The sequence below is a fragment of the Takifugu flavidus genome, chromosome 16 (genome assembly GCF_003711565.1).
Source record: "Takifugu flavidus isolate HTHZ2018 chromosome 16, ASM371156v2, whole genome shotgun sequence".
Taxonomy (NCBI): Eukaryota; Metazoa; Chordata; class Actinopteri; order Tetraodontiformes; family Tetraodontidae; genus Takifugu; species Takifugu flavidus.
The window spans coordinates 10,653,810-10,795,453 of record NC_079535.1 but is presented as its reverse complement, the minus strand read 5'-3'; the positions used below and the strand labels follow the sequence as shown (position 1 = coordinate 10,795,453).

General features: G+C 45.7%; 6 protein-coding genes and 1 long non-coding RNA gene across 13 annotated transcripts; 3 read left to right on the top strand and 4 right to left on the bottom strand.

Moving 5' to 3' along the window:
- Window positions 1–31,458: 31,458 nt before the first annotated feature.
- LOC130540355 (uncharacterized) lies at window positions 31,459–43,905 on the bottom strand. Its single transcript, XR_008954420.1, has 2 exons — window positions 43,757–43,905; window positions 31,459–32,313 (listed from the first exon to the last, which is right to left on the bottom strand). It is a non-coding gene; the product is annotated as an uncharacterized LOC130540355 (long non-coding RNA).
- A 1,414-nt stretch (window positions 43,906–45,319) lies between these two features.
- foxa2 (forkhead box A2) lies at window positions 45,320–47,830 on the bottom strand. Its single transcript, XM_057011575.1, has 2 exons — window positions 47,432–47,830; window positions 45,320–46,870 (listed from the first exon to the last, which is right to left on the bottom strand). Exons 1-2 carry the CDS (start codon window positions 47,498–47,500, stop codon window positions 45,695–45,697), a joined length of 1,245 nt encoding a protein of 414 aa, XP_056867555.1. The 5' UTR covers window positions 47,501–47,830; the 3' UTR covers window positions 45,320–45,694.
- Window positions 47,831–56,791: 8,961 nt separating this feature from the next.
- prkd3 (protein kinase D3) lies at window positions 56,792–82,596 on the bottom strand. 5 transcript variants are annotated; one of them, XM_057059131.1, is made up of 19 exons: window positions 82,461–82,596; window positions 81,016–81,628; window positions 69,495–69,633; window positions 66,868–66,999; window positions 66,570–66,727; window positions 65,869–66,061; window positions 65,695–65,772; window positions 65,434–65,620; window positions 64,844–64,967; window positions 64,600–64,677; window positions 61,696–61,972; window positions 61,121–61,173; window positions 60,752–60,824; window positions 60,561–60,667; window positions 60,320–60,481; window positions 59,496–59,594; window positions 59,154–59,421; window positions 58,657–58,742; window positions 56,792–58,227 (listed from the first exon to the last, which is right to left on the bottom strand). In XM_057059131.1, the coding sequence occupies exons 2-19, from the start codon at window positions 81,298–81,300 to the stop codon at window positions 58,054–58,056; spliced, it is 2,673 nt and encodes an 890-aa protein (XP_056915111.1). In that variant the 5' UTR covers window positions 81,301–81,628; window positions 82,461–82,596; the 3' UTR covers window positions 56,792–58,053. The 5 variants fall into 5 exon arrangements, with proteins under 5 accessions (XP_056915111.1, XP_056915113.1, XP_056915112.1 ...); XM_057059133.1 differs by having other exon boundaries at window positions 61,121–61,170; window positions 82,268–82,585; XM_057059132.1 differs by having other exon boundaries at window positions 65,869–66,058; window positions 82,268–82,585.
- Window positions 82,597–83,106: 510 nt separating this feature from the next.
- On the bottom strand, window positions 83,107–88,028 carry mocs3 (molybdenum cofactor synthesis 3). The gene is made up of 14 exons (XM_057059301.1): window positions 87,992–88,028; window positions 87,784–87,878; window positions 87,429–87,561; window positions 87,253–87,345; window positions 86,892–87,012; window positions 85,769–85,843; window positions 85,501–85,618; window positions 85,321–85,429; window positions 85,181–85,243; window positions 84,741–84,904; window positions 84,505–84,552; window positions 83,895–83,991; window positions 83,700–83,807; window positions 83,107–83,355 (listed from the first exon to the last, which is right to left on the bottom strand). Exons 2-14 carry the CDS (start codon window positions 87,874–87,876, stop codon window positions 83,198–83,200), a joined length of 1,380 nt encoding a protein of 459 aa, XP_056915281.1. The 5' UTR covers window positions 87,877–87,878; window positions 87,992–88,028; the 3' UTR covers window positions 83,107–83,197.
- Window positions 88,029–88,227: 199 nt separating this feature from the next.
- qpct (glutaminyl-peptide cyclotransferase) lies at window positions 88,228–91,777 on the top strand. The gene is made up of 7 exons (XM_057059302.1): window positions 88,228–88,440; window positions 89,455–89,601; window positions 89,683–89,961; window positions 90,340–90,507; window positions 90,595–90,694; window positions 90,775–90,891; window positions 90,969–91,777. Exons 1-7 carry the CDS (start codon window positions 88,309–88,311, stop codon window positions 91,148–91,150), a joined length of 1,125 nt encoding a protein of 374 aa, XP_056915282.1. The 5' UTR covers window positions 88,228–88,308; the 3' UTR covers window positions 91,151–91,777.
- Window positions 91,778–93,259: 1,482 nt separating this feature from the next.
- Window positions 93,260–123,076, top strand: LOC130540345 (connector enhancer of kinase suppressor of ras 3-like). The gene is made up of 25 exons (XM_057059417.1): window positions 93,260–93,508; window positions 102,832–102,995; window positions 105,937–106,139; window positions 106,764–106,851; window positions 109,846–109,887; window positions 110,556–110,675; window positions 110,830–110,889; window positions 111,390–111,458; window positions 111,546–111,692; window positions 112,391–112,515; window positions 112,730–112,914; window positions 112,998–113,084; window positions 113,165–113,415; window positions 115,376–115,413; window positions 116,616–116,649; window positions 119,069–119,122; window positions 119,472–119,511; window positions 119,858–120,027; window positions 120,499–120,572; window positions 120,651–120,722; window positions 120,944–121,008; window positions 121,084–121,190; window positions 121,264–121,603; window positions 122,090–122,280; window positions 122,382–123,076. The coding sequence occupies exons 1-25, from the start codon at window positions 93,457–93,459 to the stop codon at window positions 122,604–122,606; spliced, it is 3,003 nt and encodes a 1,000-aa protein (XP_056915397.1). The 5' UTR covers window positions 93,260–93,456; the 3' UTR covers window positions 122,607–123,076.
- Window positions 123,077–123,622: 546 nt separating this feature from the next.
- On the top strand, window positions 123,623–138,908 carry scaf8 (SR-related CTD-associated factor 8). Of its 3 annotated transcripts, none has more exons than XM_057059416.1 (21): window positions 123,623–123,783; window positions 124,548–124,631; window positions 126,756–126,832; window positions 131,704–131,748; window positions 131,862–132,023; window positions 132,103–132,259; window positions 132,350–132,477; window positions 132,598–132,774; window positions 132,847–132,926; window positions 133,028–133,148; window positions 133,234–133,365; window positions 133,453–133,562; window positions 133,647–133,840; window positions 133,935–134,035; window positions 134,290–134,403; window positions 134,516–134,672; window positions 134,859–134,989; window positions 135,067–135,205; window positions 135,286–135,333; window positions 135,429–135,650; window positions 135,739–138,908. In XM_057059416.1, the coding sequence occupies exons 6-21, from the start codon at window positions 132,220–132,222 to the stop codon at window positions 137,580–137,582; spliced, it is 3,738 nt and encodes a 1,245-aa protein (XP_056915396.1). In that variant the 5' UTR covers window positions 123,623–123,783; window positions 124,548–124,631; window positions 126,756–126,832; window positions 131,704–131,748; window positions 131,862–132,023; window positions 132,103–132,219; the 3' UTR covers window positions 137,583–138,908. The 3 variants fall into 3 exon arrangements, with proteins under 3 accessions (XP_056915396.1, XP_056915395.1, XP_056915394.1); XM_057059415.1 differs by having other exon boundaries at window positions 126,753–126,832; XM_057059414.1 differs by lacking the exon at window positions 126,756–126,832.
- The last annotated feature ends 2,736 nt before the right edge of the window (window positions 138,909–141,644 follow it).

The window sequence follows — 141,644 nt, the reverse complement described above, 5'->3', positions numbered from 1 at the left end:
CGGTACGAACGATCTCCGAGGGGGAAAAGCGCGTTCTGCTGTTGTGAGTAAATGTATATTGCAAGGCCTTCACCTTCAGATATCTAATAAATGTAATTTTATCCGAACTTCCAAAGCACCTGCGGTGAGGTGGGGGGGTCACTGTAAGGTTGTTTATGTTCGATTGTGACTCCTCCGGATTTAAAGGCAAGCGTTTCATTATAAACCTCGCCTCATTGAGTGGGAGAGAAAAACAGCATGTTGATATGTGGCCCTCTCATGACCAGCTAAAGTCGCTCCAGCGCACACGTTCCTGGCTCACAGGAAATCTGTTAATAAGCAAAAGTATTAACAGGAGCCCCTGAACCTGACCCTCAAGAGCACTCAGATGTTAATACCTGGCTTTAGCACTGCGCTAGTCCCGATCCATGAAGTGTTCAGAAAGCAGGCCGGGCCCCCGTGTTGGTCGTGTAAAGGCCATTTAAGGTAACGGAACTCTTCTTTAGCGCTGGTCCTGCTGATTGCTGGTGCCAGCGTCCACAGCTGCTTCTCAACCCAGATCTCCACCTTTAAAAGAAACAATTTCATAGACACAGTGACATCATTTACACAAATAGATGGGTTGGACATCCAAGACGGTCCTGCTGTATATTTGATTTGGCCCTGGCAGCCCCGGCCGACCAGCACATCACACGTCCCGGGCTGCAACTATTTAATGTACAATCTCCAAAACTCACAAATCCAGCGTGACCAAATGTTCCAGGGATGTACCAGGATACTAAACAGGTCATATATCTCGCTCTGCTTTCCAAACAGGAATAGATTTCACTGAATTGTTTGATAAATTTGGTCTAGGTTTTCCAGCCGTCCATATTGGAGCTCCTACTGTTTTTCTGGCTGTTGGTGGCCTAAGCCCTAATCACCCTGCACTCCCTCAGAGGCCATAAATTATTCCGATGAGACGGTGCCTTGTGTTCCTTCTGCTGGGGAGCGGGGTGAATTCACAGCACCGTGTTTTGACAACCCGTACTTTAAATCATTGTTTTATGACAGATGGGAAAACTTGTGCGCTTTCAGCGAGCTGATTTATGTTCATTTGGGTCTGGAGGACACTATAATTTGCAAGTAATGTGAAAACAGATGGATAGAGAGATACCGGAGGGTAACATTGACCTATACATTCTCTGCAAGGCTTACAAATGGCATCCATATGCTGTGAAAACTCTTCCAATTACATCTCCATTAACACGTATTTGTGTCCCTGTTACGTGTCGGACTCATACGTGCCTGCTCTGTAGCAGAACTTCTCTTACAACTCAAATTAGCATTTATCTCCAGGAAGTGCAGCGTTTTTCCCCCCTAGCAGTGATGATCTATGGTATAAATGCCACTTTCAATGACATGTTTACCGTGCAAGTACACAATGCAATTATTTGACCTTGGTTTACAGTGCAGCTTCCCATCTCCGGTGAGGCATGAAAAATGGGAAGCAGAATAATTCAAGCCAGACTGGGCCGAATTTCCTCTCTGGTCAGATGTCAATTCAGAGAAATTACAAAGTTGGTCTGCTTCATTTCCACCGCCTCAGGTTAGGTAACATGGTCATACATAAATGGGGAAACAAAGCTGGTTTTCTGTTCGTACCCACGCATCAGATTCACATTGGACACACTCAGGGAGGCAAATTTGGGTACCATCACCAGCCCCACAGGGTTTAAGGAGCACGTACAGGGAAAAACAACTGCCTAAACGTTGCATTTATCAGGATTTTGTGGCTTTAATGCTGAGGCAGATCATGATCGATGGACAGAAAAAGCAAGGTAACCTGTGAGAAACCCAGAAATTCAGAATTCATCATCCAGAGTCCGAGAGTCCCGGATGACTCGTGTTTTATGGCTTTTCCAATGAGGCAGGACAGTATGTGAGTGAGCAGTATCTGGTGCAGCCATTGTATTCCAGCGAGGGAGGACCACCCACACGAAGTTAAATACTGTTCCGTGGCCACGTCCCACTCCCCTGCTCACAGAGTAAACTGTGGCTGAACAGCAGGGCAATGCTATCTCAGCTTGCACCCAGATCACAGGGACTCGCTTGAGGCGGGGAGAGCAGCCCCCCTGCTGTGAATCCCTGACTCCGTGCTGCCTTCGCTGTCCTGGCTGTGAAGGCGTCAAACGGGAATTTGTCTTTGGATTGAGCTGAACGCTCGCAGCCATGTTTTAACGTTGATCGGGCTGCTTACACTGCTGGAGCTTCCTATGGCTTTGTCACAGGAGGACGCCTTCAACTTCCTGTTCTTTGACACTGGACGTCAAGCAGAGAGCATTATGGGGGAGAGGCCACTGAAAATGAATGCTAACATCATGTAGTGTAATTATACCACTATTACTATGTGAAATACTGAGGGCAAACAACCAAATCCTTTGGGGTCCCCCCTAATCACCTCCCCGCTCTTTGTTTATTTGGGCTGTTTAGACATCAAGCTATTCAAAGGGGAATTACATCCCAGCAGAAAACAGCCAGTCAGTCAGCCTCCAACAGGATGTCTTCAGCGATACATGCATTCTTTTTAAATTTCGGGTAAACAGATCGGCAGCCAAGGTTGGAGCTTATTTCATTCAAAAACGATTAGCCAGTTGGTCGTCTCTGACAGGAGCGGAATCATTCTGATGAAAGGAAAATGATCTTTGATTCATGTAAAAGGCAACGGGGACAGACGCCTACTGCCATGACAATCAGCGTCAGTCACAAGTGGGCCGATTCCTCCACACGGTCAACCGCCACGCGTTTCGCTCTCCTGGCGGCTCGCTGCAGCTCGGCGGAAGGAGCGTAGGGAAAACCAGCGCTGCCGGTTCGACTTTCATTTTCCTGTTTCTTTTTGGTCTTTGTGGGGCCTTTGAGGTTTCATCACAGTTCTACAGTGAGGTTCTGGTTTGGAGGCAAAGCGCCACTGTGCCAAAAATAAGACTGTGTGTGTGTGTGTGTGTGTGTGTGTGTGTGTGTGTGTGTGTGTGTGTGTGTGTGTGTGCCTGCTGATGGATCTTTCCTGGCAAAAACACTGATCTTGTTGCTTTAATGCTAAAAAACATCATTTTAATGTGACACTCTGGCCTTATGGGTAAGGTATGATTTTAGATTTCCTTAGGGTTCGGGTAAGGATCTAGTTTTGGTTTTGGCTTTGGCAGCACAGAAGGAACTGAAGTCAGCACAGTTTCTGCATTAAAGGCCTCCACATCAGTGCCTAAAACTACCAATTGTTTTCTAGTGACACCAACTTCCTGAACAAGACGAGTCAAACTGGACTCAACTTTCACGACGCTGTTTCATCGACCTCTGGTTCTTCTTCCACCGTCAGCTGGTCCCCCCCCCCCCCCCCTCCCGCCCCACCAACAGAGCCTTGACCCTGGCCAGCTCTGTTTTTAAATGAAGGTGAAGACCTTCCTCCTGCGGGACCAGTAGCCTGACCCCCGACCAGCGGTCAGGCCACGTGGACATCTTTATAGGGGGCTTCGTGCGTGGGGGGGGCAACATGTGGCTGCAGGTGTGTGTGTGAAGAATATATCACAATGGAGAAGCTTATACATCACCTTTAAATGTGTCTGAGACCCTCCGCTGGTCTCTGTTTACTCCGCATTATTCCGCCATATGGAACCGGTTTAAATCAGTAGTTAAATGTGCGGCAGCACCGCACAAGATTGGCAGATCCCACCCACAAATCATGTCGTCGAAAGATTTGTTGCACGCCGCCAACAACACCCTGCCAACCTGCAGAAGCGAATCACGATAATGGTGCACCGAGGGTCGTTTTCAGGGGGGACCGGCGCCAGGGCCGAACACCATATTCAAGCTGTTCGGCGTTTTCCTGGCGCCGCCATCCCAAACGCATAAATTAGGATGTTGATTGTTCTCGTTTGCTCAGAGCATCTAAATGACCTACAGTAATGCGCGGTGGATGCGTTTCATATTCGTTGCCTCTGCGGCTCCTTCTGCTTGACAGACATCTGCTCCCCCGACACCGGCTGAACCGCTCACTCAGTGAGCCCCGGGAAAGCCGCAAACCCACTTCTGTGTTTCGCCTCATGCTAAATTTCATGGCTGACTTTCTGAATACAGGGCCCGGCTACGCAGGCTGCGACTGCCTGACTGGCCGGCGGACAAGCGCGGCCCTGTTCCGCGCTGTTTTTCCTGGCCGCCCTCGCGCGCACGTGACATCATCCACGAGTTCTCTTTCAACAGGAAAGTGCCATTTATGCTGCGCTCGCCCTCCCTCGCAGCGCATCAGATAGTGATCGCATCATGTAAAGCCATTTGTTTGGAGATCTGGTGTTGGTGGCCACCCGCGCTCCAGCGAGGCCTTGGCCTCAGGTCTGCTGATGACTTTTCCAAACCTCCCTTGCAGGCTGGCAGACAGAGTGGAGCAACACAGTCAGCTGCAGCCCCACAGAACCGGGCCTCTGGCAGGACCCGGGCTCCATGATTCCAGCATTCATGTTTGCTCTTCAGCACCTTGGTTCCTTTAAGGCTCCACCATGTGACGTGTAGGTCAAAGGGAAAGGAAATGGCAATCCCAGCTGAGGGCGAGGATATAACCTATTAACTTTCTCAACTGTGGGAGGGAAAATGCATCACTCAGTAAGTCCTCGCTCCTAACTGGTGGCTGGTTTCCTGTCCCAGAGGACATTAGCGGCCCCAGTAAGGTGAGGGACCGTGCGTGTTTCAGCCACGCGCACAGATTCGATCACACCAAACGCCATGTAGAGAGTGCGTAATGGTCGCAAGCTATGCATGTTTCGTTTGTCTTTTTGTTAGAGGAGGGAAAAATGTACCGGTAGTCCACATTTTCCGGTCTGACGGCAGGTTTCCTGCAGCAGCCTTGGAAGCGATTGCCTTCCAAATAAAAGCAGGACGGTGCTGATTTATGACTATTTAGACAAGTGGCTAACAGAGAGATGTCGGGTTATGGAAACAGCGCTTTCATATGAAATACACAGAACGCACCAGGTGGACGTCAGTGACCATTTAAATCTGTCGGCAAGTCACCCCCCCACCACCACACACACACACACACCACACACACACACACACACACACAGACAACACCTGCTCAGATTGGCTAATTTGATTTCTGATGGATTTGTCAGTTATTGACGATGGCAGGACCGAGCTGGACGCTGATGTTTTGTAGAATTCACTTTGATGGAAATTGAAGCTTTCCAATTTACCCAGTTAGATTTGGAGAATTATAGTGCATATAAGTGTGTTTTAATTTAATAGTTGTAGTGCATATAAGTGTGTTTTAATTTAATAGTTGTAATGCATATAAGTGTGTTTTAATTTAATAATTATAGTGCATATAAGTGTGCTCTAATATATTTAGGTTAATTTGTTGTCTTTATTGATACAGCGTCTTTTAGGATCACAATTATCCTCGTGGAAATTTAGAGATGGACCCCCCAGAATAGCAGCAGAAGGTAAGAAAAAGCTGCCTTTAACAGGAAGAAACCTTGAGCGGGACCATGGGGGACCCTCCCTCTGAAGGCCGTCTGGGTAAAGGTGGAGAAGAAGAGAGGAGGAAGGGCAGGCACACAGATCACTCAGGCAAATCCAGTAATTAGTAATATCAGGTTGGCAATTCTTAGAGATAGATACGGGAACAGTGTGTGTGTGTGTGTGTGTGTGTGTGTGTGGGGGGGGTGGGTAGCACAAAAACTACAGGATAAAAAGGTTTTCAGTGACAGTTTCAGAAGCCAAGTGTCAGCGGCTGTTCTGGCATGTGATGTGGCGACAGCAACACAGAGCACCGCCCCCCCCCCCCCCAAATCATTCAACAACAATGAGGGAGTTCTCATATCCTGGAGATGGGAAGAGCCGAAGGGTCACACTGACGCGCAGCCATGAATTTTTCACCACTATATTTCCTTTGGGTAAATAATCCATCGGAGTGTTGCCCAGATGGTAGCTTATAAATCTTGGATCAAAAAATAAATACTTTCCAAAAACAAAATATGGCTTGTGTGTGTGTGTGTGTGGGGGGGGGGGGGGTTGCCAGGAGAGGAAGGATTTAGCTCAATCGTAATTTCGTTCGCAAAACACAACTGTGCGGCCGTTTGTTTTACCGTGTGTATTCAGTGGATTGTGGGTTTGTTTTGGAGTGAGAACATCCGGAATCTTGTGAAATAGGTAAATTATGCATTAGGAAATGTGCCTTTGTGGATCATTTTCTAAAGGAATAAACTGTTTTTCTATAGTTGCCTGAAGACTTCCTGTTACACTCTTATAGAAAAATACCAACCATCAAACACATCATTAACTCAGTGGGAGACTAACTCTGGACGTAAGAACATTAATACTAAAGTGTAACAGGAAGTGGAGATGGCCAAGGTCTTCCAACAGTTGCTGAATCAGACAGAGGTGCTGCACCAGTTCAGATACAGACCTAATGAGGACACCGTTGTCCATTCCTGTATGCAGCTCAGTCCCACCTGGAGCACCTGCGGAACTACCAGCCTCTGGATCAGAAACTCCCCACCCCATTGTGCCACAGTATTACTAACTTATCAGGTTCAATAGCTGTTAATAAGACTTGATAACAGACTTTCACTTTGAGGACGTTATAATTTTTTATAACATTAGGGGGTGAATGTCCATTTGTCCGTAACACGATTCCTCCAGGACGGACGAGGCAAATGGCCTCATGAAGCTGAACTTTTAATAACAACCCCCCAGAAGCAGAGCTCTATAAAGTCCTGCAGCACATTTGAACCTCATGAGGTCTTTTACACATGGATTCCCACCTTTGATGCTGCATCTGCGCCATGTCCTGTTACCATGGCATCGTGCCAGCATCCCAGTGGGTCCTTTTCAGAAGCTTTTTAATGAGTTCCAATGGCAGGACGGGAGAACATCCCAGCTGTAGACGGAGACGGAGTGGAAGTTCTGCTGAGTTCTCCCTCGGAATGACTGATGACTGTTCCTTTTACAGCATGAATTGAATTTCGCCTCTCAGACGAATCCGTCCTTTATTAGCCAGCTCCGTTGTTATTCTGAAAATAACTTTCCTCCAAAATCCTCATTTCCTTTTCCTTTCCATTTCATGAGCAAACACAAGGATTTCTTTCCTGATGACCATTTTTCCATTTTAGAAAGTCTGCAACATCCTTTGTTTGCTTGAAAAGGATAATCACCTCAGCCATGAAATGTTGATGAGCAGAATGAAGGCGGCCATATTTACCGTATGGAGCGGCTCTTCGGAGAGCCAATCCCAGCAAGGAGCCGCGCGGGGTGACGAGCACCTGCCTTCCGTCTGAGCCATCACTCTTTTATTGCACTCGCCTTTATTTACTCCCTCTTAAATTATTTTTGGCTCTTAGTTGACAAAGATAAATGGGGGGATTAATATATATTGGACTAATCTGGGGACTTGCAGTGGGGGTAGCATGCAGCCTGGATAGTATTTCCCTCAGGTAACCAAATGCAGGCCCACTGGATTAAGAGCCATTTAAGGTAAGGCTTAGCCATGATCCAAGGCTATTAGCAGAACATGACTGCTGCACAAAAATGAGGAAGGGGGCAAGATGATGAGATTTTAATTACCTCATGTTGATTATAAAGCAAGGATGCCTCTGAAATTATTGCATAAGCAGGTTAACTTACAATACTCAACAACAGATAGGAAATTATAAATGCAGTTATGGGTTTTATAGGATTTCTTAGTGACAAGCTAAACCCCTGTAGCTGGAAACTGAAGAGAAGTGCTTATGAGTAAAGCAGCAATACCAAAATAAAACAGCAGAGGGAGACAACGTGTTTCATTTGATGTAACAGCGAGACTCAAATCATCATGACCAAAGAAAGGGGAAGTATATTGTATCCAAGTACCCACAATTCGGCTTTTTATTATGAGGATATAAAAGTGTGTGCTTGTGATGTTTTTCCCACATTATTTATGGTATGGTAGCAATTAATCCCTTCAAACTATGTTACATTTTCAGATGAAAGTTACAATTTAAGAAATTTATTTCTAAGACTTGATTTGTACCAATATAAAGCCAGCAGATTTTAGTTTAGAACAATAAAAAAAACAATGTTAGGTCCTTTTATTTGGCATATTGAGTAAGTATGAGAGACAGGAATAGACTATAAGAAAGTATAAGAACGTGTTTGCAAAGAATTCTTATTTTAAAGACCAAATAGATAATATAAGATTTATACATCCTTTATCTGTGTCTGTGACAGTGAGTTACGAACACTGACACGCCTGACACGAAACTCAAATACTGAACTGAGGCCAGTTAAATGAAACAACCCGGACCATGGGAACAGAGAACATCTGCAATACATCAAAAATACCACACGGTGGAGCCACATAACAATTCAAGCTGAGAACGGTTCGACAATTTCAGGAGGAAGTTCTGAAAAATACAAGAACTGACACACCCATTTGACCCTCCTCCACCCCCAACACACACACACACACACACCAACCAAACCTGATCAACACGATGTGAGCATTCTAACTGATAGGAACTCTATCGCACGTCGAGATCATGACAGCTTCTCCATTTTCCTGCTGACCTTTTCTGCTAATCACAGCCACTGTAAAAAGAAGTGCTATAAAACACTGGCCAGCTGGTGATGAACAGCCCTCTCATCTAGCAGGTGGTGCTCTGTATGTAAAGTCCCCTCTGTACAGCCAGCCAGTTATGGCTTTATTGCCCTCCACATCCCCTTCATATCGTGTCTGTTTCCCAGCCGCGGTCAGGTAAGACCACCTGTCGGAACAATGATAAGACAATAACAGTATTGTAGGCAATTGTGACAGTACTGGATACGCCTGTGCCTGTGTGTGCGTGTGTGTGTGTTTAAGCGAATTGTGAAGACTCTACTGACAGAAACACAGTTCGGTTTTAATTTAAACACGATTATTGTCATGGTACGTTACAAGTAGATTCCTATAACTTATAACATAATCTATAATGGTCCTGGACATAAACACTGGCTACATTATTATGACCATTTGAAAGGGTTCATCTATGTGCTGCAGTTAAATGTCACCACTGGGGGGCAGTGTTGTTCACTGCAGGAAAATTTCTTATTTGTATATTTCCTCATTTCATTTCACTGTGTCTGACTCCTTTATTTATACTTTCAATGTGGTTTTTAATGTGTGAAGCACCATATATTCCAAATCATCTTGCATTAGATGTTTCAATATTTGTACTTGATTAAAAAAAAGTTTTAGGACAAAAAAATGTCATTGGCATTGTTTCGATGAGTTCATACTCTTTAGCTGCCACAAAGCTGAGCTACTTTCATCACGATTGTGCTTAAACATTTGAGAAGGTTATCCTGTCTTATTTCAGTATATATCCAACCTTAGCTGTCATTACAGTGCTATTACACTCATATTAGAGGACTCTAAAATGGAAATATACACACGCCTGTGTATATACAACCCTGCATCTGGTGTAGGGCCAATAAAGCGAATAAGCACGTTTATAGAGAGGGAGGAGACCAGAGCATCCAGAAAAACCCAGATACTTCCTGCTATGACTTGCACTTTTGAATTGTAATGTAAAGCGTACATTTTCTTATCAATCATTTTATTGATTTATATATATATATATATATATATATATATATATATATATATATATGCAATTATGCAACCTCTCAGAGATGAGATCCAAAGCAACATTGGTTCAGACTGTCTTGGTTGCTTTATCGACTGTCCCCACAGCGCTGAGCTGATTATTTTTGCTCAGATTTACCGACGTTCCACCGAGATCAACAGATAAGCGGCCGGCTTTTTGAGTGCTCTCCTTTTGGATGTGAGGCGCAGTAAGTCTGAGGATTTCTGTGCAAACAGGCGCTTTATGAGGGAGAGGTGATCGGCATCAGGCACTACAAGCCAGTCAACTCATCAAACAAACAAAGTAAAAGTACACTCATTCAGTGCAGTCAGATGTGTGTTATTACAGCACTTGTTGACTTTGGGACACTATTAGAGCCTGCTTTCAATGTTATATTGATACTGTGTTTAATTCCTCTGTTTATTTTTTTATTTGAGTGTGTTATTAATCTATTTTCCATTTGTCATGACACTTGAGCTTAAAACTCCAGCCCCATACTCTTATTCACACTTTAGAAACATTTTTGTTTATTCGGCACGTAAGGAGGTGCCGTCGCTTTGGCTTTAGCGCCTTTCAGCACTTTGCTAGCTGGCTCAGCTCACTACCTGAACCTCACCTGATGGCTCTGCGTGACTCCCAGTTGCACACAAATGAGTCTTCAAACCCAGCAGCAGCTTTCTTTATAATCTCTCTTTCTCCCTCTCTCTTATTCACTCACTCACTCATTTTTCTTTATTGTTTTTTGCATGCGAAAGCTGATGGCTGATTATTTCAGTACCACCTCCAGATCTCTCAGCGGCCCTTATCTGAAGATTAAACACCTTGCCTGTAGATGGCTGAAGGGAATGCAGGTGCACATTAAGTGCAGCAGTGAGAAATGCAGCATGTTTGCTAAATCCGAACAACGGGAGAAATATCAACCGAAAACACGGCGACTATACCCCAAAGAAGTTTGCCTCGTATGCGGGCTTATCACAAATGAACCAGCTCAACGCTGAACTTAAACAGAATTCAGACTTAAATGGCCTTAGCTCTTAATGTGTGTTTTAACGCCTGTGAACACTTTGCAGCATTAGCTTTAAAATATAACACTGTGCTAAAGCGGCGAGCGCCTCGGCATCCGCATCCCTGCTGTCTCCCGGCTGCCAATCACGTCTTCACAGGGATGCCACCCTCAAACAAAAGCAACAGCATTTCCCTCATGTTCATAAAGGCATGTTTCTAAGGTGTATTTAAAGCACTTATCCAAATAAGCAGTCAAATCAGCAACAACATCTGCTTAATGTTGATGCCATCAGACATTTCCAGTACCGATACAAGAAAAGATGTGACCGCAGATGTAAATCCGCCTTTTCTTCTTATTTCCGGGATTTAAAATGTAGTGAGGAAGAAGAAGAGGAATAGGAAAATATCATTCATCTATTTCCATATGACATACGAATGATAATAGCCGGCAAGTGTGTACAGATGCTCCAACAACCAACGGCGGTTAAGATGCGTCTCTCTCGGTCATGTCCATTAAAAACAGGCCGTGCTGCATTGAATCTCTGCGGTCTGCTGTTTTCAAGGAGAGAGCGAGAGAGAGAAAGAGAGGGGGGGGATAAAAAGATCACGCAACTGCCAGTCTGGAGCCTTCAGGTCAGGCGTGATCAGCTTTGCTAACATCGACCTTATTCACGTTCTTTGCCGCTTGATGGTCGGGCTGATTAATGCAGCTCAATTCCCTCTTTTACAAAACGCCCGGTTTGTTCGGTGCGGTGTTTCCCTTCAGCTCCACACGCTGGGAAGCAAATCTCACTGGCATCTGTGCTGAATAAGCCCTGAATGCATTGATGGACATCTCAGGCAACACTCGGTGAAAACACTGAGATGGCCTTTTCTTCTGCTGTTTTGTTTAGGGTCTCTCCACAGTGCCAAAGTGGGCCTGGTTTGCAGCCATGTGTGACTGGGGCACTTACTGGCTCACACTAATGACCCTAATTGGGAAAGTGGGCTCCATTTCAGGGTCAGTGACAGACTGACTGGCATGTGAGGAATGTGACCAGATGGCACCTGCCTATTGTCATTTAGCTGCTAACTGCCGTGGATACTGTTTTTCCTGCTTCCTGCTTTTCTACTAAAACCTGTTTAGTAAAAGGAAGAAAAGACGTATTTAAAACCATCAAGCAGCTTGTTGTCTGACATTTCTAGTCAGTTGTGTGCAGCCTAATCTGTTGCCAAACGCACGGTGCCGAATAATTTCACAAAATCTGACCCCGAATAGAACATGTTCTCTGTTGTGGGAACTTGCTTTGACTTGAGGTGGCTCATTCTCTGTCACAACCCCCCCCCCCCACACACACACACACACACCACCGTCCTTTGGCATTACACCAACAATTAATCAAACGTTTGATGCAGCTTACCTCACATTGTGCTCCACACCCTCTGAAGCTGCATGAATGGGCTCCTTGTAGCAACTTCTTAATGCAGCTCTCAGTCAGGAATCCTCAGGTATTTCTTTTGTTGCCCGTGCAGGACGAATGTGTTTGCGGAGGCTATTTGAGCTGCGATGGCCTGCTTGAAAAACGGACAAGCAGCTTGGTTTGATGATGTCAAATGGGTTTGTTTTTTTTTACACCATCGGAGGGTTTTTGTGCATGCCTGTGGCAGCCATTCAGCTCTGCCAGTCTGCATCACAGGTGACAATTCATGATAGTATTTACTAACTGAAACTCAGAGGAAGTCCCACACAGACATGAGCCAGCTACGTGCATTAAGGCGTGTGTGTGTTCTGCATTCTACTAGCAAAGTGTTTGGGAGGTGAGGACATTTTGGCTGGTCCACAGAACATCAAAGAACCGTTAAGACATGGGTTTAAGGTTGGGGTTGGAACTGGAATTGGGTTTAGGTTAGGGTAAGATTTGGGGACAGGTTACAGCAAAGGTCTGGGTAATGCATTATGTCTCACAAAGACAGAAGTACAAGAATGTGTGTGTGCGTGTGTGTGTGTGTGCACGCGTGTCTCTGTGTGAACAGTGCTGGCCTGGAGGTGAACCCTTGGATACACTGTGTCCAAGAAGAAGGAAGAAAAGGGAAAGGCAGAGAGAGATGGAGAGTACCGGGTGTGGTCCGCTAACTGACTCGGCCAGAGTGACAAATCTAATGCCAAATGACAGGGCACACTCCAAATCCACTCCCTGCACCACACAGGTGGTCTTTGTCTCAAACACACACAAACACACAGAAAAATGTTTGTATTCCTATGTTTGTGAGGCCACTCCAGCCCCTAACCCTAGCCATCACCATCTTAATTCCTAATCCTAACCCTCAACATAAATCTAATTTTACCTTTAAATCCAAGTCCTAACACTCAAACAGCTCTTTGAAATTGCATTTGTTGGGACCCGATAAAATGTCCTCACTTTGCTAGTGAATATGTGAATTCTGGTCCTCACTATGTAGCATCAACAAGAACACATACACACACACACACAACAGTGTAATCTCACTGGGTGATTGCTCCCTGAATTAAACAGGTTAATCTCTGCAGGAAAAACACCAGTATTTGAGTTTGACAAACATTCCTGATCACACATGGTGAATCAATATTCAGCAGCAACAAAAATTGCACATTATTTGCTCATTCTCTCATTTTATTTCATTATTATTAAGATGTTATGGACCTGTTCCAGTGCCCTGTATCTGACCTGGCAGTTGCAACACAACATGCCACATCCGTGCGCAGCTACACTTGATTAATGGGCGCTGAGGTGAACGCTGAGTGTCTGTCCCAGGTCAGACGTTTTGTCTTGATCCTTGAAGGGAGTGGTTAGGTTGTCCCTGGTAAATTGATGGTGTCTCCAGGAAGGCGGGAGGTAAAACATGTGACACACAGAGATGAGCATTTATGTCTTTTCTAACCGACTCGCTCTCTCTCTCTCTCCATTTCTTCCTCTTACGCACACACACACGCACACACACAGGAACAAAGAAAGACCAGTTGTCGGTCACATTTCTAGTTTACCTTGATAACTTTGGCATAGCGTCAAATTTTAATCCATAATAGGTGTGTTTGCAAAGCAAAGAATCCCAAAGAATGATCTATTTGCTCATTTCTTAGGTCGTGTTTAAATAAATGCATTACATAAACTCCTCCTGTATTTGTTTGTATACAGCGGGAGATGACGTCCTGTGCAAATTTACTCTGACGCTTCGGTCACCACAGGCGCTGAGGAAGCATAAAGTGCCATTTAGCGACCCAGGTGAGTCTGAACTTAAAAAGACAAGTATGGTATTGTGGGCAGGTTGTAAAGTCAACTTTGGAGGCAACCCTGAAAGCCTGAGGCCACCTTTGCTGCAGCATGGAACCCGGAACACAACACATCCTGAAAATTTGAAGTGATGCTTTCGTGTGAGCCGGGATTTCCGCGTGCTCCGGGAGCCCTTTGTTTTGCAGCCTCATGCTGATAACGTTTCTGAAAACGTTGTAAATGCTCCGTCATGCTCAGCGCGTTAAACATCTGAACAGCCTTGCCGCCCACCCTCCTGTCTGCCTCGCTGTCTGTCCGCCACCTCGGGAGACAGGGATTAGAGGCCTTGGAGGACCGACTGTATGGAAGGCGTATGAATAACTCGAGAGAGGTTGACAGACGGGACAGCTCACGTCTCATCACCAGTAAAGCCTCGGGGCTCCCATAGGGGACCGCTGCGACACACAGACAGCGACATAAAGGGCCGCCGCAGACGAAGGCCTGGTCAAGGCCTAAGCTATAGAAGCTCTGACATCTGGCTTTCCTCGATGTTTCAACGCCAAACCTGCTAACCCAGTCTGGCAGCTATATGCACTTCATTATGGAGCCTTAATGCACCCTTGAATCCCAGTCAAAATTTAGCCCCGATATCTGGTTATATTGCCAATATAAATTTGTCCCGTATCAAGTATTTATCATAAAATATACACTAAGTTACACCAGCATACATTATATGCTGTTGCCGCATCAATTATACGCCCTTTAATTACAAAATATGCACTGTGTGTTGTGTTTTCATCAACAAACTGTAATGGTAAAATTGTGGTGAAACAATAAAGGCAGGCTCAATCATTTTGAGGGGAAGATACACAGCAGGTGGTGCGGAAAGCTCTGACAGAACCCCTGATTTGTGCAGAATTGTGTTGCTTAAAGGATATGGCCACCAGATGCCCATTTGGATGAAAATCTAGGTTTCAGTCTAATCTGTCAATTTTGGAAGCCAAAAACGTGTCAGCTCCGTGTGCAACGCAAGAAACTTTGGGGCAAACACTGCTCCGAGACACTTTTACTGCACTATATCAAGCTTCGTCGGGGTTTTTTGTTTGCAATTTTGTCATTACAATTATATTTTATTAATCTTATTTACAAATATCAAGCCATACATTTTTTTCCCTGGGAAAAGTTGTCTTTGTGCTATGCGAACAGGACCTGAGCAGTCCTATTAACATAGCCATAGATGGCAGTGTTTTGCCTTATTTTTCACCAGCCTGCTCACTCGCTGCCTCTGTATTGTTCTCTGCTAAATTTCATTCTTCTTTGTGAACCTAACTCAGCATGTGGAAAGGTGAGCTTGAAAAAATACTTGCATTCAGAACTCTTGTTCCAATTGGTTTAGCCTATAAGATATGATGCACTTTTTAAACTTTTATCACTTTTTATTTTTAGGTATTTCATCTTTATTCCTTATTTATTTACTTCTGTTACATCAACATATTCAGTTTGATTACCATTTTATTAGAAACATATTTATCTTTTATTTTATTTTTATTTTTTTGCTTTTTTAACAGTTTTAATTGGATATTTAACTGGAGTTTTTGACATTTGAATGTGATGCTTTTTCCTTGATGACATCACTGTTTGTTTTTTTAAAGCATTAGTGGTTGGTGTCACATGATTACTAATTTGTGGTGCAATTAAAAAGGCATCTACAGCCATTGTGCTTAAACCTTGATCCCCTTTTCCTTCATTTATTTGCCATCTTATAGAAGATTTGTTGACATCTTCTCTTCAATAGATTGTGTTTAGACAACGGTAAATTTCCTTGCTCTTTTACTCCAATTGGGCCAAGGTCGGTTTTATATTCGACTGAAATCATAAAATGACACTTGAGATAAACAGAATGTTTACCCTACCCATGTGAGCTGAGGCTGATATGTAAATGCAGCCTTATTCTTTCATCAAATTTGCATTTACCCTCTTAACCAAACACTACAGGGTTCCAATCCAAACAGCACTAATGATGGCTGGCCCTTTATGACCGATTGCTGTATCAGCAAAAAAAAGGAAGAGCAATTTAGCCTGGAATGAAAGGAGTAAAGCATAGTGACTATCTGTGAGAGGCTGACAATAATTGGATCAACTTTGCAGGGAAATGGATGTGTTTTGATGCTCTAGTGGCTGACTGGCAATCGGCTGGCTTTTCGCCTATTTATCATTCCCCTTTTATCTGCCGCTGCCAGACCTTTCTGCAGCCTCCATTCCAGCGCCGACTAATCAAACAACTTTTTAATAAGACTTAAACGGCATCTCCACAGCCAGAGAACAGAGCAGGGCTTCACAGCACAACGGAGAGAATCCTGGGATGAATATCAATTAACTCCCCAACACCCTGAGAAGTTTGACACAGTGTCAGAAAGACCGTGTTGATCTGTCAGCCAAGCTGGGACTCACAAGGCCATAGGACATCTCGCCGGAGCTTTGGTGTAACACACATTTCCAGCTAGGTTCGGTGAAATCCTTGAAAACCTGCAATGTATCCGCACTCAGAGGCAGCCACTTGTGGTCCTACCGCACAGTTGCACAACTCTTCCGCTGGCTAATCTCATTTGAACCCATGCAGAAACATGGCTGCTTGGCAACATTGGAGTGAAAGGGTTCAAGGTGCTGTCAAAAGCGAGCACGTTTCACCTCCTTGTCGCCAGAAAAAAATTGATGCCTTCAGCCTACCGCCGGCTCACCAGCTGCTGCTCGTCCGTACCGCTATAGAGAAGTTAACAAGCTCCAAACAAAACAAGTGACAAAATGCAACAAAGGGCGGAGAGTGAACGAGACCTAACGGGGTTGTCTTTAAGGAGGCTCTCCCTGTTGGTCCCCTACCACCAAAGCAGGGCAAGGCAGAAAAAGGGGACCTTGATATGGCTCCTTGCTAGGTAACTGAGGGTCTTATGTTTGGAATGTGTCTCTCTATGCCTATGTGGTATCCCACCCTGCAAGCCCTCCGGCCATAGGTCACACAATTTGTCTTTGTTCACAATGCCTCAATTATGTATTTCCTTTTTGATAAAGACAAAAAAAAGCGGTGGTGCCCTTGGAGCAGAACAACAAGCTCACATTTTGAGTGTGTCTGTCAAATTGCTATCTAATTGTTGCAGGGCTGCAGGGGGAGCTGATATCTGCTTTTCTCCCGTCGCCGGCTGCCGGCCATGCCGTTCACAAAGCCCGGGGATGCCACACACATTCTGTTTGTTCTACATGAGCAAACAGATTGTAAACTGGCTGATAATTTTTGTACTGACAATGTCATTTACGGCTGTCAGCCTTTTGTCTGCTCTGTTTGCTTTATTCAAATATGAACCGAGTGGACCTCCCCTCCGCCGCTCACTTCTGCATTAAAATCACATCAATTCACTTCCATTTTGTCTTATCTGAAATTCATTGGAGGCAATCACTTGGTTGAATGCCCTGCTGTTGCCATGGAGACCAAAGGTCCCGCGTGGACTTCAGAAGGATTAGGAACTTGTAAGATTTAAGTCTTGAAGTACACAGTTGCTTTGTTGTGACTCCCTTTGATTTGATGAAGAGGAATTTGCCTTTTTTAACTTTGGACTGAGGTGAAATAAATCTGTATATGTATTAGCGTCCTCTGGCAGGGTTGATAAATATTCATCGTGTGCCCCTTGCACTGATTTATCTCCACATTTATACAGACACTATAGTAATTTCCCTGACCCTGATCTGCATTCATGTGGCACCGGTGATCCCTCCGTCGCGCCTCTCGGAAAATGACATTTTACTCCCTTGCCGCTCACATTCATCTGTCAAGCAGCCATCTTTGTGCTGAAACTATGACAGTCCGAGTGGCATGCAGCGCCCAGTGCCCCGGCGGTTCCAACTCAAGCAGGGGCGCTCTCTGGGCACTTGCCTCCCAGGGCGTCCCACGCTGTTTCGCAAGCATCCCCCCCTCCAATGTGCGTCTTTGTTAGCCAAGGTCAGGGCACAAAGTGCTGAGTTATTCCCATCAAACTGTCTGGCTGGAAGCGGCTGCAGATGTTACTGTTTTTGTCTTGGGTTTTGTCTCCCCGATCTCTCCTTTTTTCTCTCCCCTGGATCTTGTCAGCGCTGGCTGCCAGGGAGCTTGGTGTGTGCGTTTTTAAGAAGCTGAAAAAACGTGGCCTGTGAAAGAGAAGTTGAGGCCTTGGCTTCTGCAACTTGTGAATTGCTGTTTTTTTAAACTGCCTTTGACTCAACAGCCAAAAGTACAAAGTAAACAGACGGAAGCAAATGGATTCATTTTTAGTAGCGCCAGGCTGTTTGCTCACAACAGAGACGCTTCTTTTTGTCCTTTTTACAATCAATTCTAACATCTATTAGCTTAGCCAGTATTGTTCTGTGTGACAGGCGGTTTTCAGAAGTTAATGCATTCCAAATATTTTCTCCACTTTCTTTCAAAGGATAAGAAAAAAAGAAATCCTTTGAATAGTTTTTACATTGTTACTTTCAGGACAGTTCAGATCTGAACACTCAATGCCTTTGAATTATACAGTATGTTCTAGATGAATGGAGTAATTTGCACCACACACCATTGGACTGTGTTGATACTGATGCACACAATGTCCAAGCCATTTTCATGACAGTTTTGATTCATCTACATTTATTGTTGTCAATTGCTTTCATAGTATGATAATTTGATACGTTTGAGCTAGTAAAATATTCATGATGCTGTCACTGCGCTGTATAAAAAAGTTGAACCCCATAAAAATCTTCATTTAAATAGATAATGTTTTGATTGTTTTGATAAAAGCAGCACAAAGTTGACCAACCTGTACAGGTGATCCAGCAGAAATGATGCAATCTTGTAAAAAATAGAGAACTAAATGCAAGTGCAACAAGCAAAAACCTCACAGGAAAGTACTTTTTACATTTTGTTCTGTGTAAACTTGTGCCATAATCATGTTCTCATACAGCATCTCTCTTTTTAGCCACAAGTCGATGCATTTTTCAGTGCCACTTCAACATTCTGTGAAATTTGAGAGGTAAACAAAAGTTCCCTCAGCTGGCGTGCTGTCACCTGGCGCATCTAAACAATCAATGCACATTTGCAACTTGGTATTTACCTGCTGTTGACATCAATGGCAGCCCTTTAAATTAAGGTCATTTTGTCCGATATTGCATGACATTAGACTTGGCATTTTGGAAAGATAACTAGACACGGAATATAAAGTAAAGGCTTCAATTTTGACAGCTATTTTGGGTCAAACTTAAATAAACAAAAATGATGTCTATGCATCACTTGCATTATGATCAGATTGAATCTCATTTCTCCTACAGATTAAGGTCTGGGCAACCACAAAAAAACAACTTAATTGCTTGCCTCTAACTATCAGCTGTTTCCTGTATTCAAAGGAAGATGGCAAGTTTACATCACATATGTCATCATTACCACCACTTTTTAAAGACTTGAATGTGGCTGATCTCACAAAGATTCACCTCTGGAACTCTTTTGAGAGTCTTGCCGCTGCCTGTCGAGGCACTATTTCATCTATGGAGGGGGGATTATTGTCAAATACCAGCCCCGGTTTGAACAAAAGAAGCTGATGATGGCAAATTAGGCTCCGGCTTTTTCTGTTGGGAAAAAGAAGAGCAACCTCTAAAGTCTATCTTGGTGGTCTCCGTTTATTCATAATGATATATTCATCTGCAGTTTACATGATCACACAATGGAGAGATCAAAGTGAGAGTAATGGACAGTTAAATCTGTATTTTATTCAGTGGATCTGAGCACCACCTGCAAGCCTTTGACGGAGTTAGAAGCTTTGAAGTAGACATGATAAAACAGCATGCGTTACACTCTGGTCAAGGACACGTCTCAATGGTTCGTTGACAGTCTTTATTTTGCCAAGAGAGAATGGGAAATCAATGGAACTGACCTGTCCAATCCAATGTACCTATCAGCTGACTGAGGTCACTGGCAGAAAAGATCTGCCTCAGCAGAGTAAACAGAAAACTTTGGAAGGTCCTCTGGGACATTTTCAACTAAACAGTGATATGGCGCATCAATATTGCATCTCAAATAAGGCCTAGGGACGCCAGCTTTCAAAGTTTGATATTACGGCGAACTGCGCACAAGTAGATCAAAGATAAAGATCTGACAATGTGTCGAGTCTGATCAGCTTTATCTTCTGTCTGGCAGCTCTGCGTGGTGGCTGCTGCGACGAGCTGCTGCACAGTTGGCTGTGCTATTGATCTGGCTGAGGCTAAAGACACTTCATGTACCCTGAATGACCACAGCACAAAGCGGTGACATTGATAGGGCCACACCGAGGTGGGTCTTTTTGTTCCTGCCTGTGTGTGGGAGTTGAACTCAGGATGGGGGTGGGGCAGTGCCTTGAGCTGACCCACACAGGACAACACATAAACTTCAAGCAACTTCGAAAGCAGCTTAGGGGTTAAAGAAAAATGTTGGGCTGTCTTCTAATCTCACTGACACTTTTTCTTTTTTGACGATTTAAAGTCGTCCGATTTGTATTTGGTGACTAATCTGCCAATCTACTTTGTTGTCTAGACATGCCACTACCGACCTATCAAACCTCGAGTATTTTGCCATTACTTAAAAATTATTAGATATGATTTATCATCACAAAACCAGATCTAAGTTTGGTCCCACTGGGTTCATGTCTCACAGCAGCAGTCATATTTGCACATTGTGTTACTACTGCAGGTCTAAACCTCTCTTTGTACACAGTCTGAAAGGGAAAGTCGGTTTACAAAGCAGTGGCTGTCGACAAGGCTGCTTTTTGCTATCACACACAAGGGGCATACATGTAGCCACATGAGACTCCTGCCTGCACATCTGCCCTTTATTTTTGTAGCTAAGGAGTATCTAAACAGTGCTGAATCCAAAAACGGCTTTGTTGTTTTAGGCCCAGGTGGAAGGGATGTTGCTCACCACGCAAGGAATTCTGAGCGCATGCTGATTTCCTCCTTCCCCGCATTCCACCCCTAACATATCAGCGCCTTTTGGTGGGTACTTGCCTTTATTATTTTTCTTCTCTAAAAGGAGTGCATTTTGATAGGATTAGCCTTTCCAAGGGGCCTTGTTGTAGTAGTCTTAGTTTATCCAAAAGTGGGAGCTGTGTTGTTGCTGTTTTGAAAGAGCCGCGGCCACCCAGACTTCTGGAGTTGCAGAGGATGAGTGTGCAGGCAAGGCGTGACTGATGCACCTCCCCGAGGAGAACAACAACTTCCGAAAAGGCAAGTGGGTAAGTGAGATGGTGCTTTGTTAATAGCTTGTGCCTAATTGGCCATTCCATTGGGTTGCAAAATCAACAAAAGTACAGAATGAGTCTCTACAAGTCAAAACTCTCCCAAAGCTGTGATGACTATCCCTGACTGATGTTCTTTTTCTTACTATGGCCAAAGGTGGAGCTTTTAACAAGTTTCGATACATCATGTTCATGTGACAAGATTGACATTTGGATGCCATCAAACTACCTACCTAAAGGACTATGACAGATTATGTAATCTTAGATGATCTACATCTTAAACCAAAAGCATGAAATCAATTTAAGTCTGTCTCATTTAACTTGCTGCTAGCACAGCTTTAACTCAGGATTATAACACAGCTTTACATTCAGCCTTTTGTTCTTTCAATGCCATCCTCCACTGTTTACAACGCTCTGGCATTTCACTTCAGTGGCACATCGGGTGTCTCTAATTAGATCATAATGCTGATCTGTTGTCCTGATTAGCATTGAATAGACTTTGATCAGCGTGTATTATCAGATTACTGTGATAACCCACCTTTGGATTAAGACACGGTCCATGCTCATTGTGCTCTCATGCTGGGAAGAAAGAAGGGGGTGTGAGCTGCTTGAGGATTAAGTCCGATGCTGTGCCTTTGTATGCGAGAAATACCACTTTATCAGGGAGGCTGTGTCGAGCCGCGAGGTCCGGCAATGAGAAGCGGTGGGTGTGGGGAGGGGGTCAGGCTGCTCTTTCAGGAGCAGTCTTCTGTACCTTGAGGCCCCCGCCTCTTTTGTGGAGACCCAGTGACCAGAGAGGCACACACACCCCGATCAGGCCTGTTTACAGAGAGAAATAATCACTAATTTCGGAATAATCATGGCTCCCGCTGACCAAGACTAATTGAAAGGTAGCATGCCACTGAGGTGCTGGACCAGCTTTGCATCGCCTTTTCCCTGTCAATGGTGTTTGGCCAGGCAGCTCAGGGTGATTGATCCCCATAGCCACAAAAGTCCATGGAGCTCTGAACACAAAGACACGGGGCAGGGAGACATAGAAACATAATTAGTCAAGAATATGCCTCATACCCCCTGCTGTGATGATCCAGAGATTTTGGAACTGAGCAATGTCGGGCAGCCCTTCGGTGGCGAATCGGCTGCATTATTAAGCTCGGCAATGGTCTGAAAAATAAGTGACCTGGCCTGCCCTTCCCACAAATTTAAATTTCATTGAGGTTGCCTATTCAAAAGACAAAATGCATCCACATTGTGTCATTATTAATGTTCCCAATGTTATTACACATGTAGAAAAGAATAAACCGTGCCTCAGCAATAAAAGGGTCATCCCTTTTGACATTTTGCACGGCATGAGCCATTTGGATTTGAGTGTGCCCAGATTCCAATAAGGATTATTCACTCCCTCATTCTTATGATAGACAAAGTTTCAATTCAGTTCCTCGCAGGTCAGCTGTCTGTGAAGTCATGGAAAATTTTTCTATCCATCTTTTCACACTGGCAACCCTTCCCTCTTTCTGACAGAGCTTAATGCAACAAAAGAGGCTGGTGCATGTGCTTCATGTTTTGTAAGAATATCAGTCTCTAAAGTGGATGGAAAACGTTGATCCTGACTTGTATCCAGCTTTGCTTCAGTGATTTTAAATTCTACATTTGCCAGGTTTTGAACAATCTTCAACAATAACCTTGAATTTGAAAGTGAATTCAAAAGAAAATTATGCAAACAGTGAGGCATCAATTCAAATGAACCAAGGAAGAATACAACAACAAAGGCTAACATTTAAATATGGCATTCATTTAGTGGCACTTTAAACTATTTTCTCAAGCACATTTGCCACAACACATGCACACACATAAGAATATACAGACGTAGGAAAACTGACAGGCTGATATCAAGGTTCCCATCTGCTGTCAGATCAATATTTTGTGCAAGCCTTGTAGGCCTGTCTGTTTACCCTAGGCATCTGTGCCTAGCATACCAACCCAGCACAATGTTTGAGCATGTGACTGTGTAATAATGGCAGATAGGAGAACTAATAGCCACTGCAATATCTGTAGCTTGACCCAGTGCGCCTCTCCCTAATTGATCTATAGATTAACATCAGACACATCAGTCAGGGGTTAACCTTTTGTGTTAGCTGCACTGTCTTTGCTGTGGATTATCAAGCAATTGGAAGGCTGACAGCAACATGCCTTCCACGGTTTTTCCTTTAAATATTTCAAAGGAGAGGTAACAGGAAAGCAGCAATACAAAGCTTGATTTTGAACATTAATATTACACATTGTCGGGTTCTGATAACGTGGAATTTCTTTCATTCCCCAATGCAAGGAGTGAAAATGCGTCGTCCCTCCAAATCTTCTTCCTCAGTGGCGTATCCTGGAAAGCGTCTACGTGTTTAGACACACCGAGGTCACAGCAGACCGGCCTCTCTGTGCTTCACAGTTCCTTTGCCCTATATGTACACTTGGTCTGGCTATGTAAACTTTGACATGTGGGTGTCAATCTCTCCCATATTTACCGTGGGATTTATCAGACGATGATTAGTTTTCTGAGCAAATTTGGATGTAAAAAGAAAAACACCACTAACAGTTTGTAAGCCAACACTGCGTGTGCCACTGTTGGGCACTGCATATTTACAAGGGTCCTGCTTGTTTTGTTAAGGCTTTCTCTGTAGGTACATGTCAACTGAGGGCTTTTGGAAGAAGCAGGGGTTTATCAACAAGCAGAAAAGGGTGCGTTTGCACACACAGGTTCTTGTTTGCTAGCTGTGTCATTCCTCCACTTTACTGTAAATACTTACAGCACGGTAGATGTCAACAGTGGGATTATGGAAGAAAACACCCCAATATCATTATTGAGTTTGTGCTGAATAAATAAAAGATGGAAGTTCATGTAAAGTAATAAGGTGCACCTGCAATGAATCCTGGTGGAAGACGTTGAAGAGATTGAACTTGATTGGATTATGTTTGTGCCCAAGTGTCAATGACATACTAGGACCCTAAGTGTTTGCTTCAAACAAATGCTTGCCACTAAAAGCTCAAGCCAGAGTAAATTTGATTGTGTTGAATGGCCAGAGGAAGAGGTGGGGAAGGGGGGGTACCCAGCCATTCCTGTAAACACTGGAGAAAGACGAAAGAGAAACATTTGCTGCAACACGGATAAAGCAAAGACGATAATAGCATGCAAATGTTAGCAGATATAGCAAAGCCGTTTGCTTGTACAGACCTTGAAGTGTCCTTGAAGAATAATGGTGCGAACCTGGGTTGGTGTACTCTGGTTTTCCCACCGCGAGATTGCAGTGATGTTGGGAAATTAATGTTCTTTTTTTTTCAAACGCACAATAATGTGAATTACAATGACTTAAAGTGCAGCAGGCTTTATATCCGTCGTCAGCTCCCCTAATCCCCGTTCAATTTCATAACCACTGACACAGAGCTCATCAAAGTTATTAATGTTGAAGTTCCTCACTTCCATGTTACCATCCAGCCTGGACCAATCCCATAACATGCTGCCTGCTGTCATGGTAACCGTGGGTACGCCAGGTCTCTGTTTAATAAACGTGGCTGGACCAGAGTGAGGGTCCCGTATTGACCACTCAAGAAGAGATTAAACGCTGGTGACATTTCCGAGGTGGAATTTGCAATTTCCACAAATATGAGGGCGTCCTCGAGCCCGGCATGACAGCACATAAAATCAATACAAATAACCTGAATCCCTAATACCTTGATCCCTGTTAGTGGAAGGATGCATTACAACTAAGACACTGGGAAGTGGGAGACACGGCCCTCCCATGACACCCCCCCACATACACACACACACACCTCTACCACCGGACTCTGCTGATTCCTATCGACTGTCTCCCGGCCAAACACAGACGCAATAACAATTAGGTGGTATACTGGCCCAATTCTCTCCCACTCACCCATGCCCAAACACACCCATATATTTAAAAAAAAACACACTCCCATAGGAAGAAATAAAGAGCTTAATCTGTGGGGTTGAAACATGCATGAAAACATGGAAAGATTTCCAACAACCACTAAATACAACACAAAGGCAGCATAAACATTCCTATTGATAATCAGACGGTGGAAAAGATATCTTTGGGAACACATTTGCCACACCCGTTGTGAGTCATCACACCAAGCAGGATTAGTGAGCTTACCCCAGATTTAGCCAAAGGGAGACACTGAAAGGAAAACAGCTCTCCTTTATATCCTCACCTCTGTCTGTTGCAAGAGTCAGAACTGGGGGAGGACTTTTCACGGTTGCTTTACAGTGTACAGTACCTAACGTTCACAGTCTATACCTGACACTGGAACTCAGGGAGGTTGCATTCACTAAGCCATCCCATGAAGGGCAGGTGAAGAGAGGCAGGTGGCTTTTTCTTTTTTTTTTTTTAACTGCTCAGAGTATTTGGCTTGCCTTCAAAGCGGGCGGCCATAAATGTCACACCACTTTGAGTCTACTTGGAGCGCTCATAAACAAAAGCAGCACAACTGCACACACAAAGACACAGACGATGGGAATTTGGCTCTTATCTGGAGCGCGAAGCTCTAGAGTCAAAGAGATGAAATTAGAAGTGTGGTGGGTGTATTGTCAGCGATCAGGATCATATCCAGCTCTATGTTATTTAAGATGTTATTTGGTGAAGTCAGCCGCTTTGGATCATTTCCTGCCGATTGTAACGCGGCTTGATTACCTTTCAATGCAGGTGATAACAGTGCACCTGCTGTCTCCACTTCCTGTGTCTGACCACAGGCGAGCTCCTCCCAGTCGACTGTTGTCAGCCTGCAGATGGCGGTGGGACAATCAGCCCTGCAGCAGTGCCTGACGCTCGCAACTATTAAAGTGAGCTCTTGTCATATTGTTTAACAGACGTCGGTGCTTATTCACATAAAAATACACACTCTGGTGTCATGAATTGGTGTTTACAGTACTACTCAGTAAAACTGTAAAACTTTACAGACTAAAAAAATGAAATGGACTTTTTATTTACATTATGGAAAACGTGACATCCAGACATTTTCTAGCTGGTATATCTGCACCTATCATGTGGTTATTTATGTTAATGCACTCAGGTGGAGTCAGAGTGTAATAAAGATAAATTGTGGGATATCAAACAGGACTGTGCTTGCTGGTGCATGAGTGCGCAACATGCCGCGGTAGCATTTTGCAGTCAGTGTTGTAAATCATTTTTTAAGTGACACTAATGACAATTTATTACAACAAAAGACTTGAGTCAAAGCAAAAGTGAATATGTTTACACTGTCAGATTTACAACACATTTTTCCCTGCTGTGTTTTGGGGTAAATAACAAGCACATCCCTCGTGCATGTCTTTCCCTTGATCTCACCACATTTTTACCTGAGCTGTTTCTTTTTCCAACTCTGGAGGTGAAGGATTACTGATGGATGTGGGAATCTGGGGTCTGGCTGAAGCGCCCTTCCTGAATTACTGCACTTGTGCTGAAGAAGAGCCGTTGGTATCTTAATCTACATATTGCAAGAGTGCAACTGTCACCGGAAAATGGACGAGGAGGGGGTCACAGGGCATCCCAGGGGACCAATGTTGCTCATCAACAGGTAAAACTGAAGGTAGAGGCATGCCTGGACACAGCGGCTCCTGACTCGTTCTCCGGTTTTTAGACACAACCCGTAGCTTTTACTCCTCCCCTCCACTGGAGGAGAGTGTTTGCTGGAGAGGGGTTTTAAAAGCTGCCCCAGTTAAAGCTGCCATCATTACACTAAGGGGTTGAACTGTGGCAGCGTAATGTGTGTACCGAGTTACTCTGTCTGTTTGAAGGGCCCTCAGGAGAAGTGTGTCTGCTGTTGACACTCCCTATTTAATATTGTTTGAATTTTTCATCAAGATCCAAGCCCTGTTACAAGAGCCCTTTGTTTTCAGACTTGTTTGTACATTCCTTGTGTGTGTGTGTGTGTGTGTGTGTGTGTGTGTGTGTGTTTACAGAGACATTAAAGACATTTATTTGGCACGAAATGTAACAAACTCACTCTGCCTTTAACCCCTATTACACATTCTTTTGTCTATTTATTTAATTTTTTTCTGTGCATTCTGCAAACTGGAAATTTGGGAAAGTCTAGCAGGGAATTTCAGACCCTTTACTGGACATCCAGCTGCAGACCAGCTCTCTTCCAGCACCCTTTGTGCAAGGGACCCTGACACAGCCTTGAATGCAGGTCAGTGCAGGTTACTGACAAAGCTCGTGAGGGGGGGGAGGGGGGTTGTTTTGTGTGCCTGAAAGAAGTGCACGCGATTAAAAATAGTCCGCCCTGCTGTCAATGCATCACCATTAAAAACAGCTGGGCTGGGCTCCTGTCTGCATTCAGCCATGTACAAGTTGATTCTTTCTTTGTGCCGCTATCGTGTCACAACTCCCCCTTTACTGCCACCCTTTGTTGCCGTCTTTGTGAGGGAACCATCACGGAGGCAAAGTCAGCCTCATAAAAAGAGTTCATTTTGGATTCACTGGGCCCCAATGAACAGTGGGAACTTTCTTTTTGGTGCCTTCATCCATAAATTGGTGCTCGCTCACTGGGTCCTGTCAGCCCAGCTAAAGGTTCTTTACTGAGCATTTCCTCATTCGTACCATTGGACACGTTTTGTCAAATCACCCATGGAGGTAATCAGCTTGACTGGCTGATTTCAAGGCTGCCAACATACCAATAACACCTCGCTCTGCACATTTAATTAATGTAAATCAAAGAAGGCAAAAAAACCTAAATCCATCCATTTTTATTTGTCCTGACAGCTAAAGTTTTAGATTAATCAGGCTCAGCTTTACTTCAGTTCTTCTTCACCGGTGTTTTCACTCGGTTGTCAGTTATGACACATTAGAGCTTTCAGTGGCTTTAGTGTGAGTCCTCTGAGTCCACAGGTAAAAGAAAACACTCTGGATCCCACCCATGGTGCAGCTGTCAGTGCTGTGATTGAAGCGCCTCTACCTGGAAAAAGAGGCACTCCAGGGGTTAATGGAGGAGGAAGGGGAGCCATCTCCGTGGCGGCAGGCTCCTGTCGCGCTTTCTCCTGTCATTTTCCACCACCTCCTCTTGTTCTCCAGCCCCTCTCTTTTCCTCTTTCTCCCCTGGGCCCTCTGTCGACTCCAACCAGGGCCATTTCTGATGCCAAGGGGCCGCACACAACACGCACCACCGCCACGACACACGGTCATGACGACACGGAGCCGAAGAGACGCTTGAACAGGAGACACAACTGGAAGGAGCCCATAAGGGACCTTTTAAACATTTCTTATCAGCATTGTCGTGATCGGCCAATCTCTTTGTCTGACTGATCCCAGAAAGAAGTTCACAGATGTGAGCAATCCTTCCAGATCCACCCAAAGCAATAATGGCCTGAGATTCTGCATGCTTTACCTTACGTTTATAAGGTTTCATTTTAATGTCCTTAAATACCCCGATTTTAAATAATATAATGAATATAAATATAATGAGGCACAGAGGCAAAATTATGGGGTTACAGTGTAGAATTTAACAGCGATGTTATTTAAACATACAAAAACAACAGTTCCAAATGATTTTGATCCAATAAATTTTGAACAATAATCTCACTTTATACTCTATTGGAGTATTTTTGACTTGACTTGTAATTTTAATACAAGTCAGGGAGAAGTTTACTCCCTGAGCCTAACATTATTAACACTTCCTATGTATCTTTTCATAATTATTTTGTGTATTTATGTGTGTCATGGTCACATTTCTATGTATTATTATTTTATTGCAATGTTGACCTCAAGCAGATCGATGAAAGAATTGTGGCTGGCGGCCTCCCTGAAAGTGATGCTAACGCTGGTCTCATCCCGTTCGTCCCCCCTCCCTCCCATCTCTTCGCCTGGTTGCTCTTTTGTTCCATCTCTCCGTCGTGAGCCTGCCCTGCTGCTGCTGCTGCTGCTGCTGCTGCTGCTGCTGATGGAAGGGATTGTCTGGTTTTTATTAATATGACAGGTGAGACAGCCCAGCTGCTACCTGTGTGCGTGTGCATGTTCGCCTAAAAGCAGCAGCTGTCTCACACACGCAATGCACACATGTTTCCATATGAACCCACTCACACCGGCGCTATTGCTGCATATAGACTTTTATTTCATGCTCTTTCAACAGTGTACAAGCTGACATTTTCCTGCTCCCAACGCTGCCGCCATATTTGTGCGCTATAACCGTCTTATATGACCGCTCTGTTTTCCTCCCAGGATGCAAATCAGCGGAATAATTTTCCAGCCTCCCCCCTGAAACGACCACAACATCCTTCCCTAGTTAAGAACACTTTATCGTTTGACTCATATGCTGGGCTTCAATCCGTCCATATTGACTCAGGTAATTGAACACGAGGGACGCGGGGCTGTATTCAGAAAAGAGACAGGGAGACAGTTGAGTGCATAGGTGCTTATTAGAACAGGCAGGCAGTTTGGTGGACCAGGTTTATGCTTTGACAGAGGCGTGAGGGTGTGTGTCTGTCATTGGCTGCAGTTCACGCGTGAAGATGGCAGCACAGAGGTCACCCAGCTGAGCTTATTGTGTTCCGAGTCGCTCCATTACCTGGAAAGACCCCCTTTGTTTGATATCTCCATGTAGAAAATGATTCCATGCTAACAGTCTGAGGAGAGCCGTGGGCTTCCCGTGGGTAAAACTTGTCCGTTGGCGCCGTTGCTCCACATCAGATCATATCCCTCCTCCGGACCAGTTTTTGCAATCTCCTTAATTCAGCAGTGTATCATTAGTCTGACCTTCGGTAGTTAATAAATGTCCAGTCACTACAATAAACCAGCCTCTCACAACAGGAGACACATATGGTCCATGGCTGATGGACAAAGATAGTGCCGTCCCACTTAGCTAAAAGAGTTTGGCAACGGAGTCGTCCCTGCGCTGACCCGCGACTGACGTAGCTAGCTGCTGGCTAATCTGTCAGCTCCAAGCTTTTTAAACCACCATTCACAAATCTTAGCTTTTACTTTGAACAGGTGAAAACCAATCATGACTAAACATAGTAGTTAATATATAAATAGCTACAGTGCTTGAACAGACATAACATTCCTCATAGTTTCCCTCTTTCAAGCAGAATATTGATTTTTTTTCACGGGTGCCTGTCAAATCGCAGAACTCTGCAGCTTGGATCAAACTTTGCTCTTTTCAGATTTCACCATTGTGCCGCGTCAGATCAAAAGGGCCCTTTCACCGTATCGCTGCATCCAACCAGCTTTCATGTCTTACCTCATTACTGCAAAACTTTCCTTTGATTGAGCCGAAGTCCGAGCGGAGGGTGGCCAGACAATGGCTGCCAGACGACTTTCAGCTTGACACAATGAGGCGGCAACAAAGATGTTGCGTCCAATCCCTCTCGAGATGTCGGGCCCCCGTGCTTTGCTGTGGCCGACGGGCCTGTGAATTACAGTAAGACCCCCCTAAAAGTGAGGATTTGTAACTCCTCTGATCAGACTCTGCTCACGGCCAGAGGAGGCTAAATCCCTGCAGAGAGCCAGCAACAGGGCAGTGGGCGTGATGACCATTTAAACCCTGTCTCACGGGCTGTGAAACAATGGTCAGCTTAAATTTAGCCCCACTGAGCGTTGTTTTAAATGTTAGACTGTACAAAGACTTTTTTAAACGGGTCCATATTTTTGAGTAGCTTCTGTGTTGTGGTTAACATTCTGGCTCCGTTCTTCATGCAAACATATTTAAAGGGCTTTTAAATTAACTTACTTTAAATCTTTGAGTGTATAAAAGTCTGCACAAAAGTCTGACAGGATCAATATTTTACTGAGGAAAAAAAGAACAAGAACCCTTAATTTAATCTCTCCAACAATATGCTTCTTTATTTCTTTTACAGCTTAATTTCCTGTCCTGTTGATTTCAATTGTTTGCCTTTAAACATCTTTTATCATCCTCTCCTTGCCAATAACTGCTTTACAGGCACAGTTAATTGCTCACTGAAATCCAACCAGGATAAGAAGCAGTAAAAAAAATATTTGAGACATTTAAAAAAAGACATTTTTTTACCCGGGCCGAGCAGACATTTTTGGAAAGAAATCGCACCTTTTGTGAATTTTTCATCCCTGTCATTCTTCAATTCTTCTCCACAGACAGCCTGTAAGCGTTGGGCTTTTGTTCCCTTTATCGCACACTTTTCATTTGTCTCCCGGCCGGAAAGCCGTGTTAAGATAACGCCATCCTATCATCTGATTAGTCTTATCAAAAATGAGCGACACCGTGGCCTCAGTTGGCGCGGATGAAGAAGGTTAAGTGCTCCAGACACGTCTTCTTACAGTGAGTGGGAAAACAAAAAAAATCACAGTAAATTTAAACCAGCAGCATTTATCACACACACACAAATGCATTTTATTCAAGATTTATTTGTCACAAGCTAGGTCAACACACAACTCACGGGGGCCGATACTCCTGCCTTGTTTAATTTCTTGCGGCCTCCTCCCGGCATTTCAAGTGCAAGAGTGTGCAACCATTATATAACATTTGACACCAGGGTCATTGGAATTGCCCCACTTGAACTAAAAGACATTCAGTTTGGGTTGGAAAGTGAAAACCAGGACACCGTTCATTTGTTTGCTCTCCCACTAGTCGTGACTACAGCAAATGCCATCACCTCAAAGAAGCGGTCGGCCGTCCTCACTTTTATTTGTTTGTTTCTTTGGAGGGTGTCACAAGTTGTGGAGCGGACATTGGACTTGTGTCGGTGCCGGGGGGGGTGGGAGAAGTGACTCTCTGGAGGGGAGGCTAGCAGAAAAATGTCAGCCAGCGCCGGGGAGAGGGGAGGGTGGAGGTGATAGTGATGGTGCCGGGTGGGGCGGGGATTCATTTAGCCAAGCATAGCTGCTCTTGTTTGTGGTTGTCCCTGACAGCGTCGGCAACGCTGCTCCAAAGCACCTGTGTTTGCTCACTAGCTTTCCCCCAATCTGCTCAAAAAAAAAAAAAAAAAGAGAAATGCTGTGAGCATGTCACATGTTGGCTAGATAGCCTGGGCACCATGGGAATACAAAAGCCGGGGCTTTTAGAACAGTTAATCATTGATGGAGGCCTCTCTTTTGTTCCCATTCAGCTTTGCACTGACAGAGGCTTTGATATTACATATGGCAGAGCAGGTCAGAGGCAGATATAGCCAAAGTACGTCGACAGCAAAGTGCTTTTAGGTCACTTGATGCAGGGTGACGAGAGAATTGCAGCAATGGTCGTCTGTGAATCAGTAGAACACAAGGGTTAGTTTTATATAAAAGCAAATGTCAATGTCATTGCTACAGATTACACACATCAATTAATATAAGTGCTTGAAGTATGTTCAAATTTCTACAATAATAATTGCAAAAAACAAATAAGCACAGGAGACAAGTATTTCAAGGGACAACACCACGGTTAATTAATGTACCCTAATCTTGGTTTGCCTTCCATCTTGACCTGCCAACACAAAGTCCAGAGCTTTTTAATGCCTGTCAAAGTTAGCTTTCAACTTTTGAAAAGGGGGATATTAGCGTTACCGCATTCTTAAATAGCCCTAAAAGGGTCAGAGGCAAACTCTTATCTCCCATTTACCTCAATGGTTCTTTATTGAAAGTTAGCTGTGACCTCACCTTAACGTCTCCCTGTGCTAATAATACTGTAGGAGAGAGGATAGTGGGATCACAAACATTTACGGCCGAAAACGCAGCATGAGAGGCAGGCAAAGTGGCCACTCTATCCAGGATGCTCGGTGTGTTGCAGGTCAATGATTAACACCACACTTTTAGTCATATCTGCTCTCTCTCCCAGAGTCAAAAGATAAATGGAGGTTGTGTTTCCGAGGATGAAGTAAGGCTCCAACTTAGGTGCTTTAGCAAACATACCAGCCGGCATGTAGGTTTCATTTCAGACTCTGGTGGCCTGTTCTCATGTCTTAGTTTCACTCAGACAATATGCTCTTAGAGCTAGCTAACAATGGTGACATGAGTCAGGTCTGTTTGTGTCATTTCATGAACTCTATGAAATCTAAACCGGTTTCTCGCGTTTGTTTTATAAACCACCTTATCGTTTCACGACTACCATGACTGCATGACTAATAAAAAGCTTTCCCAATGATGCAAAATTCCATATCATTTTCACCATATGTGAGCAGTAAATCTCATCCCTATATACAGCCTGACGCCACCGCCGTGTGTTTATTTGCTAACCCTGGTCACAGACGATAACGGCCATTGGCGTCCCCAAACTATAGCGTGCAATCTCTCTTCGTGACGACACGCCCATGTTTCCATGAGCACGTTTGCACTGTGGAGCCTACAATAAGGGGAATATAAAGAACAAAACATAGGTGCTAATAAATCCTCAGCCTGGGCCACAGGGAAATAAATTAGCCCAAGCAGAGTCAAAGGATGGGCTTAACAAGTGTATGCTTCAAACAAAAGTTCCTGTTTCAGGAGGGAAGGTGCACGGCTGATGGATGGCTTGGCAAACATAGTTGACATACCTGGCCAATGCCATGGGCCGGTCACAACCCAGGACTGAGAGGGACATTGTGTTAGTGTTTGTGTGTGTGTCTGAGTGTGTGTGCACTCCCTCTGAGGCTTCCTCTCCCTCCTCTCTTCCACTTGGGCCGTGGGGATCGCTTCAGTCAGCAGAGCCCTATTTGACAGACTCGGCCTCCATATAAAATCCCATCCTCCTATTTATTTGATGTGCAGTTCTACTAGGATGCCTTCGATCCATCCTCAGGGAGCCCGCATCTCAAAACACTCAAATAGTCTGGGTGTGGCGATAAGCACCAGGCTGGAATTATACTCCCAAATTCCCAAATCCTTATGGGGCCTGAGAATTCCTGAGAATTTTAAAGCACGGAAGAAAGGTGCCAGATGTAGATTGGCGAATTATCGCGTTTTTTTAATTCATATCTTTTAAATTTTAAATATAAATGAGAGATTATAAAGGAAGTGCAGAGATTTTTAGGGCAAACAGCTTTTCCGGGATGGTCCGGGAGAGCAGGTTGGAGCGTGGGAGACGGGTCAGTGCAGTCTGGTGGAGGAGAGGTGGACCTTTACGGGGGAACACCCAGGAATGTTTAGTTAAGTCGCCGGTCGCATTCAAGCGTGTGTGTCAGAGGTGTTTACAGGGTGTTGACACTCACACACTGGGGTAATGAGAACGGCACAGTCCCGTCTGGCTGTGCTGCCCCCTGACCACGCTCACCACAGCTGAATATCAAATGTACCCGTCAAAAAAAGACACTCACATTATATTTTCATTAAATGTAGTAAAACAACTAAATACAAATGTATGGTGTTTTTATGGTGTGCAATAATTGCAATTGTTTAAATTACTACAATAAATGATTGATTCTTTATTTCTATTATATTAGAAATTCAAGATAAATACAATACAATATTTAATATTGCTTGTTTAACTTGTTTCTTTAAAAAAGGATGAGTAAATGTGGAGCTTTTTTAAAATTATTAATATTACCTAATAATTAAATACAAACAATAATGTTAAATAATTTAAATATTCATAATTATTTGTACATGCAGAATAAAATATCATTTCAATAGTAATTCACCCCATGCTGAAAGTCACGTGTAATAATCAAATTCATCTACTTTAAAATGAATATTTTTCTTATTGAAAAATGTCACCAGTGTTCCAACCTTCAATAAAAGAAGATGATGTGTGTTTTAATTTCCCTTTAGGTGATGGCTCGGCAATAAAACAGAATTCTCCCGTCATATATCTGCTCATTACAGAAAAGGGCAAACACTCCATATTTATCCATAAATGTTTAACGTTTCAAAATTGCAGGACCATGAATCACATTTTCAAATTATTGCGAAACAGTTTGTTCTGTTGATGTGTGTGCTGAATAAACAGGATTTATAATCACAAATAAAATATTATTTGTTTCTGCTTTTTATAAGAATAAATAAAAAAAGATAAAGCTCTGCAAAATTTGTTAACTGTCAACAGTTAAAACTGCATTTTTTAAATGAGTAGTTCACCTCTTCTAATATAATTATCACACAATTGATCGGCGTAAAAGGTCATTTAAATATAACAATGAAGATATTATATTTCATTCCCTCATTGCCCTCTAATTTTTTCTACTGCCACAGATTAAACAAGTATACAACTACAAGTCTGTCTTTATGTCCGTCAGTCTGTCTGTGCGACCACCCACTGAGAGCTACAGGGGCATGACAGCTCTAACTACCCCCTGCCACCTTCAGTAACCCTCTGCGAGGTAAATATCCGACTGCCACACGTCCATTTGCTTCTGGCCACGTCCCATTTAGCTGAACTGCCCTGCTAAAACACGAGAGGAATCACTCAGGATGCCATTGTTGTAGGTAATTGGTGGAGTGTCGTAAGTTTTCCTACATGACTCACGCGGCGGCCCACCTCTCCACCCACGGCCGCTGCGAGATTGTAGGTCACGGTGAACTTAGCGAAATGACGTCCTCTCAAACTCATAAATTACACGGACGCGGACAGCCTTAAGCAGCGTTGAAATGGCCCGAACAGAGCTTTATTTCACCGCTGGTGAAGCGTGAAGCTGAGAGCACCACCCCGTGAGGAGCTCGGCTCTCCCAGGCACAAATAAGGCTGCTATTTATCACACCATACCTGAGGTCTGACATGCTGGAAAAGCCGTGTAGGTGCCCCAGAGGTGGGCCTGAGAAGCAAGCGCTGACCGTTTCCCTTCCTTGTCGCGGTGTTGCTTCCAAAACAGGCTTGAGCTTCTTTTTGTTTTATTATTTTGCAGATACGAGTCCTATTTTTCCAAACAAAAAGGTGATCCTTCCTGGGACCTGTCTCAGCACAGCTACCAGCACTTTGAAATGTGATCTGATAGATTAAGAGCTTAACCATCAGAATAAACCATTGTGGAATCACCACGGCTTGTGTTTTCACTGCGCTTTGCAACCGAAAAGTCCGTTTTCATTGAGCATATCTGACTTTAAAGCAAAGTACTTGTCCCCTCACCAGCTTTACAAAAAAAACCTACGTAACGTCTCTGTGTGTGTGTGTGTGTGTGTGTGTGTGTGTGAACTGTTCTAAAAACATGACAGTGAGAAAACAGCCAGTGTTTCCATCTTCTCAGAGGTCTTCCTCAAGCACATCATATTGTGTTGAAATCATCCTCAGTCTGACCACCCAGGGGGTCCCTGACACCACAACCTTTACAAAGGGGGATGGGCATGCGAGCGTGCATGCATGTGGGTCTGTGTGTGTGTGTGGGTGTGCATGTGTATTTGTGTTTAGTCAAACGTCTGCTCACATGCATTAATATCCTCCTTCATCTTTTGTGTATTGTCCCGACATCCCACTCGTCCTCCTTTATTTATCTGTTTGTTTGTTTGTTTGTTTCGGATACGTTTACTATTGTTATTTTATTCCCAGCAGACCGCAGCCAGGGAGGGAGGGGGTGAGGGGTTCTACTTTTATTTCCTGCCATGCAGACAACGCTACATGTGTTGAGTGGGAATACACATTCGGCAGGAGGACTGGTCAATGTAAATGCAAACACAAACCAACAAACCAAAACAAAAGAGCACAATATGGATCCTTCTGAGGACCAGAGCCACTACACTTTCTCTGTTTGCCCTCTCTTCTGCTTGGAGTTGCCATTAGGTCATATAATGACCGCATCTCGTTTCTCTCTCAAGGGCCCTCAGAGGCTTTCCACCTTTGGCTGTAAAAGTGCATCTAGAAACCAAGGTCGTTGCTCAGCGGACTCCAGAATTCTGATTCAAATCTGTCAGGGGAAAAAGACACACTCGTGAAAACCGAGTTGGATCCCGTTGATATCGTGTTCTATTTGACTTGTGCTGCCTCCTCAAAGAACAGAGGAGGGTTCAGCCGTCACCCTCCCCACACACACACACACACACACATGTCGCCCGCCTCCCTTTTATAGCAAAGTGTGAGCGATTCAATCCCTAAACGGGTACACATGCTAAGGTGAACACAGATTTACCAGTGATAACCCGTTCAATTAGACGATGTTGGATGGCAGGCAAAACGTGGACAGACAAATGACCATACAGTACGGTTTACAATGGGAATTAAAAGTATAGGGCAGCTGGGCTCTTATCTGGCCAGAGAAGAAGAAACCAGGCAACAAAGGGAGGCCTTAGACTAAGAGGCTTGATGCATGGGAAAGCCATGGGCCAGCCATTGTGGCTGCCCTTCTGCTGAGCAAATAGTCCAAACTGTTCATTCCCCATCTCCCATTCTCTCGCCGGTACATTGTTTGTGTCCTTGCATTTCATTCTGACTGGGGAAGATTGCTCTCAGGGCCAGTGAGCAAACAGTCCAGAAAAGAGCCAGCTATCTCCTGCCGTTCCCAGGAGAACTAGCATTTTTATTTCAGCTCCAAGCTGTCAAAGGATTGGAGAGTTTATGTCAGGATCCTGAATTAATTGCTTTAAGCCTTGGGGCCGACGCCGGCGTTTTTATCACCAAATGTTCAGTAAAATGTTTCCTAGCAAATTATGCAGCCACCCCCACACCCACCCATCCACTCCAGCCATCGCCTCTCCGCAGTCTCCAAACATTTGGTAGTTGATACATACAGGGTGAGTTTTTGCAACACAAGTGATGTGCTTGGTTGTTGTGACAGCACAATGGTGTGAGCGGTGATGGGCTGCAGCACGGCTGTCGAGGATTTGGTGGAACGAAGGCAAACAGCGGACTTTTACACACGTGCTGTTTGGGTTCCCTTGCTCCATAACGTAGGTGCTCGAGCCAAGCTTGGCAAAAAAAAAAAAAAAAATTGGTACGCTTACAGATGTCTCAATAAACCATAGCTGTTCAGACATTTGGTGGCCAGAGCTTTAAATGCTAAAAAGTGTGAGCTGAAATGCCAAAGTGACTTTAGAGCCGTCTGTCAGCCCTTATAGCCACCACATACATATACTCAAAGAAACACATTTAAATATAAGTGAGACCAGCTTATCATCAAAGTGCACCATAATAAATTAATATCAAAATATTTAAAGTTATTAAGAAAAATGTTTGGCTAATCTATGAATATGTTGTTAATATCCCATTGAATCTGTGTTATTGTAGATTAATAAAATGTGTTGTTACCCCAGTTTATTAGCACCCCCTTATTTGTTTTCAGCTCTGACCTAAACGGGCCAAAAACAACAGAGGAACGGGCGCCGCGACGGATCCAGACTTCCGAGCGGCCCATCAATAACTGAACCTGGAGCCGCCATCTGGACTTGGCTTTTCTTCACGCAAATAGTGGACCATTGTATTTGCATCTAAAAGACATTAGCAATATTTCACCGGGCCACATGACACTGTCGAATTTGTGCAAACAAGCCCTTTAACAAACTCCCCGTCACTCAGGCGGCCCCGACCACAACAAATCAAGGCAATAGTCCTCTGGTCCAAATAACACTCTGTAGTTGTCCCCCCAAAAAAATGGATCCCATCTCCTGTAACCGTTTTGCATTTGAAAGGAGGTCCAGCTGATATTTGCATCCTTAACAACTCTCTCTGACAAACTGACACTCTGACCTCTGTTCTCTGGTTAGAACAAGTCTGAACCACAGCTAGTTCAACTGTAACAAAACCACTCACAGGTGAATCATGCTAACCCTTTTTTTATCTTCAAATAAAGACCACTTTTCTATCAACCTCTTGAAGATAAGGGTAGCCCGGCACCGCCCAATAAATCTGCCCGTTGACTCCTTAATCTGGAAGGATATTAAGTGACAATCGCTGTGATGTTTCTGTCAGCGTCAAGCAGGCGAGGGTTAAATAGTGTGTATCAGGGGACTACTCTGTAGCGGCGGAAACATACAGGCCTCATCCTTCACTATAATCTGCTCAACAGCCCAGAAGACACCTCCCAGCTTTCCTCAATCCTCCAACCAAGCATCCGCCTCACCATTATAAATAACACATCCATTTATATGAGATTAAATTGAGGATTAATTTGATTCGAGTCAGGGTATGGGAATTCATTAACGGGCTGACAGGCACGTTACACATGAAGGGAATTTAATTTGAATCCCTCGAGGGAAGCGCTGAGGCACCAGTGTGGCGTAGAAACGATAGTCTTAAAGACAAGGCGGTATATTGTTCCACACTTTGCACTGACTTACACTTGTAAAGTGGCACTTTATTGCTGTTGATGTGTTGTTATTAAATTATGTGCATCGATGCCGTGACAGCATCCTGGAACTGACAGCCCCTGTTGGAAGTTAAGGGGAAAAGGACCCTCAGATTTGGCCTCTCCTGTTCATACGGCTCAGTTCTCCTCGGGCACATGGCCGTAAATGGTTTTTCACATAGATTTGGATCCCACTCGTACGGTATTAAAATGAGAACATTATTTGAATGTCAGTGATTCTCATGAATGTTGAAATGGCACTCTGCCGCTGTCTTTCCCGACACGGTGCGCAGCGTAAAGTAAAGGCATTAAATTCAACTCGGACTCAGATTACAGAATTCACCTCTGCGGAACACCATCTTGGCATTCTCTAAATTAGACAAGTCCCAATGTAAGAGCCTATCTCAGTGAACATGTCTGCGGAGGAGAACATATGCAGGACAAAATATTCCATAGTTTGTTATTCCGAGGACGGCACCGGGGGCACACGGGCTTGTTTGCCTTTGCTGGGAGAGGAGATTGGATTGGGGGTTTAAATGAATCACTGGCACACCACGTTTATAGGTTTCATTAACTTTTAATGAGTTGGATGTCCTTCGCTGTGATTGGCTGGCAACGCTCTGCCTTCACTTCCTGGAACTGGAGCTTAGAGGAAAATGAGGAGATATCCAGCATGTTGGCTTCCATGTTATGGCCATGTGCTGTTCTGATGTCACTGGGTGGATGCAGGTTAAAGACAGGGGCCAAAATGTGGCACCGTCATCAGGCAGAGAGCCCAGATAGTCATTGGTCGCTGGCAAATCTAAAACCTGACCATATCACATCTCCTGGGGAATAGAGGGAGCTTGGTAGATCTATATCAGGCATCAACGTGCCACAGCTGAGCGGCAAATCATTTTACGGTTGCTTTGGCAGCAAGGTTTGATCTCTAAGAAAATCCCGAGACCTGCTGTGGAAAGCCTGCGGAATTACGGCAGAGGAACTCGTGGCATGACAGCGCACGCACGCCAAAATGTCTCTGTCAGTCAACTCCAGCAGGGCCTGAAATTTTACATTTTCAACATCTAAAAATCATCATCCCTTATTCTGCCTGCTTGATCTCACTCCTCTTATCTCCCACTGCTTCCAGCTTCACCTCAGCTATCCCCGAAGGAAACCGCCACCATCCCGTTATCACTGTCCTTTGGTACTTCCCGTCATTCCTGGTTTTTTTCGATTGGTTCCATAAAGGCAACGGCTCATTTTCATGGCAGCAGCGCGCTGACCGTCCATCCACCTCTAGAGATGAAAAGCGGGGCAGGGAGAGGCGCCACATCCTGGCCTGAATAGCTCGCCTTTAGGTCAGTGCACGTCCCACCAGCTGCTGCCTCACCTACTCAATGGGCATTGTTGGTGGACCTCTCTCTCTCTGTCTCTTTCTCTCTCTCTGTCTTTCAGGACATGAAGAAGTACCGCTCAGGAATGTCACATATCCGTGTTAAAGAAATGCGGACACATCACAGTCAACGGCCGCATTCTCACCATCGGGTCCATCCTGTCCATCCCCACGCACACACACACACACACACAACTCTTCCTTCCATCATAACACACCTATAATTGACCTTTGCAGAGCCACATCTGTATGACATACTGACCGGTTTTTATGACAATTTATAAGAGATAAAAACTGAACAATCATCGTCCATGATATTGTCTCTCAGGGGTATCATACCTAGAAGCAGTTTAAGGTCCAAGCAGGAAAGAACAAACACTAAAGGTTAGGCAGTAATAATTGAATATTGTACTTTATTCGTGCAGACTGCGAGATATTTCTGATGCTTATGAGTCTAAAATCTGTCTCAAGGTTGTTGGGAGTAAAATCTCTTTGTTGCATGAAAATAAGTATTTAGACGTTCGTGTAGAGGTGAAAATTAAAACAATCTACAATATTATTAACAGGCCTCCAACAAAGATGAGTTGGGTTATTTGTTTTGGGTTTTTTTTTATTTCAGCACGCTGCAGCAAAATAAAGCAAAGTTGCAACTTTAGCTTATTGTATATATTTTAAAACTACATTTTAAGTGACATTGCACATCCATCACACATCATTTTCATTATTTGAAGTACACTTTTGAATTTTGGTTTTTTTCAGTTAGAACAATTTTTTTAACTCAATGTAAAATTTTATTTTTAAAGCTCTGCTTCAAAGGTGATTTTCTTTATTTTATATTCTTGCTTACCATGCTCGTCTAACTCCTGCTAAAATATATAATTTGTAAGAGGGATAGTTAAACACATGCAGGAGTTTTTAATTAAATTCAGCGGGACGTTTTCAGTTCTTGATTTATTTATTTGTAGCATCAGGATTAAATACAGAGACACTCAACTACCGTCTATTGTCTCTGCGCTTTCAGATAAAAAATAGATGCTGTCTCCTATTAAAAACACATCCATCAGGCTGCAGGGATGGACGGACCCGGGATGGCGGCGCACCGCCCCAGGACGGGCCGCCCGCTGCGAAACCATGGGTGGGTTTGAGTTGTGACTTTGTTGTCCCTTTAATATACTGAGGGCCCGCAGTTTGCCTTGCTAAGATATAGGATTAGGAGTATTTCGAGTGAAAGAGGAGTTTAGTCGGACCAGTGTGGACGAGCCCTCCCCTGCAAAAAGGCTGAGACAGAATTACAGCCTGTTGGACTGGTGTCCCGCCGTCACCACGGAGACAGATCTACTTGGGTGTTCCAGTCCGCGGGCTGCAGCCTGGTATAGGTGCGTCGGACTCTGAAATGACTGCAGCCCATTAATAGGCAGATATTCCCTTCGATGAGTGAAGCCGAGCATTAGAATAAGCATAAACCGATTCTATAACGCACCGATCGTTAAATCACTACTAGCATCATTTTAGATATCACATTTTCTTCTAGTTAAATCTGTATTTTCTTGCTTTGCTGTATAAAACAGCACGAATGGTACTTCTTACCCTGCGCAGTCGACGCCCATGGGTGGATGCTCGATATGGCTTATGAGATACAGACTCGTTCAATTAGAATAGAGGCCCAAACTCGTCTGGGTATTAAAATGCGTTGCTGCAGGGGAAATGTCTCACTTCGGAATCCTGGTTCAGTCAGAATTAAATGTCAGAAAAATAAATCCTAAACGGCTCTGGTGGTCTTAATAAATACGGTGCAATTTGTCATGATTTTTTTTTTTTTTTAGGAGATTGAATAATAGCATTTTTATTTCCTTTTCTCTGGTGGCTGCATGTGTGTAAAATAAGTAAGCAAAATCAAAACCATTTTCTTTTTCAATTGTAAATGTCAGCGCGACAAGTGCAAACCAGGTTAACGGGCTTTTAAAAGCAGATCAACAGGCAGGAGCCATCATCTGTAGTTGCTATAACAACAGATGTACCGCAGCTGGTTGAGGAGCTGCTGATGTGCCCCCTTCCCCCCTGCAAACCTGAACAAAGTTAGGGATGAGGAAGACGCTGTGCTGTGGCCCTTGAGCTCGTTTTACCGCCGGTACAGATTGAGGTTGGTTACCTCTGAACCGGCAAAGCCCCAAAAGGGCATCGGCATCTCAGCGTGTGCTGGGGGGGGGCGAATCTACCCTGAGGGGACCGGGGGTCTGTTCCAAACGGTGTAGGCCCAGTTAGTATCTATTATTATTATTATTATTATTATTATTATTATTATTATTATTATTATTATTATTATCATCACTAATCATATTATTAATATTATTATCACTAATCATATTATTATTATTATTGATCATAATTTTATTATTATTGCTGTTGTTGTTACTATTATTATTGATGTTTGATGCATTGCTGCAATTAATAATGATATTTATATTGTGCCTTTTTTCTTCTACAGAGATAAAATTATAATTGAGGTCAGCAGAATAAGGACAATTCTTAAATGCTTAAACTTAACCCTGTAAAAAACTCTATATTTTTATTGTTATAGCTTGAACGCAGTGCCGGTGCTGCAGCAAAGCTCGTTTCCATGTCCTCAGAGAAAGTATAAGAATATTAACCAGGCGTCCGCTGCAATAATGTGTCTAATTCAACAAGTCGTTGCATAATTTGCAAATGAATTTCTCTTAAACATGCGCGTCGCCCTCTTTCTACCGTTGTTTTGCAGGAATACTTTGTCACGTCCATTTGTTTAGTTTAAATCCATCGAAAACGCATTGAATATTTTGAAGATCCAACATTTATAGTGTCAGTTTGCTGGATCTGAACGCCTATTTGTCTCCTCTCCAAAGCGTCGACATGAATACCCGGGCTCCTAGTGCGGTGCCTTTTTTTCTGTGCGCATCCATCACGCTGAAACTTCTCGGTCTCTGTCAGACAACCTGCAGATCCCCTCAGCTTTGCACCACCCTGTCGTGAAATCCAATACGTCTCCTCTCATGAATTTAGGATATCGGCCTCTCCCGCCGCCGAAGCCCCCCTCCTCTCTCTTCCTCATGCCCGATGCATCCAAACCAGCTCTCCTTTCACGATAAAGAATAAAGTGTAGAAATGAAAGAGGTTCATACCTGCGCAGGAACAGCCACTTCCGGCTGCTGCAGCCGCGCCGGAGCCCAGTGTAGAAGCTCGCCTTCTGCCTTCTGCACAGGGCTCCAGACATCACGGCATTTATTTGAGCTCAAACTCTGCCACTGTTGACTTTAGCACAAAGCAAAGATTTCACTGCCCCGCTAGTTAAAAAAAAATGATTATTTTACAGAGATATCGATCAGCGCGCAATAAAAAAAATCAGCTTAGCATTATATGTCTAAAATGAATAGAACGAAATTTAATGTCTGTGTAAATTTACAGAGCTGCTGCGTCCTATTCAAAGTTTACACTTGTGCAATTTGGATGGTGTGTGTACTCTCCCTATATGTGGGCATAGCCTCCACTCCATTGTTTACTGGCTTTGTTTATTCGCAGATCACGCTGTTTAAAGTGCGATCTGTAAAGAGAGTCTGGAGAATAAATGCGCACTTTAGGCCCCTACGTGTTCAGAAGGCGAAGGAGTGTCATTTGGGTAGAAGGGAGCAGAATTGTCCCCCCGAAAAGCCTGCCTGGCCTTGGATTTGTGCTGAGCGGAGGATCGGAGGCTGGAGGAGGCCGAAGGGGAGGAGGACCCCCTCATTTGGACCGTCTCGAGTCTATCTTATCTAACGAGCGGGGTGGACCCGACTTTGAAAGTAGGGGAAAGACAATGGGCCCCCAGATTGAGGAGAGAAAAGTTAGAGCATCACATTGAGGTACCTCTGTTCCCAAATCAGCCTCTTTTCCAGCAACTATTCTCCTGCGCCACGGGAGGCTGTTTTTATGGGACAATAACACTTAATCTTATATTCACTCATCTAAACTTTGCTCTGTGTGTGTGTGTGTGTGTGTGTGTGTGTGTGTGTGTGTGTGTGTGTGTGTGTGTGTGTGTGTGTGTGTGTGTGTGTGTGTGTGTGTGGACGTGGTTGGAATCATATGTGTGTCATTGTGTGGGAATTTCACCGTCACACATCTCAGGTCTCTTTAGGGAACTTTTGCATGATTTTAGCATGTTGTGACGTGTTTCTCCACTATTTAATTCGTCGTGCCGTTTTCTCAAGTTTCCAAAAATTATAATGTTCTCCATCATTAATAATCAAATTTGGTTTTGGGATTATTAAGCGCGTGTTTGTTTTGTTTGCATTTTCCAGACGACAAATTGAGCTTATTGTGCCCAATATTGTGCAGCAAAGCCATTAATCCCGGCGGAAGACAGGGGCCTCATGATAGGAGCAAGTGGAGCGGAAGAATTCTTCTTTTTTTAGATAAAAGAAATTATCACCAACCATTTGTGACAAAATACATTATGAAATAAAAAATATAGAAAATGAGCCGATTTTTTCATTAATACGTTAAGTGCACATATATATAATAAGTGTAATATACTTTTACTATTAAATGTAATTTTTTAATTATAGTATTAAAGTATAAATAGTAGTATAGTATAAATAATTACTAAACTCTGACAATCATCCATGAATGTAATTAAGCCCAAATGGCTGAATAATAATAATAATAATAATAATAATAATAATAATAATAATAATAATAACACGCCGCAATTTCAGAAAACAAAACCAGTAACACTTTAATATAGATTCTGTTCTTGTCACTACAAGAATACACATATACAAGCCATAAATAGGAATTACACAAATGATTGAAGAAGTCCTCTCAAATCCATTCAGCAATCCAGATATTTTACAAACAGGTTGTGGGTTCTCTTTCCCTGAAGTGGGAAAAGATCTGGTCACATTATCGTTACGTTGAGTTATTATGATCATCTTCTCTCAAAATAATTAAGCTACGAACAAACTCGACAACTAAAACGGTGAGAAACGTCAAAATATCTGAAATACATATTGTACACAAACTCTATATTCTTTTTTACAAATGTACAAACTGGCGGGGGTTAAAGTCCACATCGGTGGAAGAGTTTATGAGGAGTTCATGATCGGCCTGGAATAGACACCTTGGTAATAAGCTGCGTCCGGTATGGACGCGGAATCCAGACCGTGCTTCCCCGCCATGGCGCCCATGGACAGAGCCCCGGCCATGGGGGAGCCATAGCCCGAGTAATGCATCACCTGCTCGTACGTTTTTAGGTCCATTTTGTGGTGGTGCTGCTGCTCTGAGGACATGAGGTTGTTTATGGAGAACGGGTGGTTAAAGGAGTAGTGGTGCTCCGGCTTCAGGTGCGCTTCGTGCGCAAGGACCGAGTGGTGCGGGGGCATGAGGTGCTGCCCCTGCGACACCGGGGACGCGGCGGCGTGCTCCGGACTCAGGGCCTGGCTCGTCTTCATGTCCGACAGGGACCTCTTGTGCTCGCTGGAGGAGGAGTTGGAGTGGGGGGACTCGTTACCGTTGCAGCTCTCCGAGCTGCTGTTGGAGGAGCCGCCGTCTCCGGATTTCCGACCCCCGTCCTTCATGGTTTTCTTGTCGCACTTGAAGCGCTTCTGCCTCCTCAGGTAGCAGCCGTTCTCAAACATGTTTCCGGAGTCCGGGTGGAGAGTCCAAAAGGAGCCTTTCCCCGGCTTATCCGGGGAGCGGGGCACCTTGACGAAACAGTCATTGAACGACAGAGAATGGCGGATGGAATTCTGCCAGCGCTGCTGGTTCTGCCGGTAAAAAGGGAACAGGTCCATTATCCACTGGTAGATCTCGGCAAGTGTCAGCATTTTGCTGGGGGACTGCTGGATGGCCATGGTGATGAGAGAAATATAGGAATATGGCGGTTTGGCGTGCGTGTAGCTCCTGCGGTAGGTCTTTGGGTCTCTGGACCTGTTGATGTTAGACTGTCCGTAAATGGGGCTCATGGCGTTCATGTTGGTGTAGGACGTCAGGGCGTTCATGGATGCGGGCTGCGCCGTCATGGGGCTCATACTCGGGCTCAGGGCTGCGCTCATGGCCGTCATGCCTGCGCCCATCCCGTTCATGGCTCCGGTTCCCGGCGACATGCCGGTCATGGAGGGGCTCATGCCCGTGTTGACGTATGACATGTTCATGGAGTTGGCCGTCATATTGGCGGAGGTGTTCATGCCGGACATGCTCATGTAGGTGTTCATCGAGTTCATTCCCAGGCCCGTGTTCATGTTGCCAACTGAGGTGTAACACTGTCGGCGAGGGAAAGAGACAAATGATCAGAGTCGCCTGCGGTCAGTGATCAGAACACGTCAACTGCGCATCAGGGCGAGAAATCAGGGTTCGTTGTCTCACATATAGGAAAGATTTTTAAGATTTAGAAGATAGTTAAATTAAACTCCAATACCAATGCAAATAAATCACGGTAAAACCATTATAATAGATTGGGGATCGGGATGGCATCTCTTATAAAGTGGCTGAAAATAGCTAAAAACCCCAAAAATATTTAAATCAATCTCCCCCAAAACCCAGCAGCTCGGATGTTTAATGGGTCACAACAAACCACAAATCCAATTTAGTAACCATGGACACATCTAGAGCAATAAAAATGATAATCCGCGTGAAAAGTTTCCCCTCTGCATGTCAGCCACTTTGTTAGGAGAGTGCGCTGCGCGGAGATGGGGGAGGATTTGGAGGCGCCTCAAGTCAATATTTGATCACAAAGTTAATATTATCTCAGGGCTAATATTGAGTTGTAGCTATAAAATGGGATCGGCTTTAGACGGGGAAAAATATATATTTAAGGTACCCACCTCGGGCTCTGCGTAGTAGGTGCTCCAGTCGGTGTGTTCGTGTCCTTCCATTTTAACTGCTCCAAGCATTATGGAGGACTTTTACAAAGCGTCTCCCAGCAGAGGTAAACCCAAAAGTCTCCCAATAAGCGCAGGTAACTGGGGACCACTGGGTGTGTGTGCTGCGTCGGTGTGTCCCTCGGTCGGAGGCTGGCGCATGTGTGTGTCGTGGAGGCGGCGGTGAGACGCGTCTGTCAGTGAGTGCAGCTCGAATGACGCTGAGCGCTGCCTGTTAACGCTGTGATATAGCTCTGCGCCAGGCAAGCCTCCAATCCCGACTTCTACGCCTTGGGCCCTATTTGAATAATCTCCTCGCACCTAGGCGTGAGACTCCTCAAGCTCCCCCCCACCAGCATCGCCACCCTAATTGTACACCTGCGCTGCCTGAAAAGAACAATTTCTGAAGGAAAGCTTCATTATAAACTCATCTTATTGGGCCGTGAGTGACAATGAGGAACTATAAATGGGAATGTCCGGCGCTTTGCTGCGCTTTGACGCACCCTCCAACCTGCTTTTGTTTCTTTTCTTTTTTCTTTTCTTTAATTTTTTTACCCTAACGTGATAATCAGGATTCAGTTTTTGGTTGTTTTTGTTTTTTTACTTTGAAGAGTCGTAGATTTCAAACTATCTTATATTCAAAGTATTTCTGAGCAGAAAGCAGTGTAAAATTAACTATTAATGTGAGGTGGGTTAGTTAACGTATTAATAATCCTATTAAAAGACATTTTTGTTGGTTTTATCGCTGTGAATATGCGTCTCGTGGAACATATTTGCCATTTTTGATTTCCCCAACGGTGTAATAATGTCCTGAAGAAGATGGCTGATGCAAATCATTTAAAATGCGTCTCAAATCTGCTGCACATCATGGTGCATGAATCCCACGTTATGAAGACATATATTCAATTCTCAACAAGAAAAAAAAGCCATTCGAGTTTACATTTTTTCCTGTGATTTTGGCATATTTTGCTTCTTTCCTTCACCTCGCTGTTGGTCTCAATCAGCCGTTCGAAATGTTTAATTGATGCTGAATATGCGAGGCGCAGCTCTAGAGCGCCCTCTCTCGGTTACTACGAACCACCTCATTCTGCCTCAAATCCATACTTTTCGCCATGAAAAGAAGGGAAACGCGGTTTAAACACTGTCACCAGTATTTTCCACGGCGTTACACGTTCTGTGCAGCTTGAGAGATGCAAAGTGACTCCTGGAAAATAATCTAGGAGTTCCTCACGCCTCTAAAAGCGGCTGCGTCCGCATAAATGGATCCAACAGATGGATAATCAGGTCCCCACCGCGCAAGTGTCCCGGATTTGCCTTTTCCCCTTTTGTCGCCGCATGTCTCAGATTCTGCGGTTACTTGGGTCGAGGCCCGGCCTGTCGGGGTCCGGCCCGTACAGTATTTGCAGTGTTTGTGTGACACAAACAGGCAGGTGAGGGTCCGGTCCGGTGCCAGCCACGCTTCATCTGTTTGACTCCATATTTACGCAGGAGCATAACTATCAGTGCAGAGAGCTATTAGTAAAGGCGAGTAAACCTGTGGTGTTGACGAGGGACTAACAGACTCTGCTTAACTTGGAAATGAGTTCCCGAGGCTGGTGGTTCCGGGGGAATGTTGCATGTACGTTTGAGGATTTGATTGGAGATGTTCGGATCTGCACTTTTGACTGACTCCGCTTAATTCATTAAAACTAATGACAATAACGAGACAGGCAACACAGCAAATGTCCATGAATGCATCATCTCTAATATTGGTCACATTATTAATGATTGAAGCAGCTCCGCGTGGCCTTGACACATTTTGGTTTAAAAAATTCTAGAATTTCGGGAAACATGCCTTTTTATTTCTTTATTTTTTAACCATCTGCAGCTTTGACTAAAGTGTACCAGTTATCCCAAAATGACCACATTCTCCACTGTCCTCGACCTGCCTGACACTGTGTTCCTGAACCAGACACGTTGCTAATTCCCTGGTTAATTATCAACCCATTGGTTAAAGGTCACATTTTGGATTTAAAAACAAATCAAAAACAGGACTTTTTAACGGTCCCATCTCCTGTTCCTCCTCCGATGTCACGTGTGTCCATGAGCACATGGAGCTTCCGTGTTCCATGAGTCCACCGGGGCAGTTGTTCCCCAGACTGAAGGTGAAGCAGGCCGGCCTGTGTGTGACATTACTGGAGACCCGAACAGGCCTGCTGTCTGCCGAACGAGCTGTTCCGACCGTGTCGGGGCAATAATTCATTATCGAGTAGGGATTTGTTCACATGACTGAGGAGAAGAGAGGAAAAAAATATCTGTCTATCGATATACTGTATATATATATATAGAGAGAGAGAGAGAGAGAAGAGAGAGAGAGAGAGAGAGATAATTATAGGGGGAGAGAGAGGCTGTATCTTGCTAGAAAACTGAAATACTTCACTTTTGTTCTTGTCCCATCTTTATTTACATCAAAAATTGGTGAAAATATGTTAATAAATAGTCCGTTTTCCTCATCTCCACACGGAATTGCTCATAGACTTGATAGCAAGTGAAGCTACAATGAGGTTTTGACTTTTTTTAGCTGCACATTTACTTTGCTTTATGACACCTTATTACACCGATCGTGCCCACATCTGGTGTTTGCTCATGAAACAATGGTGTCCTTAACTGGTCTCTAGTTATCTCCCATTTCATTAACATCACATGGGAATTCCTGGAGTTTAAAGTGGGTTAAGCTCATTTTAGCACATTAGAGTCTTCTGTCGCTGAATGCTTCATGTTCCCTCAGAACACAGCTGCTTTCATCGCTAACCGGTTTGTTCCCAAACATTCTTTTTTGTATAAGAAGGTAGAAAACAGAGAGAAAGGCATCAAGTTTCACACGGACGAGTCAAAAGCAGTGAGTATACACAGGCTAATGTGTGGCCTGCAGCCTCTCTGACCGCGCTAGCTCTGCCGCGTTGCTAATCAATTAGCCACGCCCGATGATGCGCGCGAGATTTCACACGTGCGGGCGCCGTTCCTTTATCGGAGGTGACGAGAGCAAACGCGGCTCCATGAGACTTAAATGAGTCTGTTAAAGAAGTGAAGAGGGCGACACCTGCAAAAGTAAAGCGTCGCCGCAAAGCTGAGTTTTCTAGCTGCGGACGAAGGGGGGGGGGGGGGGGGGAAGAAGGGGTCATCCGCGCTCCGTGAGAGGAAGGAGGAACATTCCTTCAAACACCCAAGAGTTGTTGGCAGGAATGTGTTAAGTTTCAGCTCTTCAGTTCGGATTTTTAACCCCCTCTTTTACCGAATCGTACCGAATCATTCCAGAACGTCCCTCTTCGAGGGTTGAGCATGGAAATCATCGGAATAAAAAGAATAACGGGAGAGTCTTCCTCTTAGAAAGTGGCGCAGGAAAAAAAAAAAAAAAAAAAAAGAGAGAGATGTTTGCTGCCAACTTGCCTGTGGTGACAGTAAACATTCCAGAGCCGGGCTGGAGTTTGGACTCGCCATTATCTGCCACAGCTGTGACAACGCCTGTTGGCTGCAGGTTTGTGGCTGGCCGCGCTGTGTTTACCTGGAAATGAATCTGAAAAGCGGCTGGACTGGGAAGGCACACAATCCCGCTAAATAAAAACCCCGGAGCGACCAGCGCGGCGAGGTGCAGTGTGGGAGGGAGTCCAAAGTTATTGCTGTGGCCCCCGGCGGGTCGGGCCGCAAACACAGGCGTAAACGTGCTAAGGACATCCTCAAACACGCCGCGTTTGATATTGACAGGAATGCGGGCGAGGAATGCCGCCCGATAGGGTTCCGTGTTGACTGTATCCGGGGCGCCGCAGACCCAACACTTTCCCCTCTTGTCATGGTAAAGGTCCCCGTGTTGACCGCCGGCCGGCGTTCATCAGACGCGGTGACAGTTGATCCATCAGACCACAGCAGGGGAGCGATGGTGGGATCCCGAGAGATCCGGTGACGCAGAGGAATTCTTCGGCTCCTGAAACGAAGGTCATTGGAAGCCATGGCGGCGGGAACGCGCAGAGTTGAACGCACCATCCTGATCACTAATAAGTTCTGTAATGAGTCTAAACGTCAGGGATCGGCTGTGGTGAACGCTCACATGTGCAGAACACGTGTGAAAGCAGCAGTGATGCTGGCTGACCCGGTTCCAGGTGGCGGTTATTGGTGATTATGTGATCCCAGGTCTAAAGTCTCTAAATCCCTAAACTTTGAGACACCAAATGGTGAAAATGCTAAAGAAATGACGTCAAACAGACATTATTTAGCTGCAACTTAGAAAGAAGCTTAAGTGATTTTATTGAACTCATTCCAACCTTAAAAAACCCTTTGCTATGACTTATTTATTGGAATTTGTTCTATTTATGACACAAGACCACCAGAATTCTCAAATTCACACCAAAAATCACAAAATTCAAATAGATATTCAATAATATATGTAAAATACCTCGAGTTACATAAATGTACTAAATGTCCCAAAGCTTCCGGAAGCTCAGAAAACAACGTTGTTCCCTCCTAATTCATTCCTGTCAAGGATATTCCGAGGTTCTGGGAGCACAGCCGTGTTATCTCATAAATATCCATCATATCCCTGATGGCTGTCAGAGCAGCACGAGCGCGTTCTGTCTGGCTCTGAACTTTAAACCCTCGTGGTCGGGATGCGTATTAGAGCCAAAAGATTTAATATCACCAAATCAGCACATTGTTATTCATTAGTGGACCCACTGCAGAGTCAATACACATTTAATCACAGACTGGAGGCAATTAAAACAGGAGGGGGGCCGTGCTGCTATGCTAATTAAAGTGCCGCGCTCCCGAGGGAAGCTCTGCATCTAAATATCACCCCCCCCCCCCCCCCCCCCCCCCCACTCCCCCGCATTGACATTGTTCCTCTGTCATAATGGTTCCACTTTTGAAATTGGTGAGACATGTGTGACTTTGGGCCATTCGAGCGCTGTCACCTCTGACAGTCCTGTTGTCAACACACACACACACACACCACACACACACACACACACATCTCAGCTTTACATCTCAGAGAGGCTCTTGGTCCATTTCCTTTTCCCATCAGCGGCTCAGCCAACGGTTCATATCTGCCGCTGTCTTATCTGTATTCCGGGCTGAAATTCGGGAAAATTCGAGTTCAGGATCACGTCTGACCGCTGACCCGAGCCCGTCGCCCCTCGCCGGCCGGTCCCCCGCCTTCATTACCCTCGTGCTTCCACGCAGCACGCAGCCACGGCCCACGCCCGGCGGATCGGCTGCACATTTCTGGCATATTGAACCAGGCTGTGCCTCGGCACGCCACCCCTGTTTGGTATGCATGGGCGTAGAAATTAGAGCCGATAGCGGTGAGCGCGGATCTGGCTGGAGGACAGCCTGCGTCTTCTCCCTTCCTGCACAGTTGTGTCCTTCCTGTATGGACTGAGGGCCCATCCATATGCAGATGGCTAATTTGTAGTGTTTACAGAGGAGCGTGGGGGGGCAGAGGGAGGGCAGATCTCATGAAGAGGACTGAAAAGAGGCTGCTGACGTGTCACCCCAGGAGCCTGCTGCTAAAGCCTGCCCTCGCAGTGAAACAACATAAGTGTCCAATCTGTGTTTGCTTACCCGTGGACACCGATGGCGGAGTCCTGGCCTGGCCTCGTAAATTCTGCTTCCCTCCTTCTTTTTTACAGGCCCCGACAGCTAACAGGCTATTGGGAAAGGTGGGGGGGGGGGGGGTGTCCAATGACACGGCCACTCAACAGATTAGCACCTCATCAGCCTCCCGCGGCTTCGAACAAATATGGTCCCTGGCTCTTTAAAAGGTACAATAGGGCCGCCGCGGCTAAACAGCCCCCCGCCAGGAGAGCCCCCGCCCCTCCTCCAGCCACAAAACTTCCTGGTCTGCTCTTTCTGTGGGCCACAGCTGCACCAAGGGGTCCTTCCCCAGTCCTGGAGCCCACCCTGACCCCAATTGGCAAGATGTGTGTATTTCAGGTGAGCAAATATTGCCACTTGCCTGAGAGTTCAATGGCCGGCCCTTTCAAGAGGGGTGAGGGGGTTGCGTATTGCGCCCGCCCGCCCGCCTGGCTGTCTTGCAACAGGGGTTCATGTGGCCTCACACAGCAACTGATCCATAGGACGGGTCAAGGGAATTCTCCAGGCACAGCTGGAGTCAGCAAATCAAACATACCTATATGGCTCATCAGCATTCTCCCAGACTGGGACGCCATTTCCAGCTTTAATTTCCTCCACAACAAAAGAGCGCCTTGACATCCCAGGCAGGCAGACACACACTCACACACACACACACACACACACACACACACACTCACACACACACAGCTCTGACATTAGTTTCACAGCAAAAACGTCCTCCTTTACTGTGAGGTAAAGTAATATCAGTAAAGTAATACTTATTAATTCAGGCTCATTTTTGTTGAGACTTCATCAACCTCTCTTTTTAGGGCTTAAACTACGTAAAATAATGCCAGATTTTTTTTTCTCTTCAAACGTAGCAGCGTCTCCAAAAACCCTCTGAATAAGAGAGTAGAAACAGAGAGAAATGGAGATTATTATTAGAACTGGCTGGTTTTTAATCGCACCACAAACACATATGTGTATTTATTAAGGTCAGAGGTTAAATGATCGATATAGGAGAATCCCTCAGTTATAGCAGGACGGGACGGACAGGACGGACAGGACGGACAGGACGGAGGATGATGAGTCAGCTCGGAGGACCACCTTGATTTGCCCCCTGGAAGTCAAACAGGAGTGTGGGTCTTGGTGTCCTGGGAGACCTTCTCTGCCATCATCGTGAAATGGAACTGGCCCAGAAAGCAAACAAGATCTCTCTCCATCTCTCCCTCAAGCCCAGACCGAGCATGTCTGGCTGATGGGTTTTTCTGTTGTTCTCTTTGTTTGTTTGTTTGCTTGTTTGGTCTGGAACCCTCGGATACCCGGCATGGTGCGTCGAGGAACGGCAGTGGGATGGAGGCCGTGGGGGGCGCGGATGAGGTGAGGCGAGCTGGGGGGAGGGAGGGGGAGGGAGGGGGAGGACGCGCGACATGCAGACCTCCCCGCGAGGTGACGAGAGACCTGCCGAGAAGCTACCGGGCAAAGCTGCTCGACAAATACACACAGGCCCCAGGATCAGGGCAACAAAGACGGACGGCTGTCTCTGATCCCGGAGCAGAGGGTTTTATCTGACACACATGCTGCAGGGCTGCACAGACCCCGTCAGGGAACACCCCCACACCAAAGTCTTCCTGTAACGGTTGTGGATGTAGCTTCATTCAGGCTTTTCTCACAATAAGTGTCCGGTGCAGCGTGACTGGATTAACCTGCAGAGAGCGACACCTTCTGGCAGATAAGACCGTTGGTTTTTTTTAACTGGACACGTGACACATGAATGAGAACGAATCAGATCTTTTTTTCTTTCTTTTTTTTCAAATTGGCCCACATTTCATTGAACGGTTCAAAGATTATCTATAAAATAAATGATTATCCGATGTTTATTTATCCGGAAGCAGATGAAATGGGACAAAAAAATGGCAGGATGGCGCTTCACAGCTAAACAAACTGCAAAAAAAAGGACTTGGAACCGACAAATAAATATTCTGTAATGTCATCTGAGGTCTGATTCAACAAGCAAGCTCTCCCTGGCTGAAGGCCAGCAAAACTGGAGGCATTAGGAAGGTGTCTCCGGGAGCAAAAGTCCGCCTTTGTTCATGTCTCTGGGCTCCAGACTGCTGCAGCCCCCTAACTACAAATCTAGCGGTTGCACTTCACAACCGAACCGCAAGAGGGAGACGTTTCCCCGTCTGAATGTCTGCCGACGCACAACTTTACAGATGGAGGCGCGCACACGTACACACTAATACGACATTTTCATTTCTAACTACTCAGCGTGTGTTGGCTGCTGTGTTTGGTTCGGTTGCGTGTAAAAACGTAAAGGTTTTGGTTCCTAAAACAGGAATCCACATGCTGGATGAGGTCACTGAGAGGCACTGAAGCACATTATTGAGTATTGCGTCGAGAACGACAGAGATGATTCGTCAGGAGATCGTGCCAATCATTTTAGAAGCTGCCGCATCTGCATTGATGCCACTGGTGAATTACAACCGCTGGTTATTGGCACAACGATCTTATTGCATGCAAGCGCCTGGAGCTGGACACGCGTGATAGTTTGACAGCATTCCTCAACATCCGTTTCAAAGGTTCCCGCAAAGGTCCCGCCATCGCCTCCGCCACCCTCTTTAACTGTGTCATTACTGCCTTGTGGGGAGCGACTGGCTGGATGGTGCCCAGCAACAATCACAAGCAGCTGCAAGAGAATGGGATCAGACAGGGAAAAAACCACCACACACACACACACACACACACACACACACACACACACACACTCGCACGCATCAAGATGAAACCCCACACAGCATGCGTGCGCGCTGGGGCCAATAAATTGAAGGCTGCGGGGATGTTAGCAGCACCGAGAGGTCTGGGTAAATTAAAAGAAAGAAAACCTTAAATGTGCGGTCTGTTTCTGAGCCAAGTGGATGAATGTCCAGTAATTAAATAAACATGAATAATATGTCAGAACTTCTACTTATTCAGACCAAACTCCTGCGTGTCGGTTGTAGGTCACACCATCTCATTTAGTAGACATTTATGACCTGGAACTTCCATCAGGAACTAAAATGCTTCTCTCGTCCAGTCCAGTCGGTGAACTTCCTTAAAGGCTGAGAACAAAGAAACGATAGTGACGTTATCGCCAGATCACATTCAGCTTTGATGCCTGTGCACGAACCTCGCAGGGGCCCGACCGGCGCCTGCGCCACGTCGTGGGTCCAAACCGGCCACGGCTTTTTTTTCTTCCATTTGAATGAAGTGAACTTTCCTGGCAGGAATGAAAACCTACTGGGGCTAAATCTAGACCACTGGGTCTGTGGTGGAAAAGAGGCTGGGCTCTGCTCAGGAAGACCAGGGATCAGAACCACTGCCCTCACCTCACTGCATTGTTTTTCATGATCAGCCTGATAAAAACCATTAAAGTGAAACCCACCATCGAGACACAAAAAAAGTTTTCACTCACAAATGTGGTTATTTTCCCCTTACGTTGCGCCACCGCTAGAGGGCAGCAACGAAACGTTGGTCTCACTTTGCCCATATTTTTAATTACTAAATCTCAGAAGGTAAAGTCACTAACAACAAGCTGCTGTATAGTAATTTCATAGTGTCAGCTCATAATAAGTCACACAAATGATCCAGCGGACTGTAAATCATCCACAAATCTTTCAAATTAAAAAACAAAAGGTTGGACACAAAGTTGTACATTTTTAAGACAGAACTGGAACGCAACTGTATGATTCGAGTTTTTATTCCATGATACTGAAATATACAAAACACTGACACCTGCCAATCCAGCGGCAGCAAAAGACAAGAGGGAGGACAATGGGAAACAGGAAGGGATTCCCGAAACACAGCAACAGAGCGAACTACAAAAGCGCAGTGCTGAAGCCCCCGTGTGAACCACACCTCCATCCCCTGGCTTCTCCTGTGTCTTTTGCCTTGAAACCGCCGTCTTAATGGTCCGCGCAACACGAGAGACACTGAAACCGACATTTGTTCTGTGTAAAAAAAAAAACAAAAAAAAAACGAGCTTGATGCTACGCATCAAGAACACATATTCCAGGATGCGAGTGCTTAAAATGTCACGTTCAAGAACAGCGAGAAAGTCAAGGAAATGTGAAAGACAGGTACAGGAAAAGGTTGCCGAGACCGAGCTGTTGCAGCGTCACCCCGAAGGCGGGAAAGAAATGGCTCCATTATTGCGTTTAATGTCATTTTATGGATTAGAACAACTTCACAATGTTCAATTAGGAAATGTCGGAGACAGTCGAGGCGAGTTATTTGGTCCGTTGGTCACTTTTTCCAGAGGACTGTTGAGAAACCGCCGTGTTGGCGGAAAGGAAATCCTCTGGAGTTTGTGTTAAATAGATGGTGTCACAGCAACACCGGCCGTGCGAGTTCTCTCTTTCCTGATGATTGTCTGCACCGATGCCGTTTCCGTAGCAACGGATACTGTCGCCGTCCAGCCGCTCTTCAGCTGCGGTATAGTGCAAAATCTACCATTACCAAATACATTAAAAACAGAAATATATTGGCCGTTCCAGTTTCGTGCTAAAGGACAGTCCCACACACCGTTTTCGAAACGAGAGCAAATGTTTCAAATCTGCGAATCCCTTGTGAAAAGTGCCCTTTACTCCTGGAATTTTCTCCCTCCCTCTCTGATCTCTTTGCTCACATTTTGATCAGACGTATCATATAAGCTATTAAGTTCACGTTGCCTGATACAGTTTGTGATTCTTTTTAAAAAAAACAACAACAACAACAACACAACCCAAACAGAGCAAATGGAATGTTTTGATATTGTGCAAAACACCGGGCGGCCGCTCTCCCGGCAGACGTAGCATCTGCCTGTAGCCTCCACTGGCTCTTCCCTACTTTGGAACGTTTGGAGAGCACCTCTCCACCTGACCACCTGCTCTCTGCTTCCATGGTAAACAGTTCGGAGGGGGCGAACCTCGTCCTATATACGTCTGGTACAGGAAGTTGCTGTGGCACTAGGGGTCCTCCTCCATGTCGTCCAGATTGGGGGCCATGATGAAATGTTTGGGGTAAACCAGACTGTGCTCGTCTGCGTACTCCTCCCAGCGAGCGTCGTCGCTCTCGTGGGTGATGTAGCGCTCGCCCCGCCGCGTCTCGAACTCCCTGAGGTCCAGCCAGGTCTGATAGTCCTGAGGAGACAGACGCAAACACACCAGTGCTCGTGAATGCTCAGGGTCCGAGGGATCCGAATTTAGGAGCTCTTCTTCACAGAGCCGTCAGTCGAGAACATCAACAACTAGGAGGAGGGCTGGCAAAAGAAACTTCTCAAATAGTTTATGGAAGACGCGCGCGTTCCCAGGCTCTCCCATCTGTTTACAGCTGGATTTTGTGTTTTAAGGGTCCGAGATTATGGGAAATGTATGCAGGCCAAATAAATGACTGATGATAGCAAATGATTTAAATTAGTTTTGATTCTCATTTGAAAATGAATCACAGATTCACTGAAAAAAGTCATGTTAATGCTGAATGTAACACAAATGTATCATATCTGTGCATTGGGATTTCTAGTGAGCAAATAAATAATGTTTGATTGTCTGAAGTGGCTCAAAGGGACAAACCTGTAGCCAGGGATGGCTGAGACACTTGTCAACACTGTACCTCTTCCTCATTTTGACTTGGAGAAGATTGTTGATCAGATCTGTAGCTGTGAACAGACACAATCACATTTAACCACCTAAATAATCTCAGGTAACAGGAGCCATCTTAATCCAGAGTTATGTATACAGGACATAACTCTGAGCTGTTAACGCCCTTGCAAATGGTTAAGAAAAAGACATTTAGCTAACCACGACATTAGCATCCACACCGCCATCACATTTAACTTTGTGATGTGTTGTCAGCGTGTGGGCGGAGCCACCGCTGAGAAGATCGGAAAGTGATTCATTTCAGCTCCAGACAGAGACGAGTCGGAGGAATTTCAGCCACAGCAAACAGACGTGCAGGTGGGGAGGGCGGCTGTAACTGAATATCAGTTACTGTACAGGTGCAAGCACCACTAAAGAATCGACCGGTGTTAGCTCTCGCGGAAGACAGGCGCGTTCAAAGTTCTTCTTACCCTCTGCAGAAATGTCTTTCCAGGGATTAGGGGGGTACATGAAGGCAGCGTTCTGGATCTGGTCGTTAATGTCTTCGTCTTCATTAAAAGGGAAAGTCCCGCTCAGACTGACATAAACAATGACGCCCACTGACCACATGTCTAAGGAGCGGTTGTAGCCTTTACTGCGCAGCACCTCAGGGGCCAGGTAGGCTGGGGTGCCCACCACAGACCGCCGGAAGGACTTCTCGCCGATGATCCGGGCGAAGCCAAAGTCACACAGCTTCACCTGGATGAAGAGAGATCGCTGGGTCAGTTTCTGCACACGTGCGCGTGCGTGGACACGTGTGCTTTCAGGGTTACCTGAGGAAAAGGCTCCGCCGACGCCAGTAGCACATTCTCAGGTTTCAAGTCACAGTGAACGATGTTTTTGAAGTGCAGATGTCTTAAGGCCACCAGGATCTGGTTACAAATGACCAAAAGCAGGGCGGGGATTTCTTTTTAAAAATGCAAATGGAATTAAAAGCTCATTCCAAGTATTTCCACGCTCTCGTCCGCAGTAAACCGAGAGTCATATGGAAGAAATAAGGGCTGCATAAGAATGCAAAAACCCAGAAGTGCTCCCACCCTGACCAGCACCCTCCACATAAAGACTTATGAGCTCATATCATCCTCCCATCCATATTCACGAGGTCTGGCAGAAACCAGTGCAGCGGTGCCTGTCTGCACATGGCGGCGTACCAAAACCACGCCGTGCCTGGCCTGCTTGTCCTGACCCTGCCTTGGACAGACGTCCTCCTGACCACATCAGAGCCGAGCCCACCACAGCTAATGGGGCCGTCGTTAATGGTCCTGCTTCTGTTTGGGACGCAGGGATCCACCGAGGCCCCCGGTCTGCTGCACCTCTAATCAGGCCGCAAAGCCGACGGCACAGTCAAGGCTGTAATCTACGGACGGGGAGGAGGACGTGGTGCCATTCAGACCAGTTCTGTAAACAATTCTCCCTCATCAGCTCGCCACAAGAATAAACAGAGCAGGCTGATGCTCTGCAACCCCAGAGGAGTGGAACCGTCGGAAGAGAGGGGAGGGTATTACCGGAAAACACAAAAAAAAAGTGCAGGAAAAAGAGTAAGGAGAAAAAGCCCAACTGAAGAGGCTGCAGGTTTGAGCGAGGCCGCGGCGCTGACCTGCGTGACCAGGAACTTGGTGATTCGCTCCGGCAGTTTGCTTTTCTCACTGGACAGGATCATCTCCAGCATGTCGCCGTGCAGCTTCTCCATGACGACAAAGACCCGCTCTGGGGTTTCGAACATGCACTCCAGGTTGACGATGCCGGGGTGGTGCAGATTCTGAGGAGGAGACAAACGTGTTGTGGATGTGACGAGCCGGAAGAGACGGGGCGCTCCTTCTGAATTCTCAAGCCCGTACCTGTAATATGGCCACCTCGTTCCTCAGCTGGCTCTCCTGCTTGGTTGGAAATCTCATTTTGTCAATAACCTTGATGGCAACATCCCTGCCACTCTTTCTGTGCTTGCCTGAAGGATGATAAGTACCAACAAAGTCCTTTAAAAGGCAAAATAAATAGGAGGCGGGCGGCCTTATATCCACCTCAAACACACCTCCGTAAACGATGCCGAACTGTCCCGATCCCAGCACCTCATCGGAGAATATTTGGTACACCGAAGCGATGTCCTGCAGAGACAACCACAGCTGTTAATTTGGTATTATTTAGATGCTGACGCTGAGAGAAAAATGCTGCCGGTTTAAAAAATCTGACCAGCTGCTGCTAAACATAACAACTTCAACTATTTACTGTATGCACAAAAATTTCATACTGCCGAAAAATGGAACCAAAAAAAAAAAAAAAAAGTCTTCCTCTTTTGTCCTGTTTGAAAGTTTTTACAGATAATATTTCTGATTAATCAGAATATGACTGTGCAGGCCGAACAAGGGAATTTGGGAAAAGCCCCTGAAAAAGCCCCACTCACCACATTCTCCTGGATCTGGCAGTTGGACACTGATATGCTGATGGACAGCTCTTCTGGAGAGGAAAACACGCTCAGTCCACGTTGAACAAGGCCATCGTTAAACACTCACTCCATATGTAACTGTACTCACTCTAGTTAACTCACAAACAGTCTTTTCACAAACTTTGTGCTGGTTGCAGCAGCATAATTGAGTCATTAGTCCACATGATGAATCATTTTGTTACACAATATGACATCTATAAAACTGATCAGGGAAAGTATGCATGACCGAGCGGCTGAAGAATTTAGATGGCCAGCGAGTCTGAACACAAGCAGCAAAGATAAGGAGCGAAAGACGACTTCACTGCATTTAAAATGTACAGTTTAGTTTGGATATTGAATGTTAGTGCCATTAATCGACGCAATGAAGAAGCAAATAAACCAGATCCATCAATATGGACAGCAAATTCTAGACATAAAGGTCACAGATCTCAGGCTAAGATAAAATAATTCCATACTAACAGGTGCTAGTAGCTTGAAATCATGTTCTAAAACTGTCAGGATTTAAAACAGGAATGCTGTAATCTTGCACTTACTGTGATCTCTGCCCTGGCCGGCAGCACTGGCCACGCTGGGCTGAGGGGTGACCGGCATCAGGGCCTGTCTGATGGCCTTCTCCCAGCCCTGAGCCACCTCCATGCCCACCCCCGAGGCAGCCAGAGCCGGGTTGTGGTAGGGACTGCAGTTGTTCTCCCCCACGTAATAGACCATGGTGGATGTAATGATCTCAAAACAGTGCGGGTTGCTGCCCTGGGCCAGATTACTGTAGTCCCGCGACTGTTCCACCTGGAGGATCTCAGACAGAGGGATTTCCTGTGGAAAAGGAGAAAAACTCATATTACCTCTGCAAAAGCAAATATATCATGAAATTCATGGGGGAAAAAAGCTCCAACTAGATATTATCTGGTTTTTTCCCCCAATAACTCTTTACTACACAGTAAAACAACAGTGGCACATTTACAGCTTGTCATGAAAATATAACAGTCAGTTTTTAACAAAATTGCCTACAATTGCATTTTATCCTGCATCGGTAATCAGCTGAAGCACCTTCCTGTAAACAAACGGACCTTACTGTTGACACGGGCAGCTCATGAATGCTGCCGCGCAAGAATCAAATTGATTCACGATTAGAATCACAACGTTGAGAAACCTTTAAAACAGGGGTACATTTTAAGTGGACGCTCTAAATCAAACAAACTCCCGGCCCCTCTCTTTTTCAATGACTATTTCCCTTTTTTAAAGGGTGCCTTTGATGCCATTTTAGGAAAATAAAACATGACTTTAAAACCATCTGAAACAATAAATGAGAAGTGGAAAATGACTCCTTTAAGAGTTAGGATACAACCTACACAACGATCACGTAACAGCAACACTCACTCACAGGCCGGGAGTCTTCCCACTGGTGTGTAATCACGGTGGTGAAGTGTATAGTCCAGCTAACTTTCTCTTTTGCTTTCCTCTCTCTTATGAGTGTGTTCAGAAAAGACAGTTGGAGCCACATAAAAACCCCTTCCCCTCCGAAGTCGCTGTCAAATCAAAGGCAGGAGGGAGGGTCACAAATTAGAAAACACAGAGCAGTTCCAGCCAATAGGGAGCCGTACAGACACGCGCTGTCCTCTCTGCGTGGCTCACCGCTGAGTATCAGATGAAGTGCTTGTGGTGAGCAGGGGCCTGGTCACGTGAATGGGCCCCTGCGGCAACTGAAGTGCTCTGGTTCCCTGATTACAAGGCAGGGCCAACCAGAGGCCCCATCTGAGCACGAGCCACTGGCGCTACCGCTAGCCACCGAGACAAAAAGACACGGCAACGCCGACCCCTCCGCGGGGCGGCGGTGGCCTGTGAGTGGGTGGGTGTGACAGGACTCAATCTGGCAGGGACAGAGAAGCCCCCTTACCTCATAAAAGGTTTCTTTAAAGAAAGCCACAAGTAGAGGGGTCTCATCTTCAAACGAGCAGTTGTTATGGCTTCCAAATGGAGAAAATGGCTGCCATGCCTGGCAGAGCAAGCCACGCGACCACTAATCAGATCGGAGGTATAAAGAAAGGACAAGAGGGCAGAACGGTGGCCGCACACTGATGAACGGCAGCCGAGAACCTTGGGGGGAAATTAAAGGAAACTGCCCATACAGACTGTTTCCCGGATGCCGAGCGCGCATGGACAGAAACCGCACTTGTGGACGAGAAGCTGCCCAAAGAACCTTTCCTATTCAACCCACAATCGAGTCATTTCATGTTATCTATCATGACTGTGAAACGTCTAAACTGCGGCGACAGGTGTAGCAACAGACCGACCTTTAAAGGAGGCAGCTGGGCTTCAGTTTACATCCTCACGGGCTTAAATGTAACTTGAAGTGCCGAGGTGATGATAAAGAACCACATAAAGACGCTAATAAAGCCAACACGTGGAGTCGATTCCTGGTGAGGTTTCCTGAAAGGCTTTAGTGGCAGAGGAGGAGGAGGAGCCACGAGGAAAAGTCTTTATTTTAGTCTGGCTGAAACTTCTGACAGATAAAGCTAAACATTAAAACGTAGACCTGTATGGACAAATGTGTGTAGGAGCACAACTGCGCTGCAAATATGAATATAAAGGCTGTAAGACTGCAGCCTTTTACACAATATAACTCCGCACCACTTTTTTGACCGCAGTTGGAGGAGCTATCAAAGTCTCAAAACACACAAGGCGACACGAACAATAAAATGATTATATCCTCCGCCCTACATACACTAAACCACGAGGGCACATGTGGAAATCTTTACCACGCAGCCTGTAGTTACCTCCCTAAGTCCACACTGTGCAATTACTGTGCTATTAAGCCCCTGCGGCAATGTAATGACTGACTACGGTGCTGGCACAGAGCAGGAAGTGTCACACAATCTCCCCGATTGATTCTACATAGCAGCGTTTCCCCTCACCGCCTGAATTTACTTTGAAGTGAATTTTCTGATTTGATAAAGTTGAAAAGGCAAAATAAAACATCTCTCTGTCCAAGCTTGAACTTGAACCACTGTGGCGGAGTGCAAACAAGAAACTAGCCTCCTAAATTCCGTCTCTCCCTCGAAAATCCCTTCAAATGTCCCAGAAGATTTGATACACATGAACTAACGGCAGAGACCAACGCGACTCGATGCCTTTTCACATGTGCGGAAGCAAGCCGGCTGCAGGGTGAAACACCAAAGGGGAAATTTCAGTGGACAGAACTGACTGCAGGGTAGTTCATAGTTGCAACACAACAGCTCTCAGACTGAGTCATCCTGCGACCAGTGGTTTTAAGCCTTAAATAAAAAAATAAAAGAGACCAACTGAGACATTAAAATGACTTTGACATCACCATCTTGAAATGACACAGCTCTATGAAATGTAACATTTTATTAATGCTATTATTGAATGGAACTGCAGGCATTCCTCAATAATTTGAAACGCTAGATGATGACATTACTTACTTTGTAAAATTTGGCACCGGTGTCGTTCTGGAATAGGCTCAGACTCTTGCTATCCAGCCTCCAGTAATGTCTCTTCCGCTGTTAAATAACAAATGCCAAGTTAGAGGGCCAGACACACATGACCAAGAGATTCTACAGCGCTGGACAGTTTATGTTTGATGAGGAAGGAAGGCGAAGGAGTTTTCTCCGAGCTACGCTCAGGTCTTTTCAGACTAAGCTCCACTGTTAGGGTTATCAACCTTACCAGATTGTCTCTGCTGGTGTAATGAACCATCCAGCCCTCCTTCACCACTGTGGAGCTCCGCCTCTTGGTGTGTTTGATGGACTGGACCACCCGCATCAGAGGGATGTTGCTGCTTGTTGAAGGACTGCAAAGACACACACACACACACACACATTCAACTTAATTTAATAAATCTATCAATTTGAGAGATAAGAAGTTTCCAGAACATAAATCACTTCTGATGATAAAATTCCACATGGGAAGCACAATTTTCTTTTTATCCCACAGCGTCTATCATGGAAAGAAGAAGAAAGAGATAATACCCAGAAAACATACAGATGGCAGGAAAATAGTGGTCTGACAGACAGTAATCTTACAATACGGCCTGGATTAAGACAGGACATAAAACAGCCCAGCACAAAACATCTGGCTGTAAGAACCGGATAGTGGCAGAAACTTTCGGACAAAGGAACATGAAAAAGAGCGCTTCCAGCTAAAAACAGGAATAATATCTCCAGAGATCCCTCCAGAATAACCCAGTCCTTTGGACAGCTTGTTGGTCCCCACCTCTGCTGAGTGACATTAGAAAGAAATGATAAAATAAGCTCTACCTAATTGTCTTGATGGGCTCTTCATCCTTTTCTCGGTCCAAGAAGGGAGAGTCCATTTCAAACATCCTTTCATCTGGCGTGGAGGGTTCCTCTGGATCGTCCAGTCCTCTGCTGCCATCCAAGTCACTGCTGTCCACCTCCATGGTATCCATGGTAGTGTCAGAGTCCGGGCCGGGGCTGGCAGGCTCTACAAGTGTGCAAAAGATTGTAACATTCAATAATGACAGACACATACGTCACTTCAAAATCGACAGAATTTACCTCCATTAAAGTCCACCTCCCCCAAACAGTCTCTTGGTACCTTGGAAGCGCATCGCTTATGGCAATTGAATCTGCAGTCTGCCAGATGATAAATAAAAGAAAATAAAAGATTAAAGATAAACCTCAAAGATGATCCCCATTTCTTTGGAACAGGCTCTTCAGACGGGGTCCCACCTTTACACTGCATGCCCTGGCGAAACAGACCCTTGAGCAGCCGTTTGCAGTACTGACAGATGGTCGGACGAGTGTAAGTGTGGATGGCAAACGTGTGCGGCACCTTCACCCGTCCCAGCACCATCTTCTCCATCCAGATGGGCCGACCACTCCAGGACAGGATCCTTTTCCCCGCCTCCTGGTGAGACCTCTGCTGCAGGGGTTTGGAAACAAGAAACAGAGATGTTAGCAAGAAGTCTGCAGGCATAAAAGTTAAAAGCATGATAAATTTAGGGGAGCCCAAAGGGAAGAGTTGAGTTAATAGATGGCAGGAAAAGCAGGAACTGACAGAGTGGATTTAAAGAAAGACGAAGAAAGGCTTTGTTGAAAATTACCCAAAAACAACTACTGCATTCGCCATGTTTTACCACTAAAGCTCTCATTTCAAAACACGTGTAGCTGTCAAGCAGCTACAGACAAAACAGGGACAGAACCTTTCTATTTTGACAATGAGGAAGCGGATGCATAAAACCAATGTCATCAATGTAATTCCATTTTCTGAGAGCGCAGGACATCAAGTCTATCTGTGTTATTCTAGGAAAAGACATATTTGTTGTCCAGTTGAGACGGAGCTGGAGATCAGAATGTGGATCAACCCCTGCCCGTTGTAAGTCAAGAACTCTGAGGTTAATATGAGCCAGAATTAAGCAGGCAAAACACACCTCATCCAGGAGGAGCACGGCATTTTCACTAGACGCAGGTCGGGGGACGGACAAGGAGGGTCCAGGCAATGAGACGTTGGACAATCGCCGTTTCCTGACCCCAGAGCAGTTATTTGGAATCTTAAAGGCGCAGCGCTTGTGATAGTTTAAACCACATCCTTAAAAACAGGAAAACAGAAAAAGAAATTACCCAAAATAGTTATAGATAAAGGTGATAATAGTTTATAATAATCAAATGGTCTTGGGATGTATTCAGTCAATTTTGTGGCTATTGTCCCAAGATGTCCATGTCGCGAACCTTCACATTTGAGTCCCTGTCGGACGAGGCCCCACAGCATCTCTCCACAGTAGTCACAGAAGGTGGGGGCCTTGTAGGAGTGGACATAGAGGGCATGGGGTCGGATCTGGAAGTCTTCAACGGTGGCCTGGGCTACAGCAGTGCAGCAAATAAAAAGCAAAAATGAAATTAAAAGGATTTCTGGCAGAAAAGGCATCTTCTTTTCAGACCTTTAATGGCAGTGTCACCTTCCTGTGAATTAATCATTGAAGGAGCATATACTTAATTACAAAATGGGGCCAATCTTTGTTGATATAATGTCCTAAAACGATTGCTCTTTTCACAGCTTAATAGGTAATGTTTTAAAAGTGAGATGAAAATTGCGTTTTTAAAATTACAAATTACATACAAAATGTTTATACACTCAACAATGCTCATATTCTTCTCCAGCACATCCACATTTATCCAGTAGGGGGCAGAATTGCAAGAACATTGTATTTATCAAGGAAACGAGGCACACCCGTAGGACATCAGTCAATTATTCCATTTTTTTTTCTCCGAAGCGGCCTACAGCGTGAATGAGGAATAATCAGAAAAAAATCTAAAACATGAGTGCATGCTGTATGTACATCTAAGTAAATTCATTTTTTTCTCAGTTTCTCTTATAGATTAATGATATTTGCAGTTCTCACTATGAAATACGTCACTTAACAGAAATATATACAGTCAGAAACAAAAGGAAATCCTCCCCTGCAGATTTTTAGGGACACAGAACGGTTCATAACGAGATATTATTAATCTGCAAAAGTAGTCGGCTCCACATTTCGTTTTCTCTATCTGAGGGTATGAGAAATGAACTCAAGCAGATCCCATAACGCAAACGACCGAAGCTCAAGCAGACACATTAAAAGCCGTTTTTTTCCCCCCCACACATCTGCAAAATCGACCGTCTGTCTCTGGGCAGGCGCAGTAATATTTGCCGTGCCAATTTGACTCAAAAACAGCAAACATAAATTCTCCACACTGTTGTTTTTTACATCACTTGTAGTGAGGAGAGAGGCTTACATGAATGCAGCGTCTGTTTATTTAGACTCCTCATGTCAGAGCCACAAGTTTCCATCTGGCAAAAACAACTGAGCCTCTAGTATTCGTGACAAAATAGAAGATAGTGAAAAATGTCAATTTCACCATGGCAGAGGGGGAGAAGAGAGTGGGAATTTAAGGGGGTGAAAAACAGAACAAAGGGACAAAACAGTGGAGTCAAACCTCAAACCTCACGGGCCTGAGATGGCCTGTAAGGGGTCCACTGCGTCCAGGGCTACCCCGCACATAACAGCATGTTTACACTCCACGGGTCCACTACAATCACTTACTCAAGGAAAACAAACCATCTCCTTTGAGCTTGCAGCCAAAAAAAAGCCACTTTTCCCTCCCTCTCGCAGTGAGAGATGTATCAAGACCGTCTTTCTCACACAGCCGCAAAATCCAACAACAGGTTGGTTGAGGGGAAACTCAACAGAAGATGACAGTAGACAAATTGTGGGGTGGAAAAAGGCTCAGATTTTCTCCAAACCAAAGGCTTGGGAAAGTGGACCTCTTAGCTTGTATTTCTCAGTGTCTGGCAGCAAAGCCCCTCTCATAAAGGAGGCCAGTTTATGGAGCATTAGATGGAATTAGAAAAACAGCGCATGTTGCATGTGAAGCAAATCTGAGCTCCATCTCTGCTGTGACGGTTTTCATGACTGGGTATCTGGAGGCTCCTGTCAGGCTCTGCTGGCAGAGCTCACACCTTCAGATGGACCCTTTAAGGTAGGAGAGATGAGAGCGAAGGGGAGCAAAGAAGGAAAGGGAGCCACAAAGGGACACGAAAGACAAACAGACGGAGACAAAAAGAAGGAAGTTCTCTGGTGTTTAGTCTACATTCCTCAGCCTTCATGTCTGAAGTATTCTAAGATCTGCAACCTATACAATCATCCTGTCCAAATGTCTGCAAACAATCCTCTCAGCCAGAAACAAGACAGATCCCCGTGCAGGTGGTGTCATCAACTCCCAATAGAGACAGATGGAGCGAGTCTAGGACAGTTTAGGACGAAGCAGATACTCCAGATCACGTGTTGGTCTCAGTGGCACACAGGAAGCTGAATCGCTCCACAGGAAATGACAAAGGGAAAAATCAAACACCTGCACGGTCTCCAGAGAGGTGGACAATTAGATGGGGAAAAAAACCTTCCTGGAGCAGATTTATCACAAAATGAAAAGCAGGTGCTTGAGCGTGGCGCTTGAGGAGCGAGTCACAAACATTTTTCTTCCTTTCCTTTTAACAAGGACGCTTACAGCAATCATGCGAGCATTTATTGGAAGGGATGTCAAATACTAGGCACCGAAAGGACAAGTGGTTTCCTCAACTTTATCAGTTCCACAACATTGTTTGCTTACTAACCTCTAGTTTACACATCTTGCCGAGACTATTTACGTCTAAGAAGCATTTAAAACCTGCCTTTCACTTCATCTGTTTTTAAATGAACTCCTTTTATATCCCCTGCTGGGCTCGAGCATGAACACTAATGTAATTTAATACACATTGGCAGGTGCATTTAAATCCTAAGGCTGGATGATGCTGCAGATTCGCTGCAGACTACTGCACATACCAGACAGCACCACCTCAATAAGATCTCCCTCGTGGATGTCTTCTGCCGAGGTCAGCCTCTGCAGGATGTTCTCGTCGTTCAAGTTGTGGCGGAACAGCAGGATCTTGTCGTACATACCAAAGAAGCCACACTCTGGGAACTGGAAGGGGACAGAAATAGGATTGAAGTTGAAATTCTAGCAAAGTTTTATAAATAAAAATAAAGGTCAAATAAAGAAGAAATGTAGAGGATTATGACTTATACACTGTAGTGGGTCACATACAGCGATTTAAAAGGACAAATGGACCATATTGCTATAAATTGTGATCTCTTACAAAGGTTTTTTGGTAAATACAATTAAACTTAAGACTTAAGAGACACAATTAATTATATTCCCACTGATTATTGACCACTGGCCCCCTTAATAGCACCTAAAAATACAGAATGTTTTATTTGTAGCTTTAACATTTCCATATACACACATAACATTCTGTATCAAACAGCCTCCACAAATACACAACTAAATACAAGCTGGAGTGTTTCAGTGTCACCATAGAGGAAAGGGGGTGGAATGGTAGGTGGGAGAGGGAGACAGGGTAGGAGGAGGTAAACATCCTGAGAGAAGTAGAAGAGAATCAGCTCAAAGGAAGTGCAGCGTCAGTCGTTACTGAGTCACTTCCTGTTCGGTGGGTACTCTCTTTTCCTATAAGGATGCATATAAGGTATGAAACAGACACTACATACACACAGTCCACTTGAATTTGAATATTGGAATAGCAGAAGACTCCTGACCACCCAGGCTGGTACTGGAGGAGACACCTGGTTCCGCCCATTAAAACAGCAGAGCGGTGCTATAAAATGCCACATTTGTCAACAAAACAAACTAATCAGCTGCATAAAAAGCATTTAATGTTGTTATCGGACAGCGGCAAGTATACGGGGGGAGCATTCTCATATGAAATATCCATTGAAAATACACAAAAATGAAGGAACTTCCTGGATTTGTAAAGAACCAGAAGAAGTAGTTCTGCTGTAGAACAGCTGTTAAAGCCCGATCCTCCTCTCACCTCCTCTTCCTGGCCTCTGACCTCTCTCTCCACTTCTATCTAAATGTCCCTGTATTCCTTATAAATACCATTGTTTCAGAAGGCATCATTTAAAAAAAATGTTGAAACCATAATCACAAGTTTGTTATTGGTGATGACACTAATCAGTCACATCACAGAACTGAAGTATGTAGTTTTACTCTGTAGGAATGTGGAACTACACTATGGACTGAATCCTGTTCATGGTCACATCACAGGAACGTCTGGTGGTTTTATACATGCGCAACACTGTTACTCACACTTGTTCATGATTTATCACTTAAAAGTATAAACTGATTAATGCTGAGTGCATTTATTAACCATGTTTGCTGCAGGATGACAGCTCCAGGACCCTCTCCTTTCATCCTCTCAGTCAGTTCCTCCTGCCATGTGCTCAAACACATGGATCTGTTGATCATACCCACTTCTGCAGGTCTTCAATACAGATGTGGCAGAGGGAAAGGTAGGCTGTGGTGCTTCAGTCTCCTGCATGCATAATCTGCTCAAAACCCTGTGGGGACTCAATGTTTAACCCCAAAACAAGACATAAACCTTGTTAAGGTCACTGTCAGCGGTTGAGTCGTCGCTTCATTATGGAAGTGGGCTGCTGTGGGGAATCACATCGTCGGATCAACAGCAGTATTCAATCAATAACCGGGCTGGGTGATTGCGTGGAAGCTGCTGCATGCGTACGCATTAATGCTTTCGTGGAAATCCAGAACAAGGAAAAAGGAGCCGCATAATTTAGCTGAAGTCACAACAAGTTAGTCCCTGGGCTTCCTGCTTGTTCAATGCAGCTAATGCAGACTTTGGGAAAAAATTAAAATCTTTTTGTTCAAACCATTCAACAACAAAAAAACCAAAACACCATCACCAACCTACATCTGTAGGATGGAGGAATTTCCACTAGTGCTAAATGCTAATAAACATCACCTCATTTCCAAGCGTGTCATGCAGTGGTTACTTAGAAAAGCATTCCTTGTGTGAATGAACCATCAGTAGTGTGGATATTATGTAACCCTTGCATTGCAGTGGACATGACGTAAGGCATATTGGAGACAGGATATTGTGTTTGGAACAGTTAAACATTCCAAATGTTAAATATATTCCACACTGGCAGAATGTTAAAAAAGTAAAGTACAATCTGGTACTGCCCTTCAGTAACTTGACAAATATGGTGATTTAAATTAATTGGATGGTTACTTAAAGTCTCCCCTCCTGTAGACGTTCCAAATTAACGATCATTATGTGAAGGAATTACTAATTATGATGTCAAAGGAAACCTGATAACCTGATAAGATAACCTGAATTACTGTTCATTTTATGTACATTTCCACTGAATATACAGCACAACAAACACCTTATATCACATGTATTTCCTTCCCTTTCTATTTCCATGGGTTTTCTCGGAATTCTTCCCTGTTTTCCCTCTTGGATGAAGCGAATATGTTATCCTGTGAACAGCTGTTCTTCCCTTTGTTGCATGCAGTACAGGAATTTCCAGTCATCACCACCTCTGCATCAAAATACCGCACGTAAGCACAACAGTCGCACAAGCCACGTGCCTGCTTAATGGAACATTTCCCCCTCTTTTTGACATACCTACATCCTAAACCCACTTAGCTGTTGAGGTGATTCATGCTACGTGGCAACCACCAACACCACTGCAGGCAGTGGGGGGCATCCTTCCGGAGCAACCTACGGGGTGATAGTTGGGTTTCCTTCTCTTGCCTGATCTCAGATCTGCATGAACACACGCGTACAAAATCCGTGTCCAATGTTCAGCCCCAGCCAGCTGGAGTCACCCGTTCTTGGCACCCTGTGCAGCACTTTCCACTGTGTAGAACATGTCCCGTTCCAAAATGAGAGTCTGTGCTGAGCTGTAAGGGCAGAGGACACTGCTTTTTTTTTTTCCAATGTACAATTAAAGTAAGAGGAAGCAGAGGTAGAAGAACAATGGACTGGCAGGTTGGGGGCATATTTTAACACTGTGTTGTCCTGATTGAACAGATAAATTGATAACTGATGGCTAACCAGTGAAGTAAGATCACTAATCTAATCTCTGGCACATGTATGTAAAATCTTTTGACATGTACCTCCAACACATGGCCCGCTCAGGCTACAGCTTCCATTTCCAGGGTGCAGAGTGACTAAGCAGGTCTTTGTCATCTTCAAACTTTAATCAGTTCAGCTGAGCAGCCGCGACCACACACGGACACCAAACACCCCGATGCCGAGGAGCAGTGTGTGAGGTCCACAAGTCAAGCTGGAAAGGCGAGTGGAAAGGGGCTTTGCAGGGGAAAGCTGTGCTAAATGAAGTAATCCGCCATTGATATGCTAAATCCTGTGATAAGGAGGGACGTTTCAATGAAAAGGAGACAAAGATGATTGTGCGAGATGGATGAGAATCAGGATATTTCATAAATGACCAAAGCGATTTAAAAGAGTCATAATATAGGAAAGATGTATGAGGTATGGAACACTGAAGGCCATTAAGAGAAAAGATAACAAAAAATATTTGAACAGATTAACTTTTCTTGAGAGGAATGAGGAGAACTCACTATAATTGGGTGGAGATGAGGCTGACGTGTAAAAAGTGCTTACAGAACGCTTCAAACGAGCAAAATTCCAGAATAATTAACTAACTAAGATGTTTTTCTGCCGATCAAAGTCAGAATTCCATCTATGAGAAATATCTTTCCAGGAAAAAAAAGGGAGAAGTATTAAACAATTTCGCTTCTGTAATTCTGTATCATGTGACCTCTGGAACGTTACATCACCATGTGATCTGTACTGAAGCGCCTCTTGTATGGGATACATCGCAGTGATGTAGGTGTGCCAGGCCAATTACCCAGTTCAGTCCCAGCAGGGACGCCATGTTGCAGGTGACTGAACCCTATAACCAGGAAAATAACCAGCACAGACCCCGGGGTGGGGAGAGTGGTTCACACCTCGCCTTTTGCACCATAAAAGCAGGGGAGTATATGTTGCTTTGTGTGGCCTAACTCTAAATATGTTCACAAAGGTAGCGGGTTGTTGGGAAACATCTAATAAGAGTCAGGAGGTGGAAGGCTGGTTTAAATTTAGCTTGAGGTGCAAGATGCAGACTGTCACAAGATCAGTGAGATACAAGGTGCTTTTTTCTCAACAGATAAATAGGCCCTTTGACTTATAATGTTGCAATTATTTAATAGTGGAATGGCACAGACCACAGAGTTTTAGAGAACCTACACCAGCAAAAAACAGAGTTTGTCCCAACACAACTGGTAAAAAAAAGAAAAAAACCCAAAAATAAAACAGTTTGGGTGGATGCAGCAGGCCTGTGCTGTTGAAAACACAGCTCAATAAGTTATATAAATGCATTGGAAAATTCAATGATGTGCTCCAGCAAACCAAGTGTGAACACGTCATATGAAAGATGATGTAGCAGACTGCACCTCATCTATTCAAGTCAACAGTGCTCTCACTGTACAAACAGAGGAACCCTCCCATAGCATGCTAAAGACACATCCAGTTCTGCTAATTTCACAATTAAAAGACGTGAGTTTAAACACAATGACAGCTTTCCTGAGAGGAATAAAGGTGTGAATTCAGTATAGATTGAGACTTCACAGTATGTTCGCTGTATGTTCAGTCGACAGCAAATAATTACATATGCATGAGGTGTAAATGTTGAATATTGTATCATTTCAAAGAACGTCTGTCTTTATGAAATGATCCCAAATGAAATGCATGCAGGCTGACAGATCCAGGTCTTTAGTAAAGGATTAATGGGACGACAACAACCATGATTAGAGCTGAGAATATCTCTCTGACACCACAACAGATGTGATGAATGGTCTACTTGGCACTGACTTTGTGTTTGGGTTAGTCTTGGCATGTCCCTCCTCTTCCTATAACAGCATGCAAAGTTCACATAGAATTAAAAAAGCCCAAAGAAAGTGCGCTACAGCCGCCGCCACGATGAAGGGGCAAGTGGCACGCGTCATTTCATGTTTTACGAATGTATTTGCCCTCAAAATATGTACCCAGGTACAGCTGGGGGGGGGGGGGGTCTTCCATGCAGCTGATATTAAAATGCAGTCTTCATATGGTTTATATCGAAGCAGGCATTTCTGTAAACTTGCGAAATCACATAAATTCATCCCATCACTCTTGGCAACACACAGGCATTCTTTATATAAGCTCCTCTCATCGAGTCAAGTCAGCGTGTTCACACGGTAAAACAAGGGGATATGTGGCATATAGCAGAAACGAAATCTCACCTGTGGGAGTATCACAAGGGGACCTGGGAGTTTCACTGCCTGCTGGTTTCCTTTCAAAATTGTGATTAGACGATAAGCTTCAAAAGATCTGTAACACTTTTGTGCTCTCTGAGTCCTGCGTCGAGTCTGAACACGAAAGCGAGGCCGAGTCAGGGCTATAAAGCAACAACTGATTTGCTAATATTTCACTGCTGTGTTCCTTGTTTTTGTAAGCTCGCCTCCTCTACACACACAGAAACTCACGGGGGTGAGCATGTTTGCATCGGAGATTTTACCCGTCGCTGGGGGCCTTTCTCTCACGTGATTTTGGCAACACTACGCAGCCCACCGATGTGCATAACTCATCAGAGCTAGCTTTTTTTTAAGGTCAAATGTCTTTCTGGTGTTGCAGAACTTTTCCCGTGCCAAGAAAACCTCCCGTATTATTCACAGAAACAAGGGTTGTGATTAGGGATAATAATAGTGATCAGTTTCTGTCAAAGTTTATCCTGTCCATTAAAGAGCCGGAAGCTCCAGTGTAACAGCATTTTTTACATCCATAGGAGGAAAAAAACAACATCCTCCATGTGTGGGTGTTTACTTCCATGTACATGTGTTGAGAGTGCACGGGTGTTGCATGTACAAACTAGGTCCCGAGAAGAAGCAGAGAAGAGGAAGGCTGAGTCACAGGATCTAAGGGCTCACAGGAAGACAGCAGTGTGATCTCAGACACGCTCAGCCAGGCCCCCACACACTGCTGATGAGTTATGTCCCCACTGTAGTCCTCTGCCAGCACCTCTGCTAAATGTAATTCATCTGCTGCGCATTTGGTGTCTCACACTGAAAGTGACCACATTGTTCTCCACACAGGGAACATTAAAAGGTAGCATTTATAAAAGATTAATGATGACTGCACTTTTTCTCTTTGCTTAAAAGGTCAGGAGGTGTGCAGTAATAGCAGGATGCGGACTCATGTTGCCATCGCGCCACAGAAATAACAATTACCGCAGCCTTGCAAGAGAAAGCCTGAAGTTTTTCTGCGTCTTTATGATTAATAACAAGGCTTTATTTGTATTCTCTCTTTGGTCGAGCAAGCTTTTTCCACCAAAACAGCGCTCGACATATGTAAAGAAATAGCATAACACGAACGCTGAGCCTGTCAGATCTTTTGTAAACATTAACACGCGCAGAGGCAATTACTGGGAATATTTAAACACACAGACAAGAATAATAGCAAGTGCAGTGTGCAGAAAAGCCATTTGAAGACAGGCGCACGGGCTGTGCTGCTCCGTCGACCACAGCAGATTGGAGAGAAGCAGAATATGGAAACAGGGAGCGGCTCTGAGGGGAGCTGACAGAACAGCAAGTATGACTGAAGAGAGAACCAGACGGACTAAAGCTCGAAAGGTCGACTACCGCCGCTCTTCATCCTTAAGTCAAATATATCCCCCCCGTTTTTGACCCGTGTTGCTTTCCATTAGTAGAAATGTTGGATAAACACTTCAGTGTAAGACAAGGGAGCAACCTGCGTGTACGGCACGGATTAATACTGCCACGCTGACACGGCTGCGTAGCTACAACAGAGAGCATGTGGTCTTCATTCTGGGAGACTGGGAAAGGTTTTGGCATGTTAACACATCTGGGAAGATGATGACAAAAACATCTGTTTGTACTAGCCATCAGAGATGAGAAGCTCAGTTCAGAAAATTACCATTAGTGATTAATCTCATTTGCCGATGAGCAAGGGTTAATGGCTTTTCAGCGTTCGTCAGGACTGAAGTCTTCTCGATGTTTGCCAGCAAGGGCGGTGAAGGAGAAAAGCTTTAATGTGTAAATGGATAAGGGAAACAGATATCGTCTTTCAGCGAATACTACAGTCACACATGTATGAATGGGAACAGGCCTTTGGGGAAGTGCTCCTAAATCACGACACACAGTTGGCTTCACAAGGACAAAGTCACCAGTCCTGAGTATTGAGTGTTTTGACATCACCGCTGCCTACCACTTCATCATAATCACAATCAGGAGCCGGGCCAGGCGGCATTTAAATAAATTGAGAGATAATCTCCCACCACTGGTTAAAGTTAAACCTGGGCAAGGGCATTTGATTGATCGATAGTGCAGAAAATCCGTAATTTCAGGCTTCTGTTGATGGTTCTGGCACAGATGGAGCTGTACAGTTTGCAGTGGTCACAGGCACCACTGTGTACCAACACTAGGCCTGCCAACAGGACAGTCCAGGCATCCGCCTCCCGTCCCTAAAGACGACCAAGGCTTTATTCGCTCTGTCATACTCGCTCTTGTGGCTGGGCCTGCCTTCCTCCCTGCCACTTCACATTTGGGGGAGAGCGAGGCGGCAGAAATGTGCACTACAGATGGTAAAAATTACGTAGCTCTCTTTACTTCAGAGATTTTGTTTTCTCTTTTTTTCCCCCTCTCTCACTCCTTTTTTCCACAAATTACTCCAAGGCCCGGGGAAATTGATAGATTCCGTGTGCAAGTGAGCTTTAAAGTTGTACAAAGAAGACTTGTTTTTTTTCAGCAGTCACAATAATGATAACAATGTAATCGGCTGGAAATAAATGATGAGTTTTAAAAAAAAGAACGTAGCGGCGGCGCGCGGGGGCTAAAAGGCCACTTTTTCATTGTAATTAACCTTTAAAGCAGGGGTAACCAGATCCAGTCCTCCAGGGCCGCTGCCAGGATTTCTGTCCTAGCAGGTAGACGACGTCTTGTAGGAAGCTTTTCCAAAAAACCCGGCCAAGGTCATCAAAAACTGGATTGGGTCACCTCTGCTTTAGAAGAATGTCTAAATTAATGTTACTTCAGCTTTAGGAGTGATCAAAACCTTGTTGTTTTAATTAACTGTCCTATTTTACTGTATGTTCTACAACATTGCTTGTTCCTGACTTGAAAAATCCTTTGTTGTGCTAATTACAGAGCCGCTTCTACAGCCCTCGACCAGAAACTGGGAATTACAGCAGTGACTAAACCAGTAGGGAAACCTGCGGCTGAGGCGGCTGCCTTTCACAATATTCCAGGCAAACTGGGAATAAAAAGCCCCTAGAAAAAGTCCAAACAACACACAAATGTAAAAGAATTGATAAACTAACATTTGAGGTGATGCTTTAATGTTTTTTCCATTACCTGTGCCAGAAAAACTTCACATTTCCTTCCTCCAGCTAAGTTTTATCATCCGTTTTGATTGTGAAAAAAAAAAAAAAAAACGCAGCCAAATGTTAAACTGTAAATTCTTCATTTATATAAAGCAGGACTGCTGCCAGTACTGACCGGAAAATTCTGATGCACGTAGGATTTTAAATACTTTCGCATGAAGACCGAAAATGAAATTTTTTTTTGATTGCGCAACTGCCATTTCTGCATCCATCCAGACGTGTCAGACGTTCAGTATTCCTGAGGCAAGTGTACAGCCTCAAATATTTTGGTTTCCTACCATTCATTACGCCCATCCCAAGCAACCTCACATCATCCTCCAAAAATGCCTGGATGGAGAGGAATGTCCTGCAGTGTTGACCGTCCAGGCTGACCAGCTGCCTGACTGGGAGTCGTGAACTTTTGTCCCACCGCTGCTCCCTCGCTGGCTGCATGAGATGACTTGAGCGACACTAAACAGGAAGCCCTCAACAAGTAAAGGCTATGGATGTTTATCTAAAGCTATTCATCAAGCCCAAAAACGAGACGGAGGAGTCAGGGCCCGACCCAAAAAACAGGGCTAGGCTCAACTTGAACGCGAATGTAGCCAATGGCAATGTCGGCATGGGATGGAACCGAGCTGGTTGGCACCCAACTGGGCGGGAGTCCACCACCCATTACTGGCTTCCTTTACCCTTTCTCACAGCCCTCAGGGGGCCTGGCTCAGAGACGATAGCCTTGTGCCAAACGGTGACACCAAGCAGCCGCATTCACAAGTAGCTGATGGACTGAAGGAGCCCAAACCACAAAAGCTCAGCAAAAACAATCTATCAAGCTCAGGTTGCCTCTGACTAGTTCTGGCATTAACCAGCGGTGGCTGTGAGTGTGGCCCAAACCACCACTGTCACATCCTTCAGCAGAGAGAACACAGGGAAAGTAAAGCTATCCCTAGGAAGCTGGCAGGTCATGTGGCTGAGCCTAAACGTGATAAATCCATACAGTACACAGCTATAATAACAAGCTGCACAGCCCATTGTCAAACAATGAGGCTGATTCAAAACTAAAGGGGTTAAGTGGAAAAAATAACATGTTGGCCTCGAAGGCATATTATACATACATATCTCGAAATTTTACAACTGATTAACAACAGAATTTTGTTCGCTGTAGCAGATCCAGCACAACAAATGCAAAGGTGTGCCCACTTCACGAGAAAATAACCTTTTCCCTAAAACCCTGGCCTACAGGATAAGACAGATTCAGTGTTTAAACACCACAATGAGAGCCAGGGTTTCATATATGAAAGAAAGAATAACCATGTATGGTGATGTAGCAGCGAGATCAACAGGTGAAATCTGATGCCCCACCATAAAACCCAACCTCCACTGTATCGTGGTATCTCCTTGTGTTCCCAAGAGTTGGCTGCAAATCCAGCTTCACTGTTGCAGGAGGTCAAGTGTTTAGGTGCTCTGGCTGCAGGCTGGGGGAAAAAAAGACTCGTGGAAAAGATATGACAGGATCTACAGCTCGGAGCACGTCTGAGGGAACGCTGAGCTTCCTCCTCAGCAAAAGGAGCGTACGTTCTTCTTGGCCTGCTGACACAGTGGCCCCGACCTATATAAGCTACAGGAAGACAAGGCAAACTGTTTGCAGTTAGATGAAGTCTATCACGATGCCGGTGTGGTTAACCTCGTGATTCACGCGCACCTGCATCCCGAACTGGAGGAGCTGACTCGGCAGAAGAGCCGACGCTGGCCTGACAGCTTTAAGTTGGCACTTGCTTTCCTGTTTGCTGCGTGTCTGACTGCTGAGTCACGCTGTCGGGCAGGAGAGCGCTCAGCGGAGGAAACAGCAGCACGGATAGGGCCAGCGTGTCAAAAACCCGGGGCCCCGCTGACTCTAGCTACCCTGGGACAAGTGTCGCCGGCTAAGCTGGGGGCCAGAGATCCTCTGGAAAAGGATGGATTTCTGAAAAAGCCGTCATGCATATTTCAGAAGAGGAGGGAACGCAAAGATGGACTGGAGAGTGCTCAAGGCCTACAGTCACATTTTCCACTGATATCAAAGCCATATGGCTGGATTTCATTATTAGTTAAGGCACTGCACCGTGGACGAGCAGGCTGAAACTGACCGTGGCAGGATATTACAATAAAACTGATGTATTAGTATATACAGGATGTTTAACGTATATTTATATAGTTCCCAAGAGTAAAGGGGTTTTTGTTAGATTCATTCACTACACAAGTGATACACAGGATAAAACATATTTCAGAAATATGTTACTTTTCTGGCAGCTTTATACCATGACCTCACCGCAGCGTCTTTATGGATCACTGGCGAGTCTTGGCCAATATGTTACAAGACCGACACAAATATGTGAAGTGATGAGATTTGAGGGAACAGAAATGTCCAAAACTGGCTAGTGGAAAGCGGCAGACCTTTAAAAAAAAAAAAAAAAACATTACCCATCGACTCTGGAATGTCAATTTGTCAACACAAAAGAGACACGGGCACAATACCGCCATCACCTCCTCTACCTCTATCTGCCTGTTTTTTTTAATTTGTAACATCTCAGGAGCAAATATAGGTTTGCCCTAAATGTTCAGATCCCTGCTGATGAAAGTGCTGATGTTTAATCACAGGTGCAAATGGAGTAATCATCATTAGACACAAGGGGTTTAAGAAAAATAAAACCTGTGAAGGCACACAGGAGCCATTTCATTACGCCAGCAAGCTTTGCACACCATTAATCCTTCGTAGTGATGAAGTACATGTTCCCGAGCTCAGAGAAGATAATTACTGCCAAACCAGTTCAGATAACCTTTGCAAAATATATATTTAATCAAAAACAGATGTTGTTTTACTTTAGACTGAATCACCGGTTATTAAGGATTCCGGTTTTAGTGGGAAAGGATACTAGTTTAGATTTCTTAGCAGCGCTGTAACACAATATGTTTTACACTTTAAATCCAAATCAGATTAAAAAAATTCCTCTCAGGAAGCAGATTTCTGGAAGTCGCATCGGAAATACTGTTTTCTTGACGAATGAGACGACACGCTTACCTTTTGATCCACTATGGAGCACACCAAGTCCTTGACAGCAGACAGCGAGAGGTCACTGGCCTCAAGGTTCACTGTCTCTCTGGTCAGTCCAATCTGCAGCAGGAAGGACACTCCATGGAAGGAGCCGCGGGAGTTGGTAGGGCTGGGGACGCTGTGGCTGCCGTTGGACAGCCGCATGTAGATCGGTCCGGACGGGCTCGGCCAAGAGGACGGCGACGACGGGCGGTGAGGATTGAGAGAGTGGAGGAAGGCTCGAGGTAGAGATGGGGGAGAGGAGGCAGACATTGGGTTTCTTCCAATGGAGACTTGAAACGCTGAATAGTGGAGGCTTCAATTGACTTTAATCTCCGCTGATAAGACCCCGATGGCGGGAGCGATTGATCCTAGCAAGTTCTGAGCCAGCGCTGCGTGTTTTGCGTCAAAACGTCAGGGTTTTTCGCGAACCGAGAAGGCCCCGGCGAATTCAAACATGATCGTCCCGTATAGACAGCTAGCAGAGACAGGTCTGTGCACAGATACCTGCATCTAAATCACTGCAGCAAACTTGTCCTGGAGGGGAGCTTCTTCTCCTGACTGAGGTCAGTCATCCACTCCGACCACAGGAGGACTGCCACTGCAAAGACAGACAAAAACACACATGCCGGCCTTTTTATACCCAGTTAAATGGATTGTTTACAGTCCAAGAACATGAAGAACCGACACATCATTTGTAGACTGACGGAGGACACAGCAGCCTCATAAAAAAGAGGCATTTTTATTGAAACAGCCACTTATTGTAACCCTGCCTCATCATTGTGAAGAGCCCTGAACTAGTATTCATATTGGTATTGCTGTGCTCTTCAGAGTGAGTTTTGGAGATGGTGCTTAGCTAGATTTTATGGTTTCAAAAGATTAGTTTTGATCGTATCTGCAATCTCTGGTCAATCCAGTCAGATTAGCATACACCGCCTGGTTCCTGCGCTGGTCGTTAAAACGAGGTTAAGAGTAGATACAGCGTATAATTAGTGTGTTAGAAGAATTCTACCTCCACAAACATCTGGAAGTGAGGCTTCTGAACATCTGCAGCCCTCCCACTTTCGATTGGTTTGCTGGCAGAACACAACTCGAGTCGGGAATGCCAGCAAAACAAGTTATACAAGACGTGCATTTACGCATTCTGGGGTGACTTGTTTCAAAGTCGGGCTACGACTCCACGTAAAGCTCGTTTAACAGCAGACTTTCGTTAGCGTGTCCCAGAGATAAGTCCCTTTACCTTCACAGCCGGAGATTGCTTTTCTTTCCATTGTGAGTGGAACGAAGAAACTTTGTAACTCCATCAACTGAGGAAAGCGCAGTCTGAAATTGCACGGGCAAACTTTGGGAAGTCGCGCACTTGAACGCCGCGTCGAGGCTTAACTACAACAAATGTCGACACAAGTTTAAGAAACGGGCGAGCTGAAACTCACCGAGCCGTCCATTTATTTTCTATTATTTTATTCCAAAGTGTAAATTCATGCGCATCTTATTATCCTTCCAGCTGCGACTACTCCCCCCGTTTGACGAGGGAAAAAAGAGCAGGCACCGCGTCTGGGTGATGTAGTCTTTTCTTCCGCTCTGCATTACAGACTGTAAGGGCTGAGGAGTCACACTAAAACTACAGCCGCCGTGACGCAATGGCGCCGCCCACCAGTGCGCATGCGCATTCTTTTTCCGTTATTTCAAGGAAAAAACTTACACGACACTTTTAGACCCATTACGACCCGCACAAATTTGGACGTACTAGTTTTGTCGTACGATTAATGGATTCCTAGATGTCGCAGATACATGCTATCTTTTATTCTCATTAATAAAACAAGGAATAAACGTGCTTTGCGTCTTTCCTGGTAGGTGTACACTGAGTTTGAGAGGTTTCTAGGACGATGCGTGTCGGGGATGTGTAAATAAACATGAAAAAGCGTGTTCATTAATTAGATTTATATAAAGCAATCTCTGGATTAGTCAAGCAGAATTCTAAAAACACGCAAAACTAGGAACAGATGGTTTTGCAGGAGTTATCACTGCCAGCTCATGTTTTTTTGATAATCTGATACAGATTGAAAAACAAGTTTCAGATACCATTTTGCATGTTTTATTGAGGAAGAAGATGAGGAATGTGATAACATATAAAACACGCATTTACTGAGGGAAAAGTATTTACAATGGATTAATACTGAGGAAAGGTGGAGTCTATTGTCTTTGCCCAGGCCATTAGGCCCCCGCAAATGTCTTTTACAGTGACAGCGTCCACTTCTGATCCACTCATCTTCTCCATAACCTGCACCGCCTTCTGGGAGTCGTTGCCTAGCTTACAGATCACATACACTGGACAAAGAAGACAAACATTTGCAGACTTCAGTATACTCAAACGTCTCATTTAACAAACGAATGAACATGTAGCGCAGGAAGAAACCTTTGGAACAAATAGTTGAGGTGTCACCTGGCTAAATTTAGCCCGCCGGTCAAGACAGCTAAACAAGGTGAATATCCAGATTACCGCTAAAATAACCTCTTGCATATTCATTTCACTAAAGCAGACCAGCTGTACGGGTTGACTGCAATTGTTTTGGAAAAGGGGTCACCTAGCAACCCCAGCAGTCCAAAACAAGCCGACACATAGTGCTGTGCATATGTATAAGTGCCTGTTCATAATGGGGTTTTGGAGTTACCTGGAGGCTGGAAGTCACCCGACCTCCCCTGTCTCAATTGGTCGATTCGCCTTTTCAGTAACTGAACATCTTCGAGCTTTCTTTCCTCTAAACACGAAAGGGGAATATCTGGCAACAGTATCAGGAAAATGACTGCAAATTTATTGAGAGGACTGGAAACTCGTAAAAAGAAATAAGAAATTCTGTCAAGGATACTGAGAGAGAAAGGTAAACGGCATATGTCCACTTCCACAAGAGGGCGCACATCCAACAAAAGATGGGGCTCCGCTTTGTCCAGTATGGATTTATATTCCTGTCATTAAAAAAAACAATAATGAACCATTTCATACATAGACAGAGAAGTGATTTTATTACTTGACACAAATATTTAATATAAGACGCAGAGATAAATAGTGCAAATCCATTTCATTTTGGTTTCGCACTGTTTTCCCTCAAATCAATGGAAGCAAAACTGCTCCTAGCTGGAGCTCTTTGAATCTTGACTACAGCCCAATCAATCTTTTTTTTTTTTTTTTTTGGAGTTAATGACTCGGCGAGTTTGAAATTGGCTATTCTGCAGAAACACGAACAGACGCAATTCACTGCCGCTACTCTCGGCACTAAATAGAACATATTATTCTCTCCCGTCGAAAAAGTACTGGCACATTTTAAGTCATTTCCCATTTGTGGGCTGGGGCCACTCTAAGATGTAATCAGTGTATGAAAGCAAATGAAAACCTTGAAAATTGTAAGTAATCATAAAACAAATAGCACTAACTAAGGAAGTCACGCACTAGCCAGCAGTTCCTTGGTATATGTGTTCTACCTGTACTGTGATCCTCTGATCTCTGGAAAGGAGGTTGAGTCTACGACACTGAAACACACAGGAAATCAGGCAATGAGAGAATTTTCAAATGAGAATAATTGTGCTTATTAAATGGGAAAGTTCAGCTGATGTAAGCGAGGCACTTTATCGCCTAAGAAAACAACATTCCTGTGATAACAGGCATACCTGACCCCATGAAATGAGGTGCCTCATCAGATTTATGTTTCACGACCAACCTTATCAGAGGCAGCAGACCCACAGAAGGTCTCGTAGTCCACCAGCTGGGTAACACTTGGCTCCTCTCCACAAACTGCACAGTCAGCCTTTTTGGGTCGCAACTTAATGGACCTGAATTTGGCGTCTTGTGCGTCGAACATCAGCAGCTTTTGGCTGCAGGAAGCTGACACACCAAGTCAAGGGCCAGGCTGTTTCGTGAAAAGAGTGATTCAGCGAATCAGGTGGCACCTCCCTCATTTGAATATGAACAGCTACACAGGCCTGAATGTAGTTGACCTTATGGTGTTTCACAACTGAAAACAGATATTTAATGAAAGTCTGAGTGTTAGCACGGTCTGCAAGTTGAATAAGTGTTGTTAAATAACGAGCTAATTAGGAATACGGTCAGGCCTGGTCAAAACTAACAGATGGACAAAGGTGGTGCATCTACCAAGGATACTTCCTTGTCCTGAAGCGATCTTGAGCACTTCCAAAGCTTGAACACAGCCCATTATCCCTGGTACTTTAAGAAAAGTGGAAAGTTGCAGCACGTTTTCACAAAGGTAAAGGCTTCTGGACAGTTCGGAGGACTAGACTCACCCACTCCTAAGACCCCGCCATCAGAACAGTTGGTCACTGTCTCTGGGGGTGGGGGTACTGGATACAGACATCTGTAGCAGGGGCCTCCATGGTAGTTATATACGGTTAGCTGCAAACACACAGGGTAAGGTAAAGAAATATTTGGAACCCAGAGCAGATGATGCAGATTTTTATCATTACCTGTCCCTCCAATCTTAGGGCACTTGCTGACACCAGAGGCTTACCGCTGAGCACGCAGGCGTCGTTCACCAGATAGCGGGTGGGGACGTTGTCGGAGCAGTCAGCAACGATATCGTATATGAGGGAAGCAAAATCAAGGAGTCCTCACAAACAGAGATACACACTTGCCGAATAAATATTCCAACACTGGTGTCAAGCAGTATAGAGAATTATATATATTAGTAGTTTCACGCCACAAAAAAGGGGGGGGGGGGGTGTGGCAGGATACTGTTGAATAAGCTGTAGAGCATTCTGCGGTGAGAGCTGCAGGTGATATGGAATGCACTCAACAGTCGAGTTCAACCTGCAAACATAAAGTCATATACAGAATTAACCAACTATTTTAAAGTCTGGTAGCGTTCTCAGTACCTTTCCACAGGTGTTTCAACAAGTGCCATGTTTCTGATTTAATTAAAACAAGAACAAACCACGCAACATATGAGTTTTTTAATCTGACATGGGGCTAGCAGGAGAAAAAGGACAGGACAGCTGTGCATGTGCGGCTGCATGGACGGCAGCGCAGGAAACCGGCAGAGAAATAGCGCCCCGTTGTGGTCGTGAACAGGCAGTGCGTATTAAAGAGCACAAAGAACTGCAGAAAGACGTGGGTCGAGCTGGACAAGAGACTCAGGCACTGGTGATTCCTTTTCTATGTTAAAATCGATGTCCTGGGAAGCTGGAGTTTAAATACATTACCTAAGTAATGAAACACACACTCTCGATAATAAACTACTCTCGGCACTAATCTCTGGCAGCGTCAGCATAAAATGTAATATGACACGCTGTTGGAAGAGGAAGCACCAAAACTGTCAATTTTCATTAAATTTGTGCCCTTGTGTCTTGGGAACCATTTTCAATCCTCAATGCACTTTTCAAATGGTCATTTTTAGGCAAGATTACAGTTTGTAATGTGTAAAAACCTGTAATATGCACTTTAAAATTAGAAAAATCGCTCCGAAGCTCCAGGTTCCAAACAGAAACATCTTTAAAATAATATGTTCACACAGGTTCTGAAGCTATAGTGAAATGCACAAGGAAACATAACGTGCAAAGATTGGAAAGCACCACCGTCCCTTTTATAGCATCCACTTCCTCCAATAAACTAAAAACTTTACATTTGGTATCGCCGACAACTAGTCTATAAATAAATTCAGCACAATAATGCATTACAATTCACATGTTCAAGTAATATGGAACATAATACAACAGTGATCATCCAAATGTATGCATACTACTAACAAAATATGAGCTGCTCTCTTGAAGACCTGGATTAATTAAATCATCTGATACATATGCTGGTATATACGCATGTATATATGGATATGGATAAATGTAAAAGAGCCAGTTGGTACCTTTTAAGAGCTTGGGCGGCAGACAGCGCCTTGGCCTGTCCCTGGTTCTCCTCCCCATGGAGCACCTGTCTATGCAGATTATTGAGCTCCACTTCATCATAGTCCAACAAGCCAAGTCGGCCTGCAACGTTAGAAATAAGCTTTTTCAACAAACATTGAATGCCCGAACAACAAATTCAGAACCCATGCTTTCCATGTCCAGTGGATCTGTTCGCAGTTCTTCTTCTCTTCTCAAATTGGAAAAATGAGACAATGGTGATGTAAAACCAAGCAATTGATAGTGTTTATTTTAATTAACTTCTCCTAAAAACAGCTCGCATCTAAAACACCGATACTTTCTCGTGAAAAGTATCCAACCTACCGATGCCTGCTGCTGCAAGGTACAGTGCCAACGGGCAGCCCAGTCCTCCACAGCCCACGACCAGCACTGAGGTTTTGGATAAGTTCAGCTGACCTGTGGGCCATCACCATTCAGTCATGATCAGTGATGTAGGAACTTGCATGGGTGGGATTCTGCATGTATGTGTGTGCACTGACCCTGTACAGCCAGCTGAGGCACCAGGAGCTGCCTGCTGTATCTCATGATGTCTTCATTGCTGAGTGCTGTTTTGGCTGTCAGAGGGGTTAACGGCGTAACTCTGTCATACAGCTCCTGCACCGAGTTATGGTTCTGAAAGGAGAATATTCTGCAAAATGACTGGAAAAAACAAAAACAACTGCGTGCCTCTTTTATTGCAGAAACTACTGTAATTTAATGCTAAAACGCGTTCCGTCCCAAAACCTGCCATCTTCAGTGACAGATGAAGCTCATTGACTAGCTAGAAAGCTACTGTCAATCAAGGTAAGACCATCAGCATTTAAAATGACGTTAAATCCGCTACGTGGTTTCTACCTTTTCCAGTTGTGCCAGTTTGTGCTTCAGAGCAGCGATCTCTTCATCTCTCTCCTTGAGTTGCGCCTTCAAGAGGAGAACCTCCCGAGACATGACTGTTGTAACACAAGGAAAAAAATAGGTAATTTATATGACACAAGCTAAATTGGATATTTGGTAACTCTATAATTCAGCTCCAAATAGCAACATGTTGACATGTGAGGCTGACCACTGCGTGCGCCCACTTCCGGGTTGACGTCGTGACGTACAGCGTGATACGTCACGTACGGACCGCGAGTTCTTTCTCTCTTTCTTCTTTTAAATTCTACTTAGCGACATAATTACTCCCAAATAATTACAAAACTAATACAAGCATATCCAACATATTCAAAGTACAATTTAGAATTCCTTTAAGCGCAGGTTTCCACATTGCCTCTACTGCTGTTGCTGATTCTACACGCACGCACACGCGCACTCACCGTGACGCCTGTACGCGGTTCGAGAACCCCGAGTCCTCCCTTCAGCCCTTCACATGATCGGTAAGGAATGCTGAGAAGAGCGTCAACAGCGATGGCTGAAGGGAGCCCCCGTCCGTCAGTCATGTATTTCATTTATTCTGCTGCCGTCTGTCTGGCTTCCATCCAGCGCGCCGCAGGACTGCCTTGGACAGAAGAAAAGGTGAGTCTGGAGCAAGAAGCTGGCGCATTTGTGACCATTTTGCCATCTTCACACACTGAAATGGAAATTCTGGTTATGCGGGCAACCAAAATGCCTTCAGCTGTAGAAACAGTAGACTGCTTGTGGAAGTATTGAGTTTTATATTTGTTTCAATAACCAGCTTAAAACTGTTTGGTTATTCTAATAAGATCTGAAGACTTCAAAAAAGAAAAGCTGTCTTATATCTCATCATTGGCAAAGGATTATTGTAATATCTCTTTATGAAGCGGTTCCTCCGGGGATGCACCTGTGCGTGCTTGGCCATTTATGTATCTTATTTATGTTGCTCCCCATGCCTCTTCTCCTGGTTGCTATGGCAGCACAGCCATCACAGGCGAGCCCTCCGACTACAGATCGTGGTATTTATAGACAACATACTGGATCCCCTGTCCACCCTCTCTGGCTCTGCACCTCAGCTTTTTGGGCTACTATTTTCAGTCCCATATAATTATACATCTCCGCTCTTTTATATAACACAGTAATTACACGCTTGGTGTGTGAAGCTATAACATATTTGGACCCAGTTTTCATTCAACAGGCTTTGTTGGAGAACGTTGGACCGTACATGTGTCTCACTTCAATATTAGCCTACAGAGCCTCCGCTGGGGCTTCATTTTGCCGCTACAACCACCCTGGCTGTCTCCAGGTGACCTTTGAGACCAAATGAACGAGCGCTGTGGAAATCTGTGGATCAATATGTTTTCTAAACTCCTGACCGTAGTGTAGCGGGGAGTCAGGGTGATTTAACATCCCCCACCTCTTTATTCAGTCGTGTTGCTTGTCTCTTATCTTGTTTTTGGTTAATCTGATATTTAAACTATTTGTGAATGACCTGGGATTGCCGGTAACTGTCATTCTTGTTGCTCAATAAGGGAATACCACTCTTATGAAATAACTAAGCAAAATAGTGCTGTTAAAAAAGAAAACGCACCTGTTTCCCTGCTGGTTTTTATTGTTTCCTGCGTCCCGCCTCAGCTCCATCACCAAGCCCTCACTCTGACAGAGGAGGAGAGCCGTACTGCTCTGTCTCACACTGACCTGGGTCAGATGTGGTCCAGGCACCTGAAGCCGTTGCTGGTCATCAGGTATCCAGGCTCTCCAGGCAGCCTGGCTGTACAGGAGGTGAGTTTAGGTCCTTTCTGTGGCTTTTTCCAGACTTTCCAAAGTCCTCTCCCTCACTGGTATTCAATCGTCTCTTCACAGCACATCAAAACCACCCTGAGTTCTCTCGGAGCCGGTTGGGAAGTAACGGAGGATAAATTTATGTCGGGAACGCCCTACGGCCGTCTGCCCTTCAATAACATCGTCGCAACTCTGAACCCGTCGGCCAAGCGCCGCCTGGTCCTCGCCTGCCACCATGACTCCAAGTACTACTCGCCCCAGTGGCAGAGGGAGTTCCACGGCGCCACTGATTCGGCCGTGCCCTGTGCCATGATGCTGGAGCTGGCACAAGCCCTGGATGAGGAGCTGAAAGCCCAGAAGGTGCAGCCCCCCCCTCCTATCCTACTCATTAATCGCATCTATAAGTCAGAGATTCCATTAAACACGCCAAAAGCACGCGTCTGCGGCGTAAACAAGGGTGATCCAAAGTAAGCTAAAACTATTCAAAGGTTGCTCCGCTGCCCTGAGCCTGTGTCACAGTTGACCTTTGACCCCTGCCTATGGTATAAACACCAACGGGGTGTGCGTTAAGGCAGAGATCAGCTGGGAGGCATGTTTATCTCAGAGTCAGCGGCCTGTCACAGGCTGCCCAAGGAGAATAAGAAACACATTCGCTGATAAGAAACCACCATGAAATCTGTCATCAGTCGTTTCACCACAACAGGCAGAAAAACTGACTCGACTTATTTGACTTTGCAGGCGTCCAGTGCTGACCTCACCCTGCAGCTCATCTTCTTCGACGGGGAGGAAGCCCTCTTTCGGTGGACCGCCTCGGATTCCCTATACGGCTCTCGCCACCTGGCTCGAAAGATGGAGGCCACGCCACACCCTGCCGGATCCACAGACACCAACCTGCTGCATGGCATAGTACCCAAGCTCTGCTTTCTGTTGTCAACACTAGCCGACCTTAGCATGACCTTAGCATGACCTCTCTCTGCGTTCTGTCTCTCCGAGGATCTCTTTGTGCTGCTGGATCTGATCGGTGCTGCCGGCCCGCGCTTCGGCAGCTACTTCACCAACACGGCGCGCTGGCTCCTGAGGCTGCAGGACATTGGTGAGTAAGGGAATGGTTGCCGTGTTAGGCCGTGAATTTCTAGTCTACTTTAACCAAACCTGTCGCTGCACTTTCCTCAGAAAAGCGTTTACACTCCATGAACCAGCTTCTGGATCACCCCAACATTGTGGAATATTTCTGGCCCGATCGGCCCATGGTCCAGGTTCAAGACGACCACGTCCCGTTCCTAAACAAGGGTACGCTATTTTACAGCAGTGGCAGGATGGCGTTAGGACATATGTGCTGATGGCCCGTCTTTGCCTGTCTCCACTAGGTGTCCACGTCCTCCACCTCATCCCCTCCCCCTTCCCGTCCGTTTGGCACACTTTTGACGACAACGAGCAGAACTTGGACCGAGCCACCATTCAGAACCTGAACAAGATCGTGCAGGTTTTTGTTCTGGAGTACCTCAACGTCAGACCTATTGTTGCCACAAGCCCCCAGAATTCTGGGTAAAACGCCCAGCAAAGACCACATTCAGTTCAGCCAAAATGCCAACTACACTCTGTTGATTCTATATGTGATATAATATATTCCTTCTATATGTGTGTAAGTGTGGTTGTGTTTGTGTGTGTGTGTCTTGGTGTGCCTGAAAGGCCTTTTACAGAGCTTAGAATAGTCAACATTTGAAACCACAGGATCAGAACACAGAAGCTCCTGTGTCTTTGCGTCACACAGCCCTCTTTATGTCAACCTAAACCTCTTCTTTCCTGTGTCAGGAGGCATGTTAGCATCCAGTAATGACTGTGTGTTGCTTCCTATGTAGCTACGATTCTGAAGAATCTGCGTATAAATTCGATAAGTCCACGTAGATTGAGACTTTTACTAACTTATATGGTACGGTATATGACTTGTGTGATATTTCCTGTCTGACAGTAAATCCATTAGTAGAGTAAATCAGTCACTGGCAGTAAGCAGGCGTTTGCCCTACGTATGAAGTGAACAGCTTCCTGTGCCACTGACTCATAAGCCTGCCTCTGTTTTTACATTACCCTGGTTTGACTATACCTACTGGGATAGTATACAATAGCAAAGTTGGACTTCCTCTGTTATGAAGCTGAAATAAATGTTTTAAGAGATCTAGCTTGTTTACTTTTTCTTTGCATGCCTTGGCTTTCACACGTGGTTCTGATGCATGGTTCTGACATTTACTTTGAATCTTTACATCCCATCCTTCCAGTTTTGCCTCCCTGTCGCAGGCTTAAGTCCTGCTCCTCAACTGTTCAAGCAGCTCCTCCCTTCTGGCTCGTCTTAAACCACTTCACTCCACTGTGGAGTACACTTTTCCCACTTTCCCTGCAGACCTACATAATATATCTGTTGTGTGGCGATTACAAGAGTTTGAAGGACATTCACTCCTGGGCTGCAGAGCTCCCTGACAGAAATTCAGGAAGCAAAATCCATCTTAATGATCTCTTTTGAAATCATGGGCAATATGTCAGTGGTCCACTTCATAGATGTATTTCTTTCTGTCCAGTTGGGATCATTGAGTTTAGTCAGCATTTTATTGAATATAAATTGATCCAAGGAACAAAAATATTATTTAAAATATATTTATTTTAATATAGGCTGCACAAACATGACTTGAATAAGTGGTTCTCCGGAGGGGGAGGTAAAGATTTTCCTGATGTATTATTTCAGATTGACATAAATTTATGTGTTTAAACTCTCCATAATCCTGTTTCCATCATAGATAAAGTAAACAGTATTGTGTTCTTTATATCCACAACATCAGGCAGTCAAAACTGAATAAAATTCCTAGAGTAGCTCTTTTTCTTCTTCAACAAGATATCCTACAAATTTGATTATCAGGTTTCGGTAATTTGAAATCAGTTGTTGGGATTATAAATGGTGCTGGACGGCATTACAATCACAATTGTTGCAAAGAGTTGCGCGTAGAACACATTCGCCACCAGAGGGCAGCAGTGGGTCGCTTTTCTTTTTTAAATGGCAAATTTAAATCACTATCTCTATTTTAAAAGAAAACAAAAAACGTGGAAACCATTTTCTTCCAGTGCAAATATCTTTATGTCGGCCAGTTCAAGTCAGATTAGCGGCAGTTATATTCACAGTGATCCCTTTATAACAATGCACCCCGTATAAGACGCAAATACCCATAGACATTTTAAACTACCCCCCCCCCCCCCCCCCCCCAAACAGACTACCATGTTCACAGAGAACCTGACATATGCGCACAATATGATATGTGTTGCGACTGTTAAACAGAGTTAAAGGATCTACTAAACTTAAGCCGCACAGATTCTGCACGCCTCCCTTTTCAAATAAGGGCGGTGAAATCGTGTGCTGCATTGATGGTGCTGCTTATACCAAAGTAAATATCAGAATCGCCCTGAATTTGAAAAGTTGCAAAACTATTAAACTTAAGAGATAATATCAACTTCATAATATGTCAATCATCTAAGCATTTACACAGAATATATTTATAAAGTAAGCTATTATAGTGCTTAGCTTGTCAATGATATTCTCTGTAGTAGGAATTGCTCCCACTTTATTGTTGCCCTTGAATGCAACATAGGCCCGAAACCCGGCACTGAGGAGCCGCGGAGGCTTTTAGACCGGCCCCCAGAGCAGCGTGCACACAGTGGTTTCTGTCAGGGGTGAACTAGTAGATCAACAGCACCGATCTGTTATGGAGAATGTAACGGCAAAACAATTCTTTTATTTCAACTATTAAATCGGGTCGCCACATCATCGGCGTATTGTATCCCGTGTTTTTTCCTTTTCTTCTTCTTCACCAAGTCATGGAGCCGATAACCAAGTGGACGCCGAAGCAAGTTGTGGACTGGATGAAAGGTGAGACCGGAGCAATTTCTTAACATGGGGCTCAGTTTTGACAACATTCGGCCACACTTTAACGCAGCGGCTGCGCTCTCGCAGCTGCTCTGCTCCACTTGCGAGTCGCTCCGTCCCCATCCTGAAGTAGTTTCGCAGAAACCGCAGGAGCGTTTCAGCCAGAGCCTTCAACAATGGGGCTGCCATCCACCCTCCCTCTCCCTGGAAAGTGCATTTGCCCCTGAAACATTCACCCACTCCTTTCACCATAGAGTGGAAACAAACCAGTCAGATGCTCTTGCTGTGTAAACTTTAGAATGCTTATTTATTTGTGTCTAAACCACCCCAAGAGAGCTCTTGTGATATAAACTTGTATATATTTTAAGCATCACAGCTTCTCATTGTTCCACCCGTCCGATGTGAGTTTAACACGCAAATATTTGACCCTGGCTCTAAAACCCTCCTCACTAATGTGGAAATTGCTCTCCCCTTTGGTAGAAATAGATCGAAATGCATCCACCACCTGTTTGACTACTTTCAAGGCCACCATTTAAACCCCCTCTCCCCCCTCTGCTCATGGAAGTGGCATCTTGGATCAGAGCGGAGGTATGTCTGATGAGGGACTACAGTTGGAATGCAAACAATGAATGGAAATGGATTTCAATCATTCCAGACACATTAGCGAGGGAAGTAAGTGTGTCACACGGTGGCGGCGGCTCTTATCCGAGCTCTTCGTCGCAATATTTGCTCTTGAATCCATTACTTTTGTCGCTTTGCATCAGAAGGCGGCCCCCTCTTCCCTCCAAAGCCGTGTTGTAGTAACTGCTGATTAAAGCATGCCCGCTAGTGCCAATCCATAGCTGGGAGCTAAAGAGGATTTTGGAGGGGTTAGTTTCAGCGTTCCCAGTGAAAAGAACCCAGCAATGGCATGCACGGCTGGGGGGATTAGCTGTCTAAACTGGCCCCAGCGCCCACTGTCGGGACACATTGCTGTCAATCTCCCCGCAAGGCTGACTCAGCGCTTGTCTCTGTGGGCCTGAAAGGGTGGCTTCTGTTTTCTTCCCCTCTCCCAAAAAAACACAGCAAATACAACTTCAAAGTGTTCTCCATACCCTCCTTTAGGGTCTGGGGTGTATCAGAGTACTAAAACCTGCTTGTTAGCGAGGTTTCTGCCATATATTGGCCCGTTCCCACCAAGGGCAAACACGGGTGTTCCCACTTGTTTTTTTTTTTCTGTGACAGAAGTCTTAACCCCCCCTCCCCCCCATGCAAAGTGATGGTGCGTTGCTGGTTCCTGTATGGTTCCTGCACCTGCACAGCTCGCTCTCCACCAGCTCTGATCTCCCAGCTGGACCTGTGGTGTCACGCGCGGGGCCACTTGCGCTGACAGAGCTCTTCAGCGGCCGCGTGAATGCCATAGTTGGGATTATTTTGTCGCTCGTTTGATTTAGAGTTTGTTTCTCTTTGACATCGAATGACACCCCTGATATTTATGTTATTAAATCAAAAAAAAAAAATTCCACAGCTACTCTATTTCCAAATATAGTATTGACTTCGAGTGTAGCTTTTAAGTGTGTCTCATTTATCAAAGAGGCTTCCTGTCCACGTTGTGGTGGGACTGCCGAGGCCTATAGATGTAGCTATAGAATGCTGAATAAAGACAGATGTGAATAAAGATGCATCCCTTCAGCGGCCTTATCTCTCGATGATAACGGAGGCGTCGCCAGCGATGGTTCCTGATCCTTATCCGGCTAATGCGGAGACATCCTAAAGCGGAGTGCGAACAGACACCGCGCAGACGCCTCACCCTTATTAAGGCATCCGCTGCATCTGTGTCATTGGTGGCTCTGTGTTTGGAGTGCCTCCGCCGTCGTCATTAATCGGTCGGAGCGCCGTCTGGACGTGCGGCGGGGCGCTCTGTCCGCATGTGCATGGCAGTAGCACCAAAAAATTCCCTTTATCTTTGCAGATCAGCCTATTGTCTTTCGTCAACGGGAATCGAACCACCTTTAGAACGAAGGGGAAGTGCTGTAAGAGAATCCCCCACAGGGAGAGGTGGCTGAAAGGGGGTTTTCTTCCTCGCAGTCCCTCCGTGGCCTGTTTCTCAGAGTCCATGCATACGTAGCTGCTGGAAAACCCAAGAATTAGCAAGGTAGCGCTAACACGAGAGGGACTATATTTAAATTACTGCCATTACTGACGCAGGTTGCACGTGGCATCGCCCAGGGCAACTGAAGTCCGTTTCTATTTGCATGTACATCTAATGGACCAGCGCTCTGTGCCAGGAGGTCAGACTAAGTATCAGCCCGTCACACGGGGACGGCGGACCAGTTTGATTTTCATTCAAATCTAGAATGTGCATTGCAAATCGCCCAGATGATCTCGGCTTATCAGAACATCCAAGCTGTTTGGCTTCGCTCTGCTTCAGCAGCATTGGCCTGCGAGGTGCCCGGATCAGATGAGAGATATGAAAAGGCTGAAGGGGCACCGCAGGTGCAAGAGCGTTCTGAACTGGCGTGCTGATTGACTTATTGCACCTGGATGCTGAATGCACTGGGTTCTGTCCGAGCCCCGTCTTGGCCAAAGGCAACAAGCTTTCTGGCCGGCATGTTTCACCCCCAGATTGGTTCTCATCTTAATCTATGCACAGACTGTTGTCCCGACCTCCTCTAATGGGCATAGACCTGACCTCAAGTTCAGAATCAGCTGGGTAAACAGGATCTCCGCGTCTTTAACCACACAAGATCGTGTTTTTAATCAAAGCTGTAATTATGTATTAAGATGTTGAACAGCTTCAGGACTGTGGCTGTGCTGGGCTCCAGACGGGGAACTGATTGAAAGTGATTGTGTTGGTCTTGCTATCAAAGCGCTGCTTAATGCGTTTATGCTCAAATAACCATAAAACATGACAGGAATGCAGCTGGCCGCCGCTTTTTTTCCCCCTGCCAAGCGAATGGCTTTGCGAAGCAGCAGTGAAAACAGATCGCACATGCCCTTTGTTGCATCTGGGGCCGCCGTTGCTTTTAGGGGATTTAAAACGTCGAGCTCGCGGAGGTTGTTGGTCCTGCTTCCTGACCGATTGCACACAAAGCTCACCAGCTTACACCGTAATGGAGTCTTAAATCATCACCAAATAGTTCTGTAATTTTGTGAACTGTCATCAGCTTTGTGGCTTTCAATGGCTGTTTATTTATTTATTTATTCAGAGCATGTCCAGACTTGTCTATATCGGCCCTGTCCTCCCAAAACCCTGTTTTTAAACTTGTCGGATTCATTTAAAAAGCTCTCACTGCCTCTCATTTTCTAATCCATCCTAGTTGTGTTTGCATGCTCCCATTGTTCTGGTATTAATCGCCATTGTCGGGAAGCTGTAATTGTTTGTAGGTTTGTGCGTCCGCGTTCGTGTTTTCACGTGTTGTGACAGGTCTTCTCAGCTGTCGGGTATTGATGGAGAGGCCCGCCGTAAGCGTTTAGTCTGTGTTTTTACAGCGCCGACACCACCCGCCATCACCTCGGATGTAAATCGTGTTGGATTTAGAGGGAAATAATGCCTTTTACATGGAGTCGTGCACTCCCATTGTGGTTGTTTTTATGCGATTTTCCATGTACGTCTGCAGCCCACAGAACAGGTAATTGTGGGCGGGGGAGGCCGTAAAGCTCACTGGGTACCACAGAAACTTCCACAGAGCAGACCGGCATTCCCTGCTGCATTTCTGGAAGGTCTGTTTAACTTTGCTTGTGTCTGAATTCCCCATCCTCGCTTGAAGAAAGCCCCTGATGGTGCCACCGGGTGAGTGGCAGGTAATTACCTAAGTTCTTGACCGTGAGACTCGCCCTCCCAGACGTGCGTTAGCATTTTGTAGTGCAGAGAAGCCTCTCACCTGCCTTCTCCCACCCGCCCTTAGCGCGGGTTTGTACATGACGCTGTTTCCAGTCAACAGTGCAGGTATATGAAGACAACCCTCCCTTTTCCACCTGGTTGTGGCTCGGAGGCTGACAGGTGTTAGCATGAAGTGGGAGGAGTGTTTTTGTTTTTTATGGGGAAAGCAGTGAGAAATAACCCCTGGGAATACTCGTATAAATGGCAACACACGCGAGTCAATGTCTTCGCCTACTGTTACCTATTTTAAGGAGGAACCAACAACCTCCGTCTGTGAAGGGCGGCTGAGGAAGAGGTCCACTAGGGTCCCCACTGGACCGGTGTCAGCTTTGATCGGCTGGGTTTGGCAGCAGAATCACTCCACTTATTCAGTTGGGCTTTTTAACAAGATTTGAGGGGGGGGATTTACCCTCTGAGAGAATTAGCAGCAATTAGCGGCTTCTTATCTCTAGATACTTACGGGGATGAGCGTTTAGAATTGGAGCGAGCACAACAGTCACGACAGCATGACTGTACATATCGCTGCAGATTAAATTCATTCGTGTACCGTTGCAGTTCGATGTGCAACATCTACAATCTCGAAGGTTTTTTCCCAAGCCTCTCTGCTTTGGCTCTTGGAAAAATCCACCCTGGTGCAATTACCGAGCCCTTACACACTTTCCCATGGCAAACTAAAGCGTGCGGAGCACGTTTCCTCCTTCAGACATGTTCATCTTTATTGTGGTTTCCATAGGCAGCTATTATGGTGCTGGTGAATTGCTCTGTAATCAGCATACTGGGCCACCCCGATCACACGCCGTCCATGCGATCGGATTAAAGCAACGACGGCTTCCCTGAGCCTTTTCTCCACGACCCGTTCTCCTCTCAGCGGCTCTGACTTTGAACCCAGGGTTACGGTTGATGCTGGCGCTGGTGATTTAAAAGCGGTCATTTTCTTTCCTTGTCCCTCCCTTTGTTTACCAGCTTTTTACCTTTTCCCCTCTCTTTCTTTGAAAAGAACCCTTAATTATAGTTTTGGGGAAGCAGTGTATGTAGTTTTGGGCAAAGTGAGTGTTTAGAAGTCTGCTGACTCTCAGACTGTTGCTCATTATTTCACCGTCAGGGACTCCGGAGCTGCACAGTGGCAGCGTCACGGCTTTTGTTATAACTTTGAGATTAAAATAGAAAAGCACTCCATTCTTACGTACAGAAGTAACGGCCTCTATTGTGTTTTTGGCACAAGCATCAGCGACTATTTTTGGATATTTATCAAGGGGTGGAATCGAGGTATGAACACTGGAGGGGCTGTGAAAGACAAAGGACTGGAATGGGTGTGGAACGTGACTCAGAGGGGGAGTTTGAGGCGCGTTTCAGGTCCGGGTTGCTTTCTTTAGTAGGTGTTTATGCTGGTGGTAGCAAGTGATTGGTGTTTATGTTAGCCTTGGAGGTTGTTGTTTCAACCCTGTGGCCCCACATGCACGAGCACAGACAACCGCTACCTGCACGCCCATTTCCGACTCTTTTGGAAGAGGAACAATAGTTTACGTGGCGTTGCCGACCTCCGTTGCTATGGTCGCTGGGAATGGGAATAATTTTTCAAATATTTCTGCGTTAATGACTTACCGTGTTCTTGCTGTGACCTACTGAATGCAAATAAAGTGTGATTCCTTTCCATTTTTAAAGAAAAAAACTTATTATAGAATTATATGGACACATATAATACTGCAAAAATGCTATATGAAACTGGGAAACCTCAATATTGAGTCCTTTATTTAAATATTTGGTTAAAAAGTATTCTGGGAGGAATGTGACGGGGAAATTATCCACGAGGTGCAAACCCGGTGACCCTGACAACCAGTTTGTCAATTTTGCCACGCCTTTAACTTCGACAACAACTGTGTTCTTAAACTGTTGTTATTTTCCTGAAAGGCTCTGCCTGACGTCTGACCATGGGTAAAATCCCTCTGGTGCAGAGCTACTGAACACCACCTCTCACCTCCATATGTGAGGCTCCAGGCTTGTCATACTGGCGCTGTGCTGCTGGGGGGTAAGGATTAACTGATCCTGGGGGGCTAGTGCTCGAACCACGTCGCAAACTTTGACCCTTTCTTTGGTCGCTGGTCATCAGTCATCATCTATCACCGTGGCTGTGACAGAGCAGCTTTTGTTTGCCTGCCAACGTTCCGACCCCAGCTGTTTTTCCTCACTTAGGAAGCCCACTAGGGACGTGTCACTGCCATTTCGGAGTTGTCTGCATTTAAGATTAGCGAACATGAAGTGAAACACTCTCTGTTGGCTCGAGGAAGCCATGATAAGATTAAAATGTGGGTCATACAAGGTCATAGTTAAGCCACCAGGGAGTGGTGGAAGTAAGAAAATTAGGTCCTGGGAACTTGATTCCGGGGCTATGTAGATCCCTGGTGTACCAACAGTCTTTTAGGAACCTAACATGGTTGATGTGGAGTTGTCGAGCACCATTGTGTAACTCCTCTCCCAGTTCCCATTGGACGGGCAAGCCCAGTCAGTGTGTGTGTGTGTGTGTGTACAAGCTTTGTTGTTGTGCTGTGAAGTCATGCATTAGGACAGCTTAGTAGTCGCCTTTCTAATTACAGCACAGCCACGGTCTGTCCAAACCATTGTGCCAGAATGCTGTGAATTCCCACAATGGAGCTGCTCAGCGGAGAACAATGAGTGGAATTCCTCGCTGGTCCCCGCAGGTTCAGAGGCTGGGCTGATGAATAAAGACAGCAGAGTTACAGTGGCTTTGCTATTCTACACCCAGTAGCTTTCCCACTGCTCAACCCAGTGGGGATATTGGTGTGTGTTTGTGTGGATGTGTTGCAGAATGGCTAGAGACCCCACTGGGATCTCCAGGAGGGGCTGAAAGATGTGGGAGGTGGATAGTAGGATGCTTGTTTTATTGTTTCTCTAGGCTATAAAGGCCTTTCACTCTTTCCTGCAGCTCAAATAAAGAACGTACTTCCTTTTTATTTCATTTATTCTGTTTCCATCGTCTTGAGAATGATCTCGGCCTTGATAAACAGACGTCTTCTGCTGTTTGTGTTGTGCCAGAAAGCATGGGCTCCCAACTCCAACATCTCTGATTCATCCCCACCACCGTGGTGGATCTGCAGCTCGTCACTCCCCAGCTGTCGAGGAGCACGTCTGTGTGGCACGCATGAATCTATACATCATCGCGGCCGTGCGGTTAGCTTGTCGCACACAGCAGTGGGACATGGTGGGTGGCAAAAAAAGACCTCACAGCAGACAAACGGCAGCTGCCGTTGTGCAACCCTCAGACCGGCACCTGCCAGTTACCTGCTAACGAATCCACCTCCTTTATCATGGGAGGATCTTTTTATATGGTTAGATTACCGCCGTTGTCACCGGCAATAGTGGCAACTGGTTAGCATCTGTTCAAAATAAGAAGGGGGACGGAAGCAAATGGTGATGTAAGTGCAAACTTTGTCTGAAGAAGATGTCTTGTTTTGGATTATTGTGCAGAGTTTTCATCTGCGCTACGTTTAATTGGATGTGGACTCTGTCACATTTTCAATTAAGATGATATTTCTAAGTATATGAATGTTTTTGGCACAGTTGGAGTATCCCCCCCCCCCCCCCCGTGTGTGTGTCGGTGTGTGTGTGTGTGTGTGTGTGTGTGTGTGTGTGTGTGTGTGTGTGTGTGTGTGTGTGTGTGTGTGTGTGTGTGTGGTGTGTGTGTGTGTGTGTCAAATACAACCACTTGCTTTGGTTTGAGAACATGTGCCAAGTGGTTCAGAGACCATAAAACTCCAAAGTGTTTCATCCTGTGCAGGCTCTTTGGAAGCCTTCACACGGTCCTCCATTTGCCTCCCTCTTTTCTGCGTTCACAATAGTGTGACACTCTATCTCCCTCAGTGCTTACCCTTGCATAATGAAAATAGACGGTCTCACACACCCCCGCCGTCATTGATCGAGGCCCAATAAATGTTTTATAAGGGCTGCCCTCCGTAACGCAAGTGTGAGGGGTCGATTCCACAATCGGCTCCCAGGAATTCTGGGAAGACCAACACGTTTTCTGTGATATGCACATTTCCTCGCTGCTGTTTCCTCTTTTTTTTTCTTCCTATTTATCGCTGATCAATTGGAATCCAAGCATGAGAAGGAGTTTCTGAACTCCAAATTTGACTTTTGTGACCAAAAGGAGGATATAATGTTTACAAAATGATCTGGTCTGGATAAGTGAAACCTGCCTTGAGAAGAGGATCAGCTCCTTATTTGACCCTTTTAGATACATTTTCCCAGCTTGTTGATTTATAGTTCAAGCCACTGGAATGGTGCAGTGCTTCTATGCTAGTGGCATGAAGGGGACTGTCCCAGGGTTCATTTGGCTTCTTTGGGTCCACCCAAACATCCAATGTGGATCAGGCTCTCTTGGCAGCTACTGGACAGTCAGGCTAGAGCTTAAAATTCTCTGAAATCTTGTTACCAAACTGATACCAGGGAATGAAAAAAGAAAAAAGTCTAATGAGGCCAACTGGATTTGACTTGCTCAAAGGTTCATGTTAAACTGGTGACTGTGGAATTTCCCTTTGATTCCATTGACTTGGAAGTGACTTAGGTGGGTGCCTGATATTCTCTCACAGGAAAAATGGTTTTAGAAGTGATCTTTGATACATTGTGAAACTTTCATGACACCGTAATGCAAGTCTGTGGTGATATATTTGTTAACCTGTGGTAGATCGAGTATTTTACTTAGTTTTTTCTTTTTTAATTTGATTCTCCTCATATTCATATTCAAGACCTTAAATGAAGTGCACGTGCACGTGTGCATGTATGAGGGAGAGACCGACGGATAGAGCAAGTGAGGATGTCTTTCAGAAAATCAGGGCACGGGGCCAGGGATGTGCAGCTGCCCCCTCTGCACTAGAATCATAGTGTTTACATCCACACACACACAGGCTTGTTCGAGTGTTGATGATTCCACTGAAAGAACCATTGTGTGCACAGGGAGGGGATGTTTGTGGGTTTGTTTGTGGTAGTATTGTGTCTATTTCTATAATATCAAAAGTGGGCATCACAATGCTTAAGTCCCTCCCATGTGTACAATGACCATAACAATCTGTGATATTCCTTACTGATGCCCCAAATAGTAGCAAAATGGAAACCCAGTCTTAACACACACACACACACACACACACACACACACACACACACACACACACAATATCCATTGTTTAACCAGCTGAGCAGTCTCAGAGGTCTCAACTGTTCTCTACTGTTTGCAGTATTATTTGTCAGACCAAGGTAGCGGTTCCACCTGTTCCTTATCTGCACTGTACACACAATAATAGCACAGATACAGTAGCCGAGCTTAAAGTTGGCTTTTATTTACCTTGAGCCGTGGAGCTCCACCAGTTGTCAGTTGAACCGTTTCAAACCGATCTGGGTTCTTTCTTTGTCTAATGAGTCTGTCTCATTTGCCTTCTTTGTTTTGTGTGTCCAGGGTTGGACGACAGCCTCCAGCAGTATGTGAGCAACTTTGAACGCGAGAAGATCAGCGGAGAACAGCTGCTGAAGATCACGCATCAAGACCTGGAGGAGCTGGGCATAGCTCGGATCGGACACCAGGAACTGGTGTTGGAAGCTGTGGACCTTCTCTGTGCACTGGTTAGTAGCGCGCCGGGGGGAAAATGGAATTGTTGGACGTAACTACCTCTTAAGGGAACAGCAAAGCTTCTGCTCCCAGTGGGGCCTGTCGGACCTGAATACGTAGCCTGTAGTGGGGCAGCTAGAAAGACCAGTGATGCAGAAGAGCTCATCAATTCCCACACAACTCAGCAGGGCGTGCGGGGGGGGTACAACGAGGCACGAAGCAGCCCGAGGGCACTGGGAAACCGCCTTGTCAGTCCCTGTGGGTGACAAACTGGATTGGAAAGGCCTTGGCAGTCAGAGAGGCTGTAAACAGCTGTTGGTTAAACATGGAGCTGCTAATGGCGGCCTGATATGATACGTTAGAGGAGGCCTGTTCTGCAGCTTCATATGTAAAGATCTTTTCTCAAAGGCTGCAAGGAACTCATCATTATCATCCTCTTATCAAGAACATGTTGATTTATATCTGGAGAACAGGTTTGGTTCTTATTGGTCACCCTGTAGATGGATTCTATCTCCCACTGCAGCTCCCACAACCGTCAGAGTCATTCAGAGGTAAAAGAGCAGTGAAGGCGTCCACGTTCCATCTAAAACAGTCCCGGCTTTTCCAGCAGATGGGATTGATTTTGAGCTTTATCACTTCCTGTGCTGTAAAGGTCCTATGTTGTGTTCCCCGCACTTTGATGTGTCAGCGTTTTCTGTCTTTATGCGCTCATTAAAGCCTATATGTTAATTGTTTGCATCAGTCCTTTCTCTTGTTATTGATCTCTCACTTCGGGGCATTATGAGGGAGTCTTTAACACCTTGTATAAAATGACTACGTGAATGTTTTGATGTGTAGATTGCAGTGAAGGCTCATCGCATCTCCGTATATGTACCAGTTCATTCCTGCCACTGAAGGCGGGCTGTTTGCAGGACTCTTCACATTCATTTCGCAGTTTATCATATATAATATGTGCGAACGGCTTCTGCTAGTTGTGGAATCGTGTGGCCTATAGCCTCCTCCACTGTGACACTAATCAGAGACAGACTTTTTCTCACCCCAGCCATGCAGCAGACTTTCCTTTCATCTGCCGTCCATAAATTTGCTCTCCTCTTGACGCATCTGGTGTTCCTCCACGGTATTAATTTTGAAGCTTTTATGCGACTTTATTCTGCCTTCACGGGATCCGCGCCTGTCCTCAGATAAATGCACTGAGCCCGTATTTGGTGTAACACTGCTTTAGTAGGGCCATTTATAGGAGGAATGTTGGACTCTGGGTAACCTTTAACCTATGACTGAAGCGGCACATCTAAGTGTTTTTTGTCCATTAGGGGTTTCCTTATTAAGACTGAGACCTTGGTTTGTCACAGGTCCCCAGGGAGGAAATGACCCCCCCCCAGTTGTAACTGAGACAAGGTCACTGCTACCAGCACAAACTCAGGCCCCTCACACTCCCCCTGCTTTCTCTATTTGTGTTTACTGTTAGATCAGACACTTCCTGTTCAGGCAGCCGCATAAAGCTTCGGAGGAGTTCCCGCCAGGCTTTCCTTTTTTTTTTTTATTTTTAAACAGTTTAAGCACATGCACACGTGTTAAAGAGTTCCAATACTGTGTATATACAGTGGGATGAGGGAATCAAGCTGACTCGGACCCAACTGACTCGGCAACGGCGTATTTCATCATCACCAGGGGGTCAGTTTTCCCCAAAGTGTCATTTAAACCCAAACTCCTTTTGCACATTATAGCAGAAAACACGCAGACTTACAGTCTAAATGGATCCATACAGCAACCGCGGCGAGGACAGGAAGTGCCGTGTTGTGATTAAATGTTATTACTACTTTATTTCTGGTGGTCTTTTCCAAAAGTCCCCTCGGAGGGCCCCCCGCTCCAGTCGGCCCCGGGAAAAAACCTTCGCCCCTCTTCTGTCTAGAAAGACAGTAAACATAATATACTGCTTCCAATACCGTTGTGAGAGGGAAAACTAAATGTATCGGAGTGGAAGCGCAGCTTTGGCTCATACGCGGTGGCTTGTTGCTCAGCTGGTTGTGTGGGATAAAAGCTCCATGGACATCTGTGAGCCAGTTAGAACTGCTGTCACTGTGTGATTAGCCTGCTAATGACAAATCCCAAAGACCAGGGAGACAGAAGATGCTCTGGCTGCCTTGTGCAACTTTCACTGTGGAAAAGATTAGAAGGACAATGGCCCCTTTACTTCCTATCGGCCTTCTCGATTTGCTCGCGTGCGGTGTTTCAGTGCACATCAGTCTGTGGCCACGGTTTTTCTGGCTTTCCTACCATGGTGGAGAGAGAGAGACGGCTCAGGGGGAAAAGTAGACACTGGCCACTCGCGGATCCGCTCCGCTGCTTTCCAGACACGTGCCTTTTTATTCCACGTACAGCACATTTAGCCCCTGGCTCTGGCTCATAATGTTGCTGGCAGCGACGCAACAGCATGTAAGCTGATATTTACCCAAACAGAAGCCAGACTGCCCTCTCCTACCATGAACCGACACTTTCCTCACTTAAAACACTGCACAGACTTTAACATTCCAGGTAGTTAGTCTCTTAAAACACATTTATACAAAATGGAGCCACTCGCACTGCAGCTCGCCGTCTGGACACACTCCGGTTCAAAGTCTCTGAATAACTTTGAGGAATGCCAAAAGCAGGAAGTGACTTGGGTCCAAGAATGCAAAGGGATCAGGTGATTGCACGTGCACCTCCTGCACCAAACCTGAGGACCAAAGGGTAAATTTCATGCTCAAACAAGCGAATGCACGTAAATCACATGTCAAAGTAATTACACCTGCTGTTTGGGCAGAAAAAAACATGTTTTCAGGCATTAAAAGACCCAAATTGTGGGGGGGGAGGATGTAGATTCTTTCCTGGTCTGAACTAATTAAGTGTTTTCATCTATTGAGATGTGCTGGTTCTATATTACCCGCTTTAAACGGCGTATGAATCTGATCATTTCAGAACTACGGGGTGGAGACGGACAACTTGAAAAGTCTCGTTGTCAGAATGAGAGCGGCCACCAACAATCTCCAAAAGGCCATCTCGGAGCGCAGGAGCAGCCCGACGTACGACGGCAGCACCTCGCGCAAGCCACCCAATGACTTCCTTACCTCAGTGGTGGATCTGATCGGCGCTGCGAAGAGCCTGCTGGCGTGGCTAGACAGGTAACAGCCCTTTCTAGCCAAAAGATGGCGATGATAATAATAATGATGTGAAAGTTCCTACTGATCTCTGTGACCACTTTCACGTAAACACTGCACAACCAGATGTGTGGTTTCTATATATTGTGCTGACTGCAGGGGGATTTTCAGATCCAGTGCCTTCAAAAATGTTTGCGTTTTAGTTCGGCCGGTCTAAGTAAAGGGTGGGGCGGAGGTGGCTCTGTCTCATTGCTTCCTTAAATTTCCACCAAGCGCAGATAAGTGTGTTTTTGCTGACCGCAGCCAGCGTTGGTCACAGCCGTTATATGTAATATTTAGGTTTCCACTCTCGGTGCCACAGCACACGTCTGCTCTGGAGACTCTTGCTGTGGTCACACAACAGACAAACCCACGTTTAGCAACACGCAGTCTGATGCAGATATGTGCCTTCACACATTCTGCTCTAATGGCTAAAATGGCCATATAGAGGGAGGATAGGAGCTTTAATGGCACCCTCTGTGCCAAGTATCTGTTTTTGATGCGATTAGAGAGCAAAAACAACATTTCCACACAAACGCTGCGTATATTTCTTTGCATTTTAAGGGTTTTCTTCAGACCGTTCTCATGGTCTCATGGTCTGCTTTGCAGGACACCGCTGACAGGGATCAGTGACTTCACCGCTACCAAGAACAAGATCATCCAGCTGTGTCTGGAGCTCACCACCACCGTCCAACAGGTCTGTAGGAACGGGGCCGCGGCAGCACGCAAACACGCAAAACAGCTGTTTCCGCTGTGCCGCTTGGAATGAAATGAAGGGAAAGAGGCTCATGCGAGATGTGGCGCCAGCGCTTCAAGAACGTTATTGCAAATGCTGGTTTTGTTTGTTTTTTAATCCCTTTACTGTTCTCCTCATTGTGCAAGCTAATGAGGAGACCCCCTTAGGAAGGGGTGTTTTATGTTAAACTCCTGCGTTTCCAGTTTACTAAAAACCCACTGGTGCGCTTGTAAAGGCAGCTGCCAGCAGTCCTGAGGCCGCTATATTCACTCAGCCGTGCGGTTCTTGGCTTTTTTTGCTCGTCTGAGCCTCTCGCAGAGAGACGGCTCACAAGACTTCCTGTGCGTGGGTTAAACGCCGGGATGATGAGTTGACCCCTTTCAGGTTGATTGACGGGTGAAAACTAAAAACAGCATCTGGATTTATGAAACCCAGCACTGGCCCAACTTTCTAACAGGACTTGCTTCACTGTTGCGTCATGTCTGTCAGGCGGATGCAGTCAGCTGTGGTTGCTTATCCACATGTTTTAAAAATGGGAGCTGGTGAGCGGCCAGGACTTTAAATATGAAGCAAAACTAGCTTGTAATTTTTTAATTCTTCTAAAATGGCCTGCATTAAGAACAGATGGCAAAGAAGTATTTTTTGTTTTTTTTTGCTGCCCTTTAAGGCAGCTGTTGAAATTGCAAGTGTCATTTTTCGAGGAGTTATTGCATCAAAATAAATTCCTTTCCCAAAAGTGCCCATTTCCTTAGCAGAGCCTGGGATTTCAGCGCCTGGGGTGATTTACTGTGGGTGTCTCGGTCATGGTCATCCAGGAAAAGCAGGGGGATATATTTCCCACACAGCTATGTGAAGTGGAGAGGTCGCGGCGTAGAATAAACTTCCGATAGGTGTTGAAAGAGTCGAGCAGGATTGTATAAATGAGTTTCCCTCCACATGCACATGCAGCCAGGCTCTTTGTTTCTGTGCTCTCTTGTTAATAATCCAGGTTGGACAACAGACAGACGTAGTTCTCCAGTGATGGGGGAGGCAGCAGGAGGTCTGCCCAGCTCGTTTGGGGACTTCAGCCCAGAATTTATGCGTTCGGCCTGAATGAAGTCTGTGTGCGCGCACACAAAGGGACACGGCCATAAAGCCGCGAACGCCTCGGCCCTCTTAATTGACTCGTCTGAGCGGAGGTCGTCCCTCTTCAAATCGTGCCTTTTTTCATTTGCCACACTTGTCTGTTGCCATTGTTCTGATCCTTGTTTTCAAAATCCAGATTAACTATCGACACCAGACAAACTCTAGATCTGCATTTATTTTTCTCTCTGGCTTTTTAGTTGTTTTTTTTTCCGGTCCCGTGCAAAGTTAAAAACAACCACGTTCACGCCGGCGCTCGTTTCTCTTTGACACGTCACGGCTCGACCGTGCAAATCGTCTCTGGTAGCAGATCAAAGGGGCCCAGAAGAGCCGACGGAGAGTCATCCGATCTGTGGGCAAAGCCCATAACATGAGGGACCAGCACACATGGGGAATTGTCCCTCGCCTTCTCCCTGAGCTTGTCCACACTTGGACACGACAGAACTGGGATGTATTTGAATGTCAGTAATTGGATCTGATGTAGATGAAAGCAGAGAAATGTTGGCGAGATGTTTAGCGAGCTGCACTGTAGCTGTTTTATCTGCAGGTAAGGTTTAGTTTCAGCAAGGGTTTATTTTTAGCTCATTCTATGCAGTTTAGTCAGTCGTGCAGCGTTCCAAACAGTCTCAAGAAGGAATATCAGTATATTCCAGACCGAGCCAAAATAAAACCGCTGCCTGTGGAATTACTTCTGGAGTTTGGAACGAGTTTGTAGTGAATTGTACCTGTCAAGATTGGGTTTTTTTTTTTCCGTATCATGACTGTTTTGACTGTTCCTTTTTGTTTCCTACCATGAAAGGGAAACAAATTTTTAACTGAATCTGAAGCTGGACCTCAAATGGGTCCTAAATATATCACCAGAGGTAGTTTACTTTGCTCTGCAGCCAAGGCTCCTGGCCGCAGACGGGCCATGAAAGTCTTGCAAATTCATTGTATTTGCAAACAGAGGTCCCCCTTTATCCTCGGAGAATGTGCAAGCTATGGAAATATGGGAAAAACACGTTCGACACCCCCCCCCCCACCACCACCACCGCCGCCATCTGCACAATACATTTACAAAGAGCGAAAGAGTTTGCTTTGTACGCGGCACATGCCTCTGCATGTCACCAGTACTGCGAGGGGCAATCACAAGACCGGTTCCTCTCTGCTTCACAGAGCACAATAGTGGCCCGTGAGGACTCTCGGGGAGTTTATTTTTCCTGTTTCCCGCACCGGTTTTGACAGAAGCATTCACCTGTGGAGTGATTGATGCTCTTCAGATAGCCGTAAACATGCCGCACATGAACAGGGGCCCTCTGAGCGCTCACAACACAGTTGTTCAGGGAGGCTGTTGCCTCAGCTGTGCCCGGTCCAAATGCAGCCATTGAGTGGTGCGTTGGGACTCTTGGAGCGGATGTTGGTTCCTCTCCCAGCTGACTGTGCAGAACTTATTGTTGGCTCCTTTCCCCGAATAAACTTAATAAGTGCTACTGTGTTCAGAGTTCCACCAGCAGCACCTCACCCACCGCTACCAACTGTTGTCCATTTGCAGCAAGTGAGACCTGAACTGAACTTTACACGTCCAATATTTGTTTCCCATCTGCACATTTTCAAAATATATCTGGGTTTTGTTTTTGTTCGATGGTTTCCTGAATCACGCGGACACTCTCGCATCACAGCTTGTGTTAAATTTAGACAGAGGGGTAATTGAATTATAACGATTGTATATTTGTGGCTTTTCCTCCATTTTCTGCATTCTGGAGATTATATTACTTTCAGCCAAACCCTATATTTTTCCACTTCTAGCCTCGGAGCGCCTCATCCTCATGTTTTGTCCATCTTTTTCTTTGATAGGACTGCAGCGTTTACGAAATGGAAGAGAAGATCCTGGATGTCGTAAGTTTTCTTTCGTGTTTTTCAGAAATGGGGGGGTGGTTGACCAGAAAGGTTCTGCACGGGTGGGAAAGGTCTGGTCGGTTTCCTTTTGAATGTGACGTGCTTTCAGCAGCGGGGTCAGTTTTCTGAGGTGCACAGAGCCGACGAGTCTATAGGACTGTCAACAGAGGGGGCGGCTCTCGTACGCCTCGGCCATCAATCAGTGGTTCCTGTTACTGACAGTCTCCCGAGCCACTCGGCTTCCTCCGCTGTTCCGCCTCTGCCTTAATAAACCCAGATCAGGCAGTCTGTCTGTGTCCAGTTGTTTTTGTTTTATACCTGTACAGCTTAGTACTTGGCTTGTATATTTCAGTGTTGGGTGGGAACCTAATCTTTATATTCATTGTCCATAAGCTCAGCCTTTTAATCAGGACAAATGACATTTCCTCAAGTAGACAATGCAAGCACGTGTCCAAATGGCTGATTTAGGGCGAATGGATGCATTTGTTCATCCAGTGAATGGTACACTAATGGTGTTTTTTGGAGCTTTGCTCCAAACAGTAACACACATGTGAAACTGATAAACTCGGAGGCAGCAGCCAGTTTACACAAAAAAAAGCACAATATCCTTGATATTATTAAAGGAACAGAACCATGTTAAACGGCTTTACTTTGCTCTTTTGGTGCAGTCGAAGATTCTGAACAGCATCTGTGATCAGACGGTCAGGACGACCTCTGACCCCCTGATGAGCCAGTCGGCCTGCCTGGAAGAAGTCCGGCTGACCAATATCAAACCAGGAGAGGGTCTGGTGAGGAATGCTGCTTCTTTAGCCCTGAACTGCTGTCTCTTTTATGAGTGCTCAAGTTGGAAACCAAAGCCCCGTGTCATAATGTGACTCACGCCTGTGAAAATAATGCATTTGTACTGAGACTAGAAGTAGCTTTGTCCTCTCTCCCTCATAGGGAATGTATATTAAGTCCACCTATGACGGGCTACATGTCATCACCGGAACCACAGAGCACGTAAGTACAATCAAAGAAGCTGGAAAGATTTTAACCGATTGTAGTTTTTCTGTTTAGCTGGAAATTTCTTCCATGACTCCTGTAGTTTTGCCTTTTGGTCTTCCCAAATGGAATCAAATAGTAAATTCCAAAACCCTGCAGCCTGTCTCTGTGCGAGTCAGCGACACCTCATCCACTAAAGCGAAAACTCGTTTTGCACTTCACCAACCAGTAAATATGACAAACCGCCTCAGCACAAGGACATCCAACCTTCCTTTACACCGACACGGCCGGTCCCTGACTAATATGACGGAATCGTTGTCACGGACGGCTTCCAACACCTACGGCTCCGGAATGCGATTCGCCAGCTGAATCATCGGCGGCAACGACGAGTTAATCTCGTTTGGCATTTGCGTAATGCGAAAAACAATTGAACAGACGCGCTAATATGCAGCCCGTGTTTGTGTTTGTTTGAACTTTGAGCGCGTGTCACCAGTTTCTTTGTTGGTTTTTCCCTCCAGTCGCCAGCGGACCTGACCAGGAAGATCCATGCCGGCGATGAGGTCATCCAGGTCAACCAACAAACAGTAGTAAGAACCACACAGACTGCCACTACTTGAATGTCTTTGATCCTTGATACTGAAAAGGCCTTGTTTGCATGTGTTCCTGTGCACCAGGTGGGATGGCAGCTGAAAAACCTTGTCGTCAAACTGCGAGAGGACCCCAAAGGTGTGCTTCTACTTCTTAAGAAGAGGCCCACAGGCACAACAGGTTTCACTCCTGCCCCGCTTAAAAACATGCGCTGGAAGCCCCCGGTACCACAGGTAGGTGTACACAAACACACGAGCCTCCACACATGCTCCTTTCATTCGGAGAGATCAAAAAAAAGACAGCGCATCTAGTCATCATCGGGCAATTATCAGCTTTTAAAGGGAGTTGGTTCCAAAAAGGCAAGTTGAGACATGCGCCAGAGCCACAACAGATGAGTCGCGTGATGATGTGTCCTCTATTGTTCAGTCTGTTTGTGTAACAGGCAGTGGGGAAAAAGACAGCGAGGTTAATAATAATCACGTCAGATCGCCTTTGATAAATGTGTCCTGGTCTCAGGAAGCTGATGCTAATAGCTAATTCGCTAATGTCGTCTTCCTTAGTTTTTAGCCACTCCTGAGCCCCCTCTCGGAGCACCGCCATGTGGCTCCGGGATAAACAGGAGTCGACCAGAAATGCTGCCTTTTAGTCAGAGCTTTCTGTAATTTAGTGTCAATCGTGCGTCAGGCCACGCCCACTTCACAGGTATGAGAGAAAGAGGCCGACTCGCACGTCACCTGTTACCAGTCGACCAGTTTCGACAGAACATTCCAAGCGCGTGTTTCGGGAAAATTTCACAACCATAGCAGCAAACGTTTGAGGTTTTGACAGTAAAGCGCTCTGTTCGTGCCCAAAACGTATCTGTGATGTCACAAAAGCTGCCATTCATAACGTCCAACATTCATCACATTAACTCTTTCTCTATGTTTTCCAGAACAATTCCTCCTTGATCAGGAATCAGTCTCCGTGCGGCTCGGCTAACAGATTAGCCAAAAAGGAGAAACCTGCTATTTTGGACTTGTACATCCCCCCTCCACCACCGGTGCCGTACGCCCCACGGTGAGGCTTCATTACTCCTGCTGAGAGTAGCCTTTTATGACGTTTAGGTTTATTTTTTCTAAACTGAGGTATAGGCTGCATTTCCTGTCCCCGCCTTCCCCTCCCATCCTGTTTATCAGCGCTTTGCCCCCCCCACCACTGTGGCCAGCGCCACTCAGATTTGCCAGCCGCTCTTTTGCTCGTGTTGTAACCAGCAATTCGCTCCTGTCCACAGAGACGTGAGAACGGACGCCCTGTCCAGCGTTAGCCAAAGACCAAAGGGCTCCGAGTCGCCAAACTCCTTCCTGGACCTGGAGAACAGGAGACGCACCGTCGCAGATTACGACAGGCTGAACTACGGCTGCCCCATCGAGGCCAACGTGATCCAGCCCAAAATGAGGGAGCACAAGCCCTCGCGGGGTCGGTGCCACCAGGAAATCTTAGAAATTCACAGGTATTAAATGTGTTAGAGCCATTCAGTAACATTTAAGTGTCCCCTCCAGGGAAGCCCCGGCCCATCTCCATGCCAGCGGACACCTGTCTGGGGGTGACGGACCCCTACGCTAAACCCTGGGCACAGGGCAGGAAAGGTATTCCCGTCTCATAGTTTTCCAGCTGCGGAGCTGCAGCAGTGGTGTCAGCAAGGTTGCTCACGGCGTCTCCGTTTTAGGCGAGGACCTTCTCTACAGATACCTGAGCAACGAGAGGATCCCCACCATCGCCGAGGAGGTTCCCTCCGTGTCCCCCCCTTACAGAGCAGCGGGGGAGCGCCATCTCATCCGAGTGGACCGCGTCGGGGGCAATCGCTACTTCTCGAACTCGGACCTTCACAACAGCGCCACCATTCCGTACCAAGAGGACGCGAAGAAGGCTCCCGTAGCCCCGGTCACCAAGCGCACGTCCGCAGAACGCTCACTACTGGTCAGTTGGATCACAAGGCTTAAGCTATTGACTCACTGATGATGCGCTTCCTGTCCGGGGCTTCCTGTTTCTGTCTTTGTGTCCTTCCGTAGTGCCTTTGATATTCAACGTCCAGCTGGTTTTTTGGCAGCTTCGGGCTTTTTTTCCCCACATTCCTCTGTCCCCGACTTCCATGTTTCCCTGGTATAACCACTACTACCAACTACTGCTCCTACCAGACTCGCTTGTAGATTTCATCACATCATGCGGCGATGCCTTTAACACTGTCCACCCCCCATGTCCACGTCCCCTTCGAGGAGACCCAGTTTCTTCAGGTTGAGACGGGTTTTGTGTGCTGTCTGAGTTCTGTGTATATTAATTGATGTCATGTTTTCGCTTCAAATACTCTGTGGTACTGCTATTTAAAAACTAAAACCTGATGTCAAGTACATTTTTTGATCTGATTTATTAGCATAGTCTCAAAAAAAAATCAAAGAAACGGCATATTTTGTGCTTTGATGTTACTCTTTCTTTTCAAAATGGCATTTGTTGTACCCATGCTACCAAAGGTTGCCTCTTGTAAGCTATGCAAGAAAGACTTTTCCAATTCACTGACAATGCTGTACTGAATGGTTAAAGGATGTTTCTGTCTTAGGACTAGCAAATATGTGCGCTAGTTTCCCAGCTATGCACTCATCAGAAAAGGTTAAAATGCCGTGTTTACTCTGCAGTTACCCACCTAAAGGGCCTACGCACACAGCTGGTTAACAGAAGAAAAATGGTATTTTGAAGCAAACACTCGCAGGTCAACCTGCCTTTTAGCCCAGTAGGGTGACGCTGTGGGACGACCACAGTTGTCAGGACAAAGGTGGTCAGCATTGACAACGTAGGGTCTCTTTTATCTGGGTCATATTAATCCGTAGACGGACGGACAGTATTATTTATGAAAACGCAGGAAAGTGTCTGTTGTTGCTTTATCTGCCTTTTGTAAGTTTTGAATAGCATTTTATTAAAAAGTTCAGCTCATGTCCGACACCTTTTGTATTGTCTTTTGTTTTTTACAGCGGGTGTGAAATTGCTTCCCGTATAAATCAAATGCATATTTAATGGGAAGAGCGCGGGCAAGGAGCAGATGTACTCCTTATTTACCTGCCAGCTGGCCCTTTTTAACCTGCTTTGACCTTTTTAAAGGAAAACGCTGCCCCCCCCTCCCATGAAACGCGATCGCTAAAGTCAAGTTACCTTTTCCGCGTATCTCCGATGGTGATGCTTATGTAACTCTCGCTCTCTCTTTGATGAACCTTAAATTCCAGCTGGGGGACCATATGGCCGAAGCGGGTTTTCCGCCCGTGCACATATGTTACCTTTTAAGCATTTAAAAGCCAGGTTAGGGGGGGGTTTGCCATTTTATTGATCTGAAGTGTTTACCTGGGAAGGATCTGCCCCCCACCCCCCTTTTCCTCATTCCTTTTCCTCATTCCTTTTCCTCTGTGTCTTCATGCATGCAAAAGGTCATTTTTTCCCCACCTCCTTGCATCTTTTCTTGACCCAAACCTCCGCTCTAGCCTCACTCACGCCTCACTAATTTGCACTTTCTCTGGTAAATCGGTGTAACCTCCTGCTCTTTGCTGATCACTAACGCCTCGTAAAGTGATTTACTGATTGTGCCTGGATTTCTGTCGACTCATCGTGAATCACATGTGAATGTGATGAATGTTTTACCCTCCCTGCCTTTAGTTCCTGTTTCCTTGTTCTCGAGGCCTGTCAGCACTCTTTAATTTGGTCTGGAGAAGTCTCGACCGTACGTGTTATTACATAAAGCCGCACGCTGGATGTTGACTGTAAACACCGACACCATCTTAAAGTGATAGTCAACAGTAGCTTTGAGGCTCCAGCCTCCAGATCAGTGCATCTCAATCACATCAGAAGAGCTGGTTCCAGCCCCAACACGTGTTAACGCATGAATCTTTATGTATCACAGGGACCTGATTGGCACTCTAGCAGTGACTTCCTCCACTGGTGAGTCCTTCGCTCTCCCACACACACAGAAATACACACCACACGTAGATCTGTCATCCATAGGGCAGACAAGGGTGGGTCCGTTTTTCCAGCCGAGACTGAAGGTCAGCAATCCTGGGGAATCTTAAAAACAGCCGGTCTGTGGGTGGGCCGCTTTTACGATCAGGGGAAAATATGCCTCCAAACCCGAGGGTTCATGCAGGACAGGGCGATAAGGACGGAGATAAAAGGGCTCTTTGAGGCTTGGTGGGATTTTACTGTCACTAAAATCAAGCATTCTCTACTAAACGTGACAAAAGCATCTTCAAATGTGCACAAAACAGGCTCATATTTACATGGTCTCTCAGCAGAAATCAATCGGTGCTTCCTGAGCCCTAACGTGCCAGCCTGGACTCCCACTCTGCTGCCCCCCCCCCCCCAGATATCATCACACACCCGCGACTCCATTTCATGACAAATGCTGATTGCTGTACACTCCTAGTTATAAATAAGCGCGCCCCATGGCAGTAGACGACGCTGTTCCTCCTGCCCTCGCTCCGGTATCGGACTGAGGGCCCGAGGAGGTGTGACACCCCCAACAATGACCCGTCCCGGCTGGTTCTATTCCGAGAGCCGTGATGTCCAATCTGCGACCCACTCATCACTGCCGGAGCGTCCATAATGAAACCCTGACGCAGGCAGTTTGATTGACAGCAGATTTAACTATTATTTTTGCTTGTTAATCCGACCAAATCAAAGCCATTCTTTGTCTTTGTGAGAAAACCTTAGATGTGGCATCAGCCTAAGGTTCAGCATCAGCATCAGCATCAGCCCAGCGGAAAGTCCTGGTCTCTATGAGTCCACCGATGAACTTGGGCTTGCGACACCTTTCGAAAACCAGCATCTCCTTTAGCAAACCAGTCATTTACAGAGGAGGCAAAGACATGAAAATGTAGGGATGACTGGAGAGGCCGACCGCTGATGCCAGCAATAAGAAGCAGGAAAAACAAGTCCGAGACAGTTTCGGGCCCTGAAATTGCAGGGTGAGGCCCCCGGTGATCTTTTGGAGCGTTGGGGAACTTCCTCGTCTCCGAGAAGCTTTGCCACATGTATTAGCAGACACAACATGGTGCCAGTGCATCCGCAGATGGACTGGAGCCTAAATGACGGATGTCGAGTCATTTCAAAATCTCTGAAGCCTCAAATTTGATCTTCTCTCACAGGTATAATCAACGATCCTGGTCCTTCTCCCAAGCAGTGAGTACAGTAAACGAAACCAAACTAATCTGTGCTCATAACAGGGTTGTTTTTTTTAAGCTATAAAAGAATCTGATATTATCTGCCCCCCTCACCTCCCCCTGCACCATGCGAGATTTCCCCGTTGAATAATAGGCACTCTGTTCGCCCCCACCATTTCTGTCTTGACACACATTCTGGGTGGGGAGGTGGAAATGGGGGGTGGGGAGGTGGAAATGGGGGGTGGGGGGGGGGGGTCGCATTAGCTAAGTGCCGTGACAATCCTCAGCGTGGCTCGTGATGGGAGATTGAGCGCTACAATGGTGTGACTAATCTGCATCGCTGCGAGTCCTTCAGGCTTTTGACATGAGTCGCAGGCAAAATTACCTCACTTCCACGCACAAAAAAAGGGTTTGTGGTCCTTGAAGATGCCGTAAAGCGACATGCTGAGATTTTCTTTCCTCAAACGGGATGAGGGGAAGTGTATGTTTTCTTATTCTTTAATTCACAACTTTAATTGAAATGTCAAAGGGGAGGGGACGGCTTTCTGTTGGGGTGACGCCAGGAAGTTACTTGATATGGATGAGAATGATGGGGGGGGGGGGTCAAGCAAGAGGGGAGGCTACAGTGTGAGAAAGTGAGTGATATAATGGGGGGGTCTCTTTACTGATGTGCCACAATAGCAAGTGGAACAGAATGAAGAGGAGGCCCTTGTGTTTTCCTGCATAAATGAAACGGGGAGTATAATAAACCAGGACCCAGGGAAGTTCCTGATTGGTTAACTAGGTAGAACATCTCGTCACATTCAGGCAGATGCAACTCGTGGAGTGATGTTTTGACTACCAAACCAGCTTCCCACCGAGGCAGGGCGCGGGGCCCCAGATCGCCTGAGTACCTCACAAACACGTTATATCTTCTTTACATTTTTGTCCAGAATTTTTTTTTTATAGCGATATTAAATGTGAAAGGCATTAACTATATTCATTTTACTTAAAGCTCTTTGCTATTCCAGCAATTATAAGGGCTGTTATGTGCCTTACTGTGGATTTAGCGACACCCAGTGGTCAAATTTAGGAAGTACGACGGCTTTCAGAATGACTTTTCACCTTCAGTTGCTCAAGAATGTGTCATTATTGAGCTTTTACTGCTTAAAATATGTGATTAACCACTCGGTTCCCACATTGCTGAGGAATATTTAAAAAAGACACTACTAGAATTTTTTATTTTTATTTTTTTAAAATGACCAAAAACACCGTCAGGACCGAGATGCTGGCAAAGGTTCGGTCAAATTTTGTTCAGATACTTCGCGATAAATTACGATCACTGAAGTCCTGGTGGCAGGTAAACTACCGATCACATTTGTCTTTAAAAGTGCATATCGATGATAAACGAAGTGAAGTTTTAAGCCAATTTAACAGGAAAACAAAGGCCGAGTTAGCCGTTTGAGGCTAACCCTTAGCTGGACACGCTACTTTCCTATGCTGCTAATTATGTTAATTTAAGTTAAACGGGTGGGTAGAGCACCCCGACCCATTAAAAACAACGCTTTTATCCACGTTTTAAAATTGCGATGTGATTAAACAGTTAACTGTACGCAAAGTTCCATTCTTTATTTTTAAAGAGAGATGTGCCAGTTTATGTGATCTACTGGGTTCTATTCTCTCAGAATAACATGCCCACCATTAAAGAAGGGCATCATTCTGCAACCTGTTGCTCTGCTCTGTGGCTTCAGTGGTTACTGGCTGCCCATGATGTGCACTTTACACAGAAACCCAGTTGAGAGGCGCCCACGTCCTGCATGTGGAGCAGAAGTGGCCAAAGCAGATACTGGAAGAGCAGCATGTGTTTATAGAAGCCGGAACCAGTAGGGGTCTCTCCTTACTGGTTTCTTGGGTGTGCTTGGTGATGGGAGGCAGACAGAAACTGGACCCCCGTGATGGTGGTTTCCACCATTCAAGATCTGTCAGGTATTTCAGCGTAAATAGAGGCGTAAACAGCCAGCTGAGTTCCTGGTCTGTGCTGTTCGCTGTTGCCACCAACAAATAAAAGGAACTGGAAGACGCAGAGGAAGTTGGTCAGCGCAGCAGCCATGATTTCTCAATCTTTTATCAATTTGCTGCTGCTGCGCCGAAAAATGTTATTTAGGCTTGACTGCACGGGGCGTAAGATTTGACTCTGTCAGCACGTTTTGTGGTTAATCGGCGCAACAGAAGTGGAAATTATCCACATCGGAGCGGCTTTAAAATAATTGTTTCTTCCCACACCAATGGCAAGAAACAAAATTGAGCAATCTGCACTATCTGCCCATTACATCACTTCCTGTCACCGCACTAGTGAGAGACGTCGAGCAGTTATTCTTTTTACCCCCTCAGTGGCAATATTATATACACAGGAAAACTGTGGTTTAGATTGCTTTGGGTTTTGTTTCCCTTTCGTACAGGCTGCCTTCCCAATATCTGGAGCTCCAACGATGGCTGCCGAAGACTACAACCCCGTAAGTGTTCCTTCCTTTTTAACGGACGGCATTTGGTTAGAAGACTGTCAGAGATATGAAATTACCGCGCTGATAACGGCACCGCTTCAGCTTCAGCTCTGTCACGGTGACAAGTCGGAATGTTAAAACTCATATTGGATTTGGTTGAAGAGATGCTGGGGTGGGGGTGGGGGGGCGTCTGGGTGAGTGTGAGAGTGAGAGAGAAGTTAAACATGAAAAATGCATGCGACACTTGTCTGTGTGAGAGGAACAGGATGTTCTGGACAGCTTCTCCGAGACTGTTCATGTTGTCTCCTGCTGTTGACACTGACTCGAGCGCCCTTCCTCCCCTCCTCTGCTCTCCTCTCAGGTCTCCCTGCGGCACAAATCCAAGAAGAAGACCCGAGGAGGTGAGTGTCCCCTCCCACCGCTCTGTGCCCTCCTCTGTAATTTAGATCCTGTGTGGGTGTGTGAGAAGTGGCAGGCCAATTAAGCAGCAGAGCCACTTTCAGGTCTCCATTTTAGCCTCTCTGTGCGCTCGGCTCGGCGAAGCTTTAGATCATTTTCTGGCCGAGAGGTTACAGGAACAGGTAGGAGTCGAACTTTTGAATCACCTGGTGTGGAGCCAGCGGGGACTGTTGAGTGCTATTTTTAGCGCTCGTATGGGTTGTTTGTGCAAGCTGCCGCGTCCATTTCCTCTAATTGCGGCGCTCGGCAGGGCTTTTTCCACTTGTAACCCGCGTTCTCGCCGCGCAGGCAATGGCATCATGAGCAGGAGACGCATCTCCGTCAAAGAGCTGGGCCAGCCGGACCACCAGGGATGGCTGTACAGGAAAAAGGAGACCAAAGGCTTCCTGGGCATGAAGTGGAAGAAGTACTGGTTTGTGCTGAAGAAGACGTCGTTCTACTGGTACAACAACCAGCAGGCGAGTAAAGAGCGCGTTAATCTTCACGCGTTAGTACGAGGCTGTAACGGGTCAGGCTGGGACCAGTCGATAAAAATCTAGTTGCCAGTCGCTGCCGCAGTATTTAGGGTCGCCTATTTGTCCACTGGGTTCTCGAGCGCGCTGGTGATTTGTGATCTACGTTCCTGATATGTGCGCCAGTATGAGCTGGAGGGTATCACTGGGCGGTCAGTCACAAGCAGGAGCACTTCAAGGAGAGCCGCTGATTCATTTAGAGCTTTGAAAGACAGCGGATTGTTTGCACCTTTAGAGTGAGTCACACTCAAGCCCGCGGCGTCCTCGGCTGCGAGCGCCGCGCCTCCATCTCGATAGGAAAGAAAAAAACCCAGCGCAGAAGCTGAGCGTGGTTGAGTGCTGCGGCCTCAGCCAGGAAGTGCCGCACAGCCAGCGTCTGCTTTTCAAAAGCTTGATTTGGCCTCTTCTGCACTGCAGGCTGAGAAGGCCGAAGGCTACATCAACCTCACCAACTTCGTGATCGACAGAGCCATCGAGTGCAAGAAGAAGCAGTAAGTCACGTCCACGTCGCCCTTTTCTCCCGCCCACCGGCGTAAGCCGCCGCTCACTCCTCTCTTCTTCTCTGGCAGTGCCTTCAAAGCGTGCCATCCACAGGTGATGATGTTTTACTTCGCGGCGGAGAGCCACGAGGACATGAACCTGTGAGTCACATGACATGACACCCCCCCACACACACGTCTCACCCCGACCACACTGCATCTCAAGGAAACCTCTTTCAATTTCGTTCTCAAGCTCAGCAAAAGCTCTAATGTGCAAATCAAATCAACCGGAAAGAGAAGTTCGACTTTTATAGTAATGGGCTTGTTATTTAAATCGCCGTCCTTTTGTTTGCATGCTGGGTAACGTCTCTCCCATTTTAAAGCTGGTTGAACAAACTGGGCCTCGCCTCCATCCAGTACGAGCCAACGGTCCAGAACGCTGCAGCCGGTGAGCTCCCCGTCCTGCTGATCCGAGTTCTGCTCCCTCTGCCCGGGTTCTGACCTTTGACCTTTCCTCCCGCAGAGTGTTACAGTGAAGCCAGTGACCACGAAGAAGCGGAAAGCACAGAAATCCCCCCCCCACCGTATACGGACCGGACCCTGCAGGGACCTCCTGGTGGGACGCACCAGGTCAGCCTCGCCGGTACGCCTTCGGACTCGGTGTGTCAGAACGGAACATGTGATGGTGTTCTTCCTTTTTCAGGGGACTCTTCCTCCTCCTTACTCCCCCGCCGTCCCGGTCGCCACCACTGGGTCGCTGTCTTCCCCCGTCAGCACGATGACGTCGCACAGCTCTTCCTCCTCGCTGGCCAAGCAGCGGCAGTCCTGGTTGGATCTGGTGTCGCAGGCGTCTCCCGTCGCCGCGGAGACGGCCGTGGTGTGCTCGGTGCAGGTGCACTCGCACCAACCCGCAGCAGAGGAGGCGGACGGGGAGGTGTTGGAGAGCTCCTCTCAGCCGGACTCGCTGGACACCGAGTCCAATGAGGAAAACGCCGGGGCAGAGGAAGAAGGGGCCCAGACGGCAGCTCCAGAACCTCCAGAAGGTGAGGCTGGGTGTCCTCATCGGCCTCGGGTTTGGCTTTATTAACATTATTTTTTTAATGGGAGACGCAACACGTGACTGTTCTGCCTGCTTTCCGGTATCTTTCATCCTCTTTAAGCTTTTAAACCGGAGAGGAGGTGTTAAATGGTGAAAGTAGGTCATTGGTGGAAGGCTGTTTTTACATTTAGAATGTTCTACCCATCAGACAGCTGGCTGTTCTTGTTTTTGCTGCTAAAATAACTACCGAAACTAGTAGTTTACATATTTTTTTCGCAGAAAAACAGGCTAGTTCTGTTTAGGATAAGTTAGAATTAAGTAGCTTACGCAATCTTCAGTGTGGATCACTTCAGAATAAATATGTTTCTGATATATATCATGTTTGATATCACACATATTAAATAAATGCAGCAGGGAAGTAGCAGTTTAAAGAATATTGATTTATGCAGTGTCTCAGCGGTGATACTGAAAAGTGCACGTGTTGTTGCAGGAAACCACGGGAACGTCTCGGATGAGATGGAGAAGCTGTACATCCATCTGAAAGAAGCCAGCCTGTCGCCTATAGGAGATCGTAAACCATCCACAAAGAGGGAATTCAGGGCCTCCTTCATAAAACGCTGTAAAAACCACGTCGTCAATGACAGACTGCACCAAATCAGGACGCTCAACAGCACTTTAAAGGTGCGTAGCAGGTTTCCCCTCTGATTTTCTGCTTTTTTCCCCCCCATCTGTATTTTAAAGAACTTAATTTGAGTTATCCCCCCCCCCGTCTTTTCACTCAGTCAAAGGAGGCCGATCTACAAGCCATCGAGCAGATCCTGATGGATCCGGAGCTCACCGCAAACAAGTTCAGAGGGTGGAAGGAGGCAAACCTGACCCTGGTGCAGGAGATCTGTGCGAGGCAAAGCCAGCAGGGGGCAGCAGAGGCGGGGGAGGCAGAGGCGGGGGAGGCGGGGGAGGCTGCGGTGGCCTCCAGCGCTGCTCCTGTGGCGGAGACCAGTTTATGAGCCGTGGACTTGAGGACTCCCCTCACTGGCTGTGGACACAAACACTGACTGCCACGTCCATGTCAGCTGAGCTCTTATGCTTCAACCCTCTGGATCACCGAGTATTTTTCACCCCTAAATGGAGCCAGAGCAAGTGTGATTCGTCAGTCATACTGAGATGTTTGTTTACTAGTATTACTTTTGCTGTTTGAGTTGTATGATTGGATTATTTTGCAGATGTTGAACTTGTGCACATACTGTTTTATATTTTGAGACTATTGACATTGAACCAGTGGATCCACTGGCACGGGCTCAGAAAGGCCTGTTTTTACAGTACGTTTTATATTTTTGTTTCTTCGGGGTAAACAAAGTTCAGCCTGCTATTGGTGCCATGCATCAAATGTGTGATGACACTTGTACAGCAACGGTTTTACAGTGTGTCTTTCCCCAAACGGAACACCATAACAGATTAAATGTTGATCTCAATGTTGGTTCTGCTGGTTGAATTGGATTTTTATTTTTTACTTACTAACTGAAAGAAGGGAATTGAAATGCCAAGAGAAATATCCCAAGGTAAACGAGGACTGATGAACCCTAACCTTAAGAGATAAAGAATTCTAACAACACTTAAACGCCACCTGAACAAATCGGAACACGGCCACAGGAATGGGATCAGTGTTATGATGATAAGGAGACATTGACCCCTGAACTTCTAAGAATGAAGGGGCTTTGATCATTAAATACCCCACCTTGTATTATTGCCCCAAAACTGTATCGACTGCCGTCGACCATCAATCCTTCCACCCGACCCTCAAACGATATTTGTTGCATATCTTCTGCCTGCTGAATTTCAACATATTAGTGAATATTTAATTTCATTCATGTAATATTTCACGACACACCTGGAGTCAGTGTGCTTGTTTGCCCAGAGGGTAATTGATATTGGACTAGTTACAGTTGCTGGGGTGGTTGTTTTTTTAAACCATGTTGTAGTGTCGCCCATCGTCCACTGGGGGTCGCTCGCTCCTCGGCAGATTTCTATTGAGGTGATGCGCCATATTGGCAGTCTCCTCCATCTCAGCCAGCGTCGAGCATGCACGTCTCCAACCGGTTAGCGAGGGGATATCTGTAAATACTGCAGCCAGCTGCGAGCCGAAAAAACAACACCATGGAGGCCGTCAAAGCCTTTAACATTGAGGTTTGTGGAAATGACTTTACGTTTGTGCAGCGAAAGAATGACGTTAGCAGCAACAGCGAGGCGCCCCGGAACGTTAGCCGCTGCACAAGGCCACTGTCTGTGCAACACAACAGTGGTTAAACTGTTCGCGGCCTACTCGCTGTGCACTGTCTACCCGTAAAGAAGAACGTTTTTGCTTGGTTTTTAATCCGCTCACATTATGTCAGCTGGCCTCTCCGTGAGCAATCATTTGCATTTGATAAAAATCTGAAGCTAGCTAAATGACGTGATCATGTAGGTTAGCTACCTGCGCGTCAATTACCTAAACCTCCGTGGGCAGAATTGGTTCGTTTTGCCCCTCGCTTTGTTAAGCCAGTAAATTTGGATCGTGCCAGTGTTGACTTCTGGGGTTAACACCCAGAAGCCACAGATGATCGGCATCAATTATCCTATTTAGGCTAGGCTAGGCTAACCGCTAAAGAGCGTCTCAAACCGGGGGCCCAGCTAACTGCGCTGGTCCAGGCGGCTGATGCTGACCTCGCCACATCCTTTGATTAATCCCCGAAAACTCCGTTTTTCTGGCTTCTGCATTGGTTGCGATGGTGACATCCAACGGGAAATGTCAAGAGATGAGCCAAGTATCAGGCCTCAGTGAGAAATCTGAAACATAGATCTATGGAAATGAGTAGGGGAAATTTGGCAAGGCATCATTCACTGACATTGACTGTGATGGGAAGCACATTCCATGTTTATTTAAAGGTGTATTCTTATTTTTTTTCCCCCAGTTGTACTCATTGAATGAGTACAAGCCGCCCATCTCCAAGGCCAAGATGACCCAGATCACCAAGTCTGGAATTAAGGCTATTAAAGTAAGTATGTAGTGTTAATGTGGCAGGCAGGTAACCAGTTAAACAGTGATAGCAACATTCAGGATTACAGTTTTTCACCCGTAACCTTGCTCTCAAGCGTAATCACGTCTGTCCAATTAAATATTCATTAGTCTTTGGGGGGTGATCCAGCAGAAGAAAACTCTCATTAGATAGAAACGCCAACACGTGGCTCTGTTCTCTCGCTGTAAATCTATCAATAAAAGTAAGACGGGATCCCAAATCATCCTCCCCAATATTCCTGGACATAAACTTCTCAATGGTTTTCACGTGAACTTTTTTAAGTTGGCGCCATGTGGATTGTAGGGTCTCAATAGTTTGGTCGTGTGACACACAAATCGTGCTAAAATGTGAATTTAAGCAGCCTTAAGTGGCCCCAGAGTGAATATTCTGATATCTAGTATATTTATTTATTTATTTTTTTAATATCTTGACTTAAAGATTTGTCGGAGTTGATTCTGTTCGCTCTTCCTGCTGAGGAGACTTTAACAAGAGCTGCAGAAGCCTGTCCTGTGCGTTATTACAGCTTTGCCACCGTGGCGCTCTTCTTGGTCTTCTTATTATCTATAGTAACCAGGCAACAACAAAATGAGGCCCTTTATTCTGCCAGTTTTCTCTGTAATGTCTGAGTTTCTGCCTCCGATCAGAGCTGAGAGGGAGCTCAGGGTAATCGAATGTCATGTTGGTCAACAATAAGCACAGGTGGACGTTAGACTACTCCAAGCTTGGTAGGTGCTTGTGTCCCTTGGACAGGACGCGTCCAGTGGTTTCCATGTTTTGCTCTTGGTTTTTGTAGGAACTGAGCAGCAGTTAGTGGCGTTAGAGGAACGTGATGGCAGCACATGGTAAAATATGTTTATTGGCTGGGTTTTCTTGATCTGCGGCTCTATTCGGATGACCGTGGCTACGTTTGTTGATCTCTCTAACATCTGTCCTGCGCTTGTCTATGGTTAGGACAAGAGGGTGCCATCATTACAATGTAGTAACGACGGTGTGTAGAATAAAATATTTATGACGATGTACAAAAGGGACTTTAAAACCAGCTTGTTTCTTCTTGCTTTAGTGACTAAAAACCTGGCGCAGCTGTAGTAAACGGCCTGTTGTCCACTTAGTTTGTGATTAACGGTGCTTTTCCCTCAAAAGGCCTGAGAGATAATTCAAATATTAGGTGTCTATCTCACACGCAAACACACACTCGATGTGATCAAGTGATTTGTGAACAACTTCTTTCGCCTCTTGGTATACTGTGGACTTCTGTGTAGTTTGTACCATCTGGTTTATCCCGTCTTTACAGTCCATTGTCATTTACAGTCCATTGTCAATAAAGGTTGTTTTCTGAGAATGTACTGGATTACATAGAGGCAGCCTCCATCTATAACAGGCTCATCTAATGTGTGTTTAGCGCTTTAACGTGTCTGTTGTGGATGTCTGGTGCAGCCGGCACAGGTAGAAAGACGAGAATGACCACCGGTCGCGATAACGACATTCCAGACGCAGTTATTCGACAGATTAAAGGTTGATACTTTGGTTGTGTTGCTGCTCGTGCAACCAACCAAACACAGCTAGCTAATTAACCCTTTAAGCCTCGATTATTCTGGAAAACGTCAAAACACACGGATTCTATGTCAGCTGGGAATTGTAGTCCACAGAATGTTTGCTCTCATTCCACTCGGTAGCTTCTCCCCTTTGATGGGACTACAAACATGGCCGCCTTCATAGCGGACAATGGGGGTTAAAGAAGTCAATGATGTCAGTAGTCAGCTACACAATTCTTAAACCCTAAACTCTTTCTAAGTAGTGACCTGATAATAAATGTTGCAGGAGGATGATAAAGTGATTTTATTTTAATTTTTTTTATCAGCTTTTAGCTAATTTATAGTTGTCTCCAATAAAGATGTTTTTGTTGATTTGTTAAAACGCTCATTCACAAGTTTCTAGCAATAACTGACCTTATTATCAGAAAAGTCCAACACACCTGTATCCGAGATGGACTTGTGACGTTCAGGACAGCTCTTCTCTGTTCCGTGTCGTCCTTCAATGAACGTGTTTTCATTTGTCCACTTGTGTTGCTCTGTCAATAACAGCCTTTTCCCCTTCCCTCAGCAGCGCCCCCAAAGCACTGAATGTGAAGCAGGAGGATGGGGTGGCGAGAGTTACACAGAGATAATCCCTAACCAGCTTAGGTAGGAGTATGGGCTGTTTCACAAGATAGATGGAAGAAGAGTAAAATCATTTATTCCCACATACACACACACACACCAGCAGGGCTTCGGCCAGGCACGTTCAGATGCTTGTTAATGCTGAGCTTGGCGCGGGCTTGAGATGGTTGCTCTGGAGGTGCTGCACATCTGTCTTGTGTTCTGGTGCACGGCGCTGTCATGTACTGTTGTCGTGGGGGGGGGTCACATGATCCCACGTGTAGGTTTAATCCAGGGGTGTCCAAACTTTTTTCACCGAGGGCCAAATACATAAAAATATAGGAGGGGCTGGGCCACTTACTAGAAATTAGGTATATAGCCTTAACTTTAGTGTATTAAAGTCAGAAAAATCAATTAAAAGTGGTCAAATATGTTATATTGTTGAATATAATTAAAGACAAGACTGCCTTCATCACAGCTTTCCATAAATGGATCTTTATTGAGTTATTCAGAAAAAGCTTTGGTAGCTCATTCCCAGAACAGCAGCCTCAGATTTCTTCTTAGAAGATTTACAGTACAGAGAAAAAACAATAAAATGGAACTGGTAGATTTCAAGCTTGTTATTTAAGTTATTAGGCTTAGGAGCACACCTAATAACGTTCACTTGAAATGGTTATCAACATTAACAGACTGAACTGGACGTGCGTATAAATTTAGCAAATTATTCTGGTGAGTATCAGCTGGGTATGTAAATCGGGCCATCAAGCTGTGGTCCTGATCTGACGCCACTCGTGCCAAAAATCCGGACAAATGTCACTTGATCAAAGACCAAATCTGCATCAGATGAGATGAGCTGCTTTTGTGTGTGCAGTGTGTGCACTGTACACAGCGGTGTGTACACTGTGTGTTAACCAGAAAAACGCTTATTACAAAGTGATGCGCAAAAGCAGGGTTTTCCTTTTTGGTGGAGTAACTGCCTTGATGCCAACAGTAGCTTCCCCTGGTGTTAAAACTAAGAAGTCTAATACACTCAAGCAAAAGTTGAAGTACGGGCCATATTCTATTTATAAAATGTCTTGCTGGCCAATTAAAAATAGACGAAGGGCCACAGTTGGCCCGCGGGCCGTAGTTTGGACACCCCTGGTTTAATCTGTAACACTCATACATTGATCTCAGCATATATACGTTTACTGATGTCCTGCACGTTGAGGGCCATGACGAGGTGGCTTCTCTGTCCCTCTGATGTGCACGAGAGTGGGTCGATCATCAGAAGAACGAGGAAGGATATACGGAGAGACGATGCTGGTGGCGGAGAGACGTTCAGAGCCACCGTGTTGATGCGCTGGGGTGTCCGTTTTATTGTGTTTAAACCCGCCCATGTGTTTAAACAGATAGACTAGTTTAAATGTAGCTGTACTTATCTAGAAGAGTATCAGGTTTTCCAGCTTTCTTTGAGCTGCACGTGCGAATTGCTCGTTTCTTTCTCCTTTAATGGTGTTGATTCAGTCAGTTTTGATGGGACGGACACATTCAGTGGAGTCTAGAGGCCGAGTTTTGCTCAAGGACGTCATTTTCCTTGAACTGGAAGCCCATTTAAGTTTCCAGCATTAAGCATTTGGCATAAAAACAAATCAAATCAACTTAAAAAAAAGGCAACTAAACCTGTGTTTCCCAGAACAAGGCAGATGGAGATCTTTAAGCCTTGTTTGATGATCATGTGCTCATGACCAATTTTGGCACTAATTGTTGCAGGGCTTTTTTTTATTTAGTCACCTGAGCTTTTGTCGGTAAAATGGGCTGCAAAACAGTGTTTTTCTGCACTGATTGAGTCATTTCTCCTTTCCGATACCTCCAGACGGCTCTGATCACCACAGCTGATTTTTTAAACAAGCAAAGGTGACAAACCGCAATAAGGACGTATTGTTGCTCAGCTTCCTGCAGCCTCCGCCCCCTCCAGGAGTCTTATACTCACTGGAACAGCTTTAAGGTGCACCAGCGCTAACGGCTGCTTAACGGAAGCATGGTTTAGCATCAGCCGGTGGCCCATGAAGACATTCACAGGAAGGGCGGTCTATGATGTCATCTCTTACGTCTCAACACCCTCCCGAGCACATAGATGCTTTTCTGGGAGCGTTTCCATGCTGGACGCTGGTTGGTTTGGCCATAGAACACAGGGTTTTTGGGGTTTTTTTTTTACCAGTTTTCCATTTTCAGCAGGGAAATTCTTTGGAATTATGGCTTTAGTTGAAATGAACTAAAGCCAAGTGGCCATCATTATCCACATGATCATTGAGTAATCCAGTCCTCAGATTACTCACCTGTTTTCCCCTCCTTTTCCCCCCATGTTTGGTAGCTGGTAATGATCAGTATTTGAGGTGATGGGGTGGTAAATAATCCAGATAAACCTCAATAAATATGATAAGAACATAAACAAATGATTTGAATAATTTCAGATTCCTTCCTACATGAGCGTCCAGGTTTGTTATTGACGGAAGCAGTGATAAAGCAGATCACAGCAGGAAGATTGTAGCACCGCTGCACCTCAAAAATATTTGAAATAAAAGCCCTTTCCAGTACCTACAGCTCTCCATAATGCTGCTGACGCTGAAGCTGAAGCTGCCTCATTTAGGGCCAGGCTGTCAGCAGACTCGTCCTGATGGACAGATCAGAGAATCACCATCGGTCCACTGTCCCAGGGCGCAGTGCTCCTGGACTGGGATGTTCCCTGTCTTCAGGAGCGTCACCTCTTTAACGCAGCAAACATCCAGCTGCCGAGAAAGCAAAGAATTTAACGCTTCTATTCTTCATTTTGATGCTCGTGGTAGTTTCAGGGACGTTTACTTCATCTTACCTGTCCAAGAAATGTGAATATAAAAGGCACCTTTAGTCAATTCTGTTGTGATTATTATATTTATATATTATGATATTTCAAAGCTCCTCATGAGAATAAATACAAAAATAACTATTTTAAAATAAATGTTGATTTACAGTGCAATTTATGCAGCTCTACCTTTGTCCTGGATTTAGAACAAAGTGTTTATTTCTTTTTGAATGTTTAAATACTGTTCACAATTTAACCAACTAAAAAGGCTGTTGAAACTGAAAGAAACACGAGCTTCACATGAAGAGTCACAAGCTCAGGATCATTAAGGGTTCGAACTACCGCCGCTCGTTTAACACATGGATTTACCCTATTTGGAACTTTATTATTTATTATTGTTGGTTTTATACATAAGAGAAGCATGAGAGTACTAAACCTTTATCAGTTTGTATTTTAGTTTTTATGACCACATTTACAGTATTATTAACTGTTCATCTCTGGGTCTATAAATATGTAAAGATAGAAATATTCTCTGCCTCTTATTTTAAAAAACGGAGGTGTCCTTTTTGTTCTGGTTCTTTTTGCTTGTTTAAAGTCCTCACATGTTTCTGATGGGTGCTGATAGTTCTGCTGTCTCCTTTTTATGTAGTCATGGGTGATGATTCCTAATCAGTGGTCGTAAGCTGGTATTAAATATTCTCTATTGTAAACCTCTTTTGTATCACATGACAAACTAAAAGATCAATGCGGGGGGGCTTTGTATGCCCCCTTTGGTGGTGTTGTAAGGTGGTGTTGAGGATTTAATTCTCAAAAATGTGGAGTGGAAAAGCTTTAAATGTAAGCAGTGGCGCAACCTTTCTGTCTGTCCGGGGTTGTTTTGGTCCGATTCCTGGGCCTGATCAGTGCATTGATCTAATGCCTCGGTCATAAATCTGCTTTCTCTTTAGTCTCTGCTCTTTTGCTCTCAGCCTCTCACATTCTTTCCTTCTTCTTGCTCTAATTCTGTGAACATTGGCAGCAGATTGTGATCCATAAATAAGTTCTGTGAATACGGCGTGAACAGCTTCTGCTGCAGCTTTGGGTTGTGACTATTATTGTTTGATTTTGACTAAAGGAATCCAGTCCAGCAGCAGTTTGGGAAGTTTGTCATGCAGAAGCTAAATTTCATCAAAGTCTTCCTGCATAGACTGTCGAGTTTGAGTTATTGGACACAAACAGATTTCCAGTTATGCAGAAAAATCTTTGTAAATGAATACTATTAAAAGATCAGCCAAATAAAATAAATGAGTCCAACAGTAATAATGCATTTGTACAGGCACACGAAGACCTCTGGACTTTATTTTGCAAAGCTGCATCTTTGACTAATATTAGCATATAAATTAAAATCTTTTCATGAACGTATCACTCCCTCTGAGGGGATTTTTCTTAGGCTGGAGACAAATTCTAACTTTTATTTTCATAAACCTGTTGAATAAACACTGCTGCTGGTGGAAGAATTCTGATCTGCTCCTGTATGTGGAAATAAATGAATATTCTGAGCTGGACGCGACATGCGCTCACTTCCTTCTCCACTCTGATTGGCTGCAACTGTCGGGTCGGACAGATGTGAGGCGGCTGCAGACTGGTTCCACTCACTCTGGAGCAGTAAAATAACGCCATAGGCTTGAAAGTTAGGCAAAGAATCACACCAAAATCCCCAATTCAGGCATAGAAATTGTGGAATTTTCTACAAAATCCTCTCGTGTGTTTCAGCCAATGCAAGCCACACATTCTATTTTTTACAATGAATTTTAAACCTTAATTCTTCATTCTTACACATGTAACTTGGATTTGTGGTGACCACTGTGTTTTAAGAGTTTAGGACACGTGTCAAACATTTAAATAATTGTATATTTGTTTGCTGAATAGTGTTCGGAGCCGCATTTGTTGGGTTGAATCTTATCAGAGGAGTAAATGAGGAGAAAAACAGACTTTAAATTGATGATGTGACATAAAGTTTTATTTAATAATTGCATAGGTTGTGTTTTGTCCATAGAATTAACTTTAATTTACTCCCCTGCTTTATTAGTAAGTTTACTTTGCATTTTTGTTTCAGTTCTACAAGCATGTTGTCCAGAGTGTGGAGAAGTTCATACAGAAGGTGAGACATTCAATCAGTCCAAAATCTTCATTTTCTGCTTCGGTCAGCACGAGCGCGGCCCTGAGGAGCGCCTTGTTCTCACGCCCGCCCTCTGTTTTATTCCCTGGAAACAGTGCAAACCAGAATACAAAGTTCCTGGGCTGTATGTCATCGACTCCATCGTCAGACAGTCCAGGCACCAGTTTGGTGCAGAGAAGGATGTTTTTGCACCCAGATTCAGCAAGAATATCATTGCAACATTCCAGCATCTGTACCGCTGCCCTTCGGATGACAAGGTACGGAGACAAATGACAAAGAAATGACACGTTTTCAAAGGGGAAGTTCGACATTGGCTCTTTTTTTGTTTGACTTTAGAGCAAGATAGTGCGAGTCCTGAACCTGTGGCAAAAGAACGCTGTTTTTAAGAGCGACATCATCCAGCCTCTGTTGGACCTGGCAGCTGGGATTCCTCCTCCAAGTGTCACGCCAGTTATGCCCGGCAGTGCCGCCCAAGTCAACAACACTACACCTGGTCGGTCCACACAGATGAAGGAAAAGACCTCGATCCCGCTCCAGTTCACCTCGGGGCTCTTTAACATAACGCCACTGTGTGTTTGCGCAGGGACCCCGGCGACCCCAGCCACTCCGGCTAATATAGTCCAAGGTCTACCTGATTGGGCGTCTCAGATCAACAACACTGACACGGTTGCAGCTGTAGCGCAGATCCTGCAGAGCCCCCAGGGACAACAGGTTAATACAAAAATAATTACAACCAAACATTTCAGTCCTGCTAATGAATCCAAATATCCCATAGTTCCCTGGCTGTGCGGCAGCGGGTGTAATAAATGAGGGCGCTGGTGTCACTTGCAGTTGCAGCAGCTGGTGCAGAGCCTGCAGTTGCAGCAGCAGAAGCCCCAGCCGTCCCTGCTGCAGGCCTTGGACGCCGGCCTGGTGGTGCAGTTACAAGCTCTCACGGCTCAGCTCACTGCTGCAGCCACTGCCAACAGCCTCAATCCTCTGGAGCAGAGGGTCTCCTCCTTTAATAAGGTAACGCTGCAGACACCGCTTCAGTCCCTTCGCTGCGTCCGGAGCCTCTAATGTGTTGTGTTGCGTTTCTAGAAACTGCTCGGCCCTTTTGATTTTGGGACCGACTCCGAACGCAACGAGGAAGCAAAGAAGGACTCCTCGTCATCTCAGCTGTGAGTTTACTTTGTTCCGTGTCTTGTTCCAGAATGTGAATGAGCCAGACCGGCTCAGCTGCCGGCTCCTCTGTTCTAATGGGCTTGTTGACTCCTTTCAGACCCATGGTTTCAGAGCCCATCAATAGCTCTCTCTTCCATCAGCTGGCTGAGCAGTTACAGCAGCAGAACCTGGAGCAGTTTCAGAAGCAGCTTCTGGAGCATCAACAGCACCAGCAGAAGGTAGTTCCAGCAAATGTTCCCACATCTGCTTCTCAGAGTGCTTTTGGTCTTCCTACTTAACGCCATGTTCTTTTCCTTCTTACAGACCATTTCTATTGAAGGGCAGGACTCACTGTTTGGCCCAGATAATTGTGTCGCATCCACGCAGAACAGCAGCCAAGCGCAGCTTCCTGAGACTGATAACAAACTGGATGACTCCATAGACAACCAACAGCAGGTACGCTTGATTGGCGGCTCGGAAAAAAGCAGAAGGACTGAGAAGAAGCACATATAGAGACGCGGTTTAATGGCTGCACTGTTGTAGGATATGGATCTGGACGAAGGTCCCGATGGCCTGGAGGAGGAGAACTTTGAAGCTGATGAAAAGAAAACGATGAGCGCACGCTCCAGAACACATTCAAGGTCGCGTTCCCGGTAAGTTCCCTTTGATGCATCAAAAAATATTTAAAAAACAGCAAAAATGCAAAAAAAAAGTGTGTAAAAACACACATTCTGTAGGTCTCCAAAGAGGAGGCGGTCCAGGTCGCGCTCTGGCTCACGGAAGCGGAAGCACCGCAAGAGGTCGCGCTCACGCTCTAGAGACCGCAAGAGAAAATCTTCCAGGTCTTACTCCAGCGAACGGCGCGCACGGGAGCGGGAAAAGGAACGGCAAAAGAAAGGGCTGCCTCCGATCAGATCGAGGACTCTGAGCGGTAGGTGGAAGCTGGTCGTTGGAGAACCTTCCTTTTCCTTTTCTCTTCACTGCTCATGTGAAGGCTGATGATTGTTTCCTCCAACCCTCTTCAGTGTGCAGCACCACTCTGTGGGTGGGCCAGGTGGACAAAAAGGCCACTCAGCAAGATCTCACCAACTTATTTGAAGAGTTTGGCCAGATCGAGTCTATTAACGTGAGTAGATCTCCTTTCTCTGAACACACTCTTCTTTATTTGTGAGTCTTTTTTTAATGTTCGTCTCCTTTTCACCAGCTAGTATTAGGTTGGGAATTAACTTTGGGTTTCACTGATTAGACATTTGGATGTTTTTATTTTTTTTATAACTTTATTTCTCTGGATGTGAAACATTTGACCTGCGCCTTGATTGGTAGGACCACTGAAAGAGCGAGAGCTTTGCTTGATCATAATCTGTATTGTGATGCCTGCAGATGATCCCCCCCAGAGGCTGTGCTTACATCTGTATGGTGCACAGACAGGACGCGTACCGTGCACGTCAGAAACTGAGCACCGGCTCCTTTAAGATCGGCTCAAAGGTCATTAAGGTGGGCATAACTCTTCTAAACAGCTGCATTGGCATCTTATGACAGTGGATACTAATAAAGATGAAAACACTCCCCAGATTTGAGTAAATCCTCTTGTATTTATTTCATTTAGATTGCCTGGGCTCTCAACAAAGGAGTAAAGCAAGAGTACAAGCAATTTTGGGACGTGGACCTGGGGGTCACATACATCCCCTGGGAGAAGGTGAAGGTGGACGACCTGGATGGCTTTGCTGAAGGAGGAATCATAGATCAGGAGACCGTCAACGATGGTATAAAAACACGCTACACACCTCTTTGTTTGGAAAAGGAGTCAGGAATCGTGTTTAGTTAATTATAAATAGCATAGCTGATTTATTTCCAACTGCATTACTTCAATAATTAGTTTTATATTTGTATCCGCACTCGGCTAACGGCTGATAAATTCCAGAGATTGATCGTTTTTGGTGCTTTTGCAGAATGGGAAGCAGTAAAAATTGCTGAACAAGCCAAGGATGTTATAAGCCAGCAGTTGAGTGCTGAAAGTGCAGCTGCGGCCAACAGCCAGCCTGAGACCTTTAATCAGCAGGTCACTATGATGCCTGTGCAGGTACTAAAAGCACACTCAAGATTTGTCCAAAGCTTTCTCTTATAAAAGAATGACCCACACTTTCTATCCCCCCCCAGCTCCCTGTCGCCCAGGCTGTTCCCAGCGCAGTGGGCTTAGTACCTCCTGCCTTCCCTGTCTCCATGGGTATACCTCCACCAGGCTATGGGCCACCACCCTTCATCAGACCTGGCTTTAACGCATCACAACCTCCCCCTGGTAGGCAGATTCAGCGGAACAATGAACGAGCAAAGGTTTATCAAACTTGAGAACCATTCAAACCCTTTTCAACTTTGCAGGGTACATGCAGGCAGCACAGGGGGGAGGCATGCCCTCAGCTACTACTTGTAAGGGTTTTTGACATCTCTTAATAGACGCAACACACGTTTGGGACGCACGACTCGGGTTGAATTGTCTTTTGTCCTTTGCCGACCCCCCGCAGCTCTGGTGCAGCCTTCAGGAGCCACCAGTCAGGATGTGGTGAAGGAGTCGCCGTTCGGGGCCATGATTCCTCCCACCACCGCTCTCCCTGGCAGCTTCATGGCCTCGGCCATTCCGGGAGCGGGGATGTTCAATCCCGTCGGGGTGCAAAGTCAGCAAGCGTCCGGTGACAAACCGGCGCAGGCTGCTGAGAGCGTGGACGCCGCTGAGCTCACTCTGCAAGGTGAGCAAGGTTCCGTCTTCCTGATGTGTGAAACCGCGCTCAGCAAAGGACACTTGGCACTGACTGTTGTCATTGTGGGGTTCTTTAGGCATGCAGAATGCGGTCCGCAGCGGGATGGGTCTCCTTGGCATGCATCCCTCTGCCTCCCTTGCACACCCGTTGCATCAGCCTGGTTTGGCCGGACAGAGAATGCCAGGCCTTATGCCTCTGGACGTGCGAGCTAATCTTCTTCAGTCCGGGGCTGCTGGCCGCTTTCCTCTCCTGATGCAGCCGGGCCCTGCCCAGCAGGGTGCCAGCCTCCTCGACAGCGCCCTCCAAGCTCAGGCTCGGGCCAGAGCTCCTTTCCCTTTGGACCCTTTCAGCAAGCCCCCCACCCTTCCCAGCGATAATTTATCGAAGGTAGAGGACGAGCCACCGTCTGGGGCCGATGAGGGCAAAGACCAGGACTACCGCTTCCCCCCAATGGAAAAACCCAGCACGGGCCTGCTGAGGACCCCCCCACGAGAGCATAGGGAGCCTCTTCTTGGTAGCGGAGGCAGACCTCCGTTGCTTCAGACCCCGGGAACGCAGCCGGCCAGAACCAGCCTTGTAGGACGCCTGCAGGCTCTTGCTGGTTTCACCCCTGATACTCGCTGGAATCAGATCAGAGGGGACTTCGATGAGAGAGATGGCACCCGAGGGGGGCTGCAGACCCCAGGCGGTCCAAAAGGCTTCCAGGAAGAGCGTTCTACGCCGGGGCAGAACTTCTCCAGTCGTTTTGACAGCCATCCCGCGGCCACGAGTGGGGTAGCTGGAGGCTCCGGTAATCATGGAGGTGTGGGAGGACCACAAGCCTGGAACCGCACCGGAGGTGCCAACGCAGCTTTTGACAGCGAACGGCATCAAGACCTGGATGAGCGAAGACGTCCATGGGACAGGCAAAGAGACAGAGATGAAAGAGATTTTGACTTCAGGAGAGACATGAACGGTAGCCGTCACAGCAGGGAGAGGGACAGGGATCGAGGCCGGGACAGGGACCGGGACCGGGACAGGGACCGGAAAGAGCACGACCGCGACGCAGACCGCGACAAAGAGCGAGACCGCGAGAGGGACCATGGGAGCTGGGCGCCTCTCCTACCTCTGCCTACACCTTTGCTTCCAACTCCACCTCTTAATCCCAACCTGACCCTGAACCAGGGCAAACTGCTGGCTCCGCTCAAAATGAACCTCCAGCTTCAGAGGTTCCAGTCTCCCCTCCTCTCTCAAGCTCAGAACAAGCTCCCCCTGCATGGCCTGAACCAGCCGCCACCCCAGGCGACGCTCAAGCCTCCTCCCACATCACAGAGCCAGACGGTTGCACCTGTGCCTAAGTCAGAAAGCCCCGCCCCGGCCGAGACCCCCCCGCCCCAGTCGTCGCCTCCGCCCCACCCCTTCTCTGAGAACAAGAGCCCGACCAGCGAGGCCCGCGCTGAGACGGAGCCTTTGTTCCGTTCGGAATCCTCTCCACAAACTGAAAGTCCCCAGGCCGCAACTCAGTGCCCCTCCAAACTCGCCAGCTCTCCAGAGAGCAAAACCCCCAGCGAAAGCTCCCCGCCGTACGAGGCCCCGTGCCAGGATGCACCCGTGGCCTTCACGCAAGCCGCAACCCCCCCTCAAGACTCGCCATGCTCTCTGGAGGAGCAGCAAAGCCCACAGAAGAATAAAGAGGGCGCTCCGGAGCAGTCCCCCACGCCCCAGCACCAGTGGGTCAACGGCCCCGGGATTGACATTAGCACGCCCGAGCCCTCCACCCCAGAATCCTCCCCCGGTTCTCTGCGTCCCGCTAGCGAAGCAGAGCAGCAGGAGCGGCCTTTTGCCTTTGCTAAGGATGTAGACAGTGATCAGAGTGAACCAATGGAGGACTCTACAAGTCAGCCAGTGCTAGACTCTGTCACAGACACTGAGGGGACATAATCATCACTCAGTAGGTAAAAGATCATTTTGTAAAGTTGTCTCTTCTTCTCTGTACTCATGTCAGCAAACCACCACCACACGGGACATGGTGACTACTGACTCACACCAGTTATTGTCTGTCAACCAATAACAGATTATTTTATCTCTCACCAATACCAGTTACTTAATAGAAGTATCTTTAGCCGATTAATTGCTAGACTATTTTCTTTGTGTTTACTTTTCTTTTTTCCTTTTTTAAGTTGTGACGCCAACTCACCCGTTTTAATTATTCTTAGCATGACTAATTTTATATAATGGCCTACCAAAATGTTTTCACTTGTGTTTTGGGGGAAAAATTAGCTTTGCCCTTCCTATGGAAGCGGGTCAGGAATCCTGGCTGGACTGAATACAGACGCACAAAATACTTGAAAACGTTAGTTGCTCGGCCCATTTCTGGCTCCATTTCCTCTGCAGTGCCGCTGCAAAGTTCAGTGAATGCTTCCGTGGTGTCCTCCAACGCTCCCAGTTGAAAGCAGCAAATTAGCCCCGGTCGCTATAAACATTTAAAGAAAAAAAAAAGGATCCCCTAAATGAATGTCTGTCTTTTTTTTTTTCCACGTACACTGCGAACATCAACATTAAATTAAACCTTGGGGAGAAGAAAAAGAATAGTTGGATGTTGTGATGTTGGGTACACACTGTTTTAGTTTGAAATAAACATGCTTTCTCTGTTTGAAACATACTTTTAGGACTGTTTTCTGACCCAGGACCAGTGGAAAGTAAGACTGCTTTACAGACTCGTGCTCGTGTGCCGTCGCCTCGGTTGATTTGATGTTCTCTTAACTCACGTTGCTGCTACACCATCTATCCACAGAGCACTTTGTTGGATGCAACCATGGGACTTCTAGTGTGTAGTTGTAGATGACTTCAGCCTGTATGATTCCCTGAGCTTGTGCTGGGTGACTGTTGAGGATGGGATTGTGCCTTTTTAATGGATGGATTTGTCGATGATGCTGCCCAACACGTCTGTGATATACGCCAGACCGCGCGCTACTGGTTTCAGAAAAGCTGTACGAAAAACAAAAAACTGCGATCCCCGCCTACCGTTTCCACGGTAGCTGCCGATCGGTTTGTGCAGCGCTCGCCCGGAGGAGAACGAGTCCGTATACTCCATCGTTCTGTGCATGCAGGCCTGTAGCCATGTTTTACTATTCTTGTCTCTTGTTCATTTCAAACTTGTAGTGGGTTTTTATGTTGAGACTTAATAGAAATCCAGAGTCTGTTCTCTCAGACCAAATGTCAACTACAGCAGTTGTGATGTTGAATAAAATTTGAAGGTGCATCAGATTTTTTTTACCCCGTTTATTGTCTAAATCCTAAATAAGGCCATGTTGCACACACAGTATACTGAGAAAAGTCCATCCCAGTCCTGGTCTAATACCAGCATTCCATTAATTACATATCCAATTTGTTCCGAATCATAAATAACTGGAATTACGTCTAGAATGAGCAGAATTTAGTTGAATAATTAGGTCATTAAACGGTCTAACATCAGTATCTGAACCTGTTACAGTAACAAGCTCGTTTATTCAAACAAAAACAGCGAGAATGATACTTTAATTCGTAATAAATCGAGGCTTTTCTCTCAGCTTTAAACACATACATCAACCTTCAGCTGATAGGGCAAATATGCCGTGGAATAATTCCTATGTTGGGAAGACAATCGCAAATAGCCATCCAAAGGGCCGAAGTGGGAGTTCAGGCAGGTTCTGGCGGCTGCAGGAAGAAATTAAGACCCCAACTGGTGTCGGAGGGCTTTTTAACCCTTGATTTGCCCCGACCTTGTAATAGTTCTCTGTAATAACACTGAGGTCTCAGAACTGTGGTGCCTTTAGGTAACGAGCCTGCATTCCTGTCATTCTAACTGAAACTTGCTTCCAACTACTTTTGTTCTGGCCCCCCAACAGGCATATCACAAACTGAACCTGAACCTTTTGAGTCTCAGCGTGCCAACCTTCAGGTTCAGGAAGTGGGAGCCAGCAGGGGGTTCTCACCATGGTGAAGGCCCCCGTTATTGTGAGTGGGTCTTTATTCCTGCTCCTTTTGGCCGTCACCGGCAGGCTGAGACGTTCAATTAACCTTTAGTAGTTCCTCAGATGGTACAAGAGACTTTTAAAAATGCGGCAAAACTGTAATCAGTGCAAAGGGCCAGCACCATTTTCACTTTTATTCAACACTTTAAAATCAGATCAAGTATTTAACCTTATAGTGGTCCCAGTGCCCATTTGATTGTAACTGTTAACTGCTTTGACAAGATTTAAGCAAGTGCGAAATACAGTATGTCACTAATAAGCTCCCAGCCAGCTCCATGGCAACAATAACCTTGGTCTGAGCGGATGAGGAGCAGCTGAACAATAACGGCTTTTAAAATGCAATAGTGGACCCGCTTTGTGGCTAGTGTTTGGTTTATATTGCAGACCAGAGACCAGTTGAGTTAGTGAGTGATTCCATCACTGATGCTGCTGTTGTCGCTCTCTGTCTCTTTCTCACACACACATACACACACACAAACGCGTTTATCTGTAGTGTCGATACCGTAGGTGACCGCTAGAGGTCAGTGTGGCACCGCGGCTCAGCACCTCCGCTTTCTTGGAGGATGCGACAGCTCGAAATCTGCAGTGTTTATCTCCTTTCTTACCTTCTCTGCTTCGCTCCAGCAGAAGCAAAAAACCCTCACTGAAGCCTTTTAAGACAGACAGAGGTTTGGGTAATGAAGATGAACGGCGGCGGCCTTCAACGTACCTTTGTGATGAAATCAATTCATCAAAAGTGTCCTTTTTTTTTACCTCCTTCAGATCAATAGTGAGGAGGTGTAGTGAATGGAATGGGGTCCTTTAGGGTGGGACTTGGACAATTTCCAGAGCTCCTCTGCCACTGCATTGTTGATTCACTTATTGATTAGTCCTCCCCACACCCCCAGCTGGAAGGCAAAGCCTTGGTACCCAAAGATCGGTCCAACAATAGGGTGGGGTCCAGTCCAAATGAGGACAGACATTAAGCACAAGTGATGGAATTAAGGGCGTAAAAAGAGGCGTCTGTGTTCTGACCACATGTTTAGGCAGCAGAGGAATCCCCTGTATCAACTTGCACTTGGCCACCACCATAATTACCCTCCACTGCCGGATTTTGACTCCCCCCCCCCCCCACCACCCCCCCCACCACCCCCCCCACCACCCCCCATGGCTTCCCTGTTATCAGAGCCAAACGGCTGTAAGAGACCGGAAAAAAGTTTCCTTCAGCCGCAAACTGGGACCTGTCAACAGTTCACTCCTGCTGTGGCCGACGCTGAGCTGCAAACCCGCCAGGAGAAGCTGCCAAGGTCAACCAAAGAGCCCCCCCCCCATTCTGAAGCGCCCTCAGGGATGATTCTGGACCAGTTCCCTTGAACGATTCAAACTTTTATGTCCATTTTGAAAAAGACTGCAGAGATCTGTGGTCCAGATCCAACCCCTGCAGACTGTGACACACACCTAACACCCCCATGAATATCCTCCCACTGAGAAACCCCCCTCACAGACGCCCCCCCCGGTCTTTAATTATCACCTACCCTTGGTCCACAACAAACGAGGTAGCCGGCTTATTTAAACCTTTGTTTCCCTTCCTACTAAACTGGCTTCCATTATCACACACACTCATTATGACACACACTCATTATGACACACACTCATTATGACACACACTCCATTTCAGAAGTGGACTAATTGCACACACTGGTGTGCACGGCGCCGCTCCTGCGTACAGAATGCATGGCCCCCCTTCCTCCCAGTGTTGTGTCTGTGTCCAGTGCTGTGGACTGGAGTCTGTGGTTGTCCCTCGTCCATCGCCGCTCTTCCTTTGTCCTGAGGGGAAGAGTGTGTGCGGTGTGTCGGCGTGTGTTATCGGCCTGCGTCGTACCTCTCGCATAGGCAGACCCGGTGGTTGTGAGCAGCACCACGACGCGGCTAATGAGCGCACTCATGGCGGCGGGGGCGGGGCGGGGCGGGGGCGGAGACTGTCTGCATTCAGGAGCGATGTCTCTGACCC

What these genes read in the sequence shown, in the direction of transcription:
- foxa2 (XM_057011575.1), bottom strand. Translation starts at nt 47,500, where the DNA reads ATGCTTGGAGCAGTTAAAATGGAAGGACACGAACACACCGACTGGAGC. An exon ending in CCTACTACGCAGAGCCCGAG is followed by an intron (nt 46,871 to 47,431) that starts GTGGGTACCTTA and finishes CCTCGCCGACAG; the next exon opens with TGTTACACCTCAGTTGGCAA.
- prkd3 (XM_057059131.1), bottom strand. Translation starts at nt 81,300, where the DNA reads ATGTCTGCCTCCTCTCCCCCATCTCTACCTCGAGCCTTCCTCCACTCT. An exon ending in CCGTGCTCCTCCTGGATGAG is followed by an intron (nt 66,062 to 66,569) that starts GTGTGTTTTGCC and finishes AAACCCCTGCAG; the next exon opens with CAGAGGTCTCACCAGGAGGC. An exon ending in GAGCCCATCAAGACAATTAG is followed by an intron (nt 64,968 to 65,433) that starts GTAGAGCTTATT and finishes GTGTCTTTGCAG; the next exon opens with TCCTTCAACAAGCAGCAACA.
- qpct (XM_057059302.1), top strand. Translation starts at nt 88,309, where the DNA reads ATGCTGAGAAGAGCGTCAACAGCGATGGCTGAAGGGAGCCCCCGTCCG. An exon ending in GCAGCCTGGCTGTACAGGAG is followed by an intron (nt 89,602 to 89,682) that starts GTGAGTTTAGGT and finishes GTCTCTTCACAG; the next exon opens with CACATCAAAACCACCCTGAG. An exon ending in AGGAGCTGAAAGCCCAGAAG is followed by an intron (nt 89,962 to 90,339) that starts GTGCAGCCCCCC and finishes TTGACTTTGCAG; the next exon opens with GCGTCCAGTGCTGACCTCAC.
- scaf8 (XM_057059414.1), top strand. Translation starts at nt 123,754, where the DNA reads ATGGAGGCCGTCAAAGCCTTTAACATTGAG. An exon ending in GACTCCTCGTCATCTCAGCT is followed by an intron (nt 132,927 to 133,027) that starts GTGAGTTTACTT and finishes GACTCCTTTCAG; the next exon opens with ACCCATGGTTTCAGAGCCCA. An exon ending in ATCAACAGCACCAGCAGAAG is followed by an intron (nt 133,149 to 133,233) that starts GTAGTTCCAGCA and finishes TCCTTCTTACAG; the next exon opens with ACCATTTCTATTGAAGGGCA.
- LOC130540345 (XM_057059417.1), top strand. Translation starts at nt 93,457, where the DNA reads ATGGAGCCGATAACCAAGTGGACGCCGAAGCAAGTTGTGGACTGGATG. An exon ending in TCACCGGAACCACAGAGCAC is followed by an intron (nt 110,890 to 111,389) that starts GTAAGTACAATC and finishes TTTTCCCTCCAG; the next exon opens with TCGCCAGCGGACCTGACCAG. An exon ending in AGCAGTGACTTCCTCCACTG is followed by an intron (nt 115,414 to 116,615) that starts GTGAGTCCTTCG and finishes CTTCTCTCACAG; the next exon opens with GTATAATCAACGATCCTGGT.
- mocs3 (XM_057059301.1), bottom strand. Translation starts at nt 87,876, where the DNA reads ATGTCTCGGGAGGTTCTCCTCTTGAAGGCGCAACTCAAGGAGAGAGAT. An exon ending in AACTGGCACAACTGGAAAAG is followed by an intron (nt 87,562 to 87,783) that starts GTAGAAACCACG and finishes TTCTCCTTTCAG; the next exon opens with AACCATAACTCGGTGCAGGA. An exon ending in CCCTAAGATTGGAGGGACAG is followed by an intron (nt 85,430 to 85,500) that starts GTAATGATAAAA and finishes GTGTGTTTGCAG; the next exon opens with CTAACCGTATATAACTACCA.